Source organism: Hyla sarda, chromosome 6 (assembly GCF_029499605.1).
Source record: "Hyla sarda isolate aHylSar1 chromosome 6, aHylSar1.hap1, whole genome shotgun sequence".
Classification (NCBI taxonomy): Eukaryota; Metazoa; Chordata; class Amphibia; order Anura; family Hylidae; genus Hyla; species Hyla sarda.
In genome coordinates this window covers 116,880,771-117,024,949 of record NC_079194.1, presented here as the reverse complement: position 1 = coordinate 117,024,949, position 144,179 = coordinate 116,880,771, and the positions used below count along the sequence as shown (strand labels likewise).

Below are 144,179 nucleotides of genomic sequence, written 5' to 3'. Positions count from 1 at the left end.
CCCATATGAGGGCTTGTTTTTGTGCCACCAATTTTACTTTGTAATACTGTCAATCATTTCTCCACCAAATTTATGGAAAAAACTGAAAAAAAATATTTGTGAGGCAAAATTGGAAAAAAAAAGCACTTCTGATTCTACGCAGTGCACTTTTAGGTAAAAATGACATCTTATATTTATTCTGTAGGTCCATACGATTAAAATGATACCCAACTTACATAGGTTTATCTTTACTTGTTTTAAAAAATTGTAACTTTTTGTACTAAAATTAGAATGTTTAAAATTGTCCTCTTCTGACCCCTTTAACTTCTCCCCCCCCCCCCCCCCCCCGGATACTGCGCTATATGTGGGCAAATTTTTTGCGCCGTGGTCTGAAGTTTTTATAAGTACTTTTTTTTTTATGGGACTTTTTGATTGCTTTTTATAAATTTTTAGGGTATGCAAAGTGACCAAAAATTACGCAATTTTGGGCTTGGAATTTTTTTTACATGTACACCATTGACAAGCGGTTTAATTAACATTGTATTTTTATAGGTTGTACATTTACACACGTGGCAATACCACATATGTTTATGTTTACTTTTGTTTTTATTTTTATTTATTTTGTTATGGGAAAAAGAGGGGTGATTCAGGCTTTTATTAGGGAAGGGGTTAAATCACATTTATTAACTTTTTTTTTTTTTTTACTTTCTTTACACCATTTTTTAGTCCCCATAAGGGGACTATTACATGCAATTATTAGATTGTGTACACAGTTCAATGCTATGCCATAGCATAACATTGATCAGTGTCAGGGCTGCCGTCAAAAATTTTAGGGCCCCCTACACAGCTCAAGGCCTGGGCCCCCATGACCCCGCCCCTAGACCTAAATTAATATGTTAATGCTATATTTAACCCTTCCCACTACAGGACGTGTGCCTGAGTCCCAGTACCCGATACGATAGCGCATTGGGACGTTTGTAAAAGTCCTGCTGATCTCCTGCTCTGCCGCTCAGGAGATCGGCGGCAGGACCAGGCTGTCAAACACAGCCGGGGTCCCGCCGCAGCTGCCAGGGCCACGCCGGTCTCAGAAGCATTAACTCCATAGATGCACTGATCAATCCTGATCAAGGCATCTATGTGTTGACAGGGGGAGGGTGCTCCCCCTGTTCACCAACAGCGGCTCGCCGGTGGTTGCTATGTCAAGCCTGTGTGTTCAGCTCATTAGGTTATACTGTGCTGCAGTACAAATGTATTGCAGCATAGTATAACCTGCAAAAAGTGAAAAATAAAATAATAAAAGGTTCCTTAATAAAAGTATACAGTGTAAAAAAAAAAAAAAGCCCCTTTCCCAATAAAAGCCCTGTATTGTCATAAAAAAACCACAAATCATATACATACTAGGTATTGCCACATCCATAATGACATGTACTATAAAGCTATAATGTAAATTATCCGGCACGGTGAACGCCATAATAAAACAACAGAAAAAGCACATAATTTGCCAATTTTGATACAAATAGTGGAATAAAAAAGACCAAATTATACCAATAAAAAGTACAGCTTGTCCTGCAAAAAATAAGCCCTCACTTAATGGTGTTGGATGAAAAATAAAAAAGTTACGGATGTCGCAAAAAGATAACATAAAAAGGGGAAAAAAATTGTGCTCAGAAAAAGAACATAAAAAGCTATATAAAATGGGTATTGCCATAATCGTACCGACCCACAGAATAAATATAATATACTTTTACCGCACAGTGAATACCATAAAAAAATAAAATTAAATAAAATGCCAGAAATTTTTCAGTTTTTCACAATATTTTGGAGTTTTTCACATAAAATGCTGCATGTGTCAACAAAAATGCACCACTTACACAGCAGCTGATAAGTACTGGAAGGGTTAAGATTTTGCATAGACGTAATTTACAAATCTGTATAACTTTCTGCAAACAGTTGATTAGTAATATTTTTATTACCGGAGTACTCCTTTAATTCTTATTACAGTTGTAACATAATTTGGGTAGGCCCATCTGTTAATAGTTGCCCCCTTATAGTTGTTGTAGGCCTGGGTCCCTCTCAGAGGGGCCTACGACTATAATGGGGGAAACTATTTGCAAAGGAAGGCTACAACAACTATGTGGGCACAACTTGCCTCTATATAGTTTGTTGTAGGCCCCTCTCTGCTGCTAATTGTTGCCCCCCCCCCCTCCCACCCCATATAGTTGTAGGCCTTAGCAGTAGCAGGCCCTGCACAGCAGCAGCAGGGTAACTGTCCTCTGCTCCACCACTGCACTAGAGTTGTCAGGGGCTGGTGCGCTGTATAACAGCGCGTCGGACGCGCCTGCGCAAGTAGTAACTCCCGCCGGCCACTGCTGATTTAAAAACACAGCGGCTGCCGGCCTTGAAGGTATGCGGAATGTGTAGCTTCTTTTGTGTCAGCGTGTGTGTTTGACTGATTGACTGACTGTATGTAATGTAGTCAGTCAATCAGTCAGTGTATAGTGGTGGGCCTCCAGTGGTCAGTGAGTGACACTCACTCACTGACACACACACAAAAAAGTCCCCCTGGGGCTCCGACCCCCTTACCCGAGTATGGGTTGTACCCCCCTGACGGTGGCCCTGAACAGTGTTATCGGCGCTTTGCTTCTCCAGCCTGCTGAACAGGGTTGGAGCAGCAGATCGCCAAACAGATGGAGAGGAGGCAGGTAGGGACCCTCCCCCTGTCCTCTCGGCTGTTTGGGATACTGCGATTCCACTGCGGCAGTCCCGAAAAGCCCAAACTGGCGGGATACTTTTATTTTTCACTTTAGACGTGGCAAACAACTTTGATCGCCGCGTCTAAGGGGTTAATGCTGGGCATCACTACAATCGGTGATGTCCGGCATTAGACACAGATCCCGGCGCCAGGTAGCTGCTGGGACCAACCCGCTATGACCATCTCCTGAGCGCGCGTCATAGAAGGGGAGCGGGACGAGGGAGTACAGGTACGCCCTCCATCCCCAACAGTTTAAATGGGCATTTGCAAAAACTTTTTATATAATGTAGATAACAATATTATATGTATATTTGCACTTTTTCTCTCTAACACTTTATAAGTCTAGGGGCACCCTAGGTTAGGAACAAATACCTTTTAAGGTGAGTGCCCCAGCAACCTGCCAGACAGGGGGTAGTGCAATCAATTTATTGTCATACTGTAGAGGGAGCTAGGTAGTGTAGGGTTAGTGTAGGGTGATTTGTATCTTAATGATCTACAAATACCAGCAATTACCTGCAATCCTATATATGTCCATGTTAGTACTTAAGAAATATGATGTCTGTATTGCAATATATGTGAGGCACTATAAATGGGGTACTATAAAGGGGGAAAATATGGGAGCAATTAAATGAGGCATTATTAAAGGAAGAACTATAAAGCAATAATACAAAAAAAGGCACTCCAAGAAGGCACTGTTTAAAGTACTATTATGAGGCTCTATGCAGGGTAATTTATTAGGGCACTATAAAGCGGCAATTTTCCTGGGGCACTGTTATCTTTCAGGGGGACATATGTATGTGTGGTTGCAGATGAGAGGATACTGTCTTGTGGGAGTGTAGGGTAATTAGGGTGTTGCTGTTCAGGATAGTTAAGGCGCTGTTAACCCTTGTCACTCGTGACGCCAGGGTGAGGGTAAATGCTGTGTTTCTTGATAGGCCTATTGCCACCCATCCCAAGAGCAATAGGTGATGCAGAAATAAAGGATTGTCCACAACCGCTGTTAACTGAAAACTTGCAGGAACTTTTACTGAGGAATTTCTGTGCATGAAGTAATAGTAACAGTCCAGATAACAGAGTCTCTTTACATATAGCTTGAGTAGCGATTGACAGTCGGTTGGGATCAGATAAGCCCAATTTAGCTTCTGAAGGATTGTATAGCAGAGATCCGCTGGATTTAGGGGAGTAATTAGGTCCAGTGATCTTGCGATGAGTAGCAGAGAATTGCTTAGTCTATCCGCTATGTTAGAGGCCTAGGCCGCAAGGCTTTGGCCTAGCAAATCGTCTTGTAAGCTGCGGAGGTCCTACCTCTTCCAGAGTCAGCAACCCAAGAGAGGGATCAAGATGGCGCTGGTCCCTTATATGGGCAGGGGCCGGCCATTTTGGATTGGTCCGTAACGACTGTCACTCACCGTTTCAGTGCATTGTGGGTGAACAAGTCACGGGAAGGTCCTGTAGCAAAACCATAGAGTTTTAACCTGATCACGTGACCCGCAGGTCCTGCTACGCTCCGAACAGGTAGATAACTAAATATATACATATTTATCCTTATACTTATATTAAATAGAACTGCTATATAGTCATCGACTAAGTGAGAGGTAACAAGGGGAAAACTACAAAAGAGGGACCCCGACGTCCTAGGGACTTTGACTATGGGGACCTCTATATAGGTAACGTATACAATACGGTATCGGGACACCACATATGGCACTTATTTTTGAAGTGCCTTGTCTGACAAATGTTTAGATGACTATACATAGTGGGTCAAGGGATAACTTTTTTTTAGAGAGCACAGTGTGTGGCAATGCTAGTAATGGGCAGCAGTGCATGGCACTGTTGTATTTAGTGGTGCAATGTATTCATAAGGCACATATAATGGCGCTATTGTCGGGTTGCACAGTGTTTGATGCAGCTTTCATGTCACCTGGTACAAACATATAGAATGAGTTAACCTGACTATGACTATAATGAGCTTAGTTTGGTGCTTGTGAAATGAACCTAGTTCTATTCTATTATTGAGCTTGATTCTGGTACCATTTAAAGGCAGTAAACTTAGCTCTGCTACTAAATGTACTGGTTTAGGACCTTGTTCTCCATTTACGTAACCAGCTTGATCCCGGCAGTGTGTTTATTTACTGAGCTTGGTTACATTACGAGCCCCCCCCCCCCCCCCCCCCCCCCTATGATTCTGTCAAAAATCCTGAACAAAATAGTACAGTATGAAGCACTACTTTGTCTGGTATAATGCTAGAAACCTGTTGGGCTCCATTAAAATCAAAAGCGTTCTTTGGCATGTAAGCGATCTGGCACAGCCGCTTATTTAATTGTTCTGCTTATGTGCTGGAGCACAACAACAAAAACATCGATGGTGGTGTAAACTCCCTCGAACCCTGTATTATTTAATGAACTTAGTTCTAGTATTAACATATTTGGAATTGTAGACTAGTTTTCTTTGATTATTAGTTGTAGACATCATTTAGACCTATTGATAAAAATAATAACCCCACTTCTGTACTACAGAACATCATATATGTCCATGATTATCCATACTGTTATGATACATTTATAAGACACAAACATAATAACCAATAACTAATACTTATCACTGATCACTTTGAACACCAACACGTAGATGTATGTGACAATTGGCAACTCTCATGAATAAATGGATGTTTTTTGTGTTCTAGTGATTGCATCAACACCAAGTTGCACAACATTTTCTCTTCACAAAATTTTCTCTGACCTTCACAATTTAAAGTGTATCTTTAATGGTTCTCTCCCACCCAATACAGTGTGGAGAGATGTGAGTCCACACTGTGTGGTCAGGTTGCCTAGGCAACTGTACAAGGCCCGGCAAGATTTGTGCACAAGTCCTATTAATTAGATATTAACCAGTGCAAGAAACCTACTGGGCATTGTATGGTTGCCTTAGCAACTGTACCACCCAGCATGGACCTGCATCTCTCCAAAGATCTCTAATGATTAGTTGGGAAAGAGCTATAACAGGAACACTTTAAAGGGGTATTCTGGGATTTTTTATTTTTTTTTATTTGACTATGATACAGGGGCTGTAAAGTGTCTGTACCTGTGTTCCATTGTGGTCTCGCAATTCTTTTGTGATTTTTGCCCCAATGTTTATTTTTAGCAGCATACAAAATGTTGTCTCAGGATTTCCCAGGTTGTAGTGTGGCCCGAGACATTACATCACTAGTCAGGTGTTCAGAAGGAGCCTGTCTTTGCTTCAATAGGTGGAACGACTGCTGGGTGAGAGGGAGATCATTCTGCAAGAATTGTACTTTTGCAGCTGGAGGCACCCTGGTCAGAAAACACTGATCTATTGCATTGAAAGGATCACAGGTGTGTTTCAATGGGTGGGGTGTGGGAGGGAGAAAAGTGACCTCACACTTATAAACAAGGAATCATGGGACTTGTAGCTTAAGGGAACAAACTCCAACAGGAAATAGCCAGGTCACAACATAACCAGTGTTATGGTAATCTTACAACATAGCCATTTAGCCCTAAAACAAGCAGAGATTCTTCCTAAGCATGTCCATTACTGTCTGGCAGGTATGTACTAAAATCACCTCATGGTGGATAACCCCTTTAAAGGTTCCTAGTCTTGGGCCCCCCTCAGCAAATGCAATAACACTCCCATCACCAAACCAGCTGTCACAAATTCTTGTGACCTTTTAAATGTCATACCCGTCTGTGTGACCTCTGCCTCCCAAGTCCCTCTCACCAAAGCGCTCTGGAACGCTTTCTACAACAAACTTCTCTATATTCCTGAATTTATTATTAACCATCTTTTCTGGGTGTAGTAGAAATCTGTCTGACACCTACAGACACCCCTTCCTCTGCTGCACTCTCCAATGGCAGCTTCCAAGTCCTAATAAAAAACATTGCGGTAACATTGGCCTTCTCTTGTTAGATGACTTAATCCAACTCAATTTCTACTCTCCCTTCATTTAAAGTCCACTTTGTCCAGATCTATTCTCCCTTCAACCTCCAAGTGGCCATTATCTACTGGCCACCAGGTTAGATTATGACTTGGTTGTTGGATTTGTTCTTGTTGATGTCAGAATTCGGAGTGGTATGCAGGGCAGACACAGGTAGTGGATCCTCTATGTCAGTGAGGTGATGGCGTGGGCCGTTCCAGGGGAACGGAATCTAAGGGGTTACTGGTTTTCACCAGAGCCCGCTGCAAAGCGGGATGGACTTGCTGCGGCAGGTAACCCCCAGGTCGTTCCACCCAATAGCGACTAAACCACACTGAATGCTGAGTCAGGCGAGGTACAGAAGGGCTAGGCAAAAGGCAAGGTCAGACGTAGCAGAAGGTCAGGGCAGGCAGCAATGGTTCGTAGACAAGGGCAAAGGCAAGGGTCTGGATACACTGGCAAAGGACACACGGGAACGCTTTCACTGGCACAAGGCAACAAGATCCGGCAGGGACAGGAAGTGGAAGTGGGTTTTTATAGTGTAGGGAGTGCTTGGAACTAATTGGGCCAGGCACCAATTAATGGTGCACTGGCCCTTTAAATCTGAGAGACCCGGCGTGCGCACGCCCTAGAGTGCCGGGACTGAGCCGGAGGACAGGACCGGTGAGAGACACGGGATGCGATCCGCGGGCGGGCACGTCCGCCGTGGGGATCGCATCCCCGCCGAGAGACAGAGAGCAGCGCTCCCGATCATCGAGTCTGACCGGGGCGCTGCAAGCAGGAGAGTAACGCTGGTTACAGTCCCCCCCCCCTTAGGTCTCCCCCTCTTTTTGGAACCCCAGAATTTACGAATGAGTTCCTTGTCAAGGATATTAGCCTCGGGTTTGCAAGACTTCTCTTCGGGTCCACAATTCTCCCAATCCACAAGAAAAAATCTTTTACCTCGGACGACCTTGAAGGTCTCTTTCACCGAGAAGACATCAGAGGAGCCAGAGACAGGAGCAGGAGCGGTGACCTTGGGGGAATAATGGTTAAGTATCAGAGGTTTGAGAAGGGAGACATGGAAAGAGTTAGGAATATGAAGAGAGGAAGGAAGATGTAGGAGACAGAATTAATTAGATTTTTGATTTTAAAAGGCCCGAGGTAACGAGGACCCAGCTTGTAGCTAGGGACCTGGAACCGAATGTATTTGGCGGAGAGCTATACTTTGTCACCAGGGGCGAAGACAGGAGGAGTTCTTCTCTTTTTATACAAGAAGTAGCACTGCACTGCGCTTGTGGAGGAAACTAACGTGTTGAATATGCGTCGGTGTAGCTGGGTGCTGCTGGTGGTGCTCTCACACAATAAGATTTTCATATAGTATTCAAAGAGAAGAGAAGAAATCGGCATCTCAGCTGGTATATTCTTCTTTATTGAAGCATACTTATGTTACAATATAACAGAGGGAGAGGGTAGTGGGGGGAATAGTGATGTGCGACCGAGCTCCTGTTTCGCACTCTAAGTGTGCTTCCTCCTGTGCGAAACAGGAGATGTCTCCACTCCTCAAGGGCCAACTTAATAGCCAATAGTTCACGGTCTCCAATGGAATAGTTTTTTTCTGGAGGAGAAAAGATTTTGGAGAAAAATCTGCAAGTAACATTTTTTCCTTTAGCGGATTTTTGTAGGCGAACAGCTCCGGCTCCAACTGAGGAGGCGTCAACCTTGAAGAAGAAGGGCTTCAGAGGATCTGGTCTGGACAAGACTGGAGCAGAGGAGAAGGCGGCTTTGAGGTGGTTAAAGGCTTCCTCCGCCTGTGGCGGCCAGGATTTCGGATTAGCATATTTCTTAGTCAGTGCTACAATAAGAGCAACAATGGTGGAGAAGTGGGGAATAAATTGACAATAATAATTTGCAAATCCGAGAAATCTTTGGATAGCTCGTAGGCCAGTGGGACGAGGCCAATCTATTACCGCAGATAGTTTATCAGGGTCCATTTAAAGACCTTGTCCGGACACAATGTATCCCAGGAAGGGAAGACTGCTGCGTTCGAATAGACACTTCTCAATTTTGGTGTAAAGTTGATTTTGGCGTAGTCGCTGGAGCACTTGACGGACATGAAGGCGATGTTCCTCTAGGTTGGAGGAAAAAATTAGGATGTCGTCAAGATAGACTACCACACAGGAGTACAGCATGTCCCGAAAAATCTCATGAACAAAGTCCTGAAAGACTGCTGGGGCATTGCAAAGACCAAAGGGGATGATTGGTATTCAAAGTGACCATCTCTGGTATTGAAGGCGGTTTTCCATTCATCGCCTGCTCAAATACGGATGAGGCTATATGCGCCACTTAGGTCAAGTTTGGTGAAAATCTTAGCACCACGCAGTCGGTCAAAGAGTTCGGAGATGAGAGGCAGAGGATAGCGATTTTTGTACAGTAATTTTATTGAGACCGCGGTAGTCAATACAGGGGCGTGGAGATCCATCTTTTTTTTAGCAACAAGGAAAAATCCAGCTCCAGCTGGAGAAGAAGATTTCCGGATAAAACCTCTTTTGAGGTTTTCCTGTATGTACTCAGACATAGCTTGTGTTTGCGGGGCAGAAAGTGGGTAAATCCTACCACAGGGCGGTGTGGTACCAGGGAGCAGGTCGATAGGGCAGTCATAGGGTCTATGTGGAGGTAAGACCTCTGCTTGCTTTTTACAAAAGACGTCCGAAAAGTCCTGATAGGCCTTAGGAAGACCTGGCAATGGAGTAGCCATGGAGACCTGGCAGGAAGAAACTGGGTGGAGACATCGCTTGTGGCAAGAAGTTCCCCAACTCTTAATGTCCCCGGTGACCCAGTCGAGGCTAGGCGAATGACGTTGGAGCCAGGGCAAGCCCAGAAGAATTTCAGAAGTGCAGTTGGGCAGCACAAAAAATTCAATATGTTCATGATGGTGAACTCCAACACTCATGAGTAGCGGTTGAGTGCGGTAACATATGGTGCAGACCAGTCTCTCTCCATTGATCAAGGTCACAAGGTCAAAGTCCATCAAATACCTGGGGGGCTGGTCCCCTCGGATCTATCCACCGCCTACTCCCTTAATTTCCTTCTCTAGAAAGGGATCTGACGAAGTGGATCGCTGGTGCTTTTTCGTGGGTGGGAAGGGCCAACAAACTTAAAATGAATATCCTCCCCAGATTGTTGTTCCTCTTCTCGGCGGTCCCCGTGGTCATCCCTACTTCCTATTTCCAAAAGATCGCTGGAATGTTTGGGAAATTCGTTTGGGCGGGGCGGCCATCGAGACTCTCCAGAGAGGTTCTGTTTAGACGCAAACAAGCAGGAAGGCTAGCAGTCCCGGACTGTAGAGCTTACTATCTTGCAGCCACACTGACTAGGTTTTTGGACTTCTTCCACGGCCACTCCTGGTGGGTGGAGATTGAATTGGCGGGTACTAGGTTTGAGATACTGACCCGCCCCTGGTTGACACCTGGCACCCTCTCCACAGCACTACACGCCATATTACCATGGGTCTCCAGGGAACTGTATACAGCCCTTAGGCGATACCTCCCCGGTTCAGGGATCCTGACCCCAGATGGCCCGCTGGTACCTGTCCTGCACAATCCGAGATTTCCACCCAGAGTCCACTGCTCTTCCTTCCTGGGCAGGGCCAACCCTCCGACCCTTCCCCTCGGAGACCTTTTGACTGGTTCCCTCCTCCGCCCATACGAAGACCTGGTGCCAGAACACCTCCGCACTCCGGCCAGGTACCTGCAATGTGTGCAACTCCTACACTTTGTAATGACTGAGGGTAGAGCCTTGCGAATGGATAGACCCCTCCTCCCCTTCGAGGTTCTGCGCACTTCCTACTCTCCGGTCCCCAGGGCTGTTTCTCAAATATATGGCCTTCTCCTTGATGTAGCTGAGCTCCGTCCCTTGAAGTTTGTTGGAGCCTGGGAGGAGGAACTGGGCACGACCTTTGCCCCGTCTGACTGGGCTTGGGCCTTCCAGATGTGTCACAAACTGTCGATCTCATGTCGGGTGCAAGAGACCTATAAAATCCTAACCAACCAGGGGTGGGGCTTGTAGCTTGTCTACTCCCTCCCATTGTATGTGTGCCTAGTCCACACTCGAGGTGACTGAGGAGCAATCTTCAAGTCGGACCAATGGCTGCTGTATTTTGGTTCCTGGTTTTATTTATCTGGTCAGGTAGGTTAGCTGATCCCGCACCATCTGAGAAACCTTGGCGTGGTGTGCGGGCTCAAGTGTGTCCTTCATATAAGGATATACTGGCTAATGTCTCAGTTTTACATAAGTTTTGAGGGTTGGCTAATGTCATTGTTTACATTAACCACAGTAGTGAAACCATATTGGGATCCATAGGTGCAGGTCCTCCACTCCAACTTAGGTGCACAACTGCACTTAGGGTTGAGCCCCTTGTATCACCTTAGATCACATCAATGTAATTGTTTGTTTAAAGTCAGTCATGTTTAACGCATCCACATACACATTTCTCTGGTGTCAGGATGCCACTGTGGTACTTGTGACCGTTTGCAGGCATCCTCCATTGTATGCAATTTTTGCTGGGGATATCGCCCTTAGCAACTGTTTACAAGTGCAAGACCTCCGCCCCAGCAAAGGTGCACAACTGCACTTGGGGTTGAGTATCCTGCTATAACCATGTTCATGCAAATATAAGCAGATATGTCTTTGCTTAAGGCTTATACTAATGCACCCTTTTATCTTGCTGGGTAGCATTAGGGTTTCACCTGTGAGGCCTGCTATAAGTGAACCACCCAGGGGTGGGACTTGTAGCTTGTCTACTCCCTCCCATTGTATGTGTGCCTAGTCCACACTGGAGGTGACTGAGGAGCAATCTGCAAGTCGGACATTTGGCTGCCGTATTTTGGTTCCTGGTTTTATTTATCTGGCCAGGTAGGTTAGCTGATAGGTCCCGCACCATCTGAGAAACCTTGGCGTGGTGTGCGGGCTCAAGTGTGTCCTTCATATAAGGATATACTGGCTAATGTCTCAGTTTTACATCAGTTTTGAGGGTTAGCTAATGTCATTGTTTACATTAACCACAGTAGTGAAACCATATTGTGATCCATAGGTGCAGGTCCTCCACTCCAACTTAGGTGCACAACTGCACTTGGGGTTGAGCACCTTGTATCACCTTAGATCACATCAATGTAATTGTCTATAAAATCCTGACCAGGTGGTATAGGGTCCCTGTGGTCCTTCATTAGATGTTTCCGTTGGTCTCTGACCTCTGCTGGAGATGTGGGAGCTCCCGGGGAACTATGTCCCACGTTTGGTGGTCATGCCCTTCAATTCTGGAGCACAGTCCTGTCCCGTATATATTGACCATTACTGGGATATGCTATCCCGATGATCCAAAAGTACTTCTGTTAACAATTCTCCCCAGGGCAAGGAAATCTCCGCCGAAGAAATTGGCGCATTTCCTGTTGATGGCGGCTAGGACGGTGATACCCCGGCACTGGAAAGAGACCTGCCCCCCATCGATTTCTGAATGGTATAGGGAGGTACACTTCATTAGTCGTATGGAGGAACTTATGGCTGACTCCTCTGGTGCTACTGCCAGGTATACCGCGTTTTGGCAACCATGTAAACTCCTCTTTACTGTTCTGACTAGGCTTACTTACACATACTGGACCTCTTCTCTGGCCTTATGGCCGTCACTCTGATGTGGCCTGGCGGGGGCTGCGACTCTGGGCTGGTGGACTGGTGACGTTCAGGTTTGTAGTTTATACAGTTTTTGTCCTGTTCTCTCCTCCTACACATCCCCCTCCCTCTCACACCCACGTTGGTCTCCCGAGACTTTTTCCGCCCCCCTCCCCACCCCTCTGCTCTTCCTTCTCCCATGCCCCCTCCATCCATACCCCCTTCCTTCTTCTCTTTTTCTCCCTCCTTCCCCCTCCCCCCCCTTTTTCCTCCTCATGCTCCTTGCTTTTTCCTCCCCTTTTTTACGACTCCCCACATACCCCCCCTCTTCATTGTGGCACCTGTCTTGCCCTACCCCATCCCTCCCCCCCCCCCCCTGAGTTGTACCTTCCTATTCCATTGTTTTACCCCTTTTGCTGTCCCATTGCTATGGAGACACTGTGGTTCAAGTTTTTTATTTTTTTCCGTGTTTTATTATAATAAACAATTATCTTGAATATAAAAAAAAAAAAATCTCCACAAGGGAGATAAGAGTACACCCTGCCCACCATCACACAAAATGCTTGCCCAGATGAATTGGTAAACAAGATCATAATTCCTACAAGGATACAGAAAAACCCTCTTAACAAGCTAAACGCATAAAAGAACATCATATATAACAATCAGTCGCCCAACAAAGGACTAGCAAGTAAAGGTATATGTATATAAAGTGCCTCTAGTATGGGGTAGAGTCCATGATGCTATATATGTTGAATATCCCACTCCCACCCTCCAATTATGAGTAGCCATTCACCACAGAATGGACATAGACTTCGGTGCAAAGTCCTGTACAAGGAGTCCCGGAGGAAGGCCGAAAGGAGAGAAGTCCATCTCAGCAGGGAGTGGGGCACCTCTGCTGCCGCACCCACTCATCCGCCTCCGAAGGGGAATTGAAGAAAATGGCTCTGTCACCTTCAGCAACCCGGAGCCGAGCCGGATAGGCCATAGAATATGCAATGTTCAAGTCCCACAATTTCGCTTTCACAGCCGTGAAGGGTGCCCTGCGTTTCTGTAGATTAGCGGAAAAATCCAGGGATAAGGACACCTTGGCGTTATCATAAGAAATGTCTCCAAGCTGCCTGGTGAGGTGGAGGACCAAGTCACGGTCATTACAATTGAGGATCCGGGCAAGAAGGGGTCTTGGCGGTGCCCCAGGAGGCGGGGCCCTGGCAGGGACCCTGTGCGCTCTCTCCACCGTGAATGCCACTGACAAAGGCGCATTTGGGAACAAGTCCCGGAACCACTTTTCAACAAACGCTGGAGGCGCTTGCCCCACAGCCCTCTCAGGCAGTCCAATAATCCGGACATTATTTCGTCTCAGCCTGTTCTCCAAATCATCATTCTTTTGCCTGCATTGCTCCAATTGTGACTCTAAAGCTGACACTGCATTGGGAACAGGAGCCAAAGTGTCCTCCAGAGCAGATACCCTGCCCTCAGTCTCTGTAATACAACCCCATAGGATCTGCATGTTCTGCCACAGAAGCCCCACGTCAATTTTAACTTCCTCCATCTTACCGGTCAGGGTTGTCTGGCAAGACGTAATGGCAGTGAGAAGTTGTGCAGTAACTTGTTTCAGCGTGAGATCGGGGGCTGGTGTCGGCATCTGCTGCCTCTGCGTCCCGGCGGCCTCCGCTTGCTCGCCAGGCTCACCGCTGTCCTCAGGGCCGTGGGCACCATCTTGGCTGGCGTCCCGGGCAAAATCTCGTAGCCTCTCTATGGCTGACCTGTCCTGATTCTGGGTCTGCTCGGATCTATTGGACCGGACCATCATCAGGAAAGCAATGGAGGTAGGTAGGGAGTCAGGAGAATGTGCAGGAGACTGAAATCACGGGCTCAGAGCAGGAGCTTCTCCTACATGCGACTGCTCTGATCGCTGTCCAGGCCACGCCCCCACGGCTGGGATCTTTACCCTTTAAGAGAAGAATCAGGGCTGACCTCCTCATTGACTTCAGCAGATTGCCCAAGGAGAGACACTCATTGAATACCTCAGTCAAGAGGGGAGCTAAAGACTCCTTAAAGGTCCTGTACCACTCGGATGTTAAGCCATCCGGACCTGGCGACTTCTTAGGGGCAAGCCCCTCGATCGCCAGTCTCACTTCCTCTTCCCTGATCTCTTCTGCCAAAACACCAAGAGAGGGGTCTACCCCTGGCTCAGGAACGGCTTCAGCCAGAAAACTCTACATCACATCCCAATCCAGATCCTTCCTCCCCAAGAGGTGCGAGTAGAAGGATCTGACGACCTAAGATCCCTGATCTGGACAGATTCAGAGATCCCGTACTATCAATCAGTCTTGAACTGACTTTACTACTCACTGACATCTTGCAGTTTCTGTAAGGGTCTGGTGAGCGGTACCTCCCATAATCCCTCTCAAAAACCAAAGATGCGTGCCTATCATACTGACACCTCATCAGCAAGGATTTCACTCTGGAGATATCCTCTCGGATACCTCCAGTCGAGACGAGAAGTTCAAGTTTCCTACTCAGACCCTGATACAGGCGATACCTATTCAGGGACCTGAGGCTCGAGAGCTGGCGGAAGAACCCCGCAACCCACTTCTTGAATATCTCCCACCACTCTGACTTACTATTACATAGGTCCAGTAAAGGTACCTGACTCTGAAGAAAATCCTCAAAGGGCTGTCTTACCTCCGCTTCCTCCAGGAGGGACCAATCCAGCTTCCAATAACCTTTACCCATCCGGGGGGGTCTCTGAAACATTCAAGGAAAACTAAATCATACAGTGATCGGAGAACTCCACCTCAACCACGGACACTGCGGAAGAGACAGCTTCCTTCTTTAAATAAAACCTGTCTAACCTAGACCTGCAGCTAACTCGATGAAAGGTGAAGCCCGTGTGGCCTGAGGGGCTCCGGATGTGGGCATCCTCTAGGCGAGCTTCCCTAACTATATTATTAAGGGCCACACAGTCATAAGTCAGCAGATTATTGGAACCTCTACTATCTTGGGACCTCGTGATCTTATTGAAGTCCCCTCCAAAAATCACTTGCCGACTCGTAAAAATAAAGGGCTTAATCTTCATAAAGAGATCTTTACGGCCACACCTGGTTTGGGGCATAGATGTTAATGAGCTGGAGCTCTTGTCCCTTCATGAAGACATCTAAGATCAAGCACCTTCCCATTTCTAATTCAATTACCCGTCAGCATTCAACAGGAGCAGTAAAAAGGACCGCCACCCCACTATACGGCTCAGCCGCAAGAGACCAGTGTGATGGACCGTACCTCCACTCTCTTCTGGCTTTTACCAGATAGGCTAGATCTGACAACCTGGTCTCCTGTTAAAAGAAAATGTCGGCTTCAACACGGCCGAGAAAATCAAAGGCTGCAAATCTAGCCGTATCAGACTTTCTGCTGGCACAATTAATAGATGCCAGTGTCAATGGGGTGAGTGCCACCATACAGAGTGATTAAATTAGACGGCCACACCCTTTACTTTTGTTTTCCCTTCTTTTTTGCCCCCTCATCCCCCGAAGAAGACGAAAGGGCAAGACCACTCTTGGATCTTTTTTTACACTCCGATTGATCCATATGGTCCCCGTCTCCGTCTGGCTCCGGTCTAGCCCTGCCCTCTGAGGAAGATGCCTCAGCAGGACAGGACCCAGTTCCCCCCAGAGGCTCCTTCTCCCTAGGTACCTCGCCCTCACCCTCCTCCTCCAAGGAGGGGGAGGAAATGGTATCGAGGATGAGGTGCCGGTTTGACAGGTCAATCAGAGGGGGGGGGGCAGTCAGGCTTCCGTTTTGGACCTGGCCCGCAGTACCAGGAGCTTCAGAGGGCTCTTACTTCTTGTTTCTCCCTTTCCTTTTGCCCATATCTTTCTTTTTGGGCCTCACCCCACTCTCCTCATCCACACTTTCATAGTGGGAGGAATCGGAAGGGTCGGCCATATTGCCTTCCTCTCTGTGAAGCCTCCTGATCTCTTCATCCAGCATGTTTTCCTCCAGGGCTTCAGCGGTTACAGGGCCAGCTTCAGGAGCAGAGGCCGGAGCTACCTCCATCACCTGGGCACTCTCCTGCTCCCTACTCCTCCTCTGATTTTCCTCCCGCCTTAGTTTGGCGGGGCCCTTTTTCCTCCTCACTAGCTCTGTTGCGCCCCCATCCCTGCCCGTACCCTCCCCAGCCGAGGCAACTTCACAGCTCTCCTCAGCTGGAGCGGCCGCTGCACGGGTGAAGGTGCTAGGCCCGAGGACACCACACAGGTGGCACCGAATCTGCCTACAGGATGCGGCCAGATGACCCACTCCACCACACAAAGCGCAGACCTGCACAGTACAAGCTGCGCTAAAGTGGGTGGGGCTGCCACACCTGTGACAGACCTTAGGCTGCCCCTGGTAGAAGACCTGGATCCTATCACGTCTAAGGAAGGCAGCTGACGGAATGTGGGCAACTGTATTCCCTGAACTCTTGAGTTTGACGGAAAACATCCAGGCCCCGGACCAGATCCCGTGCTCATCCCAGTTTTTCTTGGGCATGTCCGTCACATTCCCATACCGTCCGAGCCAGGTCATGATGTCATAACAAGAAAGTGACTCGACGGGAAATCGCCTTTACAGCGAAATCCTGCCAGTCGGGCTCGTTCTTCGCCACTTCGTAGTTCAACCAGAAGAGTTCGAGACCCTCCGGACGAACGAAACTGACATCAAACTCAGACAAACCGTAGGTGGGAATGCATCCTCGTCCCTCCAAATCAGACAGACCACATTCCTTCGGTTATTGTTCTGCCCGATTGTCGGGAGTGACCAGACCACCTCCCCATTCCGCTCTCAGAAAGCCCCCAAACCGTGCCTCTCTATCCAGAAAGAAAAGTCAACCTCACCCCTTCCCTCTACCTGGATCGACCTGTCGCCCCTACGCAGAGCCTCCAGGAGGCGCTGTTGCAAATGGCCTCCAGAGCCGGGGACCCCCTTGAACCCCCGGCAGCAACAATGGCATAGCTCCTAGCAGCCAGACCAGAGCCAGAACCACCATTCACACCACTACTCTCATCCGCTTTATTTCCAGCCATACTACAGTAGACTTCCCATTCATACCACTACCACTCCCACCAACATTCACTCCACTGACACTCCCACCTCCCACATACACTCCTCTCATCCACAACATTACTACACCCATCAATCTCACATCCTGCATTTTTTTTCTCACTAATAGATTCTGGGCTGGCTGGGACTTGTAATACAGTTGGTTTAAGTAAAGTCTTTTTTGCTGGCTTAGCTGCTTCTGGGGTCGACGCTGATGGCTTCTCCTCCATGGCTGAGGTTACTCCTTGAGTCTGGGGCTGCCCCACCGGGCGCACCCCAGCTCCTCCCACAGTGCCAGGACCTGCTTTGCCCGACTGCACAGGCTCTGTGGATGATGCCAACGCCCGGACACTCCCCTCCCTCACAGAGGAGTGCCCCACAGCGCCCACAGAACACACAGTACTCGGAGGACCGCCCCCCGAGCACACAGACCTACCACTCTCCCCCACCGGCACCCAGACACTCCCTTCCCCCCCTCCCCCCCCTCACAGGGGAGTGCCCCGCAGTGCCGGTAATGCCCACAGCACTCGGGGAACCGCCCCCGAGCACATGGCAGCAAAACTCCCCTCTGGCACTTGGTCACGCCCCCCGCCACCCTGGGGTGGTCCTGTAGTGTCAAGGCTGCCCACTTTGAGCCCATCCTACTCATCCCTACCGGCAGGATGGGTGGGCTTTACATTTATTGCGTCTGCAGCCATTTCTGAGGCCACGCTGTACCGCACCTTGCTGGCTCCGTTCCACCACAGAAACAGGGTCTTGCAGCTGGCCCAGATTGCTGGAAAGGAACACATACATACTGTACAGATTCTTGGGTCTTTTGCTTCTTAGCTTTCCTCTTCACTGCCACATCATCAAATAAATCATCACCAAAAGTAAAATTCTGGAGGTGGGCTGGGGACTCCTTCAATGTAGCTGTCTTGGTGGTCTGGATGTCACAGGGAGCAGCCACAGCATGTTCCTCCACCCGCTCCTCCGCCTTTTCAGCAGCACCATCCTCACTTTCTTCCCCGCCACTACTCTCCCCATCATCCACCTCCACCTTACCTGGGGATTTCATGGCGGCAAACCGGTCTTCATTCACCAGCTTTTCCCGGAAAAGACAGCTTCCCTCCAGGATCTTGGCTCTCCTCTCCTCCAGCTTAACTATCTCAGCCTTCAGGGCTGTGATTTTTTTTCTCAGCTCTGGCTTATTCCACTTGGACCCAGAGTTTGCCAGACTCTGAGTCCCGCGCAGGTCTTCTCTGGCAAACCTTAGCTCATTACCACACCGCTCATACTCTGAAAAGTGTGCGGTCTTGCGGGAACACAAGGTTGCGCTGGATTCCTTGGGCCCTCTTTTCGCCCACATCTTCCTCCTCGCCTTCCTTCCACTGGATCTCTGGCTGGCACCCGTTGCCGGAGGTGCAGAGCCTGCATTGCTGCAGACTGGAGCAGAGTGAGGGAGGAAGTTCTCCCCTGTATGGCTTCAGGTGATGTGATGCCTGCTGGAGAACGCTCCTTCCCAGTCTGTGAATCTGACTGAGCAGAAAATACAGAGGTAGAAAACTAACAAATAAAAATAAAGGTAGGGGGTGGTTTATCATGATGGGGGCAGTGAACTGGGAGGATTATAAAATTTAATAAGATCATGAGAAGTACTCTTTTAGGGATTAAGGGGTATAACTTTTTTATTTTTCCAATCACAGACCATAAAAGGGTTAGCCAGGCTGTATCATTGAATTAGCAATTCGGCAGCAGGTAAGGGGAACCTTCACTGCCATTTTAGCTAATCAGACGCCAACGATCACGTCACGCGTGTCTGATCAGCTACTTGGGCTAACTGACATCTGTGACTTTAGAAGCAGTGATTGGCATTGATAACAGCATCTAAAAGGTTCTTGACATTAGTGGTGAGTGTCTAGCTACTGATAGTAGCCGTCACTCACCACTATGAAGTAAGCACAGCTCCCGGGTTGCTTCACAGTCATTTAATGCTCCAGGGCATACATTTGCGCCCTGGTGCATTAAACGGGTACTCTGATGTAAAACAATTTTTTTTAATCAAGTGGTACGAAAAAGTTAAAGAGATTTGTAAATGACTTCTTTTTAACAATTTTATTCCTTCCAGAACTTAACATGCTGCAAAGGAAGTTATATAGTTCTTTCTGTCTGAAAACAGTGCTCTCTGCTTACACCTCTGTCCATGTCAGGAACTGAACTGTCCACAGCAGAATCAAATCCCCATAGCAAACTGCCCCTGCTTTGGACAGTTCCTGACATGGACAGAGGTGTCAGCAGAGAGCACTGTGGTCAGACAGAAAGGACTATACAACTTCCTCTGGAGCATACAGAAGCTGATAAGTACTGGAAGGATTTAGATTTTTAAATAGAAGTAATTTACAAATCTCTTTAACTTTCTGGCACCAGTTGAGTAGAAAAAAATAGTTTTTCACTGGAGTACCCCTTTAAGTCTTGGACAGCAGGGGCATTAATTTATATTATCTAGACATTGCGATACCACCTTGTCCTGTCCAGTCGACAGATTTATCACCAAACAAGCACTGCAAAAGTGAAAGCTCTATTGACGTCTACCATAGAACGTACATAAAACTTGCTAAATTTTTTCGCATTTTACTACGGGCAGTTTCTATTGCCGTCAACAAAGGGCTTGTTCACATTGCCGGGGAGCGGAGAAACAAATACTGCACATCCTATTTTCTTTCTCCGCACAACTCCTGTAAAGTACCGGACACCCAATAGACCCCATTCAGGTTAAGGGGATCCGGCGGGTCAGTAGTACTTCGACTCTTTGAGCATCTGTTCGGCGCAATAAAAAAAAGGATTTAAATGGACTGTGAATGCATAGCAACCAATCAGATCCATTCTTTCATGTTTCAGAGGTCTCTTTAACCTCTTAAGGACCCAGGGCGTATGGATACGCCCTCACACCCTGGGCCTTAAGGACCCCGGGGCGTATCCATACGCCCTGGCGTTTTCCGGTCTCTGCCGCGTGCCGGGCAGAGATCGGAACCGGATGCCTGCTGAAATCCTTCAGCAGGCATCCAGGGCAAATGCCGAGGGGGGCCATGTAGGCCCCCCATGTCGGCGATCGCCGCAAATCGCAAGGGAAATCGCCCTTGCGATCTGCGGCGATACCGGGCTGATCGGGTCTCTGGGACCCGACCGCCCGGTAATTTCGCATGATCCCTCCTCCGATCCCCTGCGATCTGTCGGTTAGTTAACCGACCAATTGCAGGGGGGGGCGGTTACTTCCTCCCGTCCTGCCCGGCCCCTGAAAGTCCGGAGAGGACGGGAGGAAGACCGGAGGACGCTGCGGGGGACGGGGGAGTGCTGGGGACCGCCCCCGGTACTTACCTCTTCCCTGAAGACCCGGATCCCTGCGATGAAGACGGCGGCGGCGACAGGTGAGTTGATCTTCAGCCGCGGTCGGGCCCTTTACAGCAATGCACGTCGCCGTAAAGCGACATGCATTGCTGTATTGGGACCCTGTAAACTACAACTCCCAGCATGCCCAGACAGCCCTTGGCGTCTGTGCATGCTGGGAGTTGCAGTTTTGCAACATCTGGAGGTCCACAGTTTGGAGACCACTGTGCCCTTCCAGATGTTGCAAAACTACACATCCTCAGCATGCCCTTACTGTCCAGGCATGCTGGGAGTTGTAGTTCTGTAACATCTGGCCCTTCAGATGTTGCAGAACTACAACTCCCAGCATGCCTGGACAGTTTTGGCATACTGGGAGTTGTAGTTTTGCAACATCTGGAAGGGCACAGATTGAGAACCACTGTATTAGTGGTCTGCAAACTGTAGTCCTCCAGATGTTGCAAAACTACAACTCCAAGCATGCTGGGAGTTGTAGTTCGGCAACATCTGGCTCTAAAGATGTTGCCGAACTACTACTCCCAGCATGCTTGAGAATGCTGAGAGTTGTGGTTTTGCAACAACTGGAGGCACACTGGTTGAGAAACATTGTCTGTTTCCTAACTCAGTGTTTCCCAACCCGTGTGCCTCCAGCTGTTGCAAAACTATAACTACCAGCATGCACTGATAGACTGTGCATGCTGGGAGTTGTAGTTTTGCAACAGCTGGAGGTCCCCCCCTGTGAATGTACAGGATACATTCACATGGGCAGGGGGCTTACAGTGAGTATCAGGCTGCAAGTTTGCAATGCAGCAAATTTTGCGCGGCAGCTCAAACCCGCTGTAACCCCCCGCCCATGTGACTGTACCCTAAAAACACTACACTACACTACCACAAAATAAAATAAAAAGTAAAAAACACTACATATACACATACCCCTACACAGCCCCCCTCCCCAATAAAAATGAAAAACGTCTGGTACGCCACTGTTTCCAAAATGGAGCCTCCAGCTGTTGCAAAACCACAACTCCCAGTATTGCCGGACAGCCGTTGACTGTCCAAGCATGCTGGGAGTTTTGCAACAGCTGGAGGCACCCTGTTTGGGAATCACTGGCGTAGAATACCCCTATGTCCACCCCTATGCAAATCCCTAATTTAGGCCTCAAATGCGCATGGCGCTCTCACTTCGGAGCCCTGTCGTATTTCAAGGCAACAGTTTAGGGCCACATATGGGGTATCGCCGTACTCGGGAGAAATTGCCTAACAAATTTTGGGGGGCTTTTTCTCCTTTCACCCCTTATGAAAATGTGAAGTTGGGGTCTACACCAGCATGTTAGTGTAAAAAAATAAATTTTTTACACTAACATGCTGGTGTTGCCCTATACTTTTCATTTTGACAAGAGGTAAAAGGGAAAAAAGCCCCCCAAAATTTGTAATGCAACTTCTCCCGACTACGGAGATACCCCATAACTGGGCGAAAAGTGGGGGCGCACAACAAGGCCCAGAAGGGAGAGTGCACCATGTACATTTGAGGTGATTTGCACAGGGGTGGCTGATTGTTACAGCGGTTTTGACAAATGCAAAAAAAACTAAACCCCACATGTGACCCCATTTCGGAAACTTCACCCCTCACGGAATGTAATGAGGTGTGCAGTGAGAATTTACCCCCCACTGGTGTCTGACAGATCTTTGGAACAGTGGGCTGTGCAAATTAAAAATGTTGTACAGACCACTGTTCCAAAGATCTGACAGACACCAGTAGGGGTAAATGCTCACTGTACCCCTTGTTACGTTCCTCAAGGGGTCTAGTTTCCAAAATGGTATGCCATGTGGGGGTTATTTTGCTGTCCTGGCACCATAGGGGCTTCCTAAATGCGACATGCCCCCCCAGCAAAATTTGCTCTCAAAAAGCCAAATATGACTCCTTCTCTTCTGAGCATTGTAGTTCGCTCGTAGTGCACTTCAGGTCAACTTATGGGGTACCTGCATACTCAGAAGAGATGGGGTTTCAAATTTTGGGGGGTATTTCTTGCTATTAACCCTTGCAAAAATGTGAAATTTGGGGGGAAACACCCATTTTAATGAAATTTTATTTTATTTTTTTTACGTATGCAAAAGTCGTGAAACCCGTGTGGGGTATTAAGGCTCACTTTATTCCTTGTTACGTTCCTCAAGGGGTCTAGTTTCCAAAATGGTATGCCATGTGGGTATTTTTTGCTGTCCTGGTACCATAGGGGCTTCCTATATGGGACATGCCCCCGAGCAAAATTTGCTCTCAAAAAGCCAAATATGACTCCTTCTCTTCTGAGCATTGTAGTTCGCTCGTACTGCACTTCAGGTCAACTTATGGGGTACCTCCATACTCAGAAGAGATGGGGTTACAAATTTTGGGGGGTATTTTCTGCTATTAACCCTTGCAAAAATGTGAAATTTGGGGGGAATCACACATTTTAGTGAAATTTTATTTTATTTTTTTACATATGCAAAAGTCGTGAAACACATGTGGGGTATTAAGGCTCACTTTATTCCTTGTTACGTTCCTCAAGGGGTCTTGTTTCCAAAATGGTATGGCATGTGGTTTTTTTTTTGCTGTTCTGGCACCATAGGGGCTTCCTAAATGCAACATGCCCCCCAAAAACCATTTCAGAAAAACGTACTCTCCAAAATCCCTTTGTCACTCCTTCGGTTCTGAGCCCGCCGAACACTTTACATAGACATATGAGGTATGTGCTTACTCGAGAGAAATTGGGCTACAAATATAAGTATACATTTTCTCCTTTTACCCCTCGTAAATATTCAAAAATTGGATCTACAAGAACATGCGAGTGTAAAAAATGAAGATTGTGAATTTTCTCCTTCACTTTCCTGCTATTCCTGTGAAACACCTAAAGGGTTAAAAGGCTGACCGAATATCATTTTGTATACTTTGGGGGGTGCAGTTTTTATAATGGGGTCATTTGTGGGGTATTTCTAATATGAAGACTCTTCAAATCCACTTCAAACCTGAACTGGTCCCTGAAAAATAGTGAGTTTGGAAATTTTGTGAAAAATTGGAAAATTGCTGCTGAACTTTGAAGCCCTCTGGTGTCTTCCAAAAGTAAAAACATGTCAACTTTATGATGCAAACAAAAAGTAGACATATTGTATATGTGAACCAAAAAAAATTAAAATATTTGGAATATCCATTTTCCTTACAAACAGAGAGCTTCAAAGTTAGAAAAATGCAAAATTTTCAAATTTTTCATAAAATTTTCACATTTTTCACCAAGAAAGGATGCAAGTTACAAAAATTTTTTACCACGATGTTAAAGTAGAATATGTCACGAAAAAACAATCTCGGAATCAGATTGATAACTAAAAGCATTCCAGAGTTATTAATGTTTAAAGTGACAGTGGTCAGATGTTCAAACAATGGCCGAGTCCTAAGGTGTAAAATGGCTGGGTCCTTAAGAGGTTAAAAAAGAACGACGCAATCTGGTTGGTTGCTTTAGCCAACTTGTGGGCAACTCTTTTGCTACACAGGTCTTAATAAATTTTTCCCATTGTTTCTCCAGCTCTTATGCAGCCCTATAAGTCTCCATGGTAACAAGTAGTAAACAGATTCTGCAGTCATACTTCCTCCCACCTGACCACTACAAACATTTGGAAGAATAGTCAGAAGCAGAAACAGACCGGTGTCAATACTGACTGGTATTTATTTTATTAAAGGGCCATCAACCAAAACAGCTGTAGCGGGAGAGCCGCGTGTTTGGGGAACACTGCACTAAAAAAAGGGTACATTAATGACATTGCCATGTTTAAATAAAGTTTATAAAAAAAAAAAAAAAAAAAAAAAGAGAAAAAGAAAACAGGAACGAAAACAGCAGTGTACGAGCTAGGCGTCGTGCGCGCGCACAGTCACATGACTGACGGGGGCTCAGGCGGCGGGGACGCGCTCAGTCAGTCAGTCAGTCCGGATCCGGCCCGAAGAAGACGGTTCCGCCATGTACCGAGCCCTATACGCCTTCCGTTCTCCGGAGCCTAATTCCTTGCAGTTCGGGGCCGGGGAGAACTTCCTGATCCTGGAGCGGTGTAACCAGCACTGGTGGTTGGCCAGCCGCTGCAGCAGCGGGGACACGGGCTACGTGCCAGCTTCCTACCTGGAAAGGATGAAGGTGAGCGGCTATACGGTGGCCTGGAGCTCACGTGTGTGGGCGTCACTAGGTGATCCGTTATGTGACGTCACTGTAGTGGTACTGTCATCCTCTGCCCTGCACCTGTGACGTCATAGCTGCATACACTGCGGTGGTCAGAGGCACAGAAGTGATGGAGTGTTCTGGACTATATAGAAGTTACTGGAAGGTGACACAGTTGAATGGAATTTCTATAGTAGTGGTCTCCAAACGGTGTACCTCCAGCTGTTGCAAAACTATAACTCCCAGCATGTCCGGACAGCCGAAGGCTGTCCGGACATGCTGGGAGTTGTAGTTTTGTAACAGCTGGAGGTACACAGTTTGGAGACCTAGATTTTATAGGATTCCAGGGGCAGTGGAAAGAGTTAAACATGAGGCCCTGTTCACACTATATGTCAGGTATGCTGTATTTATCAAGTCCTACCAGTCAGCCATCACCTCCAGGGGGCGCCGTCCACCTCGTCAACCGCTTTGCCTAGGGCTACACTCGCATCATGAATATCGTAATTTAACATTGTGGCATTCCATGTGTCTCCATGGTTACAGGCTATAAAGCAAGCTTGTCATGTGTTGCCTTACTGCACCTCTTCTTGGTAAGTAACATTAGGAGAGGTAGTAACATGGAGATGCATAGGTGCTGAATACGGTGGTCGGCGGAAGACCTTCTCTAAGGCTATGTTCACATGGTGTTGCATAACATGCCAGTATAATGAAGAGAACTGTTTCCCTGTAGCGAAATGTGACCCTTCGCACATGGACACCCTTTTCTGCTTTACAGCCGACTCCCTAACCCTTGTTCTAACCCCTTATCTTAATTCTAACCCCTTATCTTAAAGGGGTACTCTGGCCCTTAGACATCTTATCCCCCCTATCCAAAGGTAGGGGATAAGATGTCTCACCACGGGGGGTCCCGCCACTGGGGACCCCCCGCAATCTTTGTATTCGCCACCCACCTGTTTAAGCTGCACGCCGCGGTGCCAGCTTACAAACAGCCGGGTGGCGACCACAAGGCCGGAGTATTGTAACGTCACCCCCCCCCCCCCCCCGCTATGCAAGTCTACGTGACGCCCCCTCCCATAGACTTACATAGTGGGGGGGGGGCTGACATCACGCCCCCTCCCATAGACTTGCATAGCGGGGGCAGGGGGTGATGTCGCAGCGTGCAGCTCAAACAGGTGGGTGGCGAATACAAGATTGCGGGGGTCCCCAGCGGCAGGACCCCCATGGTGAGACATCTTATCCCCTATCCTTTGGATAGGGCATAAGATGTATCAGGGCCGCAGTACCCCTTTAACCCTAATCCCTAACTCTAATCCCGACCCCTAACAGCGCTCAGTTCACATTTGGCTACGGGTCAAAGTTTCCTCCGGTTCACCCGGCACTAGGACCGCTTAGAAATGCACAGTCCCTATAAACAGCAGTGCATTTCCAAGCAGATTCTGCCAAAAGAATTGACATGTCAGTGGCTGGAAATGGAATTTAAGCGGCAGATGTTTCAGCCATGGAAATGTTGCCGTGCGCACGGTGCAGCAGAATCCCATTGAAAACAATGCTGCAACTGAATTTCCGAGCAGAATTTTTCTGCTGGGTCCTGTTCGGAAAGCCCTGCCATATGACCATAGCCTCATACTTGCATGTCCTAAGGCCCCATTTACATGGCAAAATTACTTAGCGGAATCTGGCAGAAAAATTCAGCTCAGAAATTCTGTTGCAGCAAAGTCCCATTGTTTTCAGTGGGGTTCTGCTGAACCGTGCACATTCTGGGGGAGATTTATCAAAACCTGTGCAGAGGAAGAGTTGTCCAGTTGCCCATAGCAACCAATCAAATTGCTTCTTTCATTTTTTGCAGGCCTTTGTGGAAATGAAAGAAGTGATCTGATTGGTTGCTATGGGCAACTGGTCAACTTTTCCTCTGCACAGGATTTAATAAATCTCCCCCTCTGTCTCCAGACTCCGCAGATAGAATTGACATGTCAATTCTATCTGCGGAATCTGCTCGGAAATGCATTAGTGTTTATGAAGATTAAACCTTTCCCAGTGGTCCTAGTGCCGGCTTGTTGTGTCAGCACCTGCAGAATTTCTGCCTAGGGCCCAGTAGTTCAAGGACCTTGAAGCAGAATGATTTTTATTTATTTTTGTTAACTTTTTCCATTGATGTTACTAAAGTATTTTGAGATGCAGAGAGGTTGTGCTGATACTGATGTCCTAGTTAAAGGACATCTGCAGCAAATGACAACTTATCCCCTATCCACAGGATAAGGGATAAGTGTCTGATTGCGGGTGTGGGGGGTCCGACCTCAGGAGATCGTGGGGGGGGGGGGGGGGGGTCCCAGTGGTGTCCTGCGGATAGGGGATGAGTTGTATTTTGCTGCAGATGTCCTTTAACATGGAGGTGACCATCCAAAGGTGTTTCCTGTCTGTGTGTACCGGACTCCTGATAGGCTCTGTGCCCCTCTCTCCATGGTCCTCGTGTTGTCAGCACTCAGTATTATTTCTGTAAGTAGAGACAGCTGGGCAAATACCATGTGGCATTTACACCCTATTATCAGAGACGGCTCGTAATGACTTCTCACAGAATAAGGAACAAATGTTACTACTCATCAGTAGCACAACTCCCAGCAGACCCTGACAACCGAAGACAGCCACACACTATGATGGAGATTTATCAAAACCTGAGCAGAGCAAAAGTGATGCAGTTGCCCATAGCATTCAGTCAGATTTATTCTTTAATTCTTTAAAAGGCCTGTCAAAAATGAAGTACCTCTCATGATCTTGTTAAATTTTTGAATCCTCCAAGGTCACTGCCCCCATCATGATAAACCACCCCCCTGCTTTTATTTTTATTATTTGTGAGTTTTCTACCTTGATATTGCTCTGTATTTTCTGCTCAGAAGGGGTGTTCCCCAGCAGGTGTGACATCATCTGAAGCCATACAGGGGAGAACTTCCTCCCTCACTCTGCTACACACAGCCTAGAGCAGTTCGGTATGGACTCTAGCCAGGACATCACTTTATGATCGCGCGGACCTTTTGATCCAGAGAAAGAATAGGCCCAAACATTGACTTCAGTGCTTTCCCTTACTGATGGACATTCCTGGCTGTCCTCTGTGCAGGGAGGGGGCTGTAGCCAGTCCCATTCACTTGAAGACTGTAAAGGAGATGCAGTGCTGATGGGAATGTGGGCCTGTATATACAGGATGATCCCAGCAATATGCCATCACGTAATTGCATGGAAATACCCCTTTAGGATAGGGTCACACTTACCATGTCTGGTAGCAAAATTGGTGACAGCCCTAAATAGCCCATGAGAAGGGGAGATGGCAAAAATTTTGATTTTACTCACATTGAATAGTCTGGGTTCCCATTTTAAAAATCAGGTGATAGGTGGGATAATATAGTAAGGGGGTGTGTACTTTACAGTGAGGGGCCTGTATGCATAATACACACACCCTGAATGTATAAAACCACTCATCACCTGATGTCACTCCCATTATTAAAATTAAGTTCACACCCATCTGACTAATTCCTTAAATTATAAACTCTTTTTTTATCTCTAGAATAGGAGGGCATATCAAGAAACTGTAAAAAGGTGGGCGATCAGGGCATCATAGACTATTTACCGTATATACTCGAGTATAAGCCGAGTTTTTCAGCATGATTTTTCGTGCTGAAAGCGCCCCCCTCGGCTTATACTCGAGTGAACTCTCCGCCTGTCAATCCCTTCTCAGTGGTCTTCAACCTGCGGACCTCCAGATGTTGCAAAACTACAACTCCCAGCATTATTTTTTTTTTTTTTTTTAGTTTTCTACTCATTCCCCCCCGGTGGGAAGGAAGGGTGAGCTGTTCTGGGCCATCTATGCTGCAGGGACCGTCCGGTGGGGAGGATTAGTCGTTCTGGGCTGTCCATCTTCACCGGGAGGCCCTCTTCTCCACTCCGGGCCCGGCCCCGGACTAGTGACGTTGCCTTGACGACAACGCACAGGGACCGTCCCTGCGCGTGAACGTCCTTGTGCGACGTCGTCAAGGCAACGTGACTAGTCCGGGGCCGGGCCCGGAGTGGAGAAGAGGACCTCCCGGTGAAGATGGACAGCCCAGAACGACTAATCCTCCCCACCGGACTGTCCCTGCAGTATAGATGGCCCAGAACAGCTCACCCTTCCTTCCCACCAAGGGGAGGTGAGTAGAAAACTAAAGGGGGGGGGGGTCTGGATGATGACCAAGGCCGCAGTGGTCTTCAACCTGCGGACCTCCAGGTGTTTCAAAACTACAACTCGTCCGCAGGTTGAAGGCCAGTGATGAAGGGATTGACAGGCGGTGATGATATAGGGGGGGGGGGGGGGGAATGATGACAGTGGTCTGGATGATGAAGGGGGGGATGATGACGGGCGTCTGGATGATGACGGGGGGATGATATATTTCCCACCCTAGGCTTATAGTCGAGTCAATAACTTTTCCTGTGTTTTTTCGGGTGAAATTAGGAGCCTCGGCTTATATTCGGGTCGGCTTATACTCGAGTGTATATACGGTACTGATGAAGCAATCAAATTTTTGGGGGTTGGCGGCAGGTCTTCATTAACACTAAATTGACTGGTGCCAATACACTGGCACAGTTCACCACTGTTTTTTTGAATATCTAACCACTGATATACAGAAATGACTCTTGCGACCCCAATTTGTGTGACCCTAATTCTGAGATATACCGTATTTATCGGGGTATACCACACACCGGCCTATAACACGCACCCTCATTTTACCAAGGATATTTGGTTAAAAAAAGTTTTTTACCCAAATATCCATGTTAAAATGTGGGTGCGTGTGTGCGCGTGTATACCCCGATATACCCCCAGGAAAGGCAGGGGCAGCGGCACCCATTGCCGGCGCCGCTGCCCCGTTGCCTCCCCCCATCCCCGGTGGCATAATTACCTGAGTCGGGTCCGCGCTGCTCCAGGCCTCCGTCGTGCGTCCCCAGCGTCGTTGCTATGCACGGCGCGGCGCTCTGACGTCATGCGCCGCGCCGTTCAGCGCATAGCAACGACGCCGGGGACGCACGACGGAAGCCTGGAGCAGCGCGGACCCGACTCAGGTAATTATGCCAACGGGGATGGGGGGAGGCAACGGGGCAGCGGCGCCGGCAATGGGTGCCGCTGCCCCTTCTCTCCCCCTGGCTGTCGGCGCCGCTTCTCTCTCCCTGGCTATCGGCGCCGGCACCGATAGTCAGGGGGACCAAACGGGCAGCGGCGCCGATAACCAGGGGGTGAAAAGGGCCGACAGCAGCGCTCTAGACCCCAGGAAAGGCAGGGGGAGAGAAGCGGGCAGCGACGGCCTCTTTCCCCCTGCCTTTCCTGGGGGTGTATCGGCGTATAACACGCACACAGACTTTAGGCTAAAAATTTTAGCCTAAAAAGTGCGTGTTATACGCCGATAAATACGGTATATGTTTTAGTTCTCATCAGAATTTTTTTTTTTACAGGCACGGTCACTATTGCAGAAACCATAATGATAAATAAATGTGGTTAACACTATTGATCTAGTAGTCCCAGTATGTCCTATAGACTGCTCAGCTGTTACATTATGTACCCAATCATTGCACAGGCAATATGGTACATTCTCCTGCCTTTACAGTGGAATAGTATCCTCTAGAAGGAATAGTAGCCACTCTATAGACTAAATGTGTGTTGCTTTTTTTTTTTCCAGTGGAGCATTGCAGTCCTGTAAAATTCTTCATGCCTTTCATTTCTCTTTTGTTCACACTGAGGAATTGGAGAGGAATTTCCACGAGTAATTTTGCTCACTTTTTCCTCTCCAATTCATTCAGCAGTGAAAATCCCCATAGAGCTGTGCAGAATTTCTGCCCCTCAGTTCACACTGAGGAATTTCCTCAAGCAGAATTCTGACGAGGAAGTCTGTTCCGCTTAAAGAAAGAACATGTTCTTTCTTTCAGGCGGAATCAGCGTCTTACTCCCATAGAAATCAATGTTAATTTTTTTTTCAGAATCATTTCCGCGGGGAATTGGCGCGGAATTTCTGCATGAAAAAAAAAAGAGCATATATATATATATATATATATATATATATATATATATATATATATATATATATATATTATACTCTTCTCCTCCTCTCGAAATTTTCATTTCCGCGTGTAGAATTCCACTCGAATTCCGCGCCAATTCCGCGTGAAAACTCTGTTCTGTGGAGTTCTTGTGGAAAAGTAACAATATTTTGAGGCAGAAAATTTCTGCTTGATTTCCGCCCCAATTCCTCAGTGTGAACATACCCTAAGAAGGTAAATTACCCTCTTGGCCCTTGTTACCGTCAGTGTTGGAGCTCTGTTTACTAAATGAATCGAACATGGTACATGAGCAGGAGCAATGTTGCAGATCTGTTGGGTTGGTGTGAGTTTTGCAAAGGACTATTTAGCTTGGTTTTTCTGGCTGGAACAGACTCTGTGACGGAGCTCACGAACGGAGATCTAGCACTAGTGTGAACAAGCCTGAAGTCCTTCTGATGTAACAGAGACAATCCCTAAATAGATACAGCCTTGTCACCAATCACAACCTAGGGTACACTGATATTTTATTCCCATTAGCCCCTTATTTTAAGAGTATGTGTGATGTTGAGCTTTAACCTTCTGTATAGCGGCAGCAATGCACCAGTGTTCCTCTGACATCCATTTAAACCAGCAAATATTAGTGTAATCCAATGTAAAATGTCTCATTTAACCCCTTCATGACCCAGCCCATTTTCACCTTCATGACCTGGGCATTTTTTGAAAATCTGACCACTGTCACTTTAAACATTAATAACTCTGGAATGCTTTTACTTATCATTCTGATTCCGAGATTGTTTTTTCGTGACATATTCTACTTTATGTTATTGGTAAAATGTCACTGATATTTGCATCCTTTCTTGGTAAAAAATCTAAAAATTTCATGAAAATTTCGAAAATTTAGCATTTTTCTAACTTTGAAAGTCTCTGCTTGAAAGGAAAATGGATATTCCAAATAAATTACATATTGATTCACATATACAATATGTCTACTTTGTGTTTGCATAAAAAAAATTGACAAGTTTTTACTTTTGGAAGACACCAGAGGGCTTCAAAATTCTGCAGCAATTTTCCAATTTTTCTCAAGATTTTCAAAATCGTAATTTTTCAGGGCCCAGTTCAGGTTGGAAGTGGATTTTGAGGGTCTTCATATTAGAAATACCCCAAAAATGACCCCATTATAAAAACTGCACCCCCTAAAGTATTCAAAATGACATTCAGTAAGTGTTTTAACCCTTTAGGTGTTTCACAGGAATAGCAGCAAAGTGAAGGAGAAAATTCTAAATCTTCATTTTTTACACTCGCATTTTCTTGTAGACCCAATTTTTGAATTTTTACAAGGGGTAAAAGGAGAGAAATCACCCTAAAATTTGTAACCCAATTTCTCTCGAGTAAGGAAATACCTCATATGCGTATGTAAAGTGTTTGGCGGGCGCAGTAGAGGGCTCAGAAGGGAAGGAGCGACAATGGGATTTTGGAGAGTGAGTTTTTCTGAAAGGGTTTTGGGGGGCATGTCCCATTTAGGAAGCCCCTATGGTGCCAGAACAGTGGACCCCCCCACATGTGACCCCATTTTGGAAACTATACCCCTCATGGAATTTAATAAGGGGTGCAGTGAGCATTTACACCCCACTGGCGTTTGACAGATCTTTGGAACAGTGGGCTGTGCAAATCAAAAATTTTATTTTTCATTTTCACTGCCCACTGTTCCAAAAATCTGTCATACACCAATGGGGTGTAAATTCTCACTGCACCCCTTATTACATTCCGTGGGGGGGGGGGGTAGTTTCCAAAATGGGGTCACATGTGGATATTTATTGTTTTGCGTTTGTCAGAACTGCTGTAACAATCAGCCACCCCTGTGCAAATCACCTCAAATGTACATGGTGCACTCTCCCTTCTGGGCCTTGTTGTGCGCCCCCAGAGCACTTTGCGCCCACATATGGGGTATCTCCGTACTTGGGAGAAATTGCATTACAAATTTAGAGGGTCTTTTTTCCCTTTTACCTCTTGTGAAAATGAAAAGTATAGGGCAACACCAGCATGTCAGTGTAAAAAATTTATTTTTTTACACTAACAAGCTGGTGTAGACCCCAACTTCACCTTTTCATAAGGGGTTAAAGAAGAAAAAGCCCCACAAAATTTGTAAGGCAATTTCTCCCGAGTACGGCGATACCCCATATGTGTCCCAAAACTGTTGCCCTGAAATACGACAGGGCTCCAAAGTGAGAGCGCCTTTCGCATTTGAGGCCTGAATTAGGGATTTGCATAGGGGTGGACATAGGGGTATTCTATGCCAATGATTCCCAAACAGGGTGCCTCCAGCTGTTGCAAAACTCCCAGCATGCCTGGACAGTCAATGGCTGTCCGGCAATACTGGGAGTTATTATTTTGCAACAGCTGGAGGCTCCGTTTTGGAAACAGTAGCGTACCAGACGTTTTTAATTTTTTTTGGGGGGGGGGGGCTGTGTAGGGGTATGTGTATATGTAGTGTTTTTTACTTTTTATTTTAGGTTCGTGTAGTGTTTTTAGGGTACAGTCACATGGGCAGAGGTTCACAGCAAGTTTGCCGCTGGAAGTTTGAGCTCCAGCGCAAAATTTGCGCCATCTCAAACTTGCAGCACTCACTGTAAACCTCCGCCCATGTGAGTGTACCCTGTACATTCACATTGGGGGGAGGGGGCAAACATCCAGCTGTTGCAAACTCCGAGCATGCCCTTTGCCTGTCCGTGCATGCTGGGAGTTGTAGTTTTGCAACAGCTGGAGGCACACTGGTTTGGAAACACTAAGTTAAGTAATAAACTTTCAAGTGTTTTGCAACCAAACTTAGTGTTTCCAAACCAGTGTGCCTCCAGCTGTTGCAAAACTACAACTCCCAGCATGCATGGTCAGTCAGTGCATGCTGGGAGTTATAGTTTTGCAACAATTGCAACAGCTGGAGGCACTGAGGTAGGAAACGGACAATGTTTCCCAACTAGTGTGCCTCCAGTTGTTGCAAAACTACAACTCCCAGCATGCCCAGACTGCCCAGGCATGCTGGAAGTTGTAGTTCGGCAATATCTGAAGGATCATATGTTGCCGAACTACAACTTCCAGCATGCTTGGGCAGTCTGGGCATGCTGGGAGTTGTAGTTTTGCAACATCTGAAGGTCCACAGTTTGGAGACCACTGTATAATGGTCTCCAATCTGTGCTCTTCCAGATGTCAGAGAACTTCAACTCCCAGCATGCCTGGACAGACTGAGCATGCTGAGATTTGTAGTTTTGCAACATCTGGAAGAGCACAGATTGGAGACCATTATACAGTGGTCTCCAAACTGAGGACCTCCAGATGTTGCAAAACTACAACTCCCAGCATGCCCAGAAAGCCAAAGGCTGTCTGGGCATGCTGGGAGTTGCAGTTTTGAAACTCCCAGAGGCAGCAGTGAGATCGCTTTACGGCGATCTCACTGCTGCCAATGAAGATGCCGCACTGCTGCCGGAAACTCACCTCCGGGACGCAGCGCTGCCGGGACCGCATGGAGGACGCCGCTCGCCGCCGGGACTGCTCGGGACACCGCTCGGACGGGTAAGTGACACCGGGGGACGGGTAAGGGACACTTAGCAGAGCGGTGTGTGTACAGATCCCCGTGATCGGGACTCACACACCGCGCTGCTATCAGCTAGTCAGATTTGACCAGCTGATAGCAGCGATCGCTGGGGGGGGTGGGGGATGAAACCCCCCGTGGTCGCACGGTAAGATGGCTGGCTATCAGTGATAGCCACCATCTTTCCGGGCGCTGCGGGGTGCCGCGAGTAGCGGCAAAAATGTTCATGACGTACCTGTATGTCATGGGTCGGGAACACCTTGCCACCCATGACGTACAGGTATGTCATAGGTCGGGAAGGGGTTAATACAGCAAATTTCCATGCTTTGTAATCCATGCATTAGCAGTCTAATAACCACATTTCAAATTATAATGTAAAATCTTTTCTCATTGAACAAATGTGACTGAGAAAATTAAAGTAGTAAGTGTATATTACATTATAGCGAGTCCAGTGAACATGAATCCATTGTTTTGGGGGCTTCAGTGATTTGGTAAATCTTCAGTGATTTGGCTTTATAGTTGTGAATTGTTACTAAAATCATCTCCCAAATGATGTAGAATTTTCACATCATGTACATTTCACCATATGCCAGCTGTAAATGATATGGCTATTACAAGTCACATGTGGCTTCTGAGGCCATACATAGTGCTTAAGAGTGATTTTTAGCGACCTTCATTAAGGACAGGTTTTTATATTTTGCACCCCTACTGTTAACCAAATTTTTTAAAAAATTTTTGGTGATTTTAATTTTTCTAACTTTCCATTTTACTATCTATATTTTATTATAATTCTTAAAGTTTGCTGTTTCCATTCTCTTATACCAGTTCTAACTCTAAGTTGAGACTTTGGCTAGGTTCATACCATTATAAAAACGAGAAAAAACAACAAGAGGTGCGCCCCTAGTGAGGATCGTTTGATAATGATAAAGGTGTAACGTAAAGATGGGTTCTTACCCCTAGGTGTTGCGCTTAGAGCACAACACCTATAGTAGCGTAGAAATCAAGGGACACCGCTGCCACGAGGAACAACCCGGTGTGACGTCCGTCAGTCCGGTAAATAGCAATGAGAATAAATACGTGGATAAATTCCTCTCAAGAAGGCGCTGGTACCCAGGGATGGAGATAAACTTCTTTATTGGCAACGCGTTTCGATCCCGAACCGGGATCTTCGTCAGGCATACAATACAATGAAATACGGTTACATTTATGGTGTAAGAAAAATTGATGACCACTTCCGGGGAACCGGAAAACAACGTGTCACTGCTACGTGTCACTGTGTCACAAGGGGTCCCTTGCTTCATCAGGTCATACTAGGATGACCTGATGAAGCAAGGGACCCCTTGCGAAACGCGTCGTCTGAATAAAGCTTTTAAAACTTTCAATTGCTCCCGTACCTTCCTCCTTCTCCAACCCCCACCTGGGTCGGGAGTTGAAACATCCACGCATCCGGAGGCGCCCCAGAGAAGCATTGCCGTTTTTACCAGGACTGGACAAGCACCTTGCCGAGGTTATCCAGCATCCACACCACTATCTATCAGACCGACACCACGGAGTATCGGGATAGATGCTTGGCAGCCCAGAGGAGAACGTTTAGAGTGCATGCACTCAGAAAGCCCACATCAGTGTTGTGCCTGAGCTTGCACAACACTAGAAGGTGAGTGTGTTAACACACACTTTAATTTGGTTCCATAATTCCTGTATGCGCAATTTTACATCCTTTGCGATTACCATCATTTACGGCACTTAGATAGCGCCCCCTTTGTTTCCTTTCTTTTTTCCTTTTCTGCACATGTTGTATAAAGCGGGCTTTACCTGCCTTCTTCCCTTCAGATCAGCGTTCCAGCACTGCAGGCAGCCTCCACATACTGTAGTAATTGAGCACGGATAACACTGTTCAAGGCGGTGCTAAAGCACAACATTGTTCAATGTATGCAGCCAAAAGATTTCATGTAGTAGTCTCCTATGGACACTGAAACATAGTGAATAAAAGGTCTGAAGAATGTGAAAAGGCCCCTTTCCCAATAAAAGTTTGAATCTCCCCCCCCCCCCTTCACATTATTAAAAATAAAATAATGTAAACACAACCATAAATTATTTTTTTATAACTGTTTTTTTATTAAAGAATTTTTCTTTAAAACAGATATTTGAGAATAAGAAAATAAAAGTACATAGAATCATAAACAGAGTCATTACATATTAATAAGACCAGGTTACAATATGATAACATAGATCCGGCTGTAAAGATGTTGTATTGTCCAGATTATTTCAGGTCGGCTCTGTGAGTATCCAGGGAAGACCCCACCTCAGAGACATGAAGCTTAGATAAAAGCCGTTATCTAACAGATAATAAAGAATGAAGCGTGGAAAATATGAAGTGCTATTAGATGATACTAATAATATCTCTTGACGCCGGATCCATTACACCTCAGCTTATACAATGAAGATGTAAAATAATGTAAAAAAAACCCAGGAGTTAAAAAGTTTGTAAGAGGTAGAAAGTTATATAGAGAAAAGGACAGGTAAGTATGGAAGGGGAAGATAAAGAGAATAAAGAAGTATCTGCTCGGCTCCAGCTCCTCAGGGTCCGTCCACCGCCTCAGACCACTCTCAGGGACTCCACATATTCATCCCACCGGCGCCACAAAGTATCAAAAGCGTCCAGTCTGTTTTCCACCATGGCGGACATATTTTCCATTCTCCGTATATCTGTGATTTTATCTAGTAGCATCTGGAATGGGGGGCTATCAGTTTTCCTCCACCACTGAGCCACAAGACACTTGGCCGCAGTGAGTATATGTAAGAAGAGTTTAGACTGAATGGTAGTGATTCCGCTGGGGGGGATGTTCAGAAGATATGTCTCTGCTGACAGTGGGATGTGGGACCCTATAACCCTCCTAACTAGTGACTGCACCTCCAGCCAAAAGTGTCTTAGAAGTGGGCAGTCCCAAAATATGTGTGGTATAGAACCAATATCTCTATTACAACCATAAATTATGTGGTATTGCCACTTACCGAAATGTCAGAACTATAAAAGTATATAGCTAATGCAACTATACAGGCGAAAACGTAAAAAAATTCTCAAGTCAAGAATTGAGTATTTTGGTCACTTCTTATACCAGAAAAAATAGAAAGTGATCAAAAGGCCCCATCAAAACGAAAATTGTACCAATAAAAGCTACAGATCGCAGTGCAAAAATGAAATTTTATACAGCTCTGTATACAGAAAAATTTGTGTTTATAAGGGTAAGAAGAGGACAAATTTTAAGCATAGTAATTGATAAAAGTTATAATTTTTAATAGTAGCAGAATAAAACAAAACCTATATAATTTAGTATCAAGCATGCTGAAATCCAACATGGCCTATCCTTGTTTCCAACAACATCTATTGTAGGTGGACATTTGGGAGGCCTAGATTCCTGATCTTGCAAATATTAATCTAGTGTGTAGAAGTAGCTTAGGAAGGATAAAATTAAAATGCACCATGCTGAAATTTAGAACATCTTAAGATGGGATTTAGGAGAATTACTCGTATAATTATGAATTATTCCTATGTTATTCCAGACTCCTGAAAGCAGTTTTAGTCTCTGAGAACACTGGGTTTATATGTTAAATCCTCCAATATGCCACAGACAGAATACTGCTGTTTCAAATCTACAAACAAAGAATAAGGAATAATAATAAGGATCACGTATGCTGTTCACAGGTGGACAGGAAGGGGTGACAGACTTTGATGTGTGCAGTGACGGGAATGATTGGGAATTGTTTCCACTCCTGAAGATCTTGTTCAGAATTCTCAGGTCCTGACATGATGTTGAGAGATGAACGTCTCAGTCTGTCTCAGATTCATATAACATGCAAGTCACGTCAGCCCTAGACTGGGACCGGAAACACCATCCAGACTGGCAACCGTACATTGACTCCAGCTAATTCGGCTAAGTAAAGGGAAACAGAATGATTGTTGTCAAAGTAAGTGACCTAGAAATAACATAGGAGCTGAAAATTTTACAAAATGTGTAGATATAGGGGGACACTTACAGGGGTGTGGAAATTTTATTAAAAAAACTACTTGTCCACGAGACTAAAACGGAGCAAAATCTACTTGTCCCTCATGATGATCCATTTGTCCGGACCAATTTTTGCTTTTACACTCTCATTTTTTCCTCCTCGCCCTATAATAGCCATAACTACCTACTATCATGATACCTTTAAATTTTTCAATAACATATTCTCCGAACCCAAATTATTATTTTTTTAATCTCTTTTCATTTCAGATCAGTCTATCCTGTGGGCTACTTCATATTTGGTGGACTATGATGACCCGCGTTTTTTTGTTTACTATTAACAACATTTTGTAACGAGCGCTTGTGGGGAGTGTTTTTTTTTTTTTTTTTTTTTTTGGAATAAAAGTTTTTTAATTGTTTTTTTTTTTTCAATTTTATTTACTTTACAGGCTTAGTAGTGGAAGCTGTCTTATAGACGAAGTCAATTACTTAGCCAGGGCCAAGCGTTAGCCACAAAAACAGCTAGCGCTAACCCCCAACTATTACCCCGGTACCCACCACCTCAGGGGATTCAGGAAGAGCCGGTACCAACAGGCCCGGAGCATCAAAAATGGTGCTCCTGGGCCTAGGTGGTAATTGGCTGGCATTATTTAGGCTGGGGAGGGCCAGTAACAGTGGTCCTTGCCCACCCTGGAAATGGTAGGCTGTTGCTGTTTGTTTGGTATCTGGCTGAGAATAAAAATACTGGGAACCCTATGGATTTTTCTTATTATTTATGGAAAAAAAAAACGCATAGGGTTCCCCGTATTTTCATTCTCAGCCAAATACCAACCAAGCAGCAACAGCCTGACGTTACCAGGGTGGGTGAGGACCATTGTTACTGGCCCTTCCCATCCTAAATAACGCCAGCCTGTTACTGCTTAGGCCCAGGAGCACCATATTTGACGATCCGGGCCTGTTGATACGGGCTCTTCCCAGCACCTCTGTGGTGGTGGGTACTGGGGTAATAATTGGGGTTAGCGTTAGGGATCGACCGATATCGTTTTTTTAGGGCCGATACCGATAATCGGTGCAGGTTAGGGCCGATAGCCGATAACTTATACCGATATTCCGATATTCCGATTATTGATTTAAAGCGGGCGCTTTAAATCAATAATCTGCAGTGGCTTTTGCGGGGCCATAGGCCGCCGCCGCCACCCGCTTCTCTCCCTCAACCTGTCAGGGGGTCCGGGCCATCCATCCATCCATCCTTCCTGTAGTGTCCGGGGGCGTTCCGGGTGAAGAGTGAACCGGTCCGGGCTGTCCTTCTTCTCCGGCGGTCATCTTCTCCACTCCGGCCTAGTACGCTGTATAGACGCCGCTGCGCAGTGACGCCCGTGCGCAGTGACGCACCTGGCGTCACGGCGTAGCAGCGTCTATGCAGTGTACTAGGCCGGAGCCTGCCCGGAGTGGAGAAGATGACCCCCGGAGAAGGACGACAGCCCGGACCGGTTCACTCTTCACCCGGAACGCCCCCGGACACTACAGGAAGGATGGATGGCCCGGACCACCCCCATTACGGGTAAGTTAAAAAATGTTATTGACTCGGAGGGTGGGGGAGGGGCCCGACCGGTATAGCGGTATGGGCAAAAATCCATACCGGTATACCGCCCAGCATCACGGTGGGGGGTGCGACGCGGTGCGGCCGGTCGGGGGGGGTGGCGGTCGCGGGGGGCGGGGCATTATCGGCAAGGTAATTGCCGATACAGATAATGCCCAAAATCGTGATTATCGGCCGATAATATCGGCCATACCGATAATTGGTCGATCCCTAGTTAGCGTTAGCTGTTTTTGGGGCTAACACTAAGCCCCGGCTTAGTAATGGATTCTGTCTATAAGACTACCTCCACTACTAAGCCTGTAAAGTAAATTTAAAAAAAACATGTTTAAAAAACTTTTATTCGAAAAAACACTCCCTCACAAACACTCGTTAACCATTTTATTAACATTAAACAAAAAAAAAGTAATCGTTGTAGTCCACAGGATACACGGATCTGAAATGAGAAGGGGGGAAAAAAAAACAAGGAAAATAGGTTAGTACATTTATTGTAACCCACCCGCACTGCATTGCATGACAACAACTCCCAGCATGCCCTTACAGTAAGGACATAATGGGAGTTATAGTCATGCAGCAGGGCTGGGGGGAGATGTGCAAGCAGGTGAAAAATTGCAACAAAATTGCACAAAAAGTCTCACCTGCAACTTTCTGCACAGCTTCACTCCCCAACCAAACCCGCTAGCTATTGTAGGACTACAACTCCCAGCACGCCCTTACAGTGAGGAAATGCTGGGAGTTGTAGTCCCAACACCTTGCAGGCAGGTGGTAGATGTGAGTGGGTGCCGGGGAGCGGAGCTGTGCAAAAAGTCACACAAAAAGTCTCACGTGCGACTTTTTGAAAATGCTGTCATAGGCAAGTTTGTAAGCCAGGTCTGTTTGCGAATTTTATTTGCTTACATGTGAATTTCGCAATGATAAATCCTGGACCACTGCAAAGTAAAAAATGAAAATTGCATAGGTAGGGCAGATTGGTATTCTTTGCTTACCCATAAAAGTCGCACAAAAAATTGCTTAAGCGCACGTGCGACTTTTATTAGCAAAAAAAAGCTGGTTAAATCCCTTGATAAATCTCCCCCATAGTGTCTATCTTGCCTCTCATAATTATCTAACATAGAATGTGTCGGCAGATAAGAACCATTTGCCCATCTAGTCTGCCCAATAAACTGTATCATATCAATAGTCCCTGGCCCTATCTTATATGAAGGATAGCCTTATACCTATCTCCATCTTATACCTATCTCCATCTTATATGCTTATCCCATGCATGTTTAAACTCCTTCACTGTATTTGCAGTGACCACTTCTGCAGGAAGGCTATTCCATGCATCCACTACTCTCTCAGTAAAATAATGCTTCCTGATATTACTGCATAAACCTTTGCCCCTCTAATATAAAACTATGTCCACTTGTGGTAGTTTTTCTTCTTTTAAATATGCTCTCCTCCTTTACCGTGTTGATTCCCTTTGTGTATTTAAAAGTCTCTATCATATCCCCTCTGTCTCTTCTTTATTCCAAGCTATACACGTTAAGGTCCTTTTAACCTTTCCTGGTAGGTTTTATCCTGCAATCCATGTACTAGTTTAGTATCTTATCTGAACTCTCTCTAAAGTATCTATATACTTTTGGAGATACGGCCTCCAGTACTGCGCACAATACTCCAAGTGAGGTCTCACTAGTGTTCTGCTGCTAATACCTCTCCCTATACATCTAAGCATTCTGCTAGCATTTCCTGCTGCTCTTTATTATTGTCTTCCTACCTTTTTAAGTCTTCTGAAATAATTACTCCTAAATCCCTTTCCTTAGATACTGAGATCAGGACTGTGTCAAATATTCTATATTCTGCCTGAGGGTTTTTACGCCCCGGGTGCATTATCTTGCACTTATCTACATTAAATTTCAGTTGCCAGAGTTTTGACCATTCTTCTAGTTTGCCTAAATCCTTTTCCGTTTGGCATATCCCTCAAGGAACATCAACCCTGTTACATATCTTTGTGTTGTCAGCAAAAAGAGCTACCTTACCATCGAGACTAGAGTTGAGCCAACTTACTGTAAATTGGCTCGTAGCGAACCTCGCAGCTTGGCTGTTGATTACTTTAGTCTGCATAAATTAGTTAAGCTTTCCAAGGGCTCCAGTTGCCTGGAAAAGCTAGATACAGTCCTTGGGAACCTAAGACTTCCATTTCCAGGCAACAAGAGCCCATGGAAAGCTGAACTAATTTACGCAGACTAAAGTAATCAACAGCCAAGCTGCGAGGTTCGCTATGAGCCAATTTACAGTAAGTTCGCTCATCTCTAAACGAGACCTTTTGCAATATCACTAATGAAGATATGAAACAAATTTGGTCCCAGTACCGTTCCCTGAGGTCCCCACTGGTGACAAGACCTTTCTCTGAATATATCCCATTGATTGCAACCCTCTGTCTGTCACTCCACTGCCTAATCCACTCAACAATATGATAGTCCAAGCTCAATGACTGTCATTTATTGATAAGTCTTCTATGTGGGACAGAGTCAAAAGCCTTACTAAAATCTAGATATGCGTTGTCTACTGCCCCTCCGCCATCTATTATTTTAGTCACTAAGTCAAAAAAATCAATAAGATTTGTTTGACATAATCTCCTTTAAAATGTTGTTTTGCATCTTGCAAACCATGGGGATTTAGATGTTCCACAATCCTATCTTTTAGTAGGGTTTCCATTAGGGATGTCCCGATAGTGATACTGGTATCGGTATCAGGACTTATACTGGCCATTTGCATGGTATCGGGGACTCGTTTAACCCCTTAACGACGCAGGACGTATATTTACGTCCTGCGCCGGCTCCCGCGATATGAAGCGGGATCGCTCCGCGATCCCGCATCATATCGCGGCGGTCCCGGAGCTCATCAACGGCCGGGACCCGCGGCTAATACCACACATCGCCGATAGCGGCGATGTGCGGTATTAACCCTTTAGAAGCGGCGGTCAAAGCTGACCGCCGCTTCTAAAGTGAAACTGAAAGTGACCCGGCTGCTCAGTCGGGCTGTTCGGGACGGCCGCGATGAATTCGCGGCGTCCCGAACAGCTGATCGGACACCAAGAGGGCCCTTACCTGCCTCCTCGGTGTCCGATCGACGAATGACTGCTCCGTGCCTGAGATCCAGGCAGGAGCAGTCAAGCGCCGATAATGCTGATCACAGGCATGTTAATACATGCCAGTGATCAGCATAGGAGATCAGTGTGTGCAGTGTTATAGGTCCCTATGGGACCTATAACACTGCAAAACATTTTTTTTTTAAAAGTGTTAATAAAGGTCATTTAACCCCTTCCCAAATAAAAGTTTGAATCACCCCCCTTTTCCCATAAAAAAAATAAACATATGTGGTATCGCCGCGTGCGTAAATGTCCGAACTATAAAAATATATCATTAATTAAACCGCACGGTCAATGGCGTACGCGCAAAAAAATTCCAAAGTCCAAAAAAGCATATTTTGGTCACTTTTTATACCATTAAAAAAATGAATAAAAAGTGATCAAAAAGTCCGATCAAAACAAAAATCATACCGATAAAAACTTCAGATCACGGCGCAAAAAATGAGTCCTCATACCGCCCTATACATGGAAAAATAAAAAAGTTATATGGGTCAGAAGATGACATTTTTAAACGTATACATTTTCCTGCATGTAGTTATTATTTTTTCCAGAAGTGCGACAAAATCAAACCTATATAAGTAGGGTATCATTTTAACCATATGGACCTACAGAATAATGATAAGGTGTAATTTTTACCGAAATATGCACTGCGTAGAGATGTAAGCCCCCAAAATTTACAAAATGGCGTTTTTTTTTCGATTTTGTCGCACAATGATTTTTTTTTCCGTTTCGCCGTGCATTTTTGGGTAAAATGACTAATGTCACTGCAAAGTAGAATTGGTGACGCAAAAAATAAGCCATAATATGGATTTTTAGGTGGAAAATTGAAAGGGTTATGATTTTTAAAAGGTAAGGAGGAAAAAATGAAAGTGCAAAAACGCAAAAATCCTGAGTCCTTAAGGGGTTAATGTCCCCCATACCATGCCCGATACCTGGTGCCGCTCTGATGCCCCATTCTTCCATCCTCCCGTCCGCATCATAGTGTTCCATGGAGGAGCATGTGACACACACGTCACTCCGCCTCCTCCCCTGCGCCGAGCGTAACGCTACGCAGGAAGCAGAGTGACGTATATGTTACATGCTCCTCCACAGGACGACACAATGCGGACCAGAGGACGGGAGAACGGGGCAGCAGATCGGCAGCACCCGACCCGAGGAGGTGAGCTGCCTGCAAGTATGGGGCTGCTACTAATGTCTAAACTGGGGAGGGGGGACCCTGCTGCTGTCTAAAGGGGGGAGGGGGGGGGTCCTGCTGCTGTCTAACCCCTTAAGGACCAGGCCATTTTACACCTTAGGACCAGAGCGTTTTTTGAACATCTGACCACTGTCACTTTAAACATTAATAACTCTGGAATGCTTTTACTTATCATTCTGATTCCGAGATTTGTTTTTTCCTGACATATTCTAATTTAACATGGTGGTAAATTTTTGTGGTAACTTGCATCCTTTCTTGGTGAAAAATCCCAAAATTTTATGAAAAAATTGAAAATTTGGCATTTTTCTAACTTTGAAGCTCTCTGCTTGTAATGAAAATGGATATTCCAAATAATTATAATTTTTTTTTTTTTATTTACATTTCCAATATGTCTACTTTATGTTTGCATCATAAAATTGGCAAGTTTTTACTTTTGGAAGACACCAGAGGGCTTCAAAATTCAGCAGCAATTTTCCACAAAATTTTCAAACTCACTAATTTTCAGGGACCAGTTCAGGTTTGAAGTGGATTTGAAAGGTTTTCATATTAGAAATACCCCATAAAAGACCCCATTATAAAAACTGCACCCCCCAAAGTATTCAAAATGACATTCAGTCAGCGTTTTAACCCTTTAGGTGTTTCACAGGAATAGCAGCAAAGTGAAGGAGAAAATTCACAATCTTCATTTTTTACACTTGCATGTTCTTGTAGACCCAATTTTTGAATTTTTACAAGGGGTAAAAGGAGAAAATTTATACTTGTTTGTGTAACCCAATTTCTCTCGAGTAAGCACATACCTCATATGTCTATGTAAATTGTTCGGCGGGCGCAGTAGAGGGCTCAGAAGTGAAGGAGCGACAAGGGGATTTTGGAGAGTACGTTTTTCTGAAATGGTTTTTGCGGGGCATGTCGCATTTAGGAAGCCCCTATGGTGCCAGAACAGCAAAAAAAAAAACACATGGCATACCATTTTGGAAACTAGACCCCTTGAGGAACTTAACAAGGAATAAAGTGAGCCTTAATACCTCACAGGGGTTTCACGACTTTTGCATATGTAAAAAAATATTTTTTTTTTTCACTAAAATGTGTTTCCCCCCAAAATTTCACATTTTTGCAAGGGTTAATAGCAGAAAAAAAGCCCAAAATTTGTAACCCCATCTCTTCTGAGTATGGAGGTACCCCATAAGTTGACCTACAGTGCACTACGGGCGAACTACAATGCTCAGAAGAGAAGGAGTCATATTTGGCTTTTTGAGAGCAAATTTTGCTCGGGGGACATGTTGCATTTAGGAAGCCCCTATGGTGCCAGAACAGCAAAAAAAAAAAACACATAGCATACCATTTTGGAAACTAGACCCCTTGAGGAACGTAACAAGGAATAAAGTGAGCCTTAATACCCCACAGGGGTTTCACGGCTTTGGCATATGTAAAAAAAAAATGTTCACTAAAATGTGTTTCCCCCCAAATTTCACATTTTTGCAAGGGTTAATAGCAGAAAATATCCCCCAAAATTTGTAACCCCATCGCTTCTGAGTATGGAGGTACCCCATATGTTGACCTGAAGTGCACTACGGGCGAACTACAGTGCTCAGAAGAGAATGAGTCATATTTTGCTCGGGGGGCATGTCGCATTTAGGAAGCCCCTATGGTGCCAGGACAGCAAAAAAAAACCTCACATGGCATACTATTTCGGAAACTACATCCCTCAAGGAACATAACAAGGGGTACAGTGAGTCTTAACACCCCACACGTGTTTGATAAATATTCATGAAGTGGGATGTGAAAATGAAAAACTGGATTTTTTTTTTACACTAAAATGCGGAGGTTACCCCAAATTTTTCATTTTCACAAGTGGTAAAAGGAGAAAATGTCACCGTAAGTTTGTAAATACATTTCTTTGGAGTAAGGACATACCTCAAGTCTGGGCGTAAACAGCTTGCACACTGGTCTGAGAGGAGCAGGTCGCATTCAGGGGCCTTGAGCTTCTGCGTTGCCAGAACAGGGGGACCTCCCCTCAAGGGGCATTACATGGGGTAAATAACTGGGGTACACTAAATAACTAAAATGGGGTACAGTGGGACATAAAATTATAAAACAGTTTATGTTCTCAGAATGATGACCCAGAGCATAGCCAAAACTAAAAAATATGCCCACCCCAAACCCTATGCTCTGAATCATCATTCTGGGAATGTGACGTGTGTGGCTGTCCCTAACCTGTTGTCTCAAATGCGCACCCTGCTCAGGTGGAGAGAGAGCGCTGCGCATTTGAGGCAACAAAAAAAGTCCCCGATGATAGTGACCCATGACCCAGAGAAAAAAAATACCCCCAGAGGTCTTATCAGTTTTTTTTTTAGATGAGTTTTTTTTGGGCAATTTAGTGGTTTTATGGTGTTAAAATTTGGAATGTACTCTGGACTTGGTACATTGGGGTCAAATTATGGAAAATTTAAATTAAAAGGGAAAATTTAGTATTGCATGGAAGTGTGATACTCCCTGAAGCAGTTTTTAATGCAGAGGCCCGGATGATCGGGGCAAGTGTCACATTGAGTGGTGGTGTACTTCCGAATCCCCCTCCTGTTACACACTCTGCATTTTTTCTGGGATCGTCCCTTCTTTCCAGTGTGGGGGACTTCACCTGGTAAGTGTTGTCCTGGGACGATCCTGGCACCTATAACTCCAGTTCCTTGGGAAGTCCGGCCTGCTCTTTCCCGTTCGCCAAAGATCAGGACCTTTTAGGACTTCTTCTTGGAACTGGAGGAATGTCCGTTTGTTGCCAGCGTACTGGGACAGTACAAAGCATTGTACATGGCAACCTGTACCAAGTAGACCGCAACTTTTTTGTACCATACCCGTGTTTTCCGCATGCACATATACCCCCCATATACCGATTGTAGTCCAGAATACAATCGGGCTTGAGGACCGGTGTTGTGGTACCTCGCACACGGACAGGTGAGCTGCCGTTACCATGAATAGTGGTCAGCATAAGGACATCCCTCTTATCCTTATATCTGATCAGCAACAGGTTTTCATGGGTAAGGGCACGGGACTCACCCTTGGGCATAGGTGTCTGCAGAAAATTTAGAGGGAGGCCTCTCTGGTTTTTCCGCACGGTCCCACAAGTGGACGTGGATCTGGCGGCAAGGGATGTGAACAGAGGGATGCTGGTATAAAAGTTGTCCACGTACACGTGGTAACCCTTATCCAGCAAAGGGTGCACAAGCTCCCAAACGATTTTCCCGCTAACACCCAGAGTGGGGGAACAATCTGGGGGTTCAATACGGGAATCTCGTCCCTCATACACTCTAAACTTGAGAGTGTACCCGGAGGTACTCTCACAAAGTTTTTAGAGCTTCATCTGCATAATGGAGGCATTTCCGAATGGCCTCGAACCGCCTCCGTGTCATGACCATACTGTAAAGCGGGGTCTGGTAGAAGATGTCCCCGCTCCAGTACTGTCTGACACTTGTTTTTTTGACCAGGCCCATATGCAGCAAGAGGCCCCAAAATGTCCTCATCTCTGCTGCATCAATGGCGTACCATTCATTGGGCCTGGCCAAAACAGAATCAGGGTGGTGGGCGATGAACTGCCTGGTGTACAGATTCGTCTGCTCCACCATGTGATTGACAAAACTGTCACTGAAAAAATAACTGAAATAGTCAATTTCAGTGAATCCAGAATTGTCAATCCGGATTCCGGAGTCGCCAACAAACTCTGGAACCCGTGGCTGATAAGCCTCTGGTGGTCTCCAGACAGGTTCACCGGAAGGGGGCTCCGGTAAACTTGTCTGGGGGGTCGGACTCCTAGTACGAGCAGCATCACCACTCGCACTAGTGCCGGCCACTGGGCCACTATCATGGGGGGTGCGTGGCTTCGCCTAGCGGCGTCTCCGCCGCCGTATAGGTGACTCCTCATCAGTACTAAATGATGAGGAGGACGATGAAGAACACAGGAATGTAGGAACTTCATCGTCCTCACTGACAAATTCGGAGTCTGAGGCAAGAAAAGCGTATGCCTCCGCTGCCGAAAATGCCTGGCGAGCCATCACCTTTTTTCTACGGTGGTTGGTGTGTGTGTGTGTGTGTGGGGGGGGGGGGGGGGGGGGCTGGTGAGTATGTAGTGTGTGTGTGATTGGTGTAACTGTATGGGGCGGAAAAAAAAACGCTGCGGCAAAAAATAAAAAAAAATGGGGGGCCAAATGCAGCGCCCTGAATCCCTAATAGGGCCCAGGTCACACTAAAAAAAATTGTGGCGGACCCTTTAGGTCCTATTAGGGGGTCGGGGGAATTTTTTAAAACTTTTTTTTTTACTTTTTTTTTTTTTTTTTTTTTTTTTTTTATACTTTACTGGTTAACCCTACCTGTCCCTGGGGCTGTACTTTCTCCCTGCTCTAAGGGGGGTCTTCCTCTGTGAGTGGCTCCGATCTTCAGATGGGCGGTCCCTGGCTCCTTCTCGCAGCTCTTATCCCCTTTTTTTCACAAACTGAGCTAGTTTTTCTTCCGCCTTTGCTTTAGAAGTTTTTATGACTTGCTTTGCCTCTTTCTAGATTTCCCTACCTTCATTGCTCTGCTTTTTTCTTTTTTTTCTTTTTTTAAATAATTACTAAATGCTAGCTTTTAGCTTTTTATGATGTTGGCCACTTCTGTGGAGTATCACAGTGGTCTCTTCCTTTTTCTGCTTTTACTGATAAGTGTAATGCAATTTTATGCTGCCCTCAATAATCCGTCTTTTCAGGAGTCCAATTTCTCCTGGACTCCATGTAATCCGTTCCAGTCTGATAGAGACTCATTTATGACTAATCTCCTTTTTGAAAAGTCTGTTTTTCTAAAATCTAAAACTTTTGTTTTTGTGTGGTGTGACTCCTTCACTGTTCTTATATTAAACCACACTGACTGGTGATCACTAGATCCCAAGCTTTCTCCTACAATAACATTATATACCAAATCCCCTTTGTTGGCTTGGGTTGGCTCCTCAACCACTTGTAGAGATAATCCCAGTAGGGAATTTAGAATATCTGTACTCCTGGCAGAACTTGCTGTTTTGGTTTTCCAGTTTATATCCGGGAGATTGAAGTCTCCAATAATGATAACTTCTTCTTTCATTGTCATTTTAGCTATTTCCTCAACTAGTAGATCATCTAACTCACTAACTTGTATTAGGTTAGATTTTATGCTATCTTCCACTTACAGGGCCACTTCTCCTCCTTTCTTTCATTCTCTGTCTCTTCTGTATAAAGAGTACCTGGTATGGTTATGTCCATGTCATTACTTTCATTAAACCATGTCTCAGTAACAGCCACTAAATCTACATTCTCAGATGCCATTATTGACCCAAGTTCATTGATTTTACTACCTAAACTGCATGTATTTGTAGACAGGACACTGAGCTTGTCATTTCTTAACCTATGTGCTAGGGATATGTTCTGACATTGTTTTGGGGTGCAATTGGACTTATGGATTTTCACTCTTTTGCCCCCCCCCCCCCCCCCCCTCCCCTCCTAGTTTAAATACTCCTTAGCAAATTATTGGAATTTTTCATTGAGTACATTCGTTCCTTTGAGAGAAAGATGCAAATCACCTTTTTTGTACAGTTCTTGTCTATTCCAAGTAGAGCTATCATGAAACACAAAGCCAAATCCTTGCTCTTAAAGGAGAACTCCAGAACATCACAATTGTCCCCCATAGTGCCGGCAATAAAAAAAAATAAAGATGTACATTCCTTCCTCCGCTCCCCCGGGGCCTCTTCCTGTTCCTGGCTGCCGGTGGTCGGATGAGTCCTACTGCGCTCAGCCAATCACCGGCCGCAGTGAAGTCCCGACTTGGCCGACGATAGGCTGAGCGGCAGTGTGACGTTTTCGGCCCCGCCCGCAGGTGCCGGTGTAGTGAAGAATTTTGTGTTCTGAAGCGTTTTCACACTGCCGCTCAGCCAATCGCCGGCCAAGTCTGACTTCGCTGCGGCTGGTGATTGGCTGAGAGCAGTATGACTCATCACACCACCGGCAACCAGGAAGTGGATCGCGGTGGAGACCGGAGCCGGTTACCGAGGCCCCGGGGGAGCGAAGGAAGGTATGTACATCTTTATTTTTTTTTTGCTGCCGGCAGTATGGGCCACAAGTTTTATATTCCGGAGTTCTCCTTACTGCGCCTCTGCCTATCATTCTGAACGTTATGCACAGGCAGAACTTCAGAAAATGAAACAGTGGATGCAGAATTCTGTATATCATTACCAAGTGTGATAAAAGATTCCTTCACCTCTAAAACTTCATTGCAACCCAGCTTTCAGACTTCACTTTATCATTTTTGTCCTTGGCTGCAGTCTTGCATACATTAGACATAGTAGTCTATGGTTCCTCACCCTCTGTGCTTGAGCCAATATCCATGTTGCCCTTACATTCTGAGTAGAGATGAGCGAACTTACAGTAAATTCGATTCGTCACAAACTTTTCGACTCGGCAGTTGATGACTTATCCTGCATAAATTAGTTCAGCTTTCAGGTGCTCCTGTGGGCTGGAAAAGGTGGATACAGTCCTAGGAGACTCTTTCCTAGGACTGTATCCACCTTTTCTAGCCCACCAGAGCACCTGAAAGCTGAACTTATTTATGCAGGATAAGTCATCAACTGCCGAGCCGAGAAGTTCGTGACCAATCAAATTTACTGTCAATTTGCTCATCTCTAATTCTGAGAGTGCTGCAAATGAATTGGAGAATCACAGACTGTGGGACATGTCTTCTAATCACAACTTTAAGTCTTCCAGAACCTACAATAACCCATCTGCCATTTCTAGTCCTCTGTGGCAGTGGCATTGCAGCAGTCCCAGCCTAAGTTTAACAGATAATTTAAACATCTCAGATTTAAACAATGCAATTTCCTACTGCAGTAAGGAGAACTGTCGTGGAACATGAAATAAATGCACAATTCCTGCACTGAACCAAGTCTGCCATTTTAAAGAGGAGAAAATTTTAAACAAATCTTACCTTTTTTTAGGTTGTATCCACCTCCAGCCTACCTCCTGACTATCTCCTGCAATCTCTCTCCAATGCACTTAGAAATAGCAGCACTTAAAATATGCAGCTAATGAAATGGGTGTATTCACATCTCGGATTTGTGCATCCAGCAGCTGAATATGGCAGGAGAATTTTTAAACCGCGGTGGTTCTGTTGCTGTACCCCTTAGATTTCAGTCATTCTTTTTGTCAGGCTTATTTTCCAACCGTATCCAGTATTGAACCAGACTGAAAGTGCTGCACACCATGGGTTTTAGTCCAGTTCATGAAGCGGATACGGTTGAAAAATGACCCAACCAGTGTCACTACCTGACTTTAGGTGGCTCCTAGAATTAAACATGGTAGGTCATGGATTTGGACAGAGGAGGTTTTGAATTATCCGTTTTTTTGCTGCCAGGTACACAAGTCCAAGATAAATGCACCCTAAGTGATATGGTCGTACATATTTAATAGTGTCTAATATTTATTCGGTACAGTTTATCTGATGCTCCTTTACACTGTCTAGTCTGTTTTAGACCAAATATTAGATGTCCAAATTGTGCATAAATATTTTGGTGTATTTGTTTGGGCGCATAGTCACACTCAGGCCATGCCCCTCTCCTACTCCAATTGTCTTTTCTCATACATGTGCAATATTACTTCAACCTCAATGTCTTCTTTTTTCAATGAAGTTCTGCAGCAGTAATGTACATAAAGCCCCTCTTCTTCATGAAGATGTTCTGCAACAGCTGAAATGTATATGGCAGACCAGACATTCATGGCAGTTGGGGGGGCAGGAAAAGTTGAAGAGCTGAGGAAGATTATGGTGATTATCTTTGCTTTTACACTGCCGCTGTGCCCCGCCGGTAAACGTCCGACAAATTGTTATTTTTATTTTTTTTCTCCCGCTATTTTCCCGTTTCCCTTACGTGCGTTACACTACCGCGTTCAAACGGCAGTGTGATAGAAGTCTTACATGTACTTTTATAATGCCTGGCTATGATATGGCTCCCAGATTGCTCCCAGTCAGATATCCATGTTGTCAGAGCCTGATCCCGTCATTCATTCTGACTGCCGATCCTGCACTTCTCTGAGATATTTTATTGAATGATTTTAGATTTGTTGGACTCTCGTTACATTGGCAGCTGCAAATCAGCACTCAGATAGGACATGTTTAATTTTCATTTACATCGACATGTTGCCTGCATAATTTGCAGTGTTATAGTGTGGATATCATACAGGTCGGGCCCCAGTGGACTGGAGGCATGCATTATTAAAATCTTGCATCTGAGCTCTGCTGCCGATAGTCCCTCAGGGCTCATTAAGGTTGCTGTGCCATACAAGTGATAGATGTTTGTTCCCTTCCTCACGTGTGTAGGAACAGTCACTTGGCTTCTTGTCTCTGCACAGTAAACTATCCAGTCTGAAGTTTGGAAGGGACAGTAAAACCTCACTATTTAATTTCCGGAATCTGCCTCCTGGGTCAAATCCTACTTTTTTTTTTTGTTTCCTGGTTAATCAGATAGGGTGACAACCGCTATGACGGCTCTCATACGGAGTGTCACCCAGCTTTTCTGGAGTCCTAAGTTGAAAATTTGCTTAGTTTTAATGAAGCAATTTAGGTTTTTATGTTTTCTTTGCCCATATCATGCATACTCTCCTGCAGCACCATTTGTTTCATTCCAGCACAGTTGTATCTACCGTATATACTCGAGTATAAGCCGACCCGAGTATAAGCCGAGACCCCTAATTTCAACCCAAAATCCCAGGAAAAGTTATTGACTCGAGTATAAGCCTAGGGTGGGAAATACCTCACCCCCCCCTGTCATCATCCAGACCCGTCATTAACATCCTCATCATCCCCTTGTAATCATCCCACACATCCCCCCTTCATCATCCCCTTGTCATCATCCCACACATCCCCCCTTCATCATCCCCTTGTCATCATCCCACACATCCCCTTATCATCCCACACATCCCCCCTTCATCATCCCCTTGTCATCATCCCACACATCCCCTTATCATCCCACACATCCCCCCTTCATCATCCCCTTGTCATCATCCCACACATCCCCTTATCATCCCACACATCCCCCCTTCATCATCCCCTTGTAATCATCCCACACCCCCCCCCTTCATCATCCCCACCCCCCTTCATCATCCCCACACCCCCCCCCCCCTTCATCATCCTCTTCTCATCATTCGCCCTCAGTGGTCTTCAACCTGCGGACCTCCAGAGGTTTCAAAACTACAACTCCCAGCAAGCCCGGGCAGCTATCGGCTGTCCGGGCTTGCTGGGAGTTGTAGTTTTGAAACCTCCGGAGGTCCGCAGGTTGAAGACCACTGCGGCCTTCAACATGCGGACCTCCAGAGGTTTCAAAACTACAACTCCCAGCAAGCCCGGGCAGCCATCGGCTGTCCGGGCTTGCTGGGAGTTGTAGTTTTGAAACCTCCGGAGGTCCGCAGGTTGAAGACCACTGCGGCCTTCAACATCATCCAGCCCCCTCTCACCCCCTTTAGTTCTGAGTACTCACCTCCGCTCGGCGCTGGTCCGGTCCTGCAGGGCTGTCCGGTAAGGAGGTGGTCCGGTGAGGAGGTGGTCCGGGCTGCTATCTTCACCGGGGGCGCCTCTTCTCCGCGCTTCCGGCCCGGAATAGAGCCGTTGCCTAGACAACGACGCATCTGCGTCGTTGTCAAGGCAACGTGACTATTCTGAGGCCGGGCCCGAAGCGCTTAGAAGAGGCCTCCCCGGTGAAGATAGCAGCCCGGACCACCTCCTCACCGGACCACCTCCTTACCGGACAGCCCTGCAGGACCAGACCAGCGCCGAGCGGAGGTGAGTACTCAGAACTAAAGGGGGTGAGAGGGGGCTGGATGATGTTGAAGGCCGCAGTGGTCTTCAACCTGCGGACCTCCGGAGGTTTCAAAACTACAACTCCCAGCAAGCCCGGACAGCCGATGGCTGCCCTGGCTTGCTGGGAGTTGTAGTTTTGAAACCTCTGGAAGTCCGCAGGTTGAAGACCACTGCGGGTGGGGGAGTTCACTCGAGTATAAGCCGAGGGGGGTGTTTTCAGCACGAAAAATCGTGCTGAAAAACTCTGCTTATACTCGAGTATATACGGTATGTATTTTATGACTTTAACCGGGGGTCACATGATAACAGGTCAGGGGTCAAGTCCTGGAAAAAAAAAGTGTGGGAACTCACCCAAGATTTCTAATACCCCCCCCCCCCCAGTTTGCGCAAAAAAACAGACAAAAACTTCCAAGCTAAAACTTGTAAAACTTGACATCCTGCACGGTTCCGGGATACTTACAGGCCACAGGCATACAGCTGCCAATGGTTTATAAGAGTTTGGTAACAGGGCAAGACTCATTGCTCAGTCACAGATTTTAACTGTGTACACATTTTTTTTAGAACAGGTTAACCCTCTTGTGTTGTCTTACTAGGGGGCTGTTCACATCACCATTTAAACTTACATTTAGAATATACAAAAAGGGTTTCCAACACATACTGTGGTGTACTGGCAGTGGTCTATTTCACTTTAGTCGAAATTAGTTACCATCACAGTCCGACTCCACAGTAGTGGCTGTTCTGCTCCTCATTGTCGGGCAGCAGAGTGCCCGTGTATTCTAGCAGATATGTCTCAGCACGTCTACTCCCAGCAGTGATTGTCCTGTTAAAGTGGTAGAGGGTGGCTGCATTCCTAATGTGGCAGTGACGGCACTGGGTGACTGTCACTCAAGAATACACACTGTGTATTCTTTCTGATAACAAACTGTAACAAACCCTTCATAGAATTAAGGACACAGCCCATTTTGGCCTTGAAGCCACAGAAAGCTTACTTTTTTTGCATTTAGATTTTTTCTTCCTTGCTTTCTAAGAGCTACAACTAATTTTGCCACCCACAGACCCATAAAAGGCTTGTTTTTGCACGACCAATTGTACTTTGTAATGACATCACTCATTTTACTATAAATTGTATGGCACAACCAAAAAATATATACCGTATTTATCGGGGTATACCACGCACCGGCCTATAACACGCACCCTCATTTTACCACGGATATTTGGGTAAAAAAAGTTTTTTACCCAAATATCCATGGTAAAATGAGGGTGCGTGTGTGCGCGTGTATACCCCGATATACCCCCAGGATAGGCAGGGGGAGAGAGGCCGTCGCTGCCCGCTTCTCTCCCCCTGCCTTTCCTGGGGTCTAGAGCGCTGCTGTCGGCCATTTTCACCCCCTGGTTATCGGCGCCGCTGCCCGTTCTCTCCCCCTGACTATCGGTGCCGGCGCCGATAGCCAGGGAGAGAGAAGCGGCGCCGACAGCCAGCGGGAGAGAAGGGGCAGCGGCACCCATTGCCGGCGCTGCTGCCCCGTTGCCTCCCCCCATCCCCGGTGGCATAATTACCTGAGTCGGGTCCGCGCTGCTCCAGGCCTCCGTCGTGCGTCCCCGGCGTCATTGCTATGCGCTGAACGGCGCGGCGCATGACGTCAGAGCGCCGCGCCGTGCATAGCAACGACGCTGGGGACGCACGACGGAGGCCTGGAGCAGCGCGGACCCGACTCAGGTAATTATGCCACCGGGGATGGGGGGAGGCAACGGGGCAGCGGCGCCGGCAATGGGTGCCGCTGCCCCTTCTCTCCCCCTGGCTGTCGGCGCCGCTTCTCTCTCCCTGGCAGGAGTCAGGGGGAAAGAACGGGCAGCGGTGCCGATAACCAGGGGGTGAAAAGGGCCGACAGCAGCGCTCTAGACCCCAGGAAAGGCAGGGGGAGAGAAGCGGGCAGCGACGGCCTCTCTCCCCCTGCCTTTCCTGGGGTGTATCGGCGTATAACACGCACACAGACTTTAGGCTAAAAATTTTAGCCTAAAAAGTGCGTGTTATACGCCGATAAATACGGATTTGTGAGGGAAATTGAAAAGAAAAATGCAATTTAGCAACCAGCGATTCTGGGTCATATGGGTCTCCAATGACCCGGAAAATAAGGGCGATCGGAGTTGTCCAAGACACCCACGATCCCCCTCAATGGATAGGAGTGAGGTGGCAGGGGTGCCACCCCTCCTATCCTTGCTATTGGTCGTTTAGAAGTGACGACCAATAGCAGATTGGGGGCGGGGGGGGGGGTTAAAGTTCGGTTCCCCTGCTCTGCCCACCCACTGTAGTCTGGACAGAGCAGGGGAACAGACAGTGACCGGCGCCGAAGGTCCACTGACCATCGGCAGCGGCGGAGAATGGTGGCAGCAGAGGGCAGCGATGCGGCTCCCTGGATCCTACGGAAGCCGGTGAGTTGCCTAGCAACAACTGGAGGGCTACAGTTTGGAGACCACTATACAGTGGTCTCTAAACTGTAGCCCTCCAGATGTTGCAAAACTACAACTCCCAGCATGCCCAGACAGCTGTTTGCTGTTTGGATGCAACAGCTGGAGGGCTACAGTTTGGAGATCACTGTGCAGTGGTCTCTAAACTGTGGCCCTCTAGATCTTGCAAAACTACAACTCCTTGCATGCCCACATAGTGTGCCTCCAGCTGTTGCAAAAATACAACTCCCAGCATGCACGGTCTGTCAGTACATGCTGGGAGTTGTAGTTTTGAAACAGCTGGAGGTTTGCCCCCCCCATACATTCACACAGGCGGGTTTACAGTGAGTTTCCTGCTTCAAGTTTTAGCTGCGGCAAATTTTTCACTGCTGCACAAACTCCTTGCAGGAAACTAACCGTAAACCCCCGCCAGTGCGAATGTACCCTAAAAACACTACACTACACTACACTACACTAACACATAATAAAGGGTAAAACACCACATATACACCCCCTTACACTGTACCAAATAAAAATGAAAAACTTATCATACGGCAGTGTTTCCCAAACGGAGCCTCCAGCTGTTGCGCATGGCGCTCTCCGGAGCCCTGTTGTATTTCAAGGAAACAGTTTAGGGCCACATATGGGGTATTTCCGTACTCGGGAGAAATTGCACTACAAATTTTGGGGGGCTTTTACCCCTCATGAAAAGGAAAAGTTTGGGTCTACACCAGCCTGTTAGTGTAAAAAAAACAAAAAAAAACTTTACACTAACATGCTGGTTTGCCCCATACTTTTTATTTTCACAAGCAGTAGAAGGAAAAAAAGACCCCCAAGATTTGTAACGCAATTTCTCCTGAGTACGGAAATACCCCATATGTGGACGTAAAATGCTCTGCGGGCACACAACAAGGCTCAGGACTGAGAGCGCACTATGTACATTTGAGGACTAAATTGGTGATTTGCACAGGGGTGACTGATTTTATAGCGGTTCTGACATAATATCCACATGTGACCCCATTTTGGAAACTACACCCCTCACGGAATGTAACAAGGGGTATAGAGAGCCTTAACACCCCACAGGTGTTTGAAGAATTTTCATTAAAGTTGCACAGCAAAAAAGATAGGAGCAGGCAGAAGCCAGCACTGATTGATCAAAGATCAGTGGTCTCCAAACTGTGGCCCCATAGATGTTACTAAACTACAACTCCCAGCATGCCCAGACAGCTGTTGGCTATTTGGACATGCTGGGAGTTGTAGTTATGCAACATCTGTAGGGCCGCAGTTTGGAGACCACTGACTTAGAACCCCACCTCAGTACAAGGTGCAGCAAAAAAATAAAATAAAAATAAAAATGTCACTTAGCCCAGTGGTCTCAGATGTTGCAAAACTACAAATCCCAGCATGCCCTGACAGCCAACAGCTGTCTGAGCATGCTGGAAGTTGTAGTTTAGCAACATAAGGAGGCTCACAGCTTGCAGAAATCAATGAATAGTAACACTCAGCTGTACAAGACAGCTGATGTCCCCTAGACAGGAGCACTAGGATGGGTATTGGGGGGGGGGGGGGGTTGTAGGGGTCCTTGTGGGCTTGTGTGATGTTTTATTTCACACAGAGCTTACACAGCTCTGCCCTCCTCGCAGATCTTCTTGCACAGAGGAGATCAGAGCTGTGAAAAGCAGTTTTTTTCAACTGCCCCTGCTATGATTGGTCAATCAATCCAGATTTACCAATCGGGGGCAGGGACAGCCACTGGGGGCGCAGGTCAGGTCTGTGACAGCTGAAGTCACTTCTCCATCACTGCATGTTTACATGCTGTGACAGTTTAGCTTCAGGACAAGCCAGCTCGTCCTAATGTGGCAAGTACTCGCTGATGAGGACAAGTCGGCTCGTCCTGTGTCTGCAAGCAGTTAAAGGAAATCTGCCGTCAGTGGCGTCCACTAACCTCTTGGTACAGGCAGGTAGTGCAGGTGACACTGATGACAACCATACTTACCTGATCCTGTTCTGTGCTCCCGTTTTCCCACTATCTTCCTCTGTACCGTCTGTTCCAGGGCCGACTTGGAGCATGGGGCGGAGCTTCCTCCCAGTGACGCCAGGAAGCTTTGCCCATGCTTTGTTGGCTCCGGACCGGAAGATACGGAGTAAGATATCGGGAGAACGGGATCAGGTAAGTATGGTTGGTTGTCATCGGTGTCACCTGCACTACCTGTCTGTACTGACAGTTAGTGCAGATGACATTGATGACAGATTTCTTTCATTTACAATAGAGTCTGTAATTGGAACTCACTGAATGTTCATATGGTTGCAGCACTTTACGATCAGCCTGCTTTATTTTTCCTGAGGATGGAGAAAGCTGGGGGAAATGGAGCAGAGCAGCACAGAGATGCATGAGTAACTATTTCTCATTTTGTCTCTACTGCAAAAGCATTGGTGAGGCGAGGCAACTGGGACCTTACTGAGCTCTAACAATCAGCCCCACCAGGTAGCTGCTAATGGTCCTGAATTCCTAAAGTGCATTTTTGAAAGGGTATCCTAACTTATCATATATCCACAGGATAGGGGAAAGGTGTCTGATTGGGAATGTCCCCTACAGTGCTCCCACCCTGCCCCCTGACGATCACCTTAATGTGGGCCTCGACTCTACCCTTTAAATTCTGTTCTTCCACACTTCTCCAAAATTCTAAAAATGTATCATGGGAAGGCTGTTTGTTTTCCACCATGTTTAAAGGGCTACTCCAGCCCTATCAAAAGGATAGAGGATAAGATGTTTGATTGAGGGTCCCGCCACTTGGGCTCCGTGTCTGAAGCCTCACAACCGCGGGGCCGGAGTATTGTGATGCCACGCCCCCTTATGATGTCACGCCCCACCCCCTCAATGCAAGCTTATGGGAGGGGGCCTCACGCCCCCTCCCATAGGCTTGCATTGAGGGGGCATGATGCACCCTCCCATACGTTTGCATAGAGGGGGTGGGGCTTGATGTCACAAGGGGGCAGAGTTGTGACGTGGGAGGGGACATCACAGTACTCTGGCCCTGTGGTCGTGAGGCTTCAAACACTGAGCGAACATCAATTTGTGCAGCTGAGACAGGTGGGTGCTGCATGAGATTGCAGGTGTCCCCAGTGGCGGGACCCCCGCAGTAAGACATCTTATACCCTATGCTTTGGATAGAGGATAAGATGTCTTAGGGCCCGAGTACCCCTTTAAGGCACGTTGTATTATGGGTTTCTTCTCTTTATTTATTTATTTTTTTTTTTAAGCTTTCTTATCACTTATGTTGCTTTTTGCAGATAAGATTTCATGGTGAACCCCCTGGAATGAATTCCCGACAGTTGTAGAGTTAATGAGTTAATTAATCTGATGACAACGGGTGACATCTGTGCCACCTCTCCTGCTGTGACACTCGGAGCGCTCCCCTGCGCTGCTTCCACTTAATTTACTTATGACCTTTTGCGGTACGAAATGTTTTTGTACTTTTGTGTACTTGAGGATTCTGCTGCTGTTCCGTGCGAGTTTCTCCCTCAGATTAGCATTCGCTTCTCGTCGAACGCAAGGATAATTGAATCAACCTTCTCGGCATAAAATTAATAGTACAAATTAGATTAAACTTCTTTGTGTGCTAATATTGATGACATTTAATATGTGATTTCCTACAGTTCCATCCTGGCAACTGTAATATCACAGTTTTATTGTTATCGGTATTTCAAAATTAGTTTTTTTTCCATAGGATTATTTTTAGCACTAAGTATAGCCATGTATTACCCCCACCTGTCTCATATGGGGTATTAATGACACCTCACTGTTGTCAGAGAAGATGTGTGGGTGTTATAGTTTTTGTACATGACAGCTCAATAAGTAGTAGGGATGTAAGAAAAAATTGATTCTCGCGATAATCGCGATTTTTTCATTTGCCGATACAGAATCGATTCAAAATATTTTTGAATCGATTCTTTTAGGGATGTGGAATTTTTATCTGCGGACGCCCGGAACAGCATGTCATGTCCCGGGCATCAGGAGATAAAAGTTCCACATTTGTGGAGCCGGGCAGGCCGGATCTGACACGGCTATGGAGCGGGCTCCGACTCGTGCCCACTCCGTACTATGCGACCCCCGGCTGATTTCAGTAGCCGGGGGCCGCCGCTAATAGCCAGCATGCGGCAATCGCCGCGGCTGGCTATTAAAGGAGTATCCGGTGCGCACTTTTCTCATTTTATCCTATCCAGACTGCAAAATAAAACGCACTTTATCTTACCTGCCAACGAGCCCCCGGAGCTCCGGTACAGGTGTTCGGTCCCCGGGCTGTATTCTTCTTACTTCCTGTTAGTCCTGCACGTCACATGGAGCTTCAGCCTATCACCAACCGCAGCGATGTCCCGCCTCCGCTGGTGATAGGCTGAAGCTCCATGTGACGTGCCGGACTAACAGGAAGTAAGAAGAATACAGCCCGGGGACCGAACACCTGTACCGGAGTGTACCGGAGCTCCGCGGGCTCGTTGGCAGGTAAGATAAAGTGCGTTTTATTTTATTTTGCAGCCCGGACGGGATAACATGAGAAAAGTGAGCACCGGAGTACTAGATGGCCGCTGTCAAAGCTGACAGCGGCGTCTATTGGGATCTATGAATGCTCCCAGGTGGGCGATATATCGGGATATATCGCGATGTATCGTCACCTAGACGGTATCGCGATATATCGGGATATATCGAATCGCCACACTGGTATCGCGATTCGAATCGAATCGCCGAATTCTTGGCGATTCACACCCCTAATAAGTAGCTGCGATCAGTGTTCACTTTAAGGGTACTTTCATATGGGTGGATTACCTGCGGAATTTCTGCTGCGGATTTTGCTATCATTGACTTCAATGGTCTGCAGATTTACAGATTCTCCTTCAGACCCATTGAAGTCAATTGTAGCAAAATCTGCTGTGGAATTTCTGCAGCAAATCCCCTGTGGAAATTCCACAGGTAATCCGCCCGTGTGAACGCCGGCGTGACTGTGATGTGCAGCCCCTCCTCCAATCTTCAATGAAAATTCAGGGCTGCTCTAAGGGTGTATTCACACATACTGGATCCGCTGCCTATTTAAAGCTGTAAAACCTGCTGATGTAGTTCTGCAAATATGCAGCAGATCCGGTGTGTGTGAATGCAACCTTAGGGTAGGGTCACACATGCCTTATTTTTCTGCTCATTTGCAGCAGCAAAATACGGCATGTGTGACCCCCTACCCTTAGGGTTTATTCTCAGGTCACCTTTTCACCGTAAGTTTTCTGTAACTGTAGCAAGACAGCGCTGTGACTTGCTTATTTTTTGTAGTTTTTGATCACTATTTCGCTATAATGGAAAGTTTTCACCTTTTTCGGTGCCCAGCCTTAAAGGGAAAGCAGTTTGTGTGAAAGTTTTACTGTTTAGCCCAGTGTTTCCCAACTAATGTGCCTCCAGCTGTTGCAAAACTACAACTCACAGCATGCCCGGACAGCCAAAGGCTGTCCGGGCATGCTGTGAGTTGTAATTTTGCAACAGCTGGAGGCACACTGGTTGGGAAACACTGCTTTAGGGCCTTGAAATGGATTGCTTTGACCACTTTTGGAGGGTCACTTAAATAAACCTGACCTGTATGTATCATATTACAATCTCTCCTGATGACTTTGGTAGCACCACCAGCAGAAACGCGTTGAGAGAAAAGGTTGATGCCAATTTTTGTATACGTTAGACAGCTTGTGGTGTGTTACCCTAATCCCTAATCCATAACAGCCTACCTGTGGTATGGCTGTTATGGATTATGCTTTTCTGTGATGTGAGGACTAACACCGCTGACATTTTCATTTTTCTATTGGAGTATATCATTTATCTTTTGGTGTAGGGATCATGTTTGCCTTAGTTGGTGGTTTTTAACTGATCCAAATAAATACCTGTTTTAGGCACTTCTTTTTATTTGTTTATTGGTTTTCTACTGCCAAGAAGTTTCTGTACATGGGGCAGGGACAGACCATAACACTGTCCTAATGATTGCTGTAATGCAGAAACTTCCTGCCAATGCCTTATTACTCCACCTGCTGGATGATAGCAGAATTACAAATGCCTTTAAAAATAGCGGCTGATAACCTTGCCTTGATTTACACTTGGCACTGTTGTGTATTTTTTTTTTCTCCATGCTTGTTGACAACCGGCCAGCTCTGGTCTCTTGCTAGGCGAGTGCTTGCCGCTTCTTTAATCCTTTAGAATTGATTTGACTTGTCAAAATGAAACGTACAGATCGCTTTTCACGCTTCCTCTTCTCGATTTTACAAATTAGGTTAATTTACTACGGTACCAAGTAACGGTGCGAACGAAATGAATTTACGGCGGAGCATAGTAACGGCAGATCTTCTCCCCATGCATTTATTTGTGATGTTGCGGTTGTATTTTTAGTGCTCTCGTGGTTATTGAACACATGTTGCTGCGCGCTGACTGGCACGTCTTGATGATTTTATGATGTTCTCTTTAATGGACTGCAGATGCTTGGATTCCAGTTGCATTTCTCTTGTGTTCTGGCACACAGACTGCTCTGCTGATATGAAATGGGAATGTACTTTATATCATTGACGCAAAACCTTTTTATGTTGTCGGATTCTGGAGATACAATTGGCTTTAGAAGCAAAAATCTGTTACCGGTGGGTACAGCTGTTGACTATCAGCAGTTGCCATTCATCCTTAGGATAAGAATGGTTTCACATGGTGTATCTTTCCTTTTGGAAAATACGCAGCTGAAATCTGAGGGTAGCATTACATTTTTGGGCGCCATAGCTGCAGAGGAGACACTTAGAAGCTGCGCAGGAATCCGAAATCGGACCTATTGCGTTCAGCTGATCCCTGGACGACTTTCCTCAACCCCTTTTTATTTATATTTTACCAGTTCTGTAATTTTGAAACTACAACCGCTTGGTGTCAGCGTTCTTTAGTGGATGAAAAGTGACCTGTGGAAGAATGTATGAAAATGTTAATGCTAACATCCACTTTTTTATTTACATTTTTTTTATGTAAATTTAAAAGGAACCTGTGATTAGATTTTTACCATCTATAAAAAGTGACAATGCATTATATTTGGTAAAATCTGCTTCCTCCCTGTACCCAGGAGATGTTCCTGCCCACGGGGATGGTGAGTATATATAGTTTAGAACCTAGTCCTGCCGCTCTGGTTGTAATCACCCCCCACAGCATGACTGACAGCCCAGGCACGCTGAGGGGGCATGATTACAGCCGGAGCAGCAGGACTAGGTTCTAAACTATATATACTCACCATCCCCGTGGGCAGGAACATCTCCTGGGTACAGTGAGGAAGCAGATTTTACCAAATATAATGCCTTGTCACTTTTTATAGATGGTAAAAATAGTATAGTTCCCTGCCCAGGGGACTACTTACGGGACCAGCGGGGGACACTTTTAAACTATATATCCTCACCATCCCTATGAGTAGGAACATCTCGCTGGTATATTGAGGAAGAAGATTTGATCATATGTAACATGTTGCCATGCATTAAATATGGTAAAACCTGATGACAGGTTCCATTTAAAGCTGTACTGGACTGATCTGAAAATCTGACATTGTGTGTGTGTGTATGTACTGTATATAGTTCCAAGTTGACAGCCTTAACATAAATCAGAGAAAACATTTATAGGATTTTTGCACTTTACATACACGTATCACAGAGCAATGATTAATATCATCTGCTTTTATGATCTGATATTTTTATTTCTGTTCCAAAAGTAGAAAAAAAAATCAATAAAGCAATGATGAACATGGCAGCTGGAACTCGTGATCCTCATAAAGGGAGACGACGCGCGATTGAATTAAAAAGATTTTTCTGCCCTTTACCTTGGAATTGCATTGAACTAACCTGTCGCACAGATCGTACCGTCTGTTTTGATGCTTCATGTCTGGGGAATAGCTGCCACTATTTTTAGTTCCCATATATGGTGTAATGTGACATTATTTTTTCTTCTTCCCCTCTCCCGGTGCACCCGAGGACGATTGCTATTGTAGTCAATTATTGTAACCCTGAAGTGAATGTTGAATTTGCTGTGATATAATGATGTTCAGCTCCTTGACAGGCGGCATATAACCTAAGCTAAAACCCCAGATAATACAGCGCAGCTAAACAAAGCTAATCATTTAGAGGGAAAGCGCATCCATATTTTCATGTAATGAATCTGTTGTAGGCCACGAGAAGAAAAATGAAATGTCACATAAAACCTGGTAGTACAAGGGAATCTGGTGACAATGGGGGATTCCAGGACATGGAGATGGGGGTAGCTTCAGATGATTAGGGTTACTGGGTTATAGTCCTGCAATAACTGATGCCTCGTAACCATGTAACTGATAACCCGCAGAGAGTGGAGATATCTTACAAAGTAGACCTGGAGATGTTTACAGAGGAAAATGCCTTTTGAAATCCCAAATAAATTTAGTTATTGGTATTAAGTATTGGTGATTACACCATATTCAACTCATGTTGTGTTGATGGACATAAGAGGCCAATAAATCGGCCACAGACCCCCAAAACATCTAATATGTTGGATTCATGGTTCCCCTTATTGCAGATGTTTAAAGAGTACCTGTCATGATCTTGTTAAAGGTTATAATCTCCCAGTTCACTGCCCCCATCATGATAAACCACCCCCTGCCTTTATTTTTATTATTCTTTAGTTCTCTACCTTGATATTGCTCTGTATTTTCTGCTCAGTTTGTCAGGTTCACAGACTGGGAAGAGGCGTTACCCGGCAGACGTAACATCATCTGAAGCCATTCAGGGGAGAACTTCCTCCCTCACTCTGCTACACACAGCCCAGAGCAGTTCAGTGTGAGATGAGTTATGACTGGATAAGGCTGCACCCCCTCCTCAGCACTGCAGACTGCATTTCCTGATTTGGGATTTCTGCCGGGCCAGCAGAAGTCCAAAGTCTCTGCAAGAGATAGGGGGGAAATGTGCTCTGGACATGTAGGGAGACAACTAGTGGCAGCTATCTATTTTAAACCAAATAAAACATAGAAAATGTTTTTTGTTTTGTTTTTTGTTTTTTTTTAATAATCAAAGTACATTAGAAAGATATTTTTTTTATTTACCATAAGGAGTGCAATAGCATACATTAGTTTTAATGATAGTGCCCATTTAAGGGGGTTCTTGGAGGCCCTTTAGATTGATGGCATCTTCTGCTGCCAGTCTAATGTCTGTTGATATTTTGTAGTTCCCAGACAATAACAAACAGCTTTGATAGACTAAATCGACAGAAAACAACCTAAGAAGTTAGCAAATTTTAAAGAGGACCTGTAGTCCTCTTGACCTGTCTGTTTTAGTAAATACTTGTATTCCCCATTAGAACAATTATGTAACATTATTTCTCATAGTTCTGGGTTGTACTTACTATAAATGTAAATGGGCACTTTGCTTTAATAAAGAATAAAATGTTCTATGGTGATCTTACTCGTTTTGACCATAGATGTTAAGCTACATTAACCAGTGTAGGAAAAACTTAAAGGGGTACTCCGGCCCTAAGACATCTTATCCCCTATCCAAAGGATAGGGGATAAGATGCCTGATCACGGGGGTCCTGCCGCTGGAGACCCCCGCAATCTTTCATGCAGCCCCCCGCTGTCATGAGCCTCCGGTGCGAACAGCGCTCCTGGTCTGATGAATCACGGGGCCAGAGTACTAAAATAATGCTGTACTGGCCAACATAAAGCAGTGCATTGGTTGTCTATGACTTCATAGTACAGAGCCACAAGGCCTTTCTGTTCCTTCATATAGCCTTCTGCAGAACCTAAAACATGTTATACCTAAAAGCTTCCACTTTAGAAGAACAGTCTTAGCCATATAGTAATGGATGCAGTTTAATAATAATAATAATAATAATAATAATTATCATCTATGAGTTGCTCATATAAGAAGTTCAGCCTCGAAAAGTGATGAACATCACAAGGAAATGCCAGTACTTTTGTAAGGCTGGCTTCACACTACGTTTTTGCCATACTGTTTTCAATCCGTTTTTCTAAAGGAAACCGTATGGCAAAAAAACGGATGGAACAGTATGGAAAAAAGTAAACCGTATGCGTTTTTAAGCAGTATACTGTTTTTAAAAGTGCATACAGTTCCGTCAGTTTTTATAGAAAAAAAACCCATACGTTTTTGAAAATTTTGTCCATTTTTAATGGGAGGGGTCTTGGGTGGGGACTTTAGGATGCAAATGCGCATGTGCAAAGTAAAAACGTATACATTTTTCCCGTATGGAACCGTATACATGTGTGTTTCCCATTGACGTCCATGTTAAAAAAAAACGTATGCGGTTGCAGTACGGTTTTTAAACCGGAGACAAAATTGTGGTTGACCACGGTTTTGACTTCGGTTTAAAAACCGTACTGCAACCGCATACGTTTTTTTTAACATGGACGTCAATGGGAAACGCACATGTATACGGTTCCATACGGGAAAAATGTATACGTTTTTACTTTGCACATGCGCATTTGCATCCTAAAGTCCCCACCCAAGACCCCTCCCATTAAAAATGGACAAAATTTTCAAAAACGTATGGGTTTTTTTTCTATAAAAACGGACGGAACTGTATGCACTTTTAAAAACGCATACGGTTTACTTTTTCCCATACTGTTCCATCCGGTTTTTTGCCATACGGTTTTCTTTAGAAAAACGGATTGAAAACAGTATGGCAAAAACGTAGTGTGAACCCAGCCTAACTGGTAGCGGTCCACTTTCAGCACTGTTGTGGTGGTGTGTTTTTATTTTTTATTTTTTCCTTTAAGAATTTTGGGATTTTATATTTGTGTGCTATCACTGCAGAAAAAAACCTTTGTCCAAGCAACACCAAACCACCTTTCTGCATTCTTTTGTGCTGGGAATTGGTAGACTGAATTGGCCAATATCTATGTGGTTTCATTAACCCCTTAACCCCCCCATGGACCTACATATTGGACTGGTTTTTATCAAGGAACATCAGTTAGTGCTCATGTATGTAATATGTGTAGAAGAGTTAGTAATTTATCATAACTATACATAACTCTGAGCAATGTTTATGGGTCCAGGCATTATTCTCGCAGATGCCAAAAATACCATTGGTCTGTAAAAAGATGACAGCTGTTCCTATTCAGCACGTTCGTATGTGTATCCTCTTACAGTCTACTGTGTTGGGCTATAATAAACTTGTAGTATTCATTGGCTCTAAAGATTTTTTGTTTTTTTTTCAAGCAGCCCTTTCAGGTGAAGTAGGCGAGAAGCTGTATGTCATGTCACCTGGTAGTTGAGGCTTCTCTATTAGAACTAAAGAGAAACATCTTGACAAAATCTGTCCATACTATCCAATATTCTAGAGGCATATGTAGAGGTTTCATGGGGGAGATTTATCATTGCTTTTTAGAGCATTTTTTAGCAGCATATTTAGCGACACTTATGTATCTTTTGATATAGACAGTTTCACTCTTTTTGCCTACCCTACCCTAACGTTTTCTTTTTGACCATGCAGTGGTCACGTATTTATCATTTGTGACTTTTGTCAAAAGTCGCTATTTTGTACGCAAAGCTACTTTTTTGGTTCAAAGCTACACCACCTACCAGTAGGCGTGAGAATGATTTCTACCTTCAACTTCTTGTGGACGACAGCGTCCCATTCCCCTTCTATGACACGTGCTCAGGAGCTAAGCGCAGGTAATAGCCAGGTGGTCCTGCCGGCTATCTGCCACCAGGACCCATCTCTAATGCCAGACATCACGGATCACTGTGATGCCTGGCTTTAACCCCTTAGACACCGCAATCAAATTTGATTGTAGCGTCTAAAATGCAAGTAAAAATGTCCAGGCAGCTCTGTGAAATTAAGTAACAACACCTAAGGCTGCTCTCACACTATAAAAATTCATCCGTTACAAACGTCCGTCAGAAAACCCATGTTAAACAGCTGTTAAACATTCCCATTCAAGTCTATGGGATTTTTTTTCATTACCCATTATGAACCATTATAGCCCGTCATGTAGGGCTGGGTGGTATGACCAAATATGTGTATCATGCTGTCCGGGCATGCTGGGAGTTGTAGTTTTGCAACAGCTGGAGGTCTGCAGGTTAGAGACCACTGCTGTACGCTGTATCCCTATGCCCGGACTGCAAAAGATACAGAAAATAAACTTTTAACTCACCCACCTCAAAAGCATGCTGGGGACAGGGGGGAGGACACCCGTCAGCCTATCACCGGCCGGAGCGATGCCCAGCCCCGGCTAGTGATAGGCTGAGCCCACTGTCATGTAAGAAGCCGGCTTCTTACATGACAGTGGGCTCAGCCTATCACTGGCCGGGGCGGGGCATCACTCCGGCCCGTGATAGGCTGACGGCTGTCCTCTCCCTCTCTCTGGCCGGTGATAGGCTGACAGCTGTCCTCCCCCCCGTCCCCAGTGTGCTGCCGAGGTGGGTGAGTTAAGTTTATTTTCTGTATCTAGGGATACAGCGTACAGCAGTGGTCTCCAACCTGCGGACCTCCAGCTGTTGCAAAACTACAACTCCCAGCATGCCCGGACAGACAACGGTTGTCCGGGCATGCTGGGAGTTGTAGTTTTGCAACAGCTGGAGGTCCGCAGGTTGGAGACCACTGGCGTACAGTGAGTTCCAGCACCCGGCGGCCCCTAACAAAGAGGAGGAGGGCAGTGCTTGACATCTGGGAGTAGTACCCCGCTGGGCTGATCATTAATTGGGGGGAGCAGAACAGCGCTGGCGGGTCACGTATGATTAGTTCCCGGATGTGGGGACAGCTCTGCGCTAGGCTGATAATACACTCCCGAGGGGGAGGGGCCCAACCGGTATTGCGGTATGGGGGAAAATTCATATCATGCAGCCCAAAAAATTCGGTATGAACCAGTATACCGCCCAGCCCTACCGCCATGAATAATGGCAGTTAGTTGTGACGGGAGAAATAATGGGACATGCACAAATTTTTCTTCAGTCAAAGAATCGTCTGCTGGCACTATGCGCTGCTAATAGAAATACTTCTCATTCATAGCGCTGCAGGGGTATATATATATATATATATATATATATATATATATATATAAGCACGGGGGGGGGTGCAGACATATAGCGTTATCTGCCCCCCCACAGCTCTTCTATATACATATGCCGGCGCTGCGCTGTGAATGAAAAGTATTTCTATCAGCATCATCTGGCCGCCGGCTGCTGCTAGAATGCTTTTCATTCAAAGCGCAGCGGTGACATAAATATGGATGGCAGCGCTCCGAGAGTACATTATACTTGCGCCGACGGGGGATATATCTTTATTAATGCGCTGCGGGGGGCATATTATAAATGCGCTGGGGGGCTAGATATATAGGCTATATGTCTCCTCCTCCTCCCACCCCCTGCAGCGCTATATATCTTGCCCCCCACAGTGCTTCTAATATAGATATGCTACTCACAATGTTAATTTTTAAATCTCCCGCTCCTCAGTACCGGCCATTCAGGGCTCCCCGCGGGGGATTCAAAAATGAAAGTTAAAACACACCATACATCGCAGGGTTGCGGAGCTTGCCGCCCGCTCCCCTGCTTAATAACTTCTGTTCGCACCGGGTCTCAGAGTTGAAACCGGGTGCGATCAATCCCTCAGCCCCAGTACTACAACCCCCATCATGGGACATACTCTGTTGTATGATGGGGGTAGTAGTACAAACACTAAAGTAGCCTCCCCATCTGTCTGCAGACTCCTGCAGCCAGGGAATTACTACTCCCATCATGGAAAGAAGTCTTTTCTATGATAGGAGTAGTAGTAGTCCCGGCTCTGGGAGTCTGCAGGCAGAGGTGTTACGGCCACATATGAGGGATGTTATAACGGGTCTTAATGGATGAATATTTATTCATCCGTTAGCACCCGTTATTTCATCCGTTATTTTGCATCCGTTTTCACGCAGAAAACAGACGTTTAGTAACGGATGAATGCTCTTAGTGTGAAAGCAGATCAATGCAGGACTTACACTTTAATGACTGCAGTATCAGTTATTGCTGCATATTCCTGGCAGCAGATCGTGATCATTTTGGTTTGACCTCCTATCAAATACATATACTGCACTACTAGTCACAGGAGTTCTGTAGGTAAGCTTGTCATGCTGCTGTGCAGGGTTGGTTAGGTTCTTTACCATGTGAAAGTGTACCTGTCAGATCCCACAAAAAATAAACTGATCATGTACATGTCATTTTTTATGTCTCTAACATCCATATTTTTTTTACAAAAAAATTGCATATTAATGCTGCTTAATGTCTTTTCCATCTCAACAAAGAGAGGAGGAGTGTCCCTCTCTTGCCTGGACTGTGATGACTCCTCCCCCTCCCTCACTCTGCTGACTAACTGCTCTTGGAGGAGTCTGTGTTTGGAGAACTCTTTTTTTGCAGCAGTGTTGCCTTCAGCTGTGTACCTACAACTTTTGCAAAACTACAAATACCAGCATGCCCAGACATCTTTTGACTGTCCAGGCACGCTTGGAGTTGTAGTTTTGCAACAGCTGGAGGCACATGATTGGTAAAACTTTGTCTTACAGCAGTGTTGCTACAGGCTGTGTTCCTCCTGCAGCCTTGGCAATCAGCCATCTCGTGTCCATGACCCTTGGACACGCTCATACTAATAAATAATAAAATGTGATATTTTTATTTTATTTTTTAAAGAAGTATATTAGAAAAACTATAGTTATTACAAAATGTACCACATATAAAAAGTTTTTATATCTGACAGTGCCCATTGAAGATTATATTAATATTGTTTTCAGAATTAAATGGGTACTATGCAGCTCCAACGTTTGGAATATTTTGTTCTGAATGCTGGATATTGTTCTGAATATTTTGTTCTGAATGCCACCCCTCCCCTCAATGCAAGTCTATGGGAGGCGGAGTGATGGCCGGCACACTCTCTCCTATAGACTTTCATTGAGGGGGCGTGGCGTGACATCATGAGGGCGTGGCAGTGACGTCACGACCCTCGCCGCCCGCACCCAGCATTCTAAACGGACACTGGGTGCTGCACAGAGATCGCGGGGTCCCAGCTGCGGGACCTTATCCCCTATCTTTTAGATAGGAGATATGATGTCTAGGGGCAGAGTACCCCTTTAAACATACAAAACTAAAAAAAGAGTACTGGCACCCAGAAGACTGAATATTTTGTACATTCTTTGGAGAAGATCTTGTACAGCAAGTAGAAATGAGTCTTGAAGACCAAAGGGTTTTGTGTCACAATTTGTAGGATATTGGATTTCGCATGATTTGACAAATTAAAGCAGGCAGCCCAGGGCATCAGGAATAAACAGGGCTAACACTTGGAGTTCTTTTCAGACAAATTTGGCACAAACCCCTTGCATTTGAGCGTCTCCACTGACCACCATTGTTGACAAGGAACAATTATCATCTTTGAAACTTTGGTCAATTAGTGATTGTGAACATGACTTCTCTATTATCATTGGGTGACTACATCAATAACGCACAATTTGTGGTATCTTTTGTTTTTTGTTAGATAACTGGCTTAGCTCAGCTTTACAGGACAAATGTTCCTTTATTTGTGTAGTCCGCGTTAGTCTAACAATTCAAAGCAACCAGAGCGAGGCTGGAAATCAAGAAGGAAAAACTTCCTACAAATGGCAACTGTGGGTATGGGTTGTTATCAGGACATCATGTCACTCATTCCATTAAAGTCATAAAAAAAGGAAAAATTTGCAGGAGAAGACTCCTTAACCTCTTAAGGACCAAGGACGTATGAGTATGTCCTTGGTCCCGCTCCCGTGATATAACGCGGGGTCCCACGGTGACCCCGCATCATATCACGGCGGGCCCGGCGTCATAGTGACGCCGGGACCCGCCGCTAATAGCGCGCGGCACTGATCGCGGTGCCACGTGGCAAAAAGTGAAAGTAAAAAGTGCCGCTTAGCTCAGTGGGCTGTTCGGGATAGCCGCGGCGAAATCGCGGCATCCCGAACAGCTTACAGGACAGCCGGAGGGTCCCTACCTGCCTCCTCGCTGTCCGATCGCCGAATCACTGCTCAGTGCCTGAATCCAGGCATAAGCAGTCAAGCAGCAGAATCATCGATCACTGGTTTCCTATGAGAAACCAGTGATCAATGTGAAAGATCAGTGTGTGCAGTGTTATAGGTCCCTATGGGAGCTATAACACTGCAAAAAAAAAAAGTGGAAAAAAAGTGAATGAATATCATTTAACCCCTTCCGTATTAAAAGTTTGAATCACCCCTCTTTTCCCATAAAAAAAAAAAAAAACAGTGTAAATAAAAATAAACATATATGGTATCGCAGTGTGCGGAAATGTCCGAATTATAAAAATATATCGTTAATTAAACCACACGGTCAATGGCGTACGCGCAAAAAAATTCAAAAGTCCAAAATAGTCAATAAGTCCTATCAGTGCAAAAATGGTACAGTTAAAAACTTCAGATCATGGCGCAAAAAATGAGCCCTCATACCGCCCCATACACGGAAAAATAAAGTTATAGGGGTCAGAACATGACAATTGTAAACGTATTCATTTTCCTGCATGAAGTTATGATTTTTTCCAGAAGTCCGACTAAATCAAACCTATATAAGTAGGGTATCATTTTAATCATATGGACCTACAGAATAATAAGGTGTCATTTTTACCGAAAAATGTACTACGTAGAAACGGAAGCCCCCAAAAGTTACAAAACAGCGGTTTTTTTTTTTTTTTAAATTTTGTCTCACAATGATTTTTTTTCCGTTTCACTGTAGATTTTTGGGCAAAATGACTGACGTCATTACAAAGTAGAATTGGTGGCGCAAAAAATAAGCAATCATATGGATTTTTAGGTGCAAAATTGAAAGAGTTATGATTTTTTTAAAGGCAAGGAGCAAAAAACGGAAGTGCAAAAATGGAAAAAAAAACGGTCCTTAAGGGGTTAAAGAAGTCCAGATGTTCAGTGCTAAGAAATGTATCCCCTATTTGCATGATAGGGGATAAATGTCTGATCGCGGTGGTCCCCACGCGATCAGACATTTATCCTCTATCCTGCTGATATGGTATACATTTCTTAGCACTGGACATATTCTTTAAAAGGAGATTTATGCTGCCCAAACCATAGGCTTCCTTGTTATTAATAACTATGAAGGAGATTTATCAAGCTCCATAGTAGATTTTTTTTTTCCGTAAAAAAAGTCGCACGTACTTGCGCAAGTGCGACTTTTCTATACATGCTGTGACTTTGATTTTTGCTTATTCCAAAGCACATTTCTGAAATCTGCTCACGTAGTAATTTTTATTTTATTTGCAGCGGTCATGTATTTATCAAATGCGATAGTCGTTATTTATGAAGAAAAAAAGTCACATCTCCATTTAAGTCACATATGTATTCCAGGTCCAACCTGGCTTACAGAAAGTGCATACGTCTGCAGAAAAGGACATTAACATTAACAACTGTTCTTGTTCTGCAACATGAAACAAAGCTACTACATTAATGTTAATGTTAATAATAGAAAAAAATAATTATATAACTAATAACTATATTAATTTTAAGGTTGAAAATACACACTGCACACTTTAAGTTTAGGACACGTACATGCTCGCATACCCACTAAATTTTAAAATTATTGTTGTGTTAAAATAGAATTAGGCACAAAATAATTGTGTAAGAATTTTTACAGACAACGTAAATAACCCATATGTGGCGCTAAAATTTTTCCTTAAAAAAAAGAAACATCCATAGTAATACAGCTTTATGCACATTTTGGGTGGGTAATGTACCGAGCAGTTTTTTGTGTGGCTTCACTATTGTTTATGTGCCTGTTGGTGCTACGCTGTCTTCCTTCCTGTCGTAAACTCTGGCCTCAGCGCAGCAACGCAAGACTCCGCCCACCAACATTACAAAATGCGGGCTCAAAATTAAACAAAAAAGCCTCCAGATGGATATTCATGGTGCAGCATAGTAACTTTTTAATATTTTTTTATTTCTGAGGAGGGTGGGTGGGTTGTTGCAGGATAGTTGGAATGCAGCTATTTAGTGCCAGGCAGGCCAGTCAGGGTGTCACCCGATGCGTTTTTTTTTCAGTGGTTGGCCTAGTTCCATTGAAAGGAAATCTTAAAGGGGTACTCTGCTGCTCAGCGTTTGGAACAAACTGTTCTGAACGCTGGACCCGGTGCCGGGAGCTCGTGACTTCATAACCCCGCCCCCCTTATGACGTCACACCCCGCCCCCCTCAATGCAAGTCTATGGGGGGGGGCGGGGCTATGACATCACAAGCTCCCGGCTCCAGCGTTCTGAACAGTTTGTTCCAAATGCTTAGCAGCAAAGTACCCCTTTAAATGAGCCAAAAGCTAAAAATGTTACAAAAATTCTCTAAATGGCAGAAAGTTTCAGACTCTTTTTGCCTGTAAAGACGAACCTTTTTTTTTTCAGCCAAGAAATACAGCCCAAAAAGCTGCGCACATAGCCTAAAAGAGATATTCCCTCCTCATTCCCCACATAGGCATGCCCCCTGGACACAAATTTAACTGGGTAAAGTATTAGGATTGCTATAAAATGGGGAGAATACATTTAAAGGTGGCAAGTAGGAATGGCAATATTGTATGCAGTGTTGGTGTATAGCTAGCAGAGTTTTGGAGCATGCAGTGACTACTATGTTGGGAAATTGATTCTGGTCCAATATTGTAAACAGAAGGCAACATGGCTGCTGATTCTATAAGTAAAGGCTTCACACATTCCTATATGAATACAAGATCTCTCAGATTTCCTGCCGCTGCGACTACATCTTCACATTAGAAACCACCTGTACCAATAGTAATTCTGATTTAAATCTTTATTAGTTTGATTCCTCTAATCAATGAACCTTACATATTCTATTAATTCAGCGTCATTTGCATTCTTGCAGGAATGGATGTAATGGTCCCGTGAAGTGCCATGCTAATTAATGTCAGAGATTAATCACAGAGTTCTGCTCCGCCATGCTTCAGCAGGTTGTTTGCATGATGTTAGATGGGGCTGCGGGTCAAGGGCAGCAGTTGAGGGAGGAGGAAAGACTGAATGTTAAATAGATCATGTGGTGTCTTCAAAACAGTATTAAAGGTTTTCTCCACTGACATTGATCATCTCCAGTCACTTTGATTTTCATTTGTTTTACATCTATCTTTTACATAGCAAAAAACTCAGTTTTTTCTGTTGATCTCAATAATAAAACATTCTTTTGTTCCTCACACATTAATTTTACAGACATAAAATTGTCTGGCCTTTTATGTGCCAAAATGATATGTTGAGAGAGAAGGTGAGAAGACTGAAGAGCTGCTGAAAGAAATGCATACTGGGAACTGCAGTATTAGAAGGCTTGTCTGGACCTTCTCTTAGATCTCTAGCCCTCCCCATGAGTGATGTTTACCCCCTCTCACCAGCCCAATATACACATATAGCTTTATTTGGACATTTAGGGAAGAATTAAAGGTGTACTCCGGCCCTAAGACATCTTATCCCCTATCCAAAGGATAGGGGATAAGATGTCTGACCGTGGGGGTCCTGTCGCTGGGGAACCCCCCAATCTCAATTTTTATTTTTTCACTTTTTTATACATAATTTTTATTTATTTTTTTTACACTTTTTATGTCCTTACAGGCATAACACTGATCAGTATTATCAGCGAGCTTCTTCTCTGGTCTGCTCAAAGCCAGACCAGAGAAGAAGACCTCAGGATGATGGCCGGAGCAGGTGAGGGGACCTCCGGCCACCATGTTGGACTATTGGATCCCTGCGGCAGTGCCGCGGGCGATCCGATCATCCATTCAAAGTGCTGCATTGCCACAGGTGCCATGATCTGTAGTTATCATGGCATCTGAGGGGTTGATGGAGGACATTAGCATGATTACTGATGTCTGCCATCACCGGCGGGTCCCTGGCTGCTGATAGCAGCTGGGAGCTGCCATGTACAGGGCGTAAATGTAACGCTAAGGACATACATTTACATCTGTTGTCCTTTAAAGGGGTACTCCACTGCCTCATCTTTAGAAACATTTTGTTCCGAACACTGAGTGTGGGTGCCGGGGCTCGTAACGTCATGCCACGCCCCCGCAGTGCAAGTCTATGGGTGGGGGCATGGCGGCTGTCATACGTTCGGAACAAAAAATCTACCACACAGACTTTTGGCTGCACAATGCAAAGAAAAATCCACTATGGAAATAGGTTACTTTTTCAGCACATGAATGCCATGGATTAGCACTTCTTATAATCCTTGCATCAATCTGCTAAACCTTGGATTTCTGCATTGTTTCTTGCAGTAAATGATTTGTTGGCTTTGCAGTATGTCAATCCAGCAGGTGACCTATACCCTAAAGGTGCCTATGCACATAGCTTTTTGTGCTGTGAACTGGGAACCACGTTTGTTTTGGTTTCTGTTTTTGGCCATGCCAAGTGCAGGTGAAGCACGTGCTAGTTGGTTAGCAGGTAATAGCTGTGCAGCAGACAGATGCTATATGCAGACACCCTAAACAGAGACTGCACGGTCAGCAATGAGGCTGTAGTGTTCTTCAATGGCTTTAGTGACAGGGAGTTACACTTGTTCACTATTATGTACATTTATATACATATATGTGACTGATATCAGCTGCTGTACTGTTACAAGCTTCGGCAGTCATTCTTTAGCACTGCAGGATGAAGTAGGGCAATATACATTGAAGAGGTTTAGACAGTCTGTGTAAAGCTAGCCCCCAGCCCTCTTCTCTCATTCTTGCCTGGTGATCACATTACATGTGGAACCTTATTTGCCCGCCATTTATCACCGATCACCTTGCTGACAGCCGCTTTGGGATCGAGCGGCTCCGTTATTTTTACCAAGATGAGCTTATTTTCACATAGCTTCTAAATATATTCACGGTTTGGCGACCTATGTTATTCCAAAAATATCGGTTTCCATTTAGTTCCTGTCTCCGTAATACCCCTCAATGTTACAGGCTCCCAGCTGTTACTGTGCCTTAAAGTGGAAGTTAATGAAGTGACATGATTGCCTGTCGTCCGCCTGTAGAGATGTGGGGAAGGCTTACTTGTCCCAAGTCATATGGGGGGGGGGATCTAAAATATTCAAATATATGGGATGCCCAAGCTTTGGTTTCGGTGGGCCAGGAAAAGAAAAAAGACATTAGATTGTTTAGGACAATTTCAATATCAGCAATGCATTGTGAGTTGTTGCCATGGTTACAGGGGACCTTCTACAAATTGTAATATGGTTCAAGATCCAAGCATACAGTTTCCGCTGTGAAAGTAAAAGCAACATCACCTTCAGTATTATAGATGGAAATAAGAAATACTATGCCTGTAGAATTAGCCATGTTTTCCAATGGCAAATAAAATGTTATTGCTGTACAGGGATGTGTTCCTTCTCTGCTTTTTTCACTGCTTGGCATGTGTCACTCTCCTTTGTAGATATGGCAATCTATTCATGAATAAGGGAGATTAAAATAAAGCCTGCTGAGTAAAATCCAAATAGAAATGTGTCTGATGCTTGTATTGGTTATCTAACAGTAAACTACATGTTATGCCAGTGGATCCTACAAGGCTTTTCATATCCCCATTGTCTTGTCAACCAGGTGCAAGAACAAGATGTTGTACTCCAGTCAATTGATCGAGCTATTGAAGCCATTCACAATGCAGCTATGAAGAATGGAGGAAAATACAACTTAGAGCAGAGAGATGTCCTGCAGTAAGTACAAGCATGGATCAGCTAAGAAGGTTCCCTTAAAAAGTACCTGTCCCCAAATAAACTGTTCTCTTCTATCTCAGGCTATGTTCTCTAACTACTCCTAACACCCCTCCTGCCCTTAAAAACTATTTCAGAGCTTTAAAAATCTCTGTATCTTATCTTCTTGCTCGCATGCTCGCAATTTCCCAGCAGAAAAAAGTGTGTATTTCCCAGCAGACATGACATCACTGAAGCCTGCTGGGGGGACAACTTCTGCCTTCACATTGTTGCAGCATTGTGATGAATAGAAGAAATCTGGCTCTGTGCATGCTTCAGTCTGTGCAGATTTCAGTGAGGCTCTCCTTCAGCTGTCAGTCTGTGTGGCTTTCTGTGAGAATCTGTGGAGCTTTCACTTTCTGTGCAGCTGACAATCAAGCTCTGTGCAGAGAAGCACTTCCTGAGTTTGGTCTCCTGCCAGGCCGGGAGGAGACTGAACTCACTGTATTAATTGTGGCAGTCAACAGAACAGAGCCACCTAGTGGCCGTTTTTATATTACATTTTAAACATATTTATGTTGATGATTTTAAAAGCAAGTGAATGGGAAAGTGTCTGCTAATTACACAAGGAACACTATATTAAGTTTTATTTGGTGACAGGTACTCTTTAAGGTCCTTTCAAATAGGCAGTTATATTGCTGGTAACAAATGACCTTCCACACTCTCTTACTTTCATTTTCACTGCTGACTTTTGCAAGAAGTTTTTTATTTCCTTCTCTTCTTCTAAGATCTTAAAAGTGTTCTTGTGTATATGTTTATTTCAAACATTTTCCACCATGCTTACAAAATTAAAAAGTCCTCAATGAAGAAAAGCAGAAATGGTTGCACATCTACATCTCTCACAAAGATCCTTATCTTCTCCGTATATATATTCTCTTAAAGGGGTACTCCGCTCCTAGACATCTTATCCCCTATCCTTTGGATAGGGGATAAGATGTCTGATCGCGGGGGTCCCGGCTGCAGCACCCCCCTGTCATCACTGCACAGAGCAAACTTGCTCTGTGCGTAATGACTGGCAATACAGGGGACGGAGCATCGTGACTTCACAGCTCCGCCCCCTCAATGCAAGTCTATGGGAGGGGGCGTGGCGGCTGTAATGCTCCCTCCCATAGACTTGCATTAAGGGGCGGACCATGATGTCACGGTGCTCCGGCTCCTGTATCGCCCGTCCTTGCTGCTCTGTGCAGTTATGACAGCGGGGTGCTGCAGCCGAGATCCTGGGGGTCCCCAGCAGCCTTTGGATAGGGGATAAGATGTCTATGGGCGGAGTACCCCTTTAAGGACACAGACCATTTTGTCCTTTAGGACCTTGCCAATTTTCGTTTTTGCTCTTTAGTTTTTTCCTCCTCCCCTTCTAAAAATTGTAGCGCTTTCATTTTTGTACCTACAGACCCATATAAGGGCTCGTTTTTGTGATTCAAACCCTACAGACACGGCGCCATGGCAGCAATGTTTTGTTTATTTTTTTGTGTTTAATGACCTTGCATATAAATGACTTATTCTTATCTTCTGTTTTTCTATTCAGAAAACTTATCCATCATAGGAAAGAAACTCAATCCCGAAAAACTCACTCACCAACCAGCCAGTCAAGTACCATGTCAAACACTTCCAGTGACTTCCACTTAGATAAAGGGAAACAGCCCAATGGCTTGTGCAAAACTGGGTTTGATAGGCACATGAGCTTGCCTAGCTCAGAGATTCAGTCAGATGAGGATGGGCAGTATCAGGTAAGGTTACTGTCTGTGCTTTCTATATAAATGGGTGACCTGTAGATCATACGTGTCACTATTCTCCTTGTCTGTCTGTTTTTTTTTTTTAGATTCCACCTCAGCCCCGACGTGCTGCTCCTATTACACCACCTCCACCTGAAAAACTGAAAAATGCCCAGAGGTCACAGGCTACTAAAAGTGAGCCATCTAATGAATTTCTCTGGTCATCTTCCTCTTTAGGATGTTGCCATCACCAGTTAAGTCCAGGGCATTAATGAGATGTTAAAGGACATCTGCAGCAAAAGACAACTTATCCCCTATCTACAGGATAAGGGATAAGTGTCTGATCGCGGGGGGTCCGACTGCTGGGACCCCTGCGATCTCCAAAACTGAGCCCTGCATTGCTGCTCTTTGTGAGCAGCTAATGCACGTATTCCCCCTCCCCATACAAACGCTGCCTCCCCGCCTCTCTCATATAACTACATGGAGGAAGCGTGCTGGCCGCAGTGTGACGCCGTCGCCCCATGCAGGAGATCGCGAGGGGGGAGGGGTCAGCTCCCCAGCGATCAAACACTTATCCCCTATCCTGGGGCTAGGGAATCAGTTCTCTTTTGCTGCAGATGTACTTTAATGAAAATCCTTCAAAGCGCTAAGGCTTTTACACCTCCATGATTTTAGTTCTTATGCTCAATCATAGCATTGATAATACCAGTGGCACTGAATTCCTTACATTGAGGACACAACTGTGCTTGGAGTCCCCTATTGACTATAGTTTTTAGCAACCTCTGCTATGGAAGCACCTAATAAAGTGCAGATTTAAACAAAGCGTAAAATAGCACCTAACAGTACTTCAGACTGGATCGGTCACTTTCCTCTGGTTGGAGTGATATGGTTTTATCAGTGACCCAGTAAATATCTGACCCCCATCCTAATTCGTTATCGGAATGTATGCACCAAAGTAAATGAAACAAAGCCTTGTCAGTTGTAAATATTCTAGCTGTTTATTTGGCAATCATCCAGTTATATAGACATTGCAATTAGCATAAGTTCCCGCCCTCATTAGAGAGGTGAGTATAGCCTTGGCATACCAAATAAGGTATGCCTTTTCTCTTAAATATTTAGGAACACTTTAGGCTTTGGCTAGAAGAGGAAATCTTCTTACAAGGAGGGAGGGGGGAAAACAAGGAGCTGAGCAGCATGGGGGAAGGGCCTTGTCAAATAGTCTTTTTATACTGTGTGTAGAGATTATATATATCCATTACAATCCCCCCTTAAAATGACTATTTTACCTTTCCCTGATTTTCATCATCCTAACTAATCTTGCCCAATGTGTTTTCTCAAACACTTCACTGTACTTTAGACGACCCATGGATTGTCCATGGACCCCCTTAGCCTCAGACTTAACACATATGGAGTCAGATGCTGTCCCTATGGTTCATTGGTTTTATAGATGGCATTGAAGCTCTCTAATGGGGTATAGGCTTCATCAGTAGTCTTGAAGTCCAAATTGGTAATCACGGGCGTGGCATTCTCGACAGCTTTCTCACATCTTCTTTAAGCAAGGCAAAACACAACAAAAGCAAGGATTATCAGAAGTATGGTTATTCCTATTTGGGCCAAAGTCTTTTTCCACCCTCCCATCCAAAGTATTGATCCCAAGGGTCTGAGATTCCAGAACTCTTTACGTTCTACTGATTGGTCTTCTAGTTTCTTTATGGTTACTTTACCATTGGGTCCTGTATTGGCTGTGATATATGGGCAACAGGTCTCCCCAAACATTTTACGTACCCCCCTTTTTCTGCTAACACCATATCTAATGCCATACGATTCTGGAATGTCATAGTCGATGTGGCACGTAGTTGTTGGGCCTGACCTTTAAGAGCATCAACTGAGAAATGTATGACTCTCTGCTGGTTATAATATATATATAATTGATCCAGTCTACATTCTTGTTAATGGAAATCTGGGGTATTATAGGACTCAAATCCTGATTTTACTTGATCTCTAGCTTTAAATTCATCTGGTACCCCCCTTTGGACTCCTATAGGATCAATATACACATGGGGGTCAAGGCAGGGGCTGCACATTTTACTTCTGGAGTGTGGATTGGGTTCCTCTGTAGGTTCGGTAGTGAAAATGTGTATGGGCATAAGAGTCTTGGCTAATGTGCATTCTCCAGTCCAATTCCCTTCTAATCTGGTTCTGAGCTTCATATCCCCAAGTATCCCATACCTTACGGTTAACGTTAACATTTACTCATTCCATTAGCTAGGCCTATCCTTTCTATATTTTTACAGCAAGTATGTATTTTCCTTATAACATTATCACCCACTAAGATGCTTATTTCACCCCGCTACTTGTACAGGAAACCAATGCTCACCCACTGATTCTCCTCATACAATGTCACATCCTAACAATCCGTTGTGATTTTTTTTTCCTTTGGAACAACCATGGTTATGTAAAGACATAGATTTAACAAATATTAGAGAATATATATATATCAGGCCATTAGATCAATTAGTTATTTCCAATCATTTCATGATGTTTATACATTTTTCCTCAGTCTTCTTTCTTTCATCAGTTCATCAATTCAATTTGTTTGCACAATTACACTATAAAAACTCAGGATCAACAGTCTTTTTTTGCAATATCCAGTGCATATTCTTCTAGCTTCAGCTTTATAGGGGTCAGATACATCTGTACGGGATCATCATATGTAAGCGTCTCTTTCCTCACTTGTTTCCTGACACACACTCAATCATGGGTTTAAGGAGCTGGGTAACAATTACAGAATCTGAACTAGGCCCAACTTTACAAAATGTTCTTAGTTGTATTCTTTACTGCGTCTATCGTTAGGGAATCAGTACAGTCAGACAAGGACATACTTATATTGGTCCACCTTAGGCAGTTAGGTGAAGTCTACTCATAGTCTCTGAAACAGGTAAGATGGTCATGGAGTGTGTTGGTCAGGTACCTTTAATGTTTTACCTAAGTCATAACAGATGCAAAAAATGAAGTCTGTACAAACCTTCTCTCTGCATTGTTGAGTCCTGAGGCCACCCAATGTACGGACATAGCTCCCTTCTGCTTAGTGTATGGGGCCATATATGTTACCATGGGGTACAAGGCTGTTGGCACACACAGTTTCTTAGCAACTCTCCAGATGCTGTCTTTGCCCCGTACCACCTGTTTCTTCTTCCATTGGTCTCTCTCAGCATGCATTGCTGGTTCCTGCAAGAGACCTAACCAGACAGATCCACACTCCCCATCCGCCTGTACACTCTGTACCAGAACTGTAGGAGGACAGGAGCACTGCAGCCTTGGCAGCCTTCTCCACCATCCAGTCCCCTTGGCTTCTGGGGTTGTTTCATTCATGTGGGTCTGATCTTTATGATTGCCACCTTCTCTGATCAAACACTTGAAATACAAACTACAGATTCTACATTTTGTTGGTTTGGCCTATAGGCCCATATTAGTGGGCGGTAATATAAAAGTGTACCATACTCATTATGTCTTACCTTCAGCCAACTTACACATCTCTGTGAATATCTTCAGCTCTACTTTATGAACCAACAGCTCAAATCGAGTGGTTTATTGAAGTAGAACTTCATTCTGCATGTGGTCACCATATATCCTGTCTGGTGTATTACATCTTTGCATTACTTGGAGCAGGCTTACATTTACAACTCAGCATCAACCATGGATTCTCTGATATCTTATCATGTCTCTTGAATTTTTAACCTCATAAGTTCAAGACAATTAATCATAATCTGAGGGAAAAATCTGCTGAAAACGGTCTTCCTTTTCAGCATCTTCATATTACACTAAATTATCATTATAAAGTTATCCAATCACAATTGATGTTATTCAAATAAATGCAATGTTGCATGTATAGGTATATCACATTGTGTATACATGTACTATAAATCTACTCAGTTTCAAACAGTAGATATATATTTCCTTCAAGTCTAATGTGACTTTGTGTGTCAGAAGAGGAGGCTGTCATTCTCCCTATAAGGCCACACCTTTCTCCTCCCACTCCTCTACGTCACTGGTCACCACTCCTTTGAGTCTGGGTTTTTGCTTTCCCTCAGTTTAGATCAGTCATCAATAACACTTGAATGTCTAGTAACTGACTGGATTCATTTGTCACTTTACATGAAGACATACAATACACACATAACATGTAATAATACCGACATGTACAAATACTCAACATACAACACACAGGGCCCAACACACATTCTCACCAAAAATGTAAAAGAATAAATAGCATACAGAGCTCTTTTAAAAATTGGAAAAATCACCTTCAGGGTACGTTCACATGTACGCAGATTTGATGCGCAGGATTTTCTTGGACAGAATTCTTCTCTTGTTACTCCTGCAATATAATCAGACAATTAATCACATTTCCTGATGCACTTCATTTTTGGCATCCATGCTGTGCAACTGAGAAAACAAAACTTATTAAGAAATTCATGAAATATCATCAAATGGGTTCAATTAATACCACGTGATTTTTCTTTTATTCTTTACCAATCTAAAATGGATCCGTTACAACACAAACAGCTTCTACCATGTTTCACTCAGATTTCCTAGAGACCAACCACACCCTCTACATTCCATAGCACTAAGCACTCCTCATCATCTTCACTTTTGCCCCCACCACTGCATCTACCCCCATTCATTGAACTGCTAATACATCTGGAAGTTATTATCCACACCCTGAAACAAAGGCTGTCTTCATTCAACGTCCTATCAACAGGGTATCAAAATGTATGCCTGTACATCAGTGTTAATTTCACTGATTGATTGTGATTTTAGCCAACAACAATTCCCTTGACTGTGACTTAACTATAACAATTCAGATGACTACAATATAACAAAATCAAATCATAATTTGCTCTCAAGAATCACACTTATGTATATGAATACTGTAAATAACACTGCTGTATATGAATACTGTATATAACACTGCTATATATGAATACTTTTGTCCATCAACCATCAGTATATTTCAAACTTTCAACTGCCTTAATATCCATAGTCAATTTTTCACTCACCACATGCTTCTCCATTTTGTTTCTCTAGTATTCATCAAAACCCTGAGTCTCCATTTTGTTTCTCTAGTATTCATCAAAACCTTGAGTCTCCATTTTTTCTCTAACCCTATTAAGCTGCTAACAACAATCTGCTCCTCTCTTACTTGTCTTATCACTTTTATATATCATTAACTTTTGGACAAACTTATCAGCTTTCTTAACAACACAATGCATGCAGTTATTTGTCTACTCAAGCAACTATATCCAAAACCACTAAGGAACATTCTTTTGAGAGATAATTCAACAACTTAGTTTACGACACAGTTTTGAAATTTATGAGGGTACTGCAACTCCCATCATACCTTCTATTCATCCCTTTACACACACACACACACACACACACACACACACACACAGCCACATGTATCCATGCCTCAGCTTTCTCTTTCACATAATTTTTCAGTTTCTCAATCTCTATACATTTCCTATCTTTGCAAACTCAGGTGGTACATATTTGTGTGACCTCCAGCTGTTGTAAAAACCAGACTGCTCTGCTTTAAATGCATTTTTGCATTTTTAAGTAAGGCAGATACTAGAAAGTAAAGATCTACTCCCTCTCTTCTTCTAAAATAGCTAACATTAATCCATGGACACAATTAAGAGATGACATGACACCTATAATCAGTTGCAATGGGACGGGTCTCGTGAATATGTTATTGTCGGAGAGTCCCCTGTTATACCCTCTGGTATACACTCTGTCCTAGACACGCCTTCCTGCAGTGTCTACTTATCACAATATAGTTGGCGTCCTGCGCCAAAATCCACTAATATCCTTTCTTCTTGATCATTAGTTTACTCCAAAGTGCAATCCCCCAGGAGACCAAATCCCTCCCCCCGGAATCCCGCTTATTCACTCACTCACATTTCATACACACTCGGGTAGCAGATAGTTACTTATGACAGGTTCAGTTTAAAGACTCCGGGCAATAATTTATGTTACCCGTGTTTGCGGGCCGTGAGACAGTTGACTAAGGCACAAATATAGACCAAATGGGGAGACAATGGTTGGTACTGGCTAGGTAACACGAAATTTGTCCTACCGTACTATTGGAGGTGATCGGCCTCAGTCTGTGTCACATCTCTTTGGTCCAATTTGATGCCTCTCGGTACCATAACGCAGAGTCCCTGTTCGGGCGTCAAAAACTGATATGGATTTTATCAGTGACCTAGTAAATATGTGACCCCCGGCCTAATTTGTTATCGGAATGTATGTACTAAAGTAAGTCAAACAGAGTCTTGTGAATTGTAAATACTTTTAGTTATATTCCAGTTATATTGGCATTGCAATATTCTCTTAAATATTTAGGTAGGCTTTAGGCGTTGGCTGGAACAGGAAATCTTCTTACATGGAGGGAGGGGGGGGGGAAACAAGGAGCAGAGCAGCGTGAGGGAAGGGCCTTGTATACATTAAAGATACCTGTCATGATCTTGTTACATCTTATAATCCTCCCAGTTCACTGCCCCCATCATGATAAACCACCCCCTGCCTTTATTTTAATTATTTGTTAGATTTCTACCTTGAAATTGCTCTGTATTTTCTGCTTAGTCAGATTCACAGACTGGGAAGGGGCATTCATCTGAAGCCATACAGGAGAGAACTTCCTCCCTCTCTCTGCTAAACACAGCCCAGAGCAGTTCAGTGTTAGACGAGCTAGGATTAGGCTGCACCCCCCTAATCCCCCCCCCCCCCCCTCATCATTTCCTCATTTTAGACTTCTGCCTGGCCAGCATGTCCAAAGTCTGTGCAAGAGATGGAGGAAAGTGTGCTCTGGACAAGTAGAGAGACACCTAGTGGCAGCTTTTTTAAACACAAGTAAAACATAGAAAACGTCATTTTTTTTTTTTTTTTTATTATTATTTTTTTTTTACCATAAGGAGTGCAATAGCAAAACATTTTTTAATGACAGTGCCCATTTAAATGACCTGACAGCTGTGCAATTCCCATGTTACATGATTCCCTTGTCTCTGATTAAAAAAAAAAAATCTGCAAATGGAATATAATCCCTTATCCATGCAAAGTTTTGGCAGTCTGTGTTGGTTTTTAGCCGCTCCTGAAACAAACAGTGTTAGAGATTCAGAAGAGAATGTAGACGTTGAGTTCTTGCAGGAAGTAGCCTTCTAGCCAGACATAAGTTTGAGATTTATCCGTTAAGTGTCAATAGAAGAAAAGGAACTAAGTGTAAAGTATATTTTTTTCCCCTTATTTTTTATATTCTTTTTATTCACCTTCTGTCTTTGGCACAACAATTGCCACAAAAATGCATTGTCCTTTTAGCATTAAGGTAGTTTTGCTGTGTATTAATTCGGCTTTGTTGTTTTCTAGATGGTGTGGATAAAACATCAAGGTCCATACTAAACATGTCCACTGCTAGCATGTCGTCTCTGGACACTTTGTGCACTACTTCCACAGACTCCTATCATCTCACTGCAGCTTCAAGTCCCAGTCACACCCCTCCACCTGTCCCCAGCAGAAGTGCACATACCACAGTGTCCCATGGTCTGGACACCTGCAGCTCAGTCCCTGGAACACTAAACTCTCACAGCAGACCAACGGCTACAGCACCTCCTGACAAAGAGGGTTCTGCTGAAAATGACAGGAACCTACAAACCAAGAGAACTGCCCCAGCCCCTCCCTGCATGGAAGCCTTTAACACAGTCAAGCAGGAGAGCAAAACGAAATCACCGTCAAAGTCCTTGGCACCAGAAACTGAAAACTCTGCTGCAACTGTTCCAAAAACCATTGGTGCTGAGTTAATTGAACTGGTTAGAAAGAACACAAACCTCAGCTATGAACTGTCTCGTGTGGCCATCGGTGTCGTTGTTGGGCACATTCAGACAATGGTCCCGTCTACAAGTTCTGTGATGGAGCAGATTCTCATCTCTCTAGTGGAAAGCAAGGTAATTTTATTGTATAAGCCCTATATGCTTATCTTTTTTTGCTTTTTGCAGAGTAAAGGGGTACTCTGGAAGGGAAAACAAAATTCAAATCAAATTATGCCAAAAAGTTAAACAGATTTGTAAATTACTTCTATTAAAAAAAATAAAAAAAAATCTTAATCCCTCCAGTACTTATGAGCTGCTGTATGCTCCAGAGGAAGTACTATAGTTCTTCCCAGTCGAACTACATGTCCATGTCAGGAACTGCCTAGAGCAGGAGAGGTTTACAGTGGGGATTTGTTCATGCTTTAGACAGTTCCTGACACTGGCAGAGGTGGCATTAGAGAGCACTTTGGTCAGACTGGAAATAACTATAGAACTTCCTCTGGAGCATACAGCATCTAATAAGTACTGGAAGGGTTAATAGTTTTAGATAGAAATCATTTACAATGTCCCGCAGCCTCCACTACCTTAGAGTGAGTACATATCGTCTTCATGATGTCTCTGCAGTGGCAGTGGCCCTTTTTTTCACAAGTAATCTTTAAACGGCACTTGTGCCATGCAAATTTCTACAAAATGTGCCATGGCTGTAAAAGGCATATCAAGTTATAGATCCACTCTATAAGATATTGAGGCTGCTTGTGTGGCACAAATGCTCACAGGTTCTGTTAAATGGGAATCTGCCATCGGCATCACCCTCACTAACCTATTGTAATGTGATTAACGCTGATGATAATGGTACTTACTGTTATATGATGTGTTCTGCCAATATTCCAGTTTTCCTTCTTATGCAAGTGAAGTGGCTTGGTGCATGTGGTGTGTTCCCAAGCCAGCAATTGAATGCGCAGCCACAGGCGAGAAAGATTTCACTTGGGAGGAAGATCAGTACAGTAGAGGAGGGCTTTTACTCTGAAGATCCAAACCAGATGTCATGATGCACTTGGGGCTTGGAAATGCCCAGCATAAACCAAACCACCTCTTTCACATAATAAGAAAACAGGGAATACCAGAGGCACTCATCAGAAATCAGCTGCTGTCACTATGCACTGCTAATAGAAATACTCTTCATTCATAGCGCTGCAGGGGTATATGTATATAGCATTTCTATTATACATGCGCTGTGGAGGGTATATATTTAATGCGCCGCCAGGGGGTATATATTTATTAATGCGTCGGCGGGGGGTATATTTATTATTGCGCTGACGGGGGGTATATTTATAAATGCGCCTGCAGGGGGTATATATTTATTAATGCGCTGGCGGGGGTCATATCTAATGTGCTGCTGGGGGGCTAGATATATAGGCTATATGTCTGCCCCCCCCCCCCCTGCAGCGCTATATATCTTGCCCCCCACAGCACTTTTAATATACATATGGCCCCCTGCTACTCACAATGTTCATTTTTAAATCTCCCGGTGAGAGCCCTCAATGGCTCCTCAGTACCGGCCATTCAGGGCTCCCTGCGGGGGGCTCAAAAATGAAAATTAATACACACTGATACATCGCAGGGTTGAGGAGCTTGCCGCCCACTCCCCTGCTTAATAACTTCGGATCGCATCGGGTCTCAGAAGTGAAACCTGGTGCGATCAATCCCTCAGCCCCTGTACTACAACCCCCATCATGGAACAGACCCTGTTCCAAGATGGGAATAGTAGTACAAACACTAATGTAGCCTCCATAGCTGTCTGCAGACTTTTGCAGCTAGGGAATTACTACTCCCATCATGGAAACAAGTCTGTTCCCTGATGTGAGTAGTAGTAGTCCCTCAGCACTGCAGGAGTCTGCTGATGTCACCTCTTTTGAGCATGCTCAGAAGTAATAACGGATATTATAAATTGGGTGCAAACGGATGACATAAAGGCTCATCCGTTTGCCATAGACTTCAATGTTAAATAATAACGGCCGTTAATTTACCCGTTTCTTGTGACTGAAGAAAAATTAGTGCATGTGCCGTTATTTCTTCCGTCACAACTAACGGCCGTTATTCATGACGGACTATAACGGGTCATAACGGATAATCAAAAAATCCCATAGACTTTAATGGGATTGTTTAACGGCCGTTTAACAGGGCTTTTCTAACGGACGTTTGTAACGGATGAATTTTTATACTGTGAAAGCAGCCTTACAGCTGCTGTCTATAAAGGTTTATGGAGGGAAGGAGGGAGAAGCTATAGAGATGGGGAGACCCCCACACACAGCTGTTGCTGTGTTATATCTCACGGCGGTGTTATCACACCCCAAGTTGACAGCTATTCTGCTCAGTACTGCATTATAATGTCTTCCATGCTGCTGCTTCTGAGAGCAGGAACACTTCTCTATGTATGCTGCGTACGCTTAACAATGTCTCCATCCACTGTGGAGCGGTATTTGGGGAGAACTGGGATCTACTTCATCCACTGTGGAACCTGCAGAGGGAAAAACTACTGAAAAATGCTGGGTGCAAGTCATATAAAGGCCAATAGTTCTATTCCTCGACAGCTTATTTGATCGCTTATTCTACAAGGCAGGTACTTTTATAGAAGAAAGAAAAGTTCAGTTTCTAGCACTTTTAATACAGCCTCATAAATTTAGAGTTGAATGCAGAAAGACACCAGTCATGAACGTCCCCCTTGGTGGATAATTTGTTCTGCATTATTTATTGATGATATTGTATTGGAAGCTGTGCATTAATATTGATGATGATTTATTAAAAGTGTTAAATAAATATTGATGCAGACATGGTTTCAAATGAGAAACAATAAATCCTTTGCCATCTATGCGCCATTCATTGGAAGCACTACAGTTTCCATTGTATCTATACTGTACTCTCAAAATGAGATTCTTTCGACTACCACCAAAAATGGCTTAAAGAGACCTTTTAGACCTGCATTTTAGTAAATGTGTGCATTTACCACAAAATCAGAATTATGGTGCACAATTATTTTGTTCCTCTGTTATTCCTCCTGAATTGCTAAAAATTTATTGAGAGTAGAGCTCTCTTTTCATCCTTTTGGTCAATACTTAAAAAGGGACAATGTGGGAGATTTATCAAAACCTGTGTAAACGAAAAGTTGACCAGTTGCCCATAGAAACCAATCAGATCACTTCATTTTGAAAAGGGCCTCTGAAAAATGAAAGAAGCAATCTGATTGGTTTCTATGGGCAACTGGTCAACTCTCCCCCACTGAGTAACTGTCCATCTGTTTGTGTGATAATTTATATAAAGGGAACACTTTAACAACACAATATAACTCCAGGTCAATGACACTTCTGTGAAATCACACTGTCCACTCAGGAAGCAACACTGATTGACAATCAATTTCACATGCTGTTGTGCAAATGGAACAGACAACAGGTGGAAATTATAGGCAATTAGCAAGACACCCCCAATAAAGGAGTGGTTCTGCAGGTGGTGACCACAGACCACTTCTCAGTTCTATGCTTCCTGGCTAATGTTTTGGTCACTTTTGAATGCTGTTGGTTCTTTCACTCTAGTGGTAGCATGAGATGAAGTCTACAACCCACACAAGTGGCTCAGGTAGTGCAGCTCATCCAGGATGGCACATCAATGCAAGCTGCGGCAAGAAGGTTTGCTGTGTCTGTCAGCGTAGTGTCCAGAGCATGGAGGTGCTACCAGGAGACAGGCCAGTACATGGAGGAGGCCGTAGGAGGGCAACAACCTAGAAGCAGGACCGCTACCTCCACCTTTGTGCAAGGAGAAGGAGCACTGCCAGAGCCCTGCAAAATGACCTCCAGCAGGCCACAAATGTGCAAATGTGCACTCAAACGGTTAGAAACAGACTCCATGAGGGTGGTATGAGGGCCCGATGTCCACAGGGAGAGGTTGTGCTTACAGCCCAACACTGTGCAGGTTGTTTGGTATTTGCCAGAGAATACCAAGATTGGCAAATTCGCCACTGGCACCCTGTGCTCTTCACAGATGAAAGCCGGGTACGTGGAGGCCACACACACTACTGAGCCTTATTTTGACTTGTTTTAAGGACATTACATCAAAGTTGGATCAGCCTGTAGTGTGGTTTTCCACTTTGATTTTGAGTGTGACTCCATATCCAGACCTCCATGGGTTGATAAATTTGATTTTCATCGATAATTTTTGTGTGATTTTGTTGTCAGCACATTCAACTATGTCGCTGCAGGTACCAGTAGCTGCAGGCGTCCGCATTCCGGTGGGGAGGGTGAGCCGGTCTGGGCCGTCCAAGGCCCCAGACTAGTGACTCTGCATTGTCACCGCCGCACAGGGACATCCGTGCGCAGCAGACGTCCGTGACGTCAGGGGCATCCCTGCGCACGGACTTCCCAGCGCGGCGGCGTCAATGCAGCATCACTAGTCTGGGGCCTTGGACGGCCCAGGCCGGCTCACCCTCCCCACCGGAATGCGGACGGTCCCTGCAGCTACTAAGCAACAGGACCGAGAGAACTGGGGAGGTGAGTAGACAACGAGGGGGACCTATATGATGACAGAGGGGGCGGTTTGGATGATCACAGGAGGGATATAGACTGGAGGTGATGATGACGGGGGTCTGGATGATGACTAGGGGGGGTGTACAGGGGGTGATGATGATAGGGGGTGTCTGGATGATGACAGGGGGGATGATGTATCCCCCCCCCCCCCCCCCCCAGGCTTATACTCGAGTCAATTATTATTATTTTTTCCCAGGTTTTGGGGGTGAAAGTAGGGGCCTCGGCTTGTATTCTGGTCGGCCAATACGCCAGTATATACGGTGTATGTGTGTGTGTGTATATATATATATATATATATATATATATATATATATATATATACATATATATATATATATATATATATATAAAAATTATAGTTTAGTTTTTTATTTATTTGAATATTTTGTTTATGTCAAATAGAAATAAAGTGGTCCCTCAGGTTACAATATTAATCAGTTTTGGGAGGAACATTGTATGTTGAGACCATAACTCTATGGAAACCTGGTAATTGGTTCTGAAACCAATTGTCAAATGTCATCCAAAAATAGGAAAAAGTGAGGATTAAAGAAAAATAAGTAGACAACTAATACAGATAAAACAAATCCTAGCATATAAAAGTAAGAAAGATCTGCTGGGAGCTGTAAATCACTGTCTATGTAGAGGACAGGATCTTATTCAGGTAATGTAAAAAGGAGGTCCCAGCACTCACCGATGCAAGCAAATTGGATTTATTGTATATCCAGAATAACAGGACGCGTTTCGGCAATTAGCCTTCCTCTGCTGTCCGAAGGAAGGCTAATTGCCGAAACGCGTACTGTTATTCTGGATATACAATAAATCCAATTTGCTTGCATCGGTGAGTGCTGGGACCTCCTTTTTACATTATATTATTGTCTCTCTTCGTGCACCACCATCGCTCAGTTAGTGCCGACCTTTCCTTTTCCAGGATCTTATTCAGGGTCCTGTACAGTACACGCAATGTCCTAAAAAAGTAAAATGGAGCCGCCCTTACCTGGTGTAATCCTGGCAGGTTAAGAGCAGTACAGAACATGTGGTACCTCCACAAAGCCAGTGTGCAGTGTAATACAGGGGTTTTACCAGTGAATGCCCATTCAGATTGATCAGTTTTTTCCAGCCTTTGACAGGTTTTGCAAACCTGGACTGTCCGTACCATTGTATGGTTTTAAATTACAATGGTCCAGATAAGACAATTGTATGTTGAAGGACCACTGTATAGGATAATTAAATCAACCCTAATCCAACCCTAACTTATGTGATGGGGGTTTTCCCATGCAAATCTATGGGACTTCCGGTACCTTACTCCAAAAGCTCCTCTCTGCATCATGGGGTGAGTGTGTCGGACCAGCTTGCAAGCTACACCTTTACCAAAAGCCATGCCCCTTCCACTACCCACACCCCTTCTATTTTTTGGCCCCTTTTTTGTTTCGGATCACAGCCAAAAACACAGTTTTCGCCTAATACACGCACATAACAGGTCCTTCAACCGCAATCTCTTTAACACAGCTCAGCTCCACCTTACTCCACAAGATCCGATCTGCATCTCAGGGGAATGTGTTGGTCGAACTTACATCTTCTTCCTTTTAGAAGTCCTTTATTGCGCATTAGTCCAGCTTACGGGCCATACCCCCTTCTATTTCTGACCCTTTTTGTGCGTTGGTCTGTCTTGCAAGTTACGCTCATTCCTACAAAGCCATGGCCCCTTCCATTATCAAACTACAGCTTGTGGAAGGGATATGAGGTTGGGATATGAAGTCTGGATATAAGGGTGGTATACGGTCAGTCTATGAGGACGAGATATACATTTAGGATTTGAGGACAGGAGGACGAAATACATAGACGGGATATGAGGTTGCTATATGAGGACAAGAGCGTCCTTCTATTGTGCTTTTCCTTAGGAAAAACGGGCAATGCCGGGTACTCTGCTAGTTCCTTTATATAGTAACATTATTACACAGTGCAGTACAGAGCTTGTCATCACTCACATGGGCCTGACTTGAGGACTTTTACCATGCAACAGCTTCATTTCTGATATCAATCCTGTAAAACTGACAGGCAGTCTATTAGGCACTGCATCCGGGTCATGTATCACCCCCTCAGGCCTTGTATTGTCATCACTTTTATACCCAATTGCATTGGCTTAACTGCATCAAAATGTTTTGCTCCATCTGTTTAATATGATGACGTGCTGCAGTTATGATATTAATGATAAATGGGAATAGCGGATCCATGATTATAGATATTACATATCTCATCTGCATAATTTCAGTTTTCTCAGGCTCTTTAGTGACAGACTCATAATTGACTAGATTTATCCCCCGCCCCGGGTCTCTACTTGTTTATGTCTGCTGTAAAATTAGCAGGGAGACATTATTCCTTGGTACATATTGATACACCCCCGTGTTTCTAGCCCATACAGCATCTGCTTGCTAGTAAACATTCCAGATTAGTAGTGATGATCTAATTCCACTCTGGTTATAGATGTCACCAGTAACCGGACACCTAACCGCTCCCCGTATTCCGCTTCTGTATACATGGATACTTCAATGAGTGCCGCGATCTCTCGTCGGTGTCTGTAATTACACTTATTATTTAATTGCTCTGCAGGAAGCTGTCACATTAATTACATTCTAACGTTCCCGTACATTACACAGCCTGTTGGATTTATGTCTGACAGTATTGATATTTTTGCAGGTTCTTTGACAGCTCTGGATGTTTTTCTTTATCAGCGGTGACCCATCCTTACGGGACTTTGCCCATCCCAGCACTCTATATAAGGAACAAGTGTAGATGCATTTCACAATACCAATTTAGACAATGGAGAGAGGAAAACTTGATATTTCTCATCTTGTCCCTTTTTAATTTAAGACGTTCTCCATTTTCTCATAGCACTGAAAATTTTGATCTCCTTTAATAGAACATTTCCACTGAAATAAAAAAAATTACCGGTAAATGAAACTCTTTGAGCTTCTGTTTCTAGGAAAGCTGGATTATGGCTAATGTCTTTATTCCAGCTTGTCCAAGGGTTGTAGCTGAGCTTTTCCAGACTACCAACAACCGTGTGTAAGGTTTTTGTTCCAAATTTGTGGAATGATGAAAAGCCTTGTCAGATATGATGGTGACTGTATTGGTCTTTTCCTGAGAATTCATATACTTGAGTATAGTCTGTGTTATTTGATTGACGATGAAAGAGTTATTCTCATCTGAAGTATTTATAGAATATCATATCAGGTCTACCTGTGGAAAAACTGGGGGTCCCCTAACCTATGTTTGCAAATGTAAAATGACTTCTTGCATCAATTTAATAGTGACTGTCTTGCAGTTGTCCACATTGACATCTTTTGGAGTTTTGTAAGCAATCATGGCTCAGCTCTTCTAACTTTTATAGACTTTAATGGGCAAAGCTATGTTCAAATTAGACCTTCTCTTTATTGGGGCGATGGTTAGCATTAACAAGTGAGTATCAGGGGGCAGCCACCTATCAGGCATTTTGGTTTATCATTGAGATTTACCATAATAACTTCACATGGGAACATTCCTTTATAGAACAGATAGTGCAGTCCCTGATATTGAGGCTTTAAAGGGAATCTGTCTGCTCTGTTTGCTGCAAAGAGTTATGGACACCAGTAGCACGCTTTCTCACTTTTCCTCACTTCCCATCCGCCCCTTAAAGGGGTACTCCGGCCTTCAACATCTTCTCCCCTATCCAAAGTATAGGGGATAAGATGTGTCAATACCACCCCTCCCCCCCTGCAGTCTCAGTGCAGCTCGCCGGCATTCTGTGCCGGGCACTGCTCCCGAGATGGGGTTGCCATGCCCCCCCTTGTGACATAACACCACACCCCCACCATTCATCTCTAGACATGAATAGAGGGGGCGTGGTGTGATGTCACGTCCCCGTCTCGGGAGCAGCTCAGAATGCCGGGAACTGCACAGAGATTATGGGGATCACCGTGTCGGGACCCCCGCGTTCACACATCTTATCCCCGAAATACCCCCGGAATACCCCTTTAATTGACATCCTGTTTGTCAGTCAAAGAGGGCCTGGGAAGTGAGGGTGAGCAAAGAGACATACTGGGCTGTGGCATTTGAGCAGCTTGGCCCCTCTGCCTTGACAAAGAAATAAAAAGGCAGTTTTAAAAGGAAAGGTTGGTGACCACCATCAGCTTCAAGAAAGCTTTCATTTGCTTTCATACCCTAAAAGCTTTCCAATGGTGTCTGCAGCTCTTAGAAAATGAAGATGACCTATTCCCTTTAACACCCAACTGATACATACAAGAATTCTGTAGAATAAACCAAAAAAATCATTACAATTCCTTTAATCTGGCATAAGGCAGTCTAGACAGTCTGACATTTGCTTTTATTACACCACAACCAGATCTTAAGACTGTTTACTATCGTGCAGCCCACAGCATGATACTAATGTCTAAATATGTTTTAAAAAGTTGCGCCTTAAATACCTTTTCAAGCGGCTATTTCCACTTGTCAAAGTAAGGCTATTTTTACGCTATGGAATTTCCACGTATGGAATTGCGCTCGGGAATCCCACTGTGTGAACCTTAACATTGGTGTGAATGGCCCTTCTGTAGACCTATTCACACTGTGGAATTTCAGCAGCGAGACCCAGAGCCTAAAAATGTAATTGCTTCGCCTCTCACACCGATACGGTTACAGTGCATATCTTTAAAGCGTCACATTTAAATACTATAATGTTGTAAGCTGCACGATAGTAAAAAAAAAAAAAAAAAAAAAAAAAAAAAAACCTTTAAGATGACTTGATACTTTTTATGACAGTCCAGTAATCCAGAATATAGAGCTTTTCTGCAGTAAGGCTCTTAGTCTTTTGACTACATGCAATGTCACAGTCATTAAACTGACACATTGTTGAAGACTTAATATAAGTTATGGGAAATAAAAATCTAAGCACTTGTTTATCTAAGTACCATAGTTTGGAGCGGTTTCAGAAGCCATTGGGGGGGGGGGGCAGTAAATACATCTCAACTTCCTGTATATTTGCTAAAAGCCAGGTAATGGGTAACTCTACCCTTCCATATACGTCCACCATTTTAGGACACAAGTCTAGCCTACATGTGTGTAATTATAAACCTCCCAGCGGGGGGAAATAATGGCTAATATATGAGGCTGGATTTTCAATGAGATCTCTATAGACTTTGCAATTCAGTAAATTAGATTAAAGTTTTTCTGTAATGCAGCCATCTGCTTTTCAATGCATATCCCCCAGGGACATCTTTACTGAGATTTACATGTCTTGGACTTGTAGTAACCTACCTAATTATTCCTAATGTACATTCCTTTATGGCATTAATGTTTCTGTGTGTGTGTAAGTCTGCCTGCCAGGTATGACCCACTTTACTGTGCACACTGGTCTGCTTCCATTTGTTTCCATGCATTTACAGGGTGAATATGCCATTATTGATGCAAAGTGTTGTTTAACGGTTACTCTCACTCCTTTTGGGTGGTAGTAACCAACATTTTTGCACCTCTCTATATTTTCTGAAAGAGGACACCCGGCAAATTGTCCAAATGTTGCTCAGCACTTTGATGCTTAACTGCATTAAAATTGCCTGTGTGTATGCAAGTGGCATTTTCAGCTAAACGGATTTCTGAATCATGCAGAAAATTGAGACACAATAACTACTAAGCCAGGTAAGGTCACATGTGACGTATTTGCTGCTTTGTATTTTCCTACCCTTTGAAATCAGTGGTGAGAAAAATCAGCTGCAGGAAATATGCATGGGTACTTGTATGGGTACTTGTACTACTGCAAATGTACTTGATACCTAATCAGATACTCTCCGGTGGGACCCCCACCAGCAGATATCACGGAGGTGCCGAACTATGCAGCGTATCCAGCAGCTGAGCACGTGTCATAACCAGGACCTCTGGCTAATGCCTAACATCACCGATCGGTGAGCAGCTGGGATGTCCGGCATTAACCTTTTAGACGCCGCAATCAAAGTTGATCGCGGCATCTAAAAGACCTGAAGTTAACTGCCAGTTAGCTCAGGGATGCTGATCGGGATCACCGTGGTGAATTCGTGGTGTCCCTACCAGCTGTGAGGATGGCCGGAGGTCCCTTAACGTGCTCCGTGCCATCCAATCGTCGCTCCTTTACTGCTGCTAGCCATGGCAGGCAGTAGTAAATGGCTTAGCATTGAGCAGTGTATGCAATCTGCAGATTGCATGTAATATTGCCCTATGGGGACTAAAAAAGTGTAAAAAAATAATAATAAATGTGAATTAACCCCTTCCCTAATAGATTGAATCCCCCTTAACAGAATAAAATCTTTTATATATATATATATATATATATATATATATATATATATATATATATATCCCTTCCTCTAATAAAATCTAAAAAAAAAACACCCCTTTTCACATGACATAGTACAAAGTATTGGTAATTGGTATCGGCAAGTAATTAAAAAAGAAAAGAATATCAGTACTCGTACTCAGTCTTAAAAAAAAAAATGGTATCGGTACATCCCTAGTATTTTCCTACCCGTTGACCTTAAAAGAAAATACACAGCTGTGTATTAGGGTAGGGTCACACGTTGTGTATTTGACGCTGCATATTTCTGTGCTAGCAAAATCTATGGGAGTAATAATAAACAACCATAGACTTTGCTAGCACTGAAATACGCTGTGTATACGCTACGTGTGACCCTACCCCTAAAGTTAATCTCCCGATCATGTGTGCGCCATTTTACCTTCACATTTTTGTGCTAATTAATGTCTTAGCTAAACTTTTTGTAACTAGTATGTCCTGGGTAAAGATGTAAAGGACTCTTCATCTGTCTCATAGAATTTTGAATGAAGTCCTTTACCCATATGACCGCATCCCTCTGAATTGGTTTTAGGACTCGTATGGGGAGATTTGTCAAAACTTGTGTAGTGGAAAATTCGACTAGTTGCCCATAGTAACCAATCAGTTAGCTTCTTTCATTTTTAAAAAGGTCTCTGAATAAAAGAAGCCATCTGATTGGTTGCTATGAGAAACTACATCACCCTTCCTCTACACAAGTTTTGATAAATCTTCCCATTTAATCCTTCAGGGGGGGAGACCTTACAGTCTCTACATGAGAGGTGCCAATGTTTTGTGTTTTGGCTGTGGATTTTCATTTTCTTGGGCCTCTCTTCCTCTGTACTCTAAATAGGCCATCTATGGAGAGAAGATCCTAAAATATTGAAATATGGTAAGAAAGCTAAAAAAAAAAAAAAAAAAAAAAAAAAAAGATGTGGACCCCTTTTATCTGGCAAGTTTTCTTAGGGATCAACTCCAACACAAACAGAGAACACAATGTAGTGGGCAGCAACAAAGAGAACAATCAACGTACAAAGCCATAAAGAGAACCTCTCAGCAGACTTTAGTGTATTAAACCACAGTATCAGTAAGCCAAAACGCCAGAAAAATAGTTTTATTTATGCGCGTCATATACAGCTTAGGCTGCTTTCACACTATAAAAATACCTCCGTTATAAACGTCCGTCATAAAATCTTGAAAATCGGCCGTTAGAAAATCCCATTATAGTCTATGGGATTTTTCTAATAGCCGTTTTAAGCCGTTATCGCCCGTTATTAATAACGGACGTTATTTTGTGACGGGCGATAGTAACGGGAGAAATAGTACATGCACTATTTCTTCCATTCATTCGTCCGTCACAAAATAACGTCCGTTATTAATAACGGGCGATAACGGCTTAAAACGGCTATTAGAAAAATCCCATAGACTATAATGGGATTTTCTAACGGCCGATTTTCAAGATTTTTATGACAGACGTTTATAACGGAGGTATTTTTATAGTGTGAAAGCAGCCTAAGTCCCAAATACACGCCTTGGGGACGGTTTGTTTTTCGAGCAGCTTCTGAGACCATGTGCAGCGTCCACACAGCCAATCTTGTAAAAATGGATAGATCCACTCGTTCCCCCACGTCATCTCTTCATGGGAAAGCTCTGTTTCCTATGGATTCGGTTGATGCCACCCTCCATAAGGAAATGTGTATGGATAAGCTACAGTTCTACTCTGCCCACTAGCACATAAATGGCCATTAAGGGACACTTTCAGTATACCTCTTGGTACCTTGAACAGGAAATCGGGGGTTACCCTTCCATGTGCCTGTCCTTTGGAGCACTGGTGGATCCAAGGACCTCTCTTTCCCTCGCCCCCTTTCCTTTTCTTCCTCCCTTTTTCCTTTTCCCTCTTCATATGCTACATGTTCCCAGGTTATGCTGACAGTTACTGCTGTCTTTGCATTGCACTCTTATTATTGGGTCCTACTTCGGCCATGTGTTACTAATTTGACCAATTCTTTTCTATTCTACCAAAAGTATAAAATATGCTCTCTTTTATTTATTTTTCTTCCTATTTGCTATATCGCCTGGGAAGTGTTCTCCCAGTATGTTTTTACTGCTAAAAATTTGCCCCAAGTAGTAATCGGAGCCAGGAGCTGGGCACAACTAGTGACACTGCTCGCTTGTAATCATGGTCTGCAGAAGTGACTGACAAAGAGCCTGTTATGTCTTGGCAGCGATTGACGTAGAAGCCTGTGTGCCTGTCAGTCATGCCTGGAGAGCGCGATTTCAGGCAAGGCGCCTTAATTAGTTGCCCCGAGCTCCTGGCCCCTTTGACTACTTGGAGCGAATTTTCATATGGCATGTGCATGAATAAAACTATTATTTCTGGCATTTTGAATAATTAAAGCAATGTTACTAGACATTGTAGGAAAGCTTGTAATAACACCTATGTGGTGGTCCCCGAGGTTTCATACACTAAATAATGTTATGCTGCACAACATAGGGACAGACACTGTTTCCAGTGGTCTGTCCCTTATGCCAATACTGATATGATAATTTTATATATCTTTTATAAAATTATATACAGTATGTAGTGTATGCATGGCTAAAGCATAGTTTTATCTAGTCCCTTTGTGGGTCTATCCCTTCCCTCGAAGAAGTGTGTCCACTTTACATGAAAGTTGTTATCCGTTTCAGATATTTCTTTGTGTAAACCTGCTGTAGTCTCGTTGTAGACGACACCCTAAAGGTATCGTGCCATTGGATAAAAGGATGGATGGGGGTGTTCTGATGTGTATGAATAAATGATGTGTGGGGTTTTTGAATATACTTTCCCTTCTCTTAAATGGGTATTGACAAATTTTGAAACACACAGACAAGGGATATCCCTGGTTTTAAGGATCATTACCAAATATTACCAGAACAAGACATGCTGTAGGTTTGGAAAATCTGCACCCACTAGCTAGCAGCATGCAGCCTGTAGAGGGTTACCACTGCCCCCTGCTGATAATTGTCAGGTTCTTCCCTATCACTGTGCATAGAGAAGAACCTGTGAATCACAGGCAAGTGGGTGGGACAGCAGTGACTTTTTAGGCCGCGCACTGCCAGCTAGTGAATGTAGATTTAGAGAATCAGCAGTGATGTAACATAAGATAGAAGCATCCAGAAAATAGGTAGGGAATTGCCCCAATTAGGTAGAAGCCCCCAGTCGTTAGAAAGATTGAAAACATAAAAAAAATCACAATCGCGCCTTCTCTTTCCTCCTGCGCTGAGGCCTCTGCATCCTCTGCTCTGTTAGCGGTGCAGGACCTTCTTCTTCTCTTCATTATCCATAGTGGTGCAGGACCTTCTCTGTGCTGAGAATATGTCATCAACCTCTGCAGGTCCTGCCCCACTCCGGATAACAGAGCAAATTATGAAGGGGCCTCAGTGCAGGAATGGAGGAGAGATGAGAGGGATTTTTTATATTTTCATGGTCTATCTGTATCTGGGACATTTGCCCGAGTACTCGTACTTGTGTAAATGTCCTGTATTGATGCTGATACAGTGAAATCTCCTTTTAGCGGACACCTCCCTATAGTGGACAATTTTTAATTCCCTGGCAGAGTCCCATAGGACTTAATGTATTTGCACCCTTCGAATAGGGGACACTCCCAATAGTGGACGCGGACACACCCCAAAGTGGAAAAAATACTCCAAATAGGGGATGAAACACACCCAATAGGGTACAATCATGCGACCTTGTACACAGGGGACCCTGGCCTGCGGTGCACCCACCTACAGCAGCCCCATCACAGAAGCAGAAGACCGCTGTTTAAACTGTTGTCTTCTGCTTCTGTACGTCCACCGGCAACATCATTCACCTCCTCCCACCCCTGATCCCTTTATTACCCCCCTGTGCCACATCATTTCCCCTTGATCCCCCCCCGTGCTATTTAATTCCCCCAAATTATCACCCCCCCCCCCCCTTTACTACCACCAGTGCCATTTCATTCCCCCTCTATCCCTATGCCACTTTATTCCCCCTCTGCCAAATCATCACTCCTCATGCCACATCACTATATTTCCTTCTCTCCTCCCCCTGCTGTTTCTCTATACCTGGCCAGCGGGCTCAGGAGCAGGGGCTCTCAGCATGTTTGACATTTTCCTGACATCTTCTGCGCTGCACTCACTGAGAGGCTGTGAGCAGCAGTGGCTGCGGGCACTGACGAGTGAAGCTCCTGACGGCAGTGCCTGCAGCCACCGCTGCTGCTATCAGTAAGCAGAGTATGTCAGGAAAATGTCAAACCTGAACAGGGGGAGGAGGGAAGGGGAAAAGTGATGTGGCACAAGGGGTGAGGGAGGATGATTTGGCACGGGGTCAGGGGGGGTGGCATGGCATAGGAGTTGGTAAAGAGTGAGATTATGAATTTGCACACAGATAAAGTGGGAATGAAATGGCACGGGGGGAGCAAGGGGAATGAGTGGCACATGGTAAGCAGGGATGATTTGGCACAAGGCACAGGGGGAATAAAGTGGCACAGGGTATAAAGGGGGGATGAAATGGTACAGGGTTTGATAATGAGTAATTAAATGGCACTGAGAGATTTTACTGTAATATCACTTTTTATCATGTTTTATTGGTATTTACACTCTGGAGTGAGTACAGGACAGTATTCCGTCATATAAAAAGATTTTTTAGCCTTTTTTCCAATAGGGGACATTTCTCAATAGTGGACACTGTTTGTTTTTTTTATTTTCCGTGAGGGTCCGCTATTGGGAGATTCTTCTGTACGAGTATCTGTATCGGGACATCCCTACTATAAAGTAAAGCTGACCTGAGAACACCCATTAATGGTTAAAAAGGGATGTATTGGTTTAGAAAAACATACTTTCTTTTAGAAACAGCCCTGCACCAGTCTATGTGTTGTGTCTAATATTACCGCTCAACTGAAGCTACTGAAGTGAAAATGAGTATCACATGTAAACTGTGGACAAGTGTTGTGCTGTTTCGGGAAGACAGTAGACATGTTTTTTCTAATCCTGCACATCCCCTTTAACCTAGTGGTTTCTAAGAACTCTTTTAGAGCCGAATGAGTAATATCTATGCCAGCTTGACGCATGAGGCATCTCTGCTTGCACATGTGATATTGGAATCCTAATGATGACATCTTTTTGTGTCACTTTGCATACATTACCTTGCATACATGGCTAATTAGATTGTCTTATTACACTTTTACTCGTTTGCTCATTTGCTTGGGCGGGTTCCTGTCCCAGTTACAATGAAAACTGTTAATAGTGCAGCAATCATGAGTGAAATTACAGCGTGAGATGAGGCTCCAAGTTGTCATTAGACCTCCTAAATGATGTCTTCTGTCAGATCCGGATGATGAGCGACATTCTTCCTTTGCTTGATCTATGGGCGTCATTTTAGAGTTTTGGGCTAAAAAGCAAGAGCTGCAAAATTGCTCTTCATCTTGCTTAATGCTTGTTATTGTAACGCTACTTGGAAATGTGAAGGAGCCTAATAAGGTACCCAGGGGAGATCCTCACGCCCTCCTTATGATATAGATTAAAACTTTACACTTTGTTGTAGATAGCAAGTGTTCACTTTTGTACAGGAAGCAAGAAAGCACCAATAAAACATTTTTTGCATTTTTACGGGATCTAAGTTGAAGATCCGTTCAATTCGCCCTGTTTTTTTATTTTTTATTTTTTTTTTAATTCTCCTTCAAGTGGCCTTTAATATATCTGAGACCAGATGATAATGATATACTGCAGCATTCTAACTCCATTGCTGGCTTCTTACATTCACCCAGAATGCCTGACTCTTAATTATTTCAAAACTGTTATTTTTGTGTCCGTTTTTGCATCGTTTTTTTTAAAGATTTTTAAAAAAAAAAACTCTTGCTACCCTCCTGATTAACTCTTTTAAGATGCCATGGTTTGCACTGCAGCCTCTACATTGTTAATATACAGTTTCACTGTGTTTCTACTGGCTTGCTCTGTATTTTTCATGGCAGCTGTAAAAATGTAAGCCACACAGTCAACGCACAAAGAAAAGTAAAATTGGAATACATAAACACCAGTGACACAATCGGGGACAGTTGTATTAGCAGTCGTGTACCAGTTTACACAGTTGCTCTGCAGGGTATCATTGCACTGCAGACTATACAAGGGGAGTCGGCACTGATCAGATGCAGTCGCAGGTAGAAAATGCTACAATTGCGCAGTTGTGTTGCATGACTCACAAGTGACAACCTCCTTGCTGACACAGATCGCCATGGAGTCACAATTTGCTGATTTTTCCTAGGTATCTTTTTTTCACTGTGATTTTGAAGCCCATCCCCACCCTCTAGAGCAGTGTTTCCCAACCAGGGTGCCTCCAGGTGTTGCAAAACTACAACTCCCAGCATGCCTGGACAGCCTTTGGCTGTCCAGGCATTCTGGGAGTTGTAGTTTTGCAACACCTGGAGGCACCCTGGTTGGGAAACACTACTCTATAGCAACATATATGCAGATACCAGAACACTACATTAATTCCGACTCTCCCCCACTGACTGCAGCTTTGTCAACCACCCCTCCCTACTCAACTGCATTTTCCTTCCCTCTCCACCAAAGTCAGCAGCACTATCCACCTTCCCCTCTGGCAGCACTCCTCCAACCACTTTCACCCGGACGGTCACATTTTACTCCAAACCACCCTCCCCAATTTCTTCCTATTCCCACACCTCCGGAAGCACCCCACCCACATCAGAAGACAGGGAATAAATAATGCTGGGTGCAGGAGGAAAGAAGGGGATGCTAGAAAAAGGAAGAGTAACAGTAAGGCCATGTTCACACAACGCAATTTCCAAGCAGAATTCTGCAGAAATATTCCACTCAGAAATTCTGCTGCAGCAGAATTAATTGATTTCACTGGAGTTCTGCTGCACCGTACACACGGCGGGTCCTGATTTCTGGGTGCGCAGAAATAAAGAACATGTTCATTGTTTTTGCGGATTCCGCTCGTAAATTCATTGCTATCTATGATGGAGATGGAGCATTTCTGAGCGATCCTAGCGCCAGCAAAACATGCAAATGCCCTTAAGTCAGGGAAGGCGAGTAGAAGGGCTCGTTCACACAGCCGCCTGCTCCCGTCAAAAAATGCCCGTTATGCAACCCGTTTGCTAATTTTGCAAACTGGTTGTAAAGGGCTGTAATCGGATCCCATTGATCTCAATGGGATTTTTTTACAGTCCTTTATCACCCGTTTGCACCCGTTATGTTTCTAACCCGTTATTTTTGACGGCCAAAAGACGTTCCATGCACAATTTTTTTTGCCATCAAAAATAACGGGTGAAAAAAGGGTCTTTTAAATTTAACATTTGAAGTCTATGGAAACAGGTTACAAACGGGTTACCCTTTAATGTACCCTTTGTCCCCGTTAATTTCAATCCGTTTTTCACCTCTATTTTCTTCTGAGCATGCTCAGAAGAGGTTCCATGAACCAGGAATTAACGGATTAAAGGATTAACGGATTAAAACGGGTGCAAACTGATATGATATAGGAGTTTTCAACAATAAAAAAAAAAAAAAAAAGCAATCCGTTTGCACCCGTTGGTAACCCGTTTTTTTTCATGTTCCGTTATTTTACTTGAACGGGTGAATATCGGGACAGGAACCAACGGCTGTGTGAACTTAGGCTAAGTTGTTGTGTTTTTTTTTTTTTTTTTTTTTTCATTTTTAGCCCAGTCTGAGCCCGGACACATTAGCTTACATTTTATTTTATTTTTGGACAGCTTCATTTAAAGAAATTGTTTCACAATGGTAAAATTTGTCTTTTGTCTGAATGCCAGGACTCCAACACCGGATTACCTTCTGGACAAATCTGTCACGACGAGCAGCGTCTGGAGGTCATCTTTGCAGACTTGACCAGGCACAAAGATGATGCTCAGCAGCGTAGCTGGGCCCTCTACGAAGATGAGAATGTCATCCTGTGCTACCTGGAGGAACTCCTCTTAATCCTGGTGCGTTAATACATTTGTGGCTATTCCTTCTAGAAGTTGATGGGGTGCTGTTTAACTTCCACCTGTTATGGGCAGATCTACTTTATTTTACAGCCAGCCACTTCACCCAGAAATCTGATGCTGGTGCCTGTATTTGTAAAGTAGCTTTCTTGTGATGTCTGTGAGAGTTCCTACTGCTGGGCTCGAATATACAAAGTGTAATTCTCTTCATAAAAGGATACTCCATCCAATAACATTTATCACCTGAAAGGGTGTTCCGAAGATAAAAAGTTATCTAAAAAATAAGTGCCCTGTGTTTCAGAGTTTGGAGGAGATACTGGTGGTTGAACCCCCAATAGATTATGAAAAATCACTGATCAATCGATTAAGGATATTATCAGGAGATGTAGTTTAGATGTACTTTGTACTGTACTGACAGCTCCATCGCAGCTCTTGAGGTGGTCCCAGTGGCTTTAGCAGAACCATGAGACCTGATGGCAAGAGGCAGCACTAGCTCTGGCCCTTTAAGAAAAAGACTCCACACATCCCCTGATGCAGGAGTCAATAAATGAAGTCCCATTTATATTATATCATAAAATGTAATCTACAAAGCTATAGAAGTTAAAGGCACCTATTGTTTTAAACATAATTCTTCATCTCCTGATTATCCCTTCAACCGCTTGATCAGTGATTGGTGATAATTTATTGAGGGTTCAACCACCTGTATCTCCTCCAAACTCTGAAACACAGGACACCTTTGTCTGTATTGATGTGGTGGTCTTGGCACATTAATTTAACCATTTTATGAGTAAGTTGTTTAGGGTTCACCTGTCTGACAGATGCACAAAGAAGTTGACTGTTTTGGTACATAGCAATTTTAATTTAAAGTTAGCTTGCTCTGCCACATTGCCGGCTGTACTTGATCCAAAGATCTTTTAACATAATTTTTATGCGTTTTATGCATTTATCTCCAATTTAGCTCATATTCGCTAAACTAATTACTTGCTCAACATCTAAAAATATTCAACAATTCTATCCCCAAAGTCGACATAACATGCCCTGATTTTCATTCAGACAGATGCAGATCCCGAGGTGTGCAAGAAGATGTGCAAGAGGAACCATTTTGAGGCCATTCTGTCCCTGGTGACTTATTATCAAATGGTAAGTAGTATTTTTCCATAATTCCTGGCAGAAAATACAGCAAATTTATTGATGTGTGTAAAAGAAAAGCATCTGGCAGCTACCAAAATAGAGCAATATTTCCTGGAATGCTTGCATCTGTTTTTTTCAGCCTTGTATATGTGTTTATGTTTAGACTGATTATGAGCGTTAAAATGGTAAATCTGTTCTCTGCTTGAAGCTGTTTGTGTTCAAGGATTTTGCTACCTGTGAACTACCTCTAGCACTTTTCATGAGTCACTATTAAAATGCTGTGACACGGGCTGAGCTGTAATAGAAGGGTAATTCTGAATGACATATAAGTCCTTGCATGGCCATATTATGGCTCTGTATAACCAGTAAGTTTAACTGAGCAGTAATAAGGCACCACAGAAGTGTATGAAGCCATAACATATCTCCATATCCCTCCAATATTTTATTTATCAGCTGTAGTGTGTCTTCTAAGGTTGAATATCCCTGTCATACAGTGTCTTGTGGAAGCACCATAAAGCAGTACACATCTTGCCTATAACTAGTACAGAGTGGTAGAGACATTGTGTGCTTAGGTACAGACTCTGCGCCGTGCATAATGTTTTATTCTGATATAATAATGGCTGGCTGTTTTGAGGCGTTTTGACACACTGCCTTTCAACCACTGTGAAAAATCCGGTAACTCGCGGAAAGGGTCCCACCGGTACCAAACACTGGTAAAGGCATCCACAGTGTCCCTATCGTGACAAACCAGTTCCTCCATCCGCCAAATACGATTCAAAGTTTCCACAAACCCCAACCTAAAGTGCGTAGCCTGAGACTTCCAATGATGAGAGACTATGGTCTGAGCGACACCAAGGAAATGTTGCAGTAGGCCCTTTTTAACAACTGGAATAGAGCAGGAATAATGAGAGAGAAGTGCACAGTCAGGAGATGCAGGTATGGAGTCTGAGCAAACTTGATTAAAAAGGTCTAATATAGCCGCCCAGAACAGACGTATCGGGGCAATCAAATATGAAGGTAAGTGGCAGTCGCCCGGCCACAACGCCAGCAGAGTGCAGAGGAAGTTGGAAACATCTCGTGAATCCAATCTGGGCACCTGTACCACCTAGAAAGTATCTTGACATTTTGTTCCTGAGATCTAGAAGACAATGAAGTCTTGTGAGTAAGGAGAAACAACTTAAAGAGGTCCTGCTCCGAAAAATCAATGCCTAAATCTGCCTCCCACCGCCAACTTTAATCTCAGCACTCCGTAGACCAGAGAAACTGTGTGAGCTGGGGGAGTGGAAAGCACACACAACTGTTCAAAAGAGGTAATCTGTCTATCAATTTGGTGAGAGGGTAGTAAGGAGGAATAATAGGGACAAAGTCTGCAATATGAAAGCCAACTACTTGGGATCGATGAGGATGGGGCCGGAAGGGGTATTAAGTCGCTCTCAGAGATGGCCTGGTAAAGGCGCGGTCTAGTGCCGACAGTGAGCCCTAATAAGGAACTAATACCCTAATCATTAGGAAGCAATGGGTTACTAAATAATGGAGTAAGGAGACGCGGATGGGAGGACAGGCCCCGAGCCACATTCATGGAATGCCAGATAGGGAGCAAAATTTGCAGAATGTACGGTAGAGTAAGACCAGAGGGGCAAGAAGCAGGAGGGATGCAAGGCAGAGGCGCAGGGTGAATGGGTGAAAGGCTACACTCGAGAGTCACCCATTGTTTAGAAGGGGGACAGTGGCAGAAATCCAACAATCTGGTGCAGACCGTGGCTAGGTAATAGAGGTGGAAGTCAGGGAGACCAGCTCTACCCTTCTCCTTACGTCTGGCCAGTATGCGGTGAGCAAACCGCAGGCCGCCAAGGTACCAGACAAACTTAGAACAGAGAGATCTTAGTCTGGACAGGAAAAAGAGTGGTCTACGAATGGGCAGGGTCTGTATCAGAGGATCCTAGGGAGAATGTCCATTTTCAGGGCCGCCATTCTACCGAACCAGGATAAAGAGAGAAGATGCCACTGTTTAAGTTCCTGTTCAATAGTAGAGAGGAGGGGAGGGAAATTCACCTGTAAAAAATCATTAAGATCTGCCACTAAATTCGTCCCTAAATAGAGAAGGGAGCAAGTTTGGAGTTTAAAGGGGAATTGAGAAGTGAGCCAGTAAAGGCGCTCGGGGGTTGAGAGAGATTTAGCAACTCAGACTTATGCGCATTCACTTTAAAATTGGAAAGGGCCCCAAATTCGGAAAACTCGGCTAAGATTGCGGGCAAGGAGGTACGGGGAGAGGGAACATAAAGTAGGAGATCGTCAGCCTATAAGGATAACTTATATGCGACACCCTGCAAAACTACACTTGGAGTGGAGACATTCTGTCGCAGAGCTACTGCCAGATACACCATAACAATAACATAGAGGAGTGGGGACAGAGGGCACTCCTGTCTAGTTCCGTTACGGATAGAGAAAGGCCAGGACAACATGCCATTAACCCTGACCTGAGCTGAAGCCCCGGAATACAGAGCCAAAATATATTTTAAAAAGGTCGGGCCCATACCAAGAGCCTCCAGAGCCAAATGCATGAAGTCCCATCCCACTTTTTCAAATGCCTTTTCGGAGTCTATAGTGAGCATATAGGTCGCAATACCTTGGGATCTGGCGGCAGCAATAAGAGAAAACGTCTTCAAGGTGTTGTCCCGTGCCTGCCTACCAGACACAATTCCAACCTGGTCAGCATGTATCGGGGAGGGAAGCAGGGGACCTAAACGAAGAGCCAATAATTTGGAGTAGATCTTGATGTCAAGATTAAATTAAGAAATAGTGCGATAATTACCACAGAAACCGGCATCTTTGTCAGGTTTGGTAATTACAGCAATATGTGCCATAAAAGCCTGAGGGGGGAAGGATACACCACCAGCAATATCATTACAGGAAGCCAATAGCAGTGTTGACAAAAGATCTTAAAAGCACTTATAGAAACGGGCAGTAAACTCGTCCGGGCCGGGCTCTTGCCATTCTTAAGGCCTGCCACCACTACCTCCAATAAATCAGGCCACAAGGGCGCTTCAAGTGCTGTCCATCTCTCCGGGGGCAAAGAAGGCAAGCTATTTTTATGAAGATAGTCTCCAATCTCAGAGCTCAGTCGGGTAGGAGAGAGATCAGAGTAGTGTCTGCGAATTTGATATAGAGATTTGTAATAAGAACTGAACTCGGCAAGAATCTGTTGTGTGGTGTAAACACGTCCATGAAAGGCCATATTAAGGGATAGAATATAGGACAATCTAAGCCTAGGGTGGAGTGCACGAGAGAGCGCAACACCGCTTTTATCAGCATATTCATAATAACCCCTATGGGCCCTCTCTAGGAGACACAAGGACTTCTGATCCAGACAACTGAGCAATTTCTGCCGAGTGGTAGAGATTTGGGCCTGGGTTAGGACAGAGAAAAAGCGCTTATTAAGCGACTCGAGCAGCCAAGTCGGAAAAAAGACGACTCAAGGTCCCAGAGTTAGCTTTTTTAAGTCACGCTCCATGTACCAAAAATATCCCACGAACATTTAAGAGCATCCCACTTGGTGGGTGCAGGGGTACTATCAAGACTATGATTTGCTAGAAATTCTGTAATAGTCCGCTGAACTTTAGCCTTACAAAGAGTATCACAAAGAAGATTATCATTGAGTCTCCAGGAAAAGGGCAGAGGAGAGGGAGGAGCAAAATGAAACTTGGCAAGGACCAGGGCGTAGTCCGACCACACAACAGAATCTATAGAGGATCTCTGAGAAAGAGAAAGTAGGGGGTGGCTAACAAAGATCATATCTAATCTACTATAAGAATTGTGGGCAGGAGAAAAGTAAGTATAATCTTTCACATCAGGGTGGAGGACTCTCCAAAGATCGACCAGCCTACGGGAGTGCAGTTCTATGCGCAATCTACAGAGTGCTGATAAAGAGAGAGGACTTACCAGACTACGAGTCAAGCAGAGGGTCCCAGCTAGACGGAGCAGGTCCAGAGCGAACGCCATCTGACCCTGGTTGGGAAAATAGACAGAAGCCACAGTAAATTAAACGAGAAGCATGAGAAAATTACAAAAACAAATGACCCGTTGGTCAGACTGTACTTTCAATATAGAGGGAGTAAACATCCTATAGAACGCGATAGACACCCCTTTAGATTTAGAGGCCGCATTAGTGGAGTGGTACCACACAGGGTAGTGTGGGTCTTTAAAAGCAGGACAGGTAGAAGTTTGGAAATGAGTTTCCTGTAAAAGGGCTACAGATGCACGCTTTATGTGAAGGTGGCATAGGACTTGATGTCACTTTTCAGGCTGATTAAAGCCTTTCACATTTAAAGAGCATACCGCTAGAGAAGCGGGAAGGAAACCCGGGGAGGGGAAGGAAACATCTCAACTTTTGACGTGTCTCAGCAACATGTGAAAAGTATTTCTGAATGATAGCAACGCTTAAAAAAAAAATTTAAACTGTGTATGTTGATTGTTTGTTTCTTAGGAGCATCGAGTGCCGCTGCGTTTGTTACTTCTCAAGTGTTTTGGAGCCATGTGCAATCTGGATGCCTCCATTATTTCTTCTCTTGTCAACTCTGTCCTTCCTATGGAGCTGGCCAGAGACATGCAGACACACACCCAAGGTAATGTTTCTTAGAGTAAGTTTTATTGAAGTACTATGGATTAAGATGCTACCCCCATCTACTACTGGAGCATTCTTTCAGCAAACTATTTCTTGAGCTATATGTATATACAGATACTGCATATACAGAAATTCAATAGCTTCTATTACCAAATCCCTTTTGTTACTAGAGGATAATAGTTGATAACAGCTGCAGGGAAATCACATTCCCTGCATCTCCTCTTTATATCAGCAGGATACAAGTGCTATTTTCCTCATCTCTATTAAAGTACACACATGATACTAGGCCACTTTTGCGTCCGTATTATGTCTTTTTTGTTAGTTTTTTGTTATGGGGGAGCATAATATTGATGTAATGTTAATTTATGAAGCTTTGCATGTTGTAAATATGCAGCATACTCTTCTTTTGTGCGTTTTCCTGGTGGAAAACATCCACAGAAGTCTATGGAGAAAGATTAAAATGGGGATACATCAGCATTTGATCCTTATTGCATCAAGATGTCATTGGTGTTTCGTATATATTGCATTTGTTTTTCAGGGTGTAGTTTTTCCTGCCTAGAAGACAGCCCATCAGTATTTACTGTACAGAAGCTGCCATTGACAGATTGCATTAGAGCAGATCTTATTGTATGGTCCCCATTGTGCTATACTGTGTCAATACTTTACTGGAAAGTAATTTCTTGGCAGCAATAATTCTTGCATTGAACATTTTATTGCTGCCTATTGATCACACAATTTTGCTTTCACTGGGTTTTAATCTCTCTATCACTCAGTAAGGTTCAGTTAGCCTCAAGAAATCCACTTACATAAAATGTATGAAGAAGAAATACTCTGTTGAGGTAATTATTTGGGAGGAGAACATAAATTAGTATCAGCCTTGATTCTCTCATTTGTATCAAGACGTTGCATCTTGTTTTGGTACCTGTCATGATATTGTTACATTTTATAGTCCTTCCAGTTCACTGCCCACATCATGATAAACCACCCCCTGTCTTTATTTTTATTATTTTTTCGTTTTCTACCTTGATTTTGCTCTGTATTTTCTGCTCAGTCTGTCAGATTCACAGACTGGGAAGGGGTGTTCCCCAGCAGGCGTGACATCATCTGAAGCCATACAGGGGAGAACTTCCTCCCTCACTCCTCCCCAAAGCAGTTCAGTGTGAGCTATGATTGGCTAAGACCACACGCACCCCCTGTCCCCCATCCTCTCCCCCGCCTCAGCACTCCAGACTGCATTTCCTGATTTTGGACTTCTGCCTGGCCAGCAGGAGTCCAAAGTCTGTGCAACAGATGAGGGGAAATGCGCTCTGGACAAGTAGGGAGACACCTAGTGGCAGCTTTTTTTAAACACAAACCGTAGAAAACTTTTTATTTTTTTAAATCCGAATAACAAGAGGAAAGGAAAAATGCACTCTCCCTCGGAAGTTCACTTGCAATTTCTTTATTGATCCCATGTCTTGTGTGTACAGAGACAGCATGAGGTCCCAACATCCCCGGAGTGCAGTGTGCAGAGCAGCAATAGTAGGGGCATCTCACCTGGATGACGACGGCTGTTTCACGCCTATCTGCGCTTCCTCAGGCCCCTGAGGAAACACCGTTAGGCATAAAACTGCAGCCGTCATCCAGATGAGACGTCCCTGCTATCAATGCTCTGCACGCTGCACTCCGGGAATGTTGTCTTTGTTCACACAAGACATGGGATCAATAAAGAAATTGCAAGTGAACTACCGAGGGTGAGTGCATTTTTCCTTTCCTCTTGTTATTTGGATTTAGGTGGACTTGTTATAGTAACGCACCGCCCAGACCCTCGCTGACAGACTCCCCGTTATATAGTACACCATTCGCTGAGTATACATGAGGAGAGGTGGGCAGTGCCAAATGTGACACTTGGTTGTGAATTCATTATTTTTATTAAAGTAGAAAGATTTTTTAGTTACCATAAGGAGTGCTATAGCAAAAATAAGATTTAATGACAGTGCCCATTTAACATCTCGTTGTAGAGGATCTGTCTGATCTCCTGATGTGTGTTGTTTAGGATTTTCCTACCAACTCAGTGCTGTTTCTCATTTTGTTATTGCTCTTAGCAATGTATAAATAAATTGACAGCTGGAATGTATCATTCCCCAGCTGCTGGTTGTCACGACATGCTGGGAGTTGTAGTTTTTCAGCAGTGCGAGGCACTGCAGATTGGGGAACAGTGATGTACTGCTTGTTGTAAAACAGATGGATTTCTTTCTGTGTAACAGCAGGGAGAGTTGCCTCGTCATTGGTCTGGGTTTGGTACTAGAGAAGGGAACATGAGGGCAGACAGTGAGTCAATGGCTCTTGTCAGGATTTGTTAGAGCAAATCACTGTCATAGCTCTGTTATAAACAGATGCCAGGACACTAGTGTGATTGATAGAAGACATGTAAATTACAGGTTGGAACAGTCTTACCTTTCTGCTGCTTACTGATATAGATCGCACTCCAAATTAGTTGCTTTAGTCAAATACTTGCATTTCAATTACAATTTGCTTGTGATAAGATTTGCAAGAACCAAGCTACCCTGTGCCCCACAACCCATTAAATCTTCTGTTTTTAAGCTGGCAAAGCAGACTTAAAAGGGTTTTTGTCTAATAGGTTTCTCTGCGAGTAGTTTTCCGCTTTGATAGAATGAGCTGTTTATTCGAGCCTTGCTCTATTTCTGTGCAGAAATTCTCAGGGCTAATCTGGTCAGGTTGATTATGTTCTCTCTGCTGTATTCAGCAAAGTGGCCGATAAATCACACAGCACTTAATGGGCTTTTTAGTCATTGGTTAAAAGTAAAGATTTTGTTACAGTGAGGACTTTATAAAAAAAAAAAAAAAAAAAAGACCTAAAATTTCAGACTTGCTGGTAGTAAACAAGAAGGTTTTATGTGCATCTGGAGAAATGAATGATAACAGATATGGCCTTGGGTCATTGTACAGCTGCAGAGGTCTGGAACAACTGGATCTTGATGCTGTAATGGCGACCACATTGGTTTTTACCCAGTCCTTCCAGAAATTCTTATTAACAGTTTAACAGAAAAGGAGGACTCAAGGACCCCTGTTTGTTGGTGTTTCTTTTCCCTCACTTGGCATGCTAAGCTATGAGGCCACTTCTACATGCAATATTTGTTAGCCAAAACCGGGAAAGCTTTAAAGAAAATATATTACCAAAATACTGCTGTGTGAAAAAGCCTTTAGGGAGACAACAGCTAATTTAGCTAAAACAGAAAGGTGTCTTCTTAAAGACCTCTCCTTGCCATAGGAGCCAGCTATGAAAATGATCATTGTGGCTCTATGTGTTATTGTTCACCTTCCCACAGTCCACTCGCGTTCTTCTGCACACTGCTAGCTGTGCTCGCTTTTCTGCTTCTTTAGCCTTTCCAGCTTTGTCACGTTACAATAGCGGCTGGCATAATTTGCACCAAAAAACTGGCTTACCTGACTTGAGCCACATGTGTTGTGTGGCTTAGTGGACCAGATGCATTGCATAAAATGCAACACTGTGCTCCAAAAAGGCTCGAATTCTGGCACAAGATTGTAAGGATTGACGAAACCAAGGTTCAAAGTATCAGGATTAGAACACAATAAAAAACTGCAGGCAGTAATGAGGTTGTTGCAGGCAATCACAGAACATACAGCAGGTCCCGCAAAATCCTGTGCAGTCCCGCAAACTTCTGATATGGCACGAGTGGCCTGATGGGACGGCACGAGTGGCCTGATGGGACGGCACGAGTGGCCTGATGGGACGGCACATGGGGGTAATTAAATTAAATAAGGGTATGATTGCAGGATTGAACACACATGTTGCAGGAGTGGGTGGGAGTGAAACACACACCTTATGGGAGCAGGGGGTAATGGTCAAAAATCCAGCGGGAGCCGGATTAAGAAAACAGTCCTGCAGAGGACTTAGTGCAAAGCCTAACCAAAAGAGCAATGAATGTGTAGTTAGTACAGTCATAGTTAATTGGATTTTATAAAACTATTCACATGTTGTGGACAAAATACGTTCAGATTTTCTGACATACTTTAGACTTGCTGATCTACAGCATGCCATATTTACTGATTAGTTGCACAATTTTTTAGCAAGATACCGGTGTGCACATTTTGTCACTGTGGACCTTCTGCAGTATAATCTGTAGGCTAATGGCAGATCAGGGTGGCTACCTGTAATGCCACCATGGGTTAAATGGTGTCTGGAGTACCCATAACATAATGTAATTACTATCTAAACCAAGTAGCCCTTTTAATGGCACAGCCAATAGAACATGACCTTATGACATTTCCACATAAGCAGTCCTGTACACGGAGGCTCCTTATAGAAACAATGGCAGCTTTTTTTTATATATGGGATTTCTATATATACATAAAAAGGAAGGCCTGATTATCTAATCACGCTGTGCCGTGTTTTGATGGATTTGCTGGACAATGGCTCTGCCCCCTGGGTGGCCTTTTCTCTCCGGTTTTATTTCACGTTCAGTCTTTGTCATTTTTATGCACTCTGTGATCTTGCTCCGTCTGGTTTTATGTATTTATTATTCACTAAATGAATGTCACTTTGTGTTAAAAGCCTGCTAGTGAGACACGAAAGGCAAAGAGACAGAAGCGCTCAATGTGCTCCATGCTGATGTGCAGGGTATTTCAGTGCTGTGAATTCATGGGCTCGAGCAAAGGAGCAGAACCATTTAAAAATCACGGCAAGACATTAAAGAACATGTACCATATATAAATAAAGGATTGCAAATCTGCAGTTCCTGGAATGTGGAAACCGCTCCTAGTAACAGGCTTCAACAATGGAATGGAATGGTATAAAGCAGGAAAACAAATCTATTAATTCATCCTATAGTAACACAACATACAGGTCCTATTTTATTATGGCCTCTCTCAATTCACTGATCATAATCTATAATCCTGCATTCTTATTGCGGGAAATAGCTGTACTCTACAAATGTGGTGCAGGTGCTGGTTGCACATATTTGTCCATGGAATCGTACACATCACTTTAATAACTACTAAGCAAAATAATGAAATACAAGATTGAATAGATAGGAAAACACATGAGAAGTACCTATTGTGCAAAGATAGAAAACCTCTTTGCATAGTAATATAACCCCTAAAAATTGGGGTCTCCAAATGAGTTGTATAGCCCCCATGTCATGTAAATGCTGCAGCCAGTTGATGGCCACTGCGTTGACTTATCACCTATAGGTCAGTGTTTTCCAACTAGGGTGCTTCCAGCTGATTAACCTCTTAAGGACCAAGGACATTCTGGAGCATCCCCGCACCCTGGGCTTTAAGGACCAAGGACGCTCCAGAACGTCCTGGTGTTTCTCCGGTCTCTGCCGCGCGCCGGACAGAGATCGGAACGCAATCCTGCTGAAATCCTTCAGCAGGCATGCCGTGCAAATGCCGAGGGGGGACACCCCCCCCCGTGTCGGTGATCGCAGAAAATCGCATGTCAATTCAGACATGCGATTTTCTCCTATTCCGGGCTGATCGGGTCTCTGGTGACCCAATCACCCGGAAAATTGAGATGATCTGACCTGTCAGTGGCAGCCCAGATCATCCTGAAGGGTAGGAGTGAAGTCGCAATGCTGCGATTTCCTCCTATCCCCTGCCATTGGTCAGAATTGATTCTGACCAATGGCAGAGCAGGACAGTGGGTTGCCATGGCAACCCCCCGTTCTGCTCACCCCTGGATGTCGAGGGGATCGTGGGAAGAAGATGGAGGTCGGTACCTGCAGGAGAAGATGCCTGGAGACCCCGATCGTTGCTGGAGACTGCTGGATCCTGGGTCAGGTAGGGAAACTACTGTGGGGGAGGGGGGAATTGAAAGGGAAAGTAAAGTGATCTTTACTGTGGCAACCACTTGGAAGGCCAAACTGCAACTCCCAGCATGCCCAGACAGCCAAAGGCTGTCTGGGCATGCTGGGAGTTGTAGTTTTGCAACATCTGGAGGGTCACAGTTTGGAGACCACTTTACAGTGGTGCCCAAACGGTAGCCCTCCAGATGTTGCCAAACTACAACTCTCAGCATGCCTAGACTGCCCAGGCATGCTGGGAGTTGTAGTTCTGTAACATCTGTCCCTTCAGATTTAGCAATTTTCTCTAAATTTTTGAAAATTGCTGCTTTACTTTGAAGCCCTCTAATTTTTTCTAAAAGCAAAAATATGTCCATTTTATGATGCCAACATAAAGTGGACATATTGTATTTGTGAATAAAAACAATATTTATTGTGAATATCCATTTTCCTTACAAGTAGAGAGCTTCTAAGTTAGAAAAATGCTAAATTTTCATGAAATTTGGGGATTTTTCACCAAAAAAGGATGCAAGTAACGCCGAAAATTTACCACCAAAGTAGAATATGTCACGAAAAAACAATCTCAGAATCAGAATGATAACTTAAAGCATTCCAGAGTTATTAATGTTTAAAGTGACAGTGGTCAGATGTGCAAAAAACGCTCTGGTCCTTAAGGGGTTAAAAACTACAACTCCCAGCATGCCCGGACAGCCGCTGGCTGTCCGGGTATGCTGGGAGTTGTAGTTTTGCAACAGCTGAAGGCACCCGGGTTGGAAAACATTGACCTATAGGGACATCACCACTTCAGCAAGCTTACTGATATGGTCATGTGGTGTGACACAGATTTAGAGGAGGCATCATTACACAATAGGAAGCATTGGGGAACCCTAACAGCACAGGAAGGGGAGTGACACGTAATTGGCTGCATTAGACCTGTCCAATTAATGGGCATCAGGAGTTGCTGAGCAGATTGATATACAGTTCGGTAAGAAAAGATCCAGTAGCTTATTTTCATTTTAATTCCTTCTCATTCTGGGTTTAATTACAGTTGGCAGTCCTTAGTGTGGGGCGGTATGACCAAAAATGTATATCACAGTATTTTTCTAAATTATGGTGGTTCCACTGTATTTCGGGGGGCCGCCGGGGTTCGGGTCCTCAGTATAGTGTCAGGTGGTCGGGGGTCCTCACCATTGTCACGTGCCTGCCGGGAGTTGTAGTCCCCTCCCAGTTCCTCAAAGTCAGTTCATTGCTTCTTGAACTACACTTCCCAGAGACACTGTGGGGCTGGACGTTTCTCTACGCCATCACGCATTGAAGTTGGTTGCTATGGAAACGGAATTGCGGTATGGGAAAAATTCATATTGTTAAAAAAAAACACACTGGTATTTGAAATGAACCGGTATACCGCCCAGCACTAGCGGTCCTACTCATGAACAAGGAAGACTTGTCATTCACTGATGGTGCTGCACACTGGACTCCTGAGCCCACAATGAGCAGGAAATAAATGAATTCCTAGTTCTTCCTTTCCTATGTAGTATATATCAGTCTGCTCAGCTTTGACTGTTCTATCTATAACAAGATGTCCACAGATAGCACTGCATGTTCAGCCTGATTCCTAAGGCAGCAGTAAGTTGGCATATTGGAATAAGGGGCTGGGGGGGACATTTTTTGTATTTTTAATTTTTTTAATTTTTATTTTTTTATATAGGGTTAGGTTGTTTGGTGTTTGATATGAAGTCCTAGGAGTACTGATCATGGCAACTATTATGCCATTACAACATATTTTTTAAAAGCCCTGTTCAGTACTTGGTCTATACACAATTGGCATCCGAGCTTACTGTACATCTTTATATATAGCTTACTGTACATCTTTATATAGCTTACTGTACATCTTTATATATGGCTGTTGGCAGTCACAAAGTACACATGATCCATTCCTCTGGCCAGAAACTAAAAGTTCCTAGAGTTCCTGAAATCTCTCCTATCCATTCTGAACGTAGACGTTTGATACAGATTCCGCCTGTCTCCTTGGAATAGGTTATACACTTTGAGCATCTTGTTAGAGGAGCTTCTGGACTTTGCCTCCCTCAACCCCTTTGCTGGCAGTGTGAGGTAAATAACTGCTGAACGGTATCACTGTATGAAGATCCAGGAGGAGCAGTAGTGAAGCTGATCACAGTCTGTGTGGATGGATCATAGGCTTTAACATGAGTGTTCTCTGCCCAAAGACTTAACACTTACAACCATGTGCACACCACAGATGGTCCATGTGGAAAAATCTGATCAGAATTTGCAAGAGTGTTGGTGAGGCTGACCCTTTGATATGTCAAAGAGACCTGCATACAAGTAACCCCTATTCGTTGTGTGTGGGCACATGCTGTGGAAACCACTTCAGTAAATGGAAATGGATAAGTGCAAGATAATGCACCTGGGGAATAAAAACCCTCGGGCAGAAAATAGAATATTTGACACAGTCCTGACATCAGTATCTAAGGAAAGGGATTTAGGAGTAATAATTTCAGAAGACTTGAAGGTAGGAAGACAATGTAATAGAGCATCAGGAAACGCTAGCAGAATGCTTGGATGTATAGGGAGAGGTATAAGCAGTAGAAAGAGAGAAGTGCTCATGCGGCTGTACAGAACACTGGTGAGACCTCACTAGGAGTATTGCGCAGTACTGGAGGCCATATCTCCAGAAGGATATAGATACTCTCAGGGGTGTGGAAATTTTATAAAAAAACTACTTGTCCACGGGACTAAAATGGAGCAAAATCTACTTGTCCCTCATAACGATCCACTTGTCCCGGCCAATTTTCGCTTTTACGCTCTGATTTTTTCCTCCTCGCCCTATAATAGCCATAACTACCTACTATAATGATACCTTTTAATTTTTCAATAACATATTCTCTGAACCAAAAAAAAAAAAAAATTATATATATATATATATATATATATATATATATATATATATATATATATATATTAAGAGAAGTGATATTGAAATAGTAGAAGATAATTTTGCAGATTTGGTGGTTTTCTTTTCTGCGCCATTTACCTTGTGGTTGAGGTAACATGTTAGTTTTATACTTTAGGCCGCCTAATTACAGCAATACCAGATTTGTATCGTTTACGTCATGTTTTACTAATTCTGGACTTTTTCTAATTTTTTTAATTGCCATTTTTTAATCCCTGTAGCTTTATTTATTTTTTCCACATACCAGGCTGTATGAGGGATAATATTTTGCGCTATAATCTGTTTTTTGTATCGGTACCATTTTGGTATTGATCTGACTTTTTAATCGCTTTTTAACTTTTTTTTTTCTGGGATATTATAAAAATTGCAAATCTGTGGTTTGGTATTTTTTTACATTTACTGTACGGGATACATAATGTTATATTTTAATAGGTTGTACAATTACGCACGAAGCAATACCAAATATGTTTATTTTTATTATGTTTTTATATAGGAAAAGGGGGTGATTTGAACTTTTAACATGGAAGGGGTTAATGCAGCGGTCTTCAAACTGTGGCCCTCCAGATGTTGCCCTGGCATGCTGGGAATTGTAGATTTGTAACATCTGGAGGGCCACAGTTTGAAGACCACTGGGTTAATGTGTGTCTTTTCAAACTTTTATTAAAACTTTTTTATTTTTATTTTTTTTAACACTTTATTAGACTTATATGAGGAATCATTAGATTCCTCAGACAGATGAATAGATTCTATTGAACTCTATTAATCTGTATGCTCTGTGATCCATTGATAGAGCCTGGTCCAGCCAGGACAATGATCAATGACAGAGCCGGGACAGGAGGAAGCAGAGGTAAGCCCTCCGGCTACCTCAATAGTGGATCTCCCCCCGCGATCGCGCTGAGGGGGGGGGGCGATCCACCCCACTAGCCCACCAGGGAGCATTCACATGTCCCTTTAGACGCCGCTGTCAGCTTTGACAGCGGCGATCTAAAGGGTTAATAGCCGGCCGCGGCGATCGCCGCATGCTGGCTATTAGCGGCGGCCCCCGGCTACTGAGAACAGCCGGGGGCTGCAGAGTATGGAGCTGGCACGAGTCCGGAGCCCGCTCCATACTCCCCTGTGAGCGCCGCATGCATCTCCCCGTGCCTCCTCCCCTCAGCTCTTCGGAGCTACAGCTGGGGGGAATGAAGGCAGAGGACGTAGGTCTGCACGGGGAGCAAGAAGCCACGCCCCCTCATCTCCCCCCGCACGTCTGCAGAGCAGGGGAGAGAAGACAAATACACAGCTTCTCATCTCCCCTGCTCTGCTTCGGAGGACACAGGTTTTTATAGCCAGGGGCTGCAGAGTATGGAGCGGGCAGGAATCGGCAGCCCGCTCCATACAGACTGCAGAGGTCCGGGCGACTTGTCAGGTCCGGCCCTGCTTGCCCGAAGCCGGGCTAAGGGCCGGACAAATTCACCTGCCCAGCGCCCAAAACTGCTTGTCCCGGGCGTCGGGCGATAGGAATTCCACATCTCTGTACTCTAGAGAGAGTTCAGAGAAGAGCTACTAAACTAGAACATGGACTACAGGATTAAACTTACCAGGAAAGGTTAAAGGACCTTAACGTGTATAGCTTGGAAGAAAGAAGAGACAGAGGGGATATGATAGAGACTTTTAAATACATAAAGGGAATCAACACTGTAAAGGAGGAGAGCATATTTAAAAGAAGATAAACTACCACAAGAGGACATAGGTTTATATTAGAGGGGCAAAGGTTTAAAAGTAATATCAGGAAGTATTACTTTACTGAGAGAGTAGTGGATGCATGGAATAGCCTTCCTGCAGAAGTGGTCGCTGCAAATACATTGAAAGAGCATGCATGGGCTATCCTTCATATAAGATAGAGATAGGTATCAGGCTATCCTTCATATAAGATAGAGATAGGTAGGTATAAGGCTATCCTTCATATAAGATAGACATAGGTATCAGGCTATCCTTCATATAAGATAGAGATAGGTATAAGGCTTTCCTTCATATAAGATAGAGATAGGTATAAGGCTTTCCTTCATATAAGATAGAGATAGGTATAAGGCTATCCTTCATATAAGATAGAGATAGGTATAAGGCTATCCTTCATATAAGATAGAGATAGGTATAAGGCTATCCTTCATATAAGATAGAGATAGGTATAAGGCTTTCCTTCATATAAGATAGAGATAGGTATCAGGCTACCCTTCATATAAGATAGAGATAGGTATAAGGCTATCCTTCATATAAGATAGAGATAGGAATAAGGCTATCCTTCATATAAGATAGAGATAGGTATAAAGCTATCCTTCATATAAGATAGAGATAGGTATAAGGCTTTCCTTCATATAAGATAGAGATAGGTATCAGGCTACCCTTCATATAAGATAGAGATAGGTATAAGGCTATCCTTCATATAAGATAGAGATAGGTATAAGGCTATCCTTCATATAAGATAGAGATAGGTATAAGGCTTTCCTTCATATAAGATAGAGATAGGTATCAGGCTACCCTTCATATAAGATAGAGATAGGTATAAGGCTATCCTTCATATAAGATAGAGATAGGTATCAGGCTACCCTACATATAAGATAGAGATAGGTATAAGGCTATCCTTCATATAAGATAGAGATAGACATAAGGCTATCCTTCATATAAAATAAGGCCAGGGACGATTGATAGGATTCAGATTATTGGGCAGACTAGAAGGGCCAAATTGTTCTTATCTGCCGACACATTCTATGTTTCTAAATGATCTGAAGTGGGGATATATATATAATTTGTGCTGTTCGAACAGCGACACAGATTTCCAAATAAAATCAATGAAAAACAGATTGGAATCTGCATGAAAAATACTCTGTGTGAACTTACCTTTATTATAAACCTTGTAGCACATACCTGTCTTGCTATAGTCACTAAAATTATCTATAGACAAAATATTATAGTATTGGCGTCCTGCACAGATCCGAATACGACCTTGGATTTGGAGACATAGTAAGCTGTTTTGGGGCTTAGGAATTGGGGGCTGACGGCTGCTGCATTGTTGGTTCTAATCCCTTTTACGCTTGTTGAAGCAGTCCGTGGCCTTCTTCAGTAAGGGAATATCAAGTCTACAGTGTGGGCTCCTTGGGATCTGTGTCAACCGCTTAATGTGACTAAAGCCAACTGGTAAAACGTTTAAGGACTTTGAAGTGTGAGATTTCCACCACCGGGACGGCTTGTCATGCAGGTTGGCAGCTCCTCACCCACTCCGTCCTAAGATGATAAAGACAGTGGTGTCAGCAGAGCACATGAAAGTGAGCCAAGCAACAACTGCACCATCTTAATTGTCTCTTATTCTAACTCCATTAGAGTGTGAATATTTTACCACTAATCCCCAAAATGAATTCCCTAAATTATTTGCTTTCTGAATCGGTGCCAGGCTTATGATTTGCAAACACCAGATTCTCAATTTAAATGTTTTCTAGTTGTGGGTGGAGGAGACCGAGGTTGATACAAAGTCATGAAGAGTTTTGTAGTGTAATCCCTGTATAAAGAACATTTCTATGACTTTCTAATAGCCATTGGGCTTCATTTAGAAGAACTGGTCCTGATGCCAGAGTGGAGCCTTTATTTCTTAAAGGGGTTGTGCGCTGTCCTGCCTTTCGGAGCTCCGCTCGCAGCGTCCGGAAGTTCATTACTCCGAACACTGTGTGCGGGCTTCCGTGTTCGCGGCCGTCCCCCCGTGACGTCACGCCCGGCCCCTCGTGATGTCATCCCCGCCCCATCAACCAAAGTCTATGGGAAAGGGGCATGACGGCAGTCGCGCCCCCTTCCCATAGACTTTCGTTGAGGGGGCGGGCGTGACATCACGAGGGGCTGGGCGTGACATCACGAGGGGGCGGCCGCGAACACGGAAGCCCGCACACAGTGTTCGGAGTAATCAACTTCCGGACACTGCGAGTGGAGCTCCGAAAGGCAGGACAGCGCACAACCCCTTTAACCTGCTCTGGATAATAATAGCTTTACTGTGAATGGCCAGATCTCCTGTAAGTCATGATAAATAAGGGCCATTTTCTTGAAACCTGTGAGATTTAAAGTGAGTGCATTTGTAACAAATCATATAATGTATCGTTGTAGGTAGGAGCTATCAGCTGATCTTAAGGGCCGATAAGACTCTTAACATGCTGATGCTGCTCTGAGTTTGAGCTTTATAGAGAGTTTTAGATTGATACAGTGTCTGGGCTGTCTTAGAAAATGTTGCTTGCAGTGTTCTTTGATGCAATGTGTTGACAGTTGCCTATAAGTATTGGAGGGGGTAACGCTTCTAGCTTGTTGCTTCTGGCGTTCCTATCTAGGTTGGCTCCAGAACCCCAGACCTTTGGAAATGGATTGCACATTGACATTATACACCACAAAGTCTATTAGGAATTTTCATTTTTCAATGTACTGTATAAGCATAATTTAAAGGGGGCTGTTTATAAATGGATGATCCCTTAGTATATGGAAGGCCTAGAACCTAAGATAGAGGTTGGTCAAACTCGCATTCAGCCAAAAGCTATTCCCCCTGACTCCTCTATACGCAAGAACAGGGGAGTTCAAGAAGACACATCTGGTAGTGACTTATATCTTATAGTAAGGATGTCCCGATACCATTTTTTTAAGACCGAGTAAGAGTACCGATACTTTAATTCTAGTACTCGGCGATACCAATTACGAATACTTTTATTTTAAAGGGAATCTGACACCAGGGTGACCCGGTTTCTGACGCCGCTTACCGTGCTGATAATGTGGGTTCTTTGTTGTATGCAATGGAGGCGGCTGCTGTAGTATGAGCCAAGATCTCTCTCTTCTCCATTGGACAGAACAGGGAATTTGCATTGGCGGCGAGACCGATGACCACATCGTGAGCAGCGGCAGAAACTGGGTCACCTGCACTATCTACCTATAAATTCAAGTTAGTGCAGGTGACTCTGCTGTAAGATTGTCTTTAATAGTAGGTAGTATCCCCTTGTAGGTAGTATAGATAGTTGCAGACATTAGTAGCAGCCCCCGTGTAGACTGCAGCCCCTCCCCTGTAGACAGCTCCTCCCCCTCTTGTAGACAGCACCCCCTCTTGTCCCCTTGTAGACAGTGCCCCCCTGTGTCCCTCTTGTAAACAACAGGCCCCCCCCCCTTGTAGACAGTGCTCCCTCTTGTCTCCCTTACAAACAGCAGCCCCCCCCCCCCCTTGTAGACAGGGACCCACCCTTGTAGACAGTGCCCCCCCCCCTTGTAGACAGCGCCCCCCCCCCTTGTAGACAGCGCTCCCTCTTGTCTCCCTTGTAGACAGTAAGGTCGCCCCTTGTAGACAGCAGGGTCCCCCCTTGTAGACAGCAGCCCCCCCCCATGTAGACAACAGGCCCCCCCTTGTAGACAGTGCTCCTTCTTGTCCCCCTTACAGACAGCAGGCCCCCCCCCCTTGTAGGCAGGGACCCACCCGTGTAGAGAGCACAGCCCCCCCCCCCTTGTAGATAGCACTCCCTCTTGTCCCCCTTGTAGACAGCAGCCCCCCTCTTGTAGACAGTGCTCACCTGCGCCTGTCCTCGGGTGTTGCCGCTCCCCTGTCCCGTTCTCTCGATCATATCATGGCGTCCTATGGCGGAGCATGTGACATACACGTCACTCTGCTTCCTCCGTAGCGTTACGCTGGGTGCAGGGGAGGAGGAGTGACACGGGTGTGGTTCATGCTCCTCCATAGGTCGCCATGATGCGATCGGGAGAACGGGACAGCGGAGCGAGGCCACACACCAACAGGGTATCGGACATTGTATCGGGGACATTAAACGAGTCCCCGATACCATGCAAATGCCAGGTATCGGCCCCGATACCGATAATAGTATCGGTATTGGAACATCCCTATCTTATAGCAAAGGATCAGGCATGTTAAAGTTCACTCGTATCCAACATCTGTCAGAGAAGAGTCAGGAGAACCCCATATTATTTGGTCAGCCAGTTCCACCAAAATTGTCAGGTTTCACAGGCATTCTATGAGCAGCATATTTTAATAAACTCAGTAGGAAACCTTTTCAGACATTTCAGATCTATTGACTAGCACTCTGTTTATTGTATGTCCTTATAAAGTCTGGCTATTGCTCTCTCTTAGCACATTGAGCGGGTTGTCAATCAAAGCACAAAAACTGAGAAACCCAGTATTAATCTAATATTGTGGTATACCACAAAACATGAGGCTTTACACCAAATTATTATTGTTTTCTCTTACAGAACACCAGAAACTCTGCTACTCTGCATTAGTCCTGTCTATGATTTTCTCCATGGGAGAGCCACTTCCCTACCATCATTACGGTAAGTGTTCTGGTAATGCTCCTTGTCACAGGAGGCCCGTAGCACAGCGTTCTCACTACATTTGCATGTGTTGTGTGAAATGAGGATGTGTTTACATCATTGAGCAGAGACTGTCAGCTGGTGGCTGTCATTATACTGCTGGCATATTTATCCATCAATCCAGTATGTTCTAGGGGCCATCCAGGTTGTTACATTGTTAAAGGGGTACCATCATTTATAGTCTAGAAGGGAAGGAGTGGAAGAATAGTGCAGGTTAAATATATGCTTCCTCTCCTCTTTTCCTCATTGATCTGTTTGGTTTGCTGAACAGGGAACACGGTTTGGATATTTTAAATGTGAGAAGTTTGACTATTATTATGATATCATTTGAACTTTAATGCCAAGTTACCCTTTAAATTTAGTCTTTAGGTTATTACAGTCACGTTGATACCTAATTGTTTTATGTAAAGCATGCACAGGAAAATGTCTCATATACTTAATAACTATAAAGACTTTTTTTTTTGTAATTACAAATGGTGGTCATTAAGGGGTTAACTTCCACAGAGAGTCATATAATGATCTCCGTTCTGTTTAGTAGGACTGTTAGAGGTTCAAGTCTTGTCACTGTGATATGACTCTTAAAATGTAACTGTTAGGGCTCGTTCACACTCCTCTAAAGGGAACTGTGTCAGTCAGTCCATCAGGAGGACGGGAGTTTTTTTTTTCTTTCTTTATTTATTTTTTTAATCCGCTCAAATGCTGTAAAATACCAGCCACCCGATAGACCCCATTCAAATAAATGTTGGTTCGGCACCAAAAAAAAAGCCAAATGGACCCTAAACAGTCTGGAGCACAACGTCGGTGTAAACTTAGCCTTACATGCTCTCTGAAACCGTTCTTAAATTAAATTTTATTGGTGGGTTTTGGGGGAGCAGCTGACTTCTGCAGCCTCTGGCAATGCTGTAGTGACTTGGCTTAGCAGTCAGGTTTTAGGTTTCCTTGAGGTGTGTTTACTGTCTGGCATGGGTTCTTATTTGTTTTCCCTCTATACACGCTCAGACTTGGACATATGTTCTTTATAGCTGTGCTCGGTGATCTGAGACTTGAATCACACCAAATGATGTGCAGCAGCTGTAAAGATTAAATACATTTATACCTTTTGTTGTAACAGAGCATCTCAACTCCCAGTTTGTCCAGTTCCTTCTTGACGTGATTGAGGATGGTCTGCCTTCCGACACTACCGAGCAGCTGCCTGACCTGTTCATTAATGTGCTTCTGGCTTTTAACTTGCACATAGCAGGTATGTTTGTAAATCACAGCTCAAGACCTAAACATTGAAGAGTGACTAACCCAGTGACTAACTTCATCCCATCATATTCCAGGATGCTAAGATATGTGGAGCTGTTTGATGAGATCCTCACACTAGTGTAAAAAGTGGCTCTAAAAGGTCAATGGTTCAACTTATTTTTTTTTTTTTTACTTTAGAACTACTATGTTTTATAATTTTACACCTATAGACTAGAATGTAACTTCTGTAATACTGCTCCCTATGTATGATACAAAGGAAAAAGAAGGAGAAAACACAACGGGGCGCTCCCTGTGTAGTATTTCTTGGGAAAAGATACCCGCCACCAATACCCAAGGTGACGTACTGACCTTGAGACTTGCGCACAGAGGTGTAGGGGACCTCTGAGGTATGGTGGGGGGTAGGAAGAGAGGAAGATGGTTACAGTTTGCTGCTCTCACCCCTTGTATTCCAAATGAAGCAGAGGTCTGAGCCAGCACTTACGCAGGACTAACTTTTATTGCAGAAAAAAGTCAAACAGGTAAAACAGGACAACGCGTTTTGGCACTCACTGGCGCCTTCCTCAGGTCCACAATAGTAGGTCTGTGTAGTCCTGGCCACAAGCCCGCCTGCAGGAACCCTGGCCAGGACTACACAGACCTACTATTGTGGATCTGAGGAAGGCGCCAGTGAGCGCCGAAACGCGTTGTCCTGTTTTACCTGTTTGACTTCTTTTTGCAATAAAAGTTAGTCCTGCGTAAGTGCTGGCTAAGACCTCTGCTTCATTTGACCGCCGTCGTCACACAGGAGCGCTCTCAACAAACCCCATTTTTTCACTCTCCACATTCGTATGTATGATACAGTAACTACTATAATACTGGCCTCAGGTTCTAGATATTGACCTTTCTAATTCTGCCTAATGATACAAAAATATAACTAAGATAATACTAATGTGTCCGTGTATGTATATATAGTTTGTGTATGTTGCAACTAGACAACTTTTCCTCAGCACAGATCTTGATGAATCTCCCTCATAAATATTATAATTATGCTCCCTTTGTACAAGAATGTAATACCATCTCCTATATATGAGAAAAGAGATAATATAATGATTTGCATTTGCTATGTACAAAAATATAACTATTAAAATGTTGTCCCTATATGCAAGACTATAACTGATATACAAAGCAGGAAGGGTGTTGACGGTGTTCGTGGAAGGCAAGATACTAGAAGGGTAAAGAAATCCCGGCACTCGCTGGATGCTTTTGCAGATAGGAATGTGTTTCAGCCAATGCCTTTCTCAGACTGACATCGCAGACTGGTCAGTCTGAGAAAGGCATTGGCCGAAACGCGTTATACTTGTACACTTGTGATTTGCACCGTGTGAATAAAACACGTTCCTATCTCCAAAAGTATCCAGGGAGTGCCGGGATTTCTTTACCCTTCTATAACTGATATACTACTGCCCCCTATGTACAACAATATAACTACTTTAATACTGCTGCCTATGTACAAGAATATATCTGATATAATACTGCCCTAGGATCATATCTTTATAACTTTTTTTTTTTTCTAGTTCCAACCAACAATGTGATTATGAAAACTCTTTGTAAACGTCCCAATGTCAAGATCTTTACAGAGAAGCTGCTTCTGCTTCTTAACAGAGGAGGTAAGCATGTGCATCTCCTGCCATCCTCCAGTGCATATAATGAAGAGTTTACTTATCAGTCATCTCCTCTCTCATCACTAGACGATCCTGTTAGTATCTTCAAGCATCAGCCGCAGCCCCCGCACTCTGTACTGAAGATTCTGCAGGATTTGTTTGCCAGTTCAGACACTGCTAATATCTTGTACCACACAGACATGATGGTAATGATCGATATTGTTGTGCGTCAGATAGCAGATCTTTCTCCAGGAGATAAGGTGAGTTTTATGCTGGCACCAAGAAGTAATCATTTTAAGGGGTTTCTCAACATATTAAAGCATAACCCACTGGCAGGCGTTGTGATAATATAACAAAGCTATAAACAAACCAGTTACACCCGGCACCATCATTCCAGTCCTCCCAGCTGCTTTGTTTACATACTGTAACATTGACCTGTCTGTATACCCACATCATTGTTGCAGTCAGTCACTGGTCTTGGAGGTCTAACGCTGTATTATGATTGGCTAAAGTGTTGATGTGGGCACATCATCTATGCAGTGTTGTAAACAAAACTGTATGGGGAACCACTGCAGGCCAAAATGTATTAATGCTCATTTTTATCATCACTGGCCATACATTTTTTTTCCCTCTCTAACACTGTGTTTCCCAACCAGGGTGCCTCCAGCCGTTTAAAAACTACAGCTTCCAGCGTGCCCAGACAGCAGTTGGCTGGGAGTTGTAGTTTTGAAACAGCTGGAGGTACCCTGGTTGGGAAACACTGCTCTAACATATGTCTTATAGTTCTTAATGTCTGCTTAGAGTTGCTCTTTATGCAGTTGCCTGCTGTCTTAGAGGCTATTAAGAGTCAGCTTAAAAGGGGTTATCCAGGGAAAAACTTTTTTTTTTATTTTTTTATATATAATATATATCAAATGGCTCCAGAAAGTTAAACAGATTTGTAAATTACTTCTATTAAAAAAATCTTAATCCTTTTCAGTACTTATGAGCTGCTAAAGTTGAGTTGTTATTTTCTGTCTAAGTGCTCTCTGATGACACCTCTCTCAGGAACTGTCCAGAGTAGAAGCAAATCCCCATAGCAAACCTCTTCTACTCTGTGCAGTTCCCTCTTCTAATCTGCAACGCTGTGGTCACTAAAATGGATGATCCGATCATCCAGAACGGCAGACGGAACGTAAAAAAAATTATTTAAAATTGCTGATTTTTTATAACCGCAGTCCCAGCTATCAGTCCCAGTTATCAGCATGCCTGCTCTCGCCTGTCTGATTGACAGGCAGGAGCGAGCACCGCAGTGACTGAATTTCGACTCATTGCCAGGCTTAAATGAGTCGAAATTCTGTAGTGTCGTCACTGCCGAATGCATTCGGCCACTAGGACCCCTAGTGGCCGAATTAAAAAGTGATTTTAAACTAGTTTAAAATCACTTTTTTTTTTATTAAAGTATATTAGAGATATCATCCAAGTAGAAACACTATCCGGCACTGCTGTGCAGAGAGTGAACATGCATCTGACAAATAGGTATAATGTGGATACAGTCCTAAAGGTGGTGCTCAATCTTGCAGAAAAAGAAGGAATTCTACCAACATGGCAATGAAGGAGAAATGATGGCACTTAACCCAAAGATGGACTTGCATGGATGACTTTATTGTGTGCTCGTCAACCAAAGTGCATGTGCATAACAGCGTTCAGGCAGGTGAAGGCGGGCAAGGACGCCGGGAGACCCAGCGTGTAGGTTACAGCTGTCTCGCACTTCCGTGCTTCGTAAGACCACGAAGCACGGAAGTGCGAGACAGCTGTAACCTACATGCTTGGTCTCCCGGCGTCCTTGCCCGCCTTCACCTGCCTGAACGCTGTTATGCACATGCACTTTGGTTGACGAGCACACAATAAAGTCATCCATGCAAGTCCATCTTTGGGGTGAGTGTCATCATTTCTCCTTCATTGCTATATTAGAGATATGTTGTAGTACTTAAGTACTACAACATATAATTTTTTTTATATCATGACAGTGCCCATTTAAGCGCAACAGTAATAGTATGTTATCATGGGTATCATTTTAATTGTATTGACTCAAAAAATAAAGAACACATGTCATTTTTACTGTAAATTGTACAGTGTGAAAACAAAACCTTCCAAAATTTGCAAAATTGCGGTTTTCTTTTTAATTTTCCCACACAAATAGTATTTTATTTATAGTACATTTTATGGTAAAGTAAGTGATGGCATGACAATGGACAACTGGTTGCGCCAAAAACAAGCCCTCATACTAGTCTGTGGATAAAAATACAAAAGAGTTATGATTTTTTGAAGGCGAGGAGGAAAAAACAAAAACATAAAGGTCCAAAATGGGCTGAGTCCTTAAAGGGGTACTCCGCCACTAGATATCTTATCCCCTATCCAAAGGATAGGGGATAAGATGTCAGATCGCCGCGGTCCCGCTGCTGGGGAGCCCCGGGATCCCCGCTGCGGCACTGCGCTATCATTACAGCACCGAGCGAGTTCGCTCTGCACGTAATGACGGGCGATACAGGGGCCGGAGCATCGTTACGTCACGGCTCCGCCCCCTTGTGACGTGTACAGCCCGCCCCTTTCAATACAAGTCTATGGGAGGGGGCGTGGTGGTCGCCACGCCCCCTGCCATAGACTTGTATTGAAAGGGGCGGGCTGTGACGTCACAAGGGGCGGAGCCGTGACGTAACGATGCTCCCGCCCCTGTATCGCCCGTCATTACGCACAGAGCGAACTCGCTCGGTGCTGTAATGATAGCGCAGTGGCGCAGCGGGGATCCCAGGGATCCCCAGCAGCGGGACCGCGGCGATCTGACATCTTATCCCCTATCCTTTGGATAAGGGGATAAGATGTCTAGGGGCGGAGTACCCCTTTAAGGGGTTAATATGTATACCCGTCCATCTATAAATGTATATAAACACTCTGCTGTCTCCTTATTCATTTATTTCCCAAAGTCCATATAAACGGATACTAATACTTTGCTATCTCCTTGTGCATGTTTTTCCTATAATCCTTTTCCCCCACTGTAAGTATTTCAGACAAAACCACTCAGTTTAAGATATAGAAACCCATTGGTTTGCTTTACTTTTAAAGTGACTGAACCATAGGTTTAGGGTTCAAGTTGACACTTAGCAGGCTGGGCTAAGAATAAGTTCCAGAAAAAAAACAACTTCATAAATTTAGAAAATTCAGTTTTACATGGTAACATTTGCAGAGCATGCTGGGATTTGTACTGTCTGTCCAAGTAGTAATGCTTAGAATGACTCTAATGGCTTTTTTGGTGTAATTATTGAACCCCTCCGTCTTTGCAGCTCCGGATGGAGTACCTCTCCTTAATGCATGTCATCATTCGTTCCACCGATTACATGCAGCACCTGCACCGCCGACAAGACCTGCACAGCGTAATGCAGCGTATCCTAAATGAGGAAGAAGGTGGCCCTCACTGTCAGATGGACAAGATGATTATCCAGGAAATTTACAAAGAGTTTCCTCAGATCTCCCCTGAAAGTGGGTGAACAATTGCCATCGGGAAATGAAAAATGTTTACTAAGCAGCATTTATCATCTGTCTGCAACGACCCCAGCTCCACTGTGGCTTGTTTACAGTATTACGGCTGTCCTCCTTATAGCGTAGGGGGTGCAAAGTCTTTTGCTGTAGTTGTAAGGTGTCTGTGCTACTGAAAATAAAATTAATACATTTTGCATTAGAGAAGATTTTTTTCTGTAATGCTTTTCAGGCTTAACCCTAAATGTATTATTATAAGTCAGTGGAAATTTAACTGGACTCTTAATTTGCCCTTTAATTTCTGATTCTGCTGGATTTACAGATGGCACGCTCAGTTTATTGCTATTATTTTTATAACAAAAGTGACTGGTGTCCAGTCACAGTGAATGTAAGGCGCTGGTGATCATTCTGTTCTCACATGGGATTTTACTCCTGAGGGTCCTTGGTACCTTTTGCCAGATACAACTTAAATGTTGAGTCCACAGTAACCCTGGTTTATATAATACAGTAAACCAGAAGGAATGTGCTGAATTATTGCAGGCCTTTATTCTATTCTTTAGTGCATCCTAATAAATTGGGATCATATTGGTGACTTAACTGGAACCACCAATATTCTCCTAAATAAAAGGAATCCAAAGAAAAAGCAGACCCTTTTGGTACAAGTTGAGAATGAGTGGTCTCTTGCTTAGAATGTTAGGTCGTGCTAAAGGGGTTTGAGCTCTCTATAGAGCCTTTACATTCTGAAGATAAGAGGTAGTCTGAGATCAGATTTCACCAATTTCATCTTTGTACATGTCTTTGATGGATCAGATGACTAATATAGTGGATTCTCCCTTAAACAGTTTTCTTTAGAAAAAATCACTAGTGTCAGGCGAGAATTACAAAATTTTAGATGGCTGACCCCCATTTATATAGCTGGAAATTCAATACATGGCTATATGGGTTTGATTGAAAATAAATCCTTAAAGGGGTATTCCGCTGCTCTGCATTTGTAACAAACTGTAGCCGGTGCTGAACACTGGAGTCGGAGCCTAGAGCTCATGACGTCATAGCCCTGCCCCCTCATGATATCACGCCCCACCACTCAATGCAAGTCTGTGGGAGGGGGTGTGACAGCCATCACGCCCCCTCCCATAGACTTGCATTGAGGTGGCTGGTGTGATGTCATGAGGGGGCGGAGCTATGACATCAGGAGCTCCTGGCTCCAGCATTCGGCAAAGTAACCCTTTAAGGGGGTTATCCAGCGGCAGAAGAGGTTTTAAAACAAAACAATGGCCATTCTACAGTATATAAAATACGAAACCTGTACCCACCTCCAGCACTCTTGCGGTGCTTCTGCTGGAGGTGAGTACAGGTTTATTTTTTTTCTATATTGTAGAATGGACATTGTTGTATCACCTCCCCTCCTGCTGAGTAACCCCTTTATTCACTTTACTAAACCAGTACTTTCCCCAGCTATTGGAAGGCTTCACACTTCCCAAAGTAGTGCCTGCACTTCTGCAGTTAAGTAGGTGGCTTTCCTGGTCTCTACTGCTGATAGCAGGGCTTATTGCCAAACAAGACCCAAACTTATGTGGACACCGCTGGATGTCAGGGCAAGCTGGTAGTTGTGATCCCACAACAGCTATAGAGCTACAGGTGGCTGAGAAATGAAGTATCCAAGTCTATACCATAAATAACCTGGTATGGAAATATTAATATGCAAGTTCTTGGTGTAATAGATAACTGTTCCTACTGGAGTTGTCACCTGGCCTGCCACACATATGAAGTGACATATATCATAACCATATGTGCGTAACCAGAATTGTCTTTAAGTTCTTATGACACAAATTAAAAAGATATTTTATTAGCATGTGAAATAGTTAAAATATGTGATCATCTCTTGTGTCTTTTACCCCCTGTTACATACAATAGACTTTGTACTTGATATTGCTAATCTAAAAATATATATTTCTCTATTTTATTAACCAGATGCTTTATTGACCAGTTTGCATGAGTCTGAAGAAGGATGATATTTTTTTAAGCAAAGCCGCAGCAGAATATTTTACCACAAACGTTCTATTGCTATTTTAAACTTGCATGTTTCAGGTAGAAAAATGGCGTCAATGGAAAACCCATGCTGATCCAGGCACTTGTCAGCAGCAGGTTGTATCCATTGTCATATGTCTCCTGTGTGCTATGTTCTGTCCTATGATCATTATGGTGTGTATCTTTCTTTATAGTCCCCTGTTGTATAATGTTATATCTTTCCAATTTGAAGCTTTTTTTTTAAATATTATATTAGTTTTCGTACAAGCAGTTTCCTAAGGTATTGTGATTATTGCAGTAGTTGCTTAGGTAAACAAGTGGTTCTATAATAACCTGCAGGTCTGGTTCTCTGCTGCAGCTCTCCACATGCCAATTAACAGAATCATTCACAGAATCCAGTCTGCTGTATTAGGTGTATGTAGGTGCCTGTATTCTGCTGCAAGATATCAAGAAAAATTCAGGTAAAAGTTGGGTATTTCCATGATGAGTTGGATCGAAGTTAAAAGCCAGGTATTCTCATTATTTGGAGCACCCATTGTACAGGAGAAGCAGGGCTAAAGTTGTAATTTGTTGTGAATCTGGCGATGCGACATACTCTGTTCTGCTACATATGTTGGTGTATAATTATGTTTCACTAGGTTTCCTGAATACTGTAGGTTTCACCTACTGTACCCTATCCTAAAATGCCCGGAAGGTGGATGAAATACAGCTTATATGGCCCTTTTAGCCTCGCTGCAACATCAAAAGAGGACACTTTAGTTCTGCCTTGAGATTCAGATTATTCCTTGTATTTCAGGGGCATTATCTTGCTTCTATTGTCACCTTCCTGGCACTGTGGGAGCAGTAAACTGTGATAACTAGTGATTTCTCCGTTATTGAAGTTCCGTCGCATGTTCCGTCACGATTTTCTGCAAAAACCTGCCGTTACAAAACCCCTGACGGCCGAGACTAAATCGCATTGCAGAATATGGGATTTTGTAACTGCCCGTTTGCACCTGTATATGCCCGTAATTAATTACAGACGTTATACAGTGACTGGACATCGTGGCGGAAAAATTACTGCATGCAATTACTGTATAATGTCCGTAATGAATTACGGGCATATACGGGTTTAAACAGGCAGTTACAAAATCCCATAGGCTGCAATGCGATTTAGTCTCGGCCGTCAGGGGTTTTGTAACGGCAGGTTTTTGCCGAAAATCGTGACGGAACATGCGACGGAACTTCAATAACGGAGAAATCACTAGTGTGAAAGGAGCCTTACATACATTTGGCTTCTGTTGTAGTTAAATTACTATTTATTTTGAAGAGCTATTACTTTAACTTGACAATATTACTGACTTTTGACATGGGAAACTTGGAATCTATCAGTCTACCCTTTAGATCGCACAGTGCTTGGTTGTCAAAGACCTGACCGTGCAGGGCCCTTCTCCCGTTGCATTGAGGACCTTTTAAACAACAACGGAACAAATGTGGTATCCAAGCATTGTTGCCCCCATACCCCCCCCCCCTTTTTTTAAAATTTTTTTTTTTTTTTTTTTTTTTTACTGTGGACTGCTTAGGTTTAAAGTGATTGATTATTTGGGACGTTTTTACAACATATATGGTCATGGCCGTAAATGATGGCACCCCTGAAAACTTTCTGGAAAATGAAGTATTTCTCACAGAAAAGGATTGCAGTAACACATGTTTTGCTATACACGTGTTTATTTCCTTTGTGTGTATTGGAACTAAACCAGAAAAGGGAGGAAAAAAGCAAATTGGACATAATGTCACACCAAACTCCAAAAGTGGGCTGGACAAAATTATTGGCACCTTTTAACTTAATATTTGATTGCACACCCTTTGTAAAAAATTACTGAAATCAGTCGCTTCCTATAACCATCAATAAGCTTCTTACACCTCTCAGCCGGAATGTTGGACCACTCTTCCTTTGCAAACTGCCCCAGGTCTCTCTTATTGGAAGGGCACCCTTTCCCAACAACAATTTTAAGATCTCTCCACAGGTGTTCAATGTGATTTAGATCTGGACTCATTGCTGGCCACTTTAGAACTCTCCAGCGCTTTGTTGCCATCCATTTCTGGGTTCTTTTTGATGTATGTTTGGGGTCATTGTCCTGCTGGAAGACCCAAGATCTCGGACGCAAACCCAGCTTTCTGACACTGGGCTGTACAGTGCGACCCAAAAACCATTGGTAATCCTCAGATTTCATGATGCCTTGCACACATTCAAGGCACCCAGTGCCAGAGGCATCAAAACATCCCCAAAACATCATTGAACCTCCACCATATTTCACTGTAGGTACTGTGTTCTTTTCTTTGTAGGCCTTATTCCGTTTTCTGTAAACAGTAGAATGATGTGCTTTACCAAAAAGCTCTATCTTGGTCTAATCTGTCCACAAGACGTTTTCCCAGAAGGATTTTGGCTTACTCAAGTTCATTATGGCAAAATGTAGTCTTTCTTTTTTATGTCTCTGTGTCAGCAGTGGGGCCCTCCTGGGTCTCCTGCCATAACGTTTCATTTCATATAAATGTTGACGGATAGTTCGTGCTGACACTGCTCCCTGAGCCTGCAGGACAGCTTGAATATCTTTGGAACTTGTTTGGGGCTGCTTATCCACCATCCGGACTATCCTGCGTTGACACCTTTCATTAATTTTTCTCTTTTGCCCATGCAAAGGGAGATTAGCTACAGTGCCATGGGTTGCAAACTTCTTGATAATGTTGCGCACTGCGGACAAAGGCAAATCTAGATCTCTGGAGATGGACTTAGAGATTGTTGATATTTTTCCACAATTTTGGTTCTCAAGTACTCAGACAGTTCTCTTCTCCTCTTTCTGTTGTCCATGCTTAGTGTGGCACACACAGACACACAATGCAAAGACTAAGTGAACTTCTCTCCTTTTTATCTGCTTTCAGATGTGATTATTATATTGCCCACACCTGTAACTTTCCCTAGGTGAGTTTAAAGGAACATCACATGCTTGAAACAATCTTATTTTTTCCACAATTTTGAAAGGGTGCCAATAATTTTGTCCAGACCATTTTTGGAGTATGGTGTGACATTATGTCCAATTTGCTTTTTTTCCTCCTTTTTTGTTTTAGTTCCAATACACACAAAGGGAATAAGCATGTGTATAGCAAAACATGTGTGAGAAATACTTCATTTTCTAGAAAAATTTCAGGGGTGCCAACATGTACGGCCATGACTCTAAGTAAGCTCCCACACACTGGGCTCCCAACAGAACAAAAATGCCTATGGTCGTTTTACCAAGCTTTGAAGGTTGAAATTTTTCTAAGGCTTATAGAGGAATGTAATGCTCCTAATTCCAAGAGTGCCAAAAGCCTTTTGGGTCTGGTGGGGCCCCAGCTCACTGACATGGCATTTAATGCTTTAAGCATAGCTTCACTCTCATACCGTAGACACTAAAGAGCAGATCCTGCCAAAAATGGAATGTCTGAGGGGCTGTCAATATCTAATGATTAGGAAAAGGTTGGAAATGAATTGGGTTGGATTTTAGCAGCCACTTGGCTCCCTCCACCTCCATAGAGCTAAATGCACATTACAATGCATATGCCATTCCATGGAGACAAGAGTGGAAGGCTTATGCCAGTTTTGCTGCACCCCTTCTAATCATCATCCCTATGTTATGTTACTTCTATGCTGCATTACTGATCATTCTGTGGAATACATACTGACATTTCTGTGCTGCATTTGCTTTCAAGATTTTGTTTTAATGTATCCATTTATTATATGCTGTCCTTGCGTGAACCTTGTATCTTCTCATCTGCATCATATGAGCTCAGCCAATGTAAACCGCCATTTAGAGACATATACACACACGGGGCACCAGGCTCAGTGTGTCTCGTGTATATTTTAATACTCAGTCTTACTGTACTTGAAATAACACTTGTGGAATAAATGGAATAAAACTGTATCTTATTTATGCTGGTAGTGTCTTTATTATTGTTTGATAATAGAACATTCAGAAATTTGTTTTAAAGTGGCAGTACACTTTCCGCAGCCACATTCACTGTCAATGAGCTGTTCATTGAGGACATTGAAGGAGTAATCTAGTAAGAAAAAAAAAAAACAAAGCAGCAGGAATACAATGAAAATACAAGAAGGTTATAACATATTCACCTCATTCATACAAGCAAATAATAAAGCCATCAAGGGGCATAAATTACATGCAAAATATAAGAGGGTTATTAAAAGGAAAATACAGCTAATCAACCCGCTACAAGGAGGCCTAAAAAGACATCAAGACAAAACAAATACGATAATTAGAAAAAGAGAAGAAAAGAAGGGAAAGAAAAATAAAGAAAAAAGTGGGGAGAAAGGGGGCAAACTCAAGTGAGGGAAACTCAAAGATGTGATCACAAATGAGGGGCCTGACTTACAATCCCACCATGCCAAAAGCAGAATTTCCAGTTGCTCTGCCATCAGAGACTCCTTTCTATGGATCTGCTGCGAGAAAGTGTTGAAACAGGCCATGTTTGATCGATTTCAGTGGACCCAGCACAAATGATGGCAAAGCCATTTAAGGTGTGGACGAAAGGGATTGTCCCGTCACCTGAGTGTAGATATGAGTGCCAAAACAGTTAAATATTCAAACAGCTCCGCCAAATGTCCCACGTCGGCACAACTTCGAGACTGCGGGAAAGCACTGATGCAAGACATCAATGCACCTGTACCATCTCGTAAGAATTTTTTCCTGAGCATGACAAGCAAGTGGCATCTTGTAGATAAGAACAACTATCTAGCTCCAATTAGACGGTAAAATGGCAAATACAAGCATTTGTTCCCAAGCACTCATATAGACAAGTACACTTTCAGCAAAACAAGTAAAATCAGGTAGAGAAATAGCATGATCAGGGTCCGCTCACTACAGCAGAAGAGATTCCAAATCTGTTGAGAGGTGCCACGTAACCCTAAGGGAATCTGCAATATAAGTAAGCCTGAAAAAGGGCATTTTGTAACCAGGAGAGGGTAGTCCCCGGGCTGGCCTCGTATAGTGCAGCAAAAGAAGGGCACACTGTACCGACAAAAAGACTTTGCCAAGGCGGGGATGGGCGATTTCCATTTAGATTGTTTTATTTTCGGATAAATAGCTGCCCTCTACTCTTAACATTGCTCTTCATTTCTCTAGTTAAAGGAAAACTGTCATCCTGTTCACCCACACCATAACCCAGTGTATTGGGTTGAGTGTGGGTGAACAGGAGACCGATGAGGGGTCATTGACTGCTATATGTATCTGCACTCCAGATATCTCTCCCTCCGAAGATCTGCTTCCATCTTCCGTGAATTGCGCACTGAAAGCGGGCCCACCGGCTCGATTTGAATATTCATTTTCACGTGAGCGCTCAGTCTGCACATCGCTCACGTGACCCGCGGCAATGAATATTCAAATTGAGCCGGTGGGCCCGCCTCCAGCACGCAATTCACAGAAGATGGAAGCAGATGGAGCGACCCTCCAGTTCATCTTTTTTTTTTTTTTTTTTTAAACATTAAATATAGAGTAAAAAGTTTAAATACCTGGTGTCCCATTTCATCTCCCCTGCTGTGGTGTCTTAGATTCCACATTCTACTTCATTTAGGTAAAAGGTCAGTCTGCTTCTGCAGAGGTGAAATGGAATCACTGGAGCCGTGACATCAAAGATGAAAAAGGAGAGCACCAGGTATTTTAACTTTACATTTAGCATTTACTGTGAAATTTTGTATGATTAACCACTTTAATAAATTGTCTGGACATACCCCCGATTTGATACCTTGTTCTTCTGACCTCCCTACAGTTGTAACAACCATTAGGGTTAGGGTCCTTACGTAGTTTGTAGGGGTTATTTACAGAATCACTGCTTATGTTTCTTATTATCCTCTATTGCGTTGTCCAGTAATAGCTGCCAATGAAGTGTCCATATGAGTTTCATACATCCTTTTCACAGACCAATTGTAATGCAGAAATACATCCCTTTACAGTGTTCTCTTATTTTTTCCTATAGCCACCATGTAGGTCATTTTCACAATAATAATACCTATGAACCAATTTCTGGAATAACCGGTTAACCCCTTAAAGTGGTACTCCGGTGGAAAACGTTTTTTTTTTTTATTTATTTTTAAATCAACTGGTGCCAGAAAGTTAAACAGATTTGTAAATTCAGAAAGAAGGTGAAAAAGTCCGGCTCCCACGTGAGTAAAAAATGTAGTACTTTATTAATCCATAGTTAAAATCAAAAACACAAAAATAGGTTGAAAGTACATATGCACAGAAGGAAACACCCTTCTGTGCATATGTACTTTCAACCTATTTTTGTGTTTTGGATTTTAACTATGGATTAATAAAGTACTACATTTTTTACTCATGTGGGAGCCGGACTTTTTCACCTTCTTCTTTCTGATGATCTCACCTGGATACACGGCTTCAGTGCACAGCCCGGAGCTTCCAACCTGAGATGTACTGTGAGGAACGTTACCTGTCTATGTGGATTCATGGGTGAGCTGATACAACTACTTTCCTTTGAGATTTGTAAATTACTTGTACTAAAAAATCTTAATCCTTCCAGTACTTATTAGTTTCTGAATACTACAGAGGAAATTTTATTCTTTTTGGAACACAGAGCTCTCTGCTGACATCACGAGCACAGTGCTCTCTGCTGACATTTCTGTCCATTTTAAGAACTATCCAGAGTAGGAGAAAATCCCCATAGCAAACTGCTCTGGTCAGTTCCTAAAATGGACAGATGTCAGCAGAGAGCTCTGTTTTCCAAAAAGAAAATAATTTCCTCTGTAGTATTCAGCAGTTAATAAGTACCGGAAGGATTAAGATTTTTTTATAGAAGTAATTTAGAAATCTGTTTAACTTTCTGGCACCAGTTGATTAAAAACAATAAAATTTCCACCGGAGTACCCCTTTAAGCCCTTAACCCCTACAGGACCCATGACATACCGGTACATCATGAGTCCGCTCCCGTTCTATAACCCGGGGCACGGCGTTGCCCCGTGTCATAGCGGGTCGGGCCTGGCCTCTAACAACGGCCCCGTGGCTAATAGCGCGCAGCACTGATCGCGGTGCCGTGCGCTACTAACCCTTTAGACGCGGCGTTCAAAGTTGAACGCCGCGTCTAAAGTGAATGTACATCATTGCCGGTTAGCTCAGGGAGCTGTTCGGGATCGCCGCTGCAAAATCGCGGCATCCCGAACAGCTGAGACACAGCAGGAGGGTCCCTTACCTTGCCTCCTGGTGTCTAATCGCCGAATGACTGCTCAGTGCCTGAGATCCAGGCATGAGCAGTCAAGTGGCAGAATCATCGATCAATGGTTTCCTATGAGAAACCACTGATCAATGTTAAAGATCAGTGTGTGCAGTGTTATAGCCCCCTATGGGAGCTATAACACGGCAAAAAAAAGTGAATAAAGATAATTTAACCCCTTCCCTAATAAAAGTTTGAATCACCCCCCCCCCTTCCCATTTAAAAAAAAAAAAGTGTAAATAAAAATAAACATATGTGGTATCACTGCATGCGGAAATGTCCGAATTATAAAAAATATATCATTAATTAAATCGCACAGTCAATGGTGTACGCACAAAAAAATTCAAAAGTCCAAAATAGTGTATTTTTGCTCACTTTTTATATCCTGAATAAATGAATTGTCCTATCAATGCAAAAATGATACCGCTAAAAACTTCAGATCACAGTGCAAAAAATAAGCCCTAATAACGCCCCATACGCTGAAAAATAAAAAAGTTATAGGGGTCAGAATATGACAATTTTAAAAGTATAAATTTTCCTCAATGTAGTTATGATTTTTTCCAGAAGTACGACAAAATCAAACCTATATAAGTAGGATATCCTTTTAATCGTATGGACCTACAGAATAAAGATGGTGAAAAATGTACTACGTGGAAACGGAAGCCC

General features: G+C 44.1%; 1 protein-coding gene across 2 annotated transcripts; it reads left to right on the top strand.

Moving 5' to 3' along the window:
* The first annotated feature begins 24,438 nt into the window (after nucleotides 1–24,438).
* NCKIPSD (NCK interacting protein with SH3 domain) lies at nucleotides 24,439–137,294 on the top strand. Of its 2 annotated transcripts, none has more exons than XM_056524799.1 (14): nucleotides 24,439–24,893; nucleotides 78,328–78,440; nucleotides 80,002–80,203; nucleotides 80,296–80,383; nucleotides 87,611–88,185; nucleotides 106,761–106,931; nucleotides 107,985–108,071; nucleotides 112,546–112,684; nucleotides 127,714–127,794; nucleotides 128,945–129,073; nucleotides 130,635–130,727; nucleotides 130,809–130,981; nucleotides 134,042–134,237; nucleotides 136,206–137,288. In XM_056524799.1, exons 1-14 carry the CDS (start codon nucleotides 24,723–24,725, stop codon nucleotides 136,244–136,246), a joined length of 2,259 nt encoding a protein of 752 aa, XP_056380774.1. In that variant the 5' UTR covers nucleotides 24,439–24,722; the 3' UTR covers nucleotides 136,247–137,288. The 2 variants fall into 2 exon arrangements, with proteins under 2 accessions (XP_056380774.1, XP_056380775.1); XM_056524800.1 differs by lacking the exon at nucleotides 24,439–24,893 and adding an exon at nucleotides 24,984–25,080 and having other exon boundaries at nucleotides 136,206–137,294.
* Nucleotides 137,295–144,179: the final 6,885 nt, after the last annotated feature.

Excerpts from the sequence above, each read along its gene's own strand:
- NCKIPSD (XM_056524799.1), top strand. The coding sequence starts at position 24,723 with ATGTACCGAGCCCTATACGCCTTCCGTTCTCCGGAGCCTAATTCCTTG. Across the intron at positions 108,072-112,545 it reads TGGTGACTTATTATCAAATG|GAGCATCGAGTGCCGCTGCG; the intron begins GTAAGTAGTATT and ends TTTGTTTCTTAG. Across the intron at positions 112,685-127,713 it reads CATGCAGACACACACCCAAG|AACACCAGAAACTCTGCTAC; the intron begins GTAATGTTTCTT and ends TTTCTCTTACAG.